Source organism: Mizuhopecten yessoensis, unplaced genomic scaffold (assembly GCF_002113885.1).
Source record: "Mizuhopecten yessoensis strain PY_sf001 unplaced genomic scaffold, ASM211388v2 scaffold2741, whole genome shotgun sequence".
NCBI classification, from domain to species: Eukaryota; Metazoa; Mollusca; class Bivalvia; order Pectinida; family Pectinidae; genus Mizuhopecten; species Mizuhopecten yessoensis.
This window is the reverse complement of record NW_018404696.1, coordinates 635820-750218: the sequence shown is the minus strand read 5'-3', so window position 1 is coordinate 750218 and position 114399 is coordinate 635820. Positions and strand designations below refer to the sequence as shown.

At 38.0% G+C, this 114399-nt stretch overlaps 2 protein-coding genes across 9 annotated transcripts; one reads left to right on the top strand and one right to left on the bottom strand.

The window, feature by feature from the left end:
- Positions 1 to 23868: 23868 nt before the first annotated feature.
- On the bottom strand, positions 23869 to 70512 carry LOC110446508 (ral GTPase-activating protein subunit beta-like). 8 transcript variants are annotated; one of them, XR_002462476.1, is made up of 31 exons: positions 70428 to 70512; positions 67836 to 68172; positions 66991 to 67189; positions 65634 to 65798; positions 64372 to 64392; positions 58436 to 58669; positions 57912 to 58166; positions 54147 to 54296; positions 53571 to 53780; positions 51841 to 52076; positions 51078 to 51220; positions 50013 to 50125; positions 49192 to 49320; positions 48187 to 48291; positions 47841 to 47933; positions 47361 to 47728; positions 45151 to 45210; positions 39974 to 40084; positions 39176 to 39353; positions 38706 to 38797; positions 36496 to 36620; positions 34728 to 34907; positions 34273 to 34345; positions 33216 to 33389; positions 32823 to 32961; positions 32553 to 32702; positions 31560 to 31826; positions 29545 to 29710; positions 28991 to 29107; positions 24757 to 26599; positions 23869 to 24710 (listed from the first exon to the last, which is right to left on the bottom strand). XR_002462476.1 is itself a non-coding variant. In XM_021491683.1 (30 exons), exons 2-30 carry the CDS (start codon positions 68037 to 68039, stop codon positions 26482 to 26484), a joined length of 4575 nt encoding a protein of 1524 aa, XP_021347358.1. In that variant the 5' UTR covers positions 68040 to 68172; positions 70428 to 70512; the 3' UTR covers positions 23869 to 26481. The 8 variants fall into 8 exon arrangements, 6 of the variants coding, with proteins under 6 accessions (XP_021347358.1, XP_021347359.1, XP_021347362.1 ...); XR_002462477.1 differs by having other exon boundaries at positions 24808 to 26599; XM_021491683.1 differs by having other exon boundaries at positions 23869 to 26599.
- A 21-nt stretch (positions 70513 to 70533) lies between these two features.
- On the top strand, positions 70534 to 108045 carry LOC110446506 (putative tRNA pseudouridine synthase Pus10). The gene is made up of 19 exons (XM_021491682.1): positions 70534 to 70570; positions 71894 to 72028; positions 74028 to 74186; positions 75391 to 75477; positions 79587 to 79621; positions 80395 to 80506; positions 84819 to 84880; positions 88188 to 88233; positions 93293 to 93366; positions 98799 to 98884; positions 99331 to 99456; positions 99696 to 99752; positions 100383 to 100459; positions 101541 to 101596; positions 101852 to 101969; positions 104313 to 104356; positions 105069 to 105167; positions 107401 to 107500; positions 107830 to 108045. The coding sequence occupies exons 1-19, from the start codon at positions 70550 to 70552 to the stop codon at positions 107869 to 107871; spliced, it is 1536 nt and encodes a 511-aa protein (XP_021347357.1). The 5' UTR covers positions 70534 to 70549; the 3' UTR covers positions 107872 to 108045.
- The last annotated feature ends 6354 nt before the right edge of the window (positions 108046 to 114399 follow it).

Here is a 114399-nt window from a genome sequence, read left to right as displayed (position 1 = left end):
GGATATCGGGGGTACGACACCATGTTATATACTTACATCGGGGATATCGGGGGTACGACACCATGTTATATACTTACATCGGGGATATCGGGGGTACGACACCATGTTATATACTTACATCGAGGAAGATTAATAGATAGAGACTGACCTATGGAACATATAACTGAATACCAATTAAATGAATGACATTCAGGACTTAGCGCGAAATTTTCACTTATTTCATTTAATTCTCAGACCAAAGCGTTTTCGTCAAGATATTTTGTTTCTTGTGTTAATCACTCAACTACATATAGGTTGTCCATATAGAGGACAGACTTTTGATTATTTTATCAGTTCTTATTTTTTCTGCTCTGTCCGAATATGGCCTCAATTTTTAGATATGTTATCAATAGCCTCGGTTTTGACCCAAACTCTACACCCACTAGTAGAATATGATAGGTTAGTAATTTTACTCATGGTGACGTCAGAATTAAGATAAGTGTTATGACGTCATGGCATATCACGTCACATTGATGACACGAGATATGAACTTAATAGTGACATTGCAGGCTTGATAAGAGATGACATCATTAAATTTGGATATCTGCATACATTCTCAATAATGTCAAGAAGGTATACTAGTTTCCATTTTAAACGACATTTGTGAAACTCATCCCGAAGATTTCAAAAAGGAAAACCGGTTGGTCCGTTTATAAATCTCAAACGAAACGGAAACATATTAAAATCATACACAGACAAGACTGTATTAAGACACCCACATACGGTAGGGTTCTGAAGTATACGCTTATATCTATTGTTTAACAGGGATGGTCTCTCGAGCAGATTTGGCACTATATGATAATACATTATTCGAAGTATTAAACCCAGTCAGTGCGCTATAACTTCCTAATGGTCTGAAGAGCAAACATATTGAAATTCACATGCCATAACAAACTAAATATTTTTATTTGCTCGGCTGGAATATGAGCCGTGACGCGAATAACATAGTACATACAGTTTGAAAAGAACATAATATACACAGGAAAATCTACCAGATTTTCGAATTAAAAATCTTTTTTTTTAAAGAAACCAGCGCTTGTTGCACTCCCTTGTCGCCCTACAAGGCCCTACCCTGGACGCGCACCTAAATAAATCCATCTCTTACAGGGAGCTAGCTATGTTGAACGCAATCATTGATATTGAGTTTGATTTTCATGTAGATATGACCACGAATGTGCGATTCACAACAAGAAAAAAAATCCATTAAATAACTATTTTCGTATTTATGACATCACGATCTAATGATAGGCACACCTGGTCAATAACTCCATCAACCACCGACCAACCACTCAAAAACAATCAAGGAATATTAAAACCCGATCCTGTTCTTTACCACGATACTGAATAATGAAAAATATATTGATCTGGTCTTTATCAGGTTGTTACAAGCCCTAAATATTGATAATTAAAGTGATGATATAACGCACGTCATAATCTGCATGACAATTGGAGGTTTCCATGTTACACTAACAAGGTTTCTGGGCTCGCCACCAAAATCCTAGAGGCTTTCCGATGGCTTCCGAATTCGCGACATGTGAGCTTATAGATGATATTTTAGATAAAAATATACGATGTAATTTGTTATGTTTTGTCACGGACTTAGATAACAAATCTAATCTAATTCCGATGTTTTGTTAAGTGACAGATTATAAAACGTATTGTATGGAGATTAAACAGGTTTGCCTGTTGTTTATTCGACTACTAGTGGGGAGGGGTCAAGGTTGTATTAATAAGTTTAGTGTTGTCTAGACTGTATATAAGTATATAAGTATGTAGCCTATAATGGCATGATCAATTGCGTTAGTGGCTTCAGTGACCAGATCGACTCGTGGGATGAAAATAACAACAATCTTGATGAATCAGCCATCACTCAATAAATTGCACAATTAGTAACATGGGTTAATGATAGTTTTAGTCTACCTGTTGTTTAATAGATGGATTATTTTATAATCAAAGATGGAATTCACTTCATTTTATAAGAAGGTAGGCCTATTGCAGAAATTACATTACCGGAATTGCCTGGGAATTATTTTAGTAGTTTTTACCACGGAATTAGATTATCTAAGTCCGTGGTTTAACAGACCTCAATCTTCAAATCATATTTGCTCAGTCTAACATTTTAGCTCTATATCCAATGTTTGGTCATTGTTAAGTTTTGTTCCTATTTAAGGCTATGTTTAATTGAATAATTTACTTTTATTCATATTGTGCCCGGACAGATTTTAAAGATGTTTAAGTTTCTTTTGGTGATTAACACAGAGAAGGGTTGCTTGGATTACTAATTGGTATTATTATTAATTTAAATTTGGAAAACGTATGTTAGCCGTGTATACTTTCTTTCCTGGGTTGTGTAGATTTACCGGTAATGACCCTTTTTACAGGTATGTGTACCTGTTGTGTTCTGTGATCCCTGTCAGACGTCCATGGTATACCCTGTTGTTTTCTGTGATCCCTGTCAGACGTCCATGTGCATGGTATACCCGGTTGTTTTCTGTGATCCCTGTCAGACGTCCATGTGCATGGTATACCCTGTTGTTTTCTGTGATCCCTGTCAGACGTCCATGGCATACCCTGTTGTGTTCTGTGATCCCTGTAAGCGTCCAAGGTATACCCTGTTGTGTTCTGTGATCCCTGTCAGACGTCCATCGTATACCCTGTTGTGTTCTGTGATCCCTGTCAGACGTCTATGGTATACCCTGTTGTTTTCTGTGATCCCTGTCAGACGTCCATGGTATACCCTTTTGTGTTCTGTGATCCCTGTCAGACGTCTATGGTATACTGCCCTAGTTCTGCACTCGACCCAGCGTTGACTGCATGCTATCAAACTCCCTGGGACATTTCACAATATCCGAGTTGTTTGGTCCGAAAAGATGTCTTGTTTTGTAAAAATATCTTTTGATGAAGGTTGACGAGACAAGACAGTCACCACGAGCTAACAAGATCTGACCAAACTACCATCTTCCCACTGAGGACAGGACACAACAGACACAATCAACATCTATACAAAGTCATGAAGGTTGTTCCATCTCCAATGTGTCCTTGTGGAGAAGCAGAGCAAGATACTGCACACCTCTTACAGTCATGCAAGATCTATCTGGCACTGAGAGATAAGATATGGCATTCACCAACACCACTCAAAGGGAAGCTATATGGACAAGTGGATGCCCTACAGAAGACCACCAGATATGTTGAGGCGAACGATAAGAAGAAGGTTGATGTATGATTTTTCGTAATAAGTTAAGCCATGCTTTGCGCAATTTTCTTTGACAGCTAAGGTGGACTTGTCATTTTTACAAAGATTGTGGTCAAGGAAATCTTTGTCAAAACATAGTAAACAGTTACGAATATAGTATTCTAAATTCAGACTATGTTAAACAGAAAGAACGCGATTAGAGACTGTAAACATATCTTGCTATACGTGGTTGGGCAGTGCTAGAATTGTTGAATGCTATCTGTTAGCGCCGAAATGGCAGCTCCGGCTGTATACTCCCCAGGGAATTGAGAAAGACTTGCAAGGCCCTATAACCACGGATACTAATTTGTGAACCGCTTTGAGACGAACAACGAACCAGGTTGTGATAAAGCGGTATATATAAGAACCTCGAATAATTATTATTATTATTTTAGAAGATGAACACCACTTCATATGTAGTAACAAAACAAAGCTAAGGAACGAATACCTAACAACAATATAAAACAGAAATATGTATCAGTGAATATTTTGTGTTCAGATGGTATACAACTCACACCTGGTCTGTACCTTTTGTATTAAATAGTTGCCTGAACTGAGAAGAGTGGGACTGACCTCTGTTTATGTCGATATGTTGTTTAAACCCAAACGTCTATCTGTGTCACCTGCACGTATTGTTTACATTACCAAAATACTATGCTACTTAAAATAAGCTATATATAAATTTTAGATTGAAATATTTAGACATTTTAAGCATCTCTTCATGCCTATTTGATGTCTAACATTCAATCTATATACGAAAATCCATATGTGATGTGTGTACGAGTACAGCGCGACTACACTATTTCTCAACGGGAAGTTGTCACAGGAATAACCTTGATATTAAAAACAGCGGACTTTCATATGCTGTTGTACTCTTTAACGAGGTAATCGTTGTTCTGTATCGATTTTCTCATCCGCGCACCTGTCTAGATTTAACTTTTGATGATTTACCTGTCAGGTAAACGTTGGGTAGCCCAGCTGTTGCACTGATAAGTCACGTGTGGTTGTTTCGTCTATTGCCGGTTCCCGTCTAACCCACCGAATACCCAGGTCGTTGCCTGCTACTGCTAAAACAGACTAATGATAAATAGATAATTCTGTCAGACGAATATGTTTTCAAATTTTAAATAATATACTGAGTTTTGTCGATCTTAACTTGCAACGTGACCGACTTACAACTAAATAAGTTGACATTTTTTTATTTTCCCATCGTGAACTTTCGCTTTCTTGGTAATTAGATATCTGCTCCTAAACATACATTGTTTACGTTTTGTATGATTCGGACTCCGAACATTGAGGTTCCCTTGATAGACTACTGACGGACAAGTTCTCCACACTGAAGGTTATATAGGTCAAAAAGCTTACTGCATCTGTTTCCGAACTGTCACGTGACACTGATTATCACACTAGTAATCATCCTACATTGGGTTAGCCTGGTCACACCACCACACCAGAAAGCACTTTGATTTATTGACACTGATATGTATTTAGAACTATATAAAAAGGTTGGATATCGTGGACTATATATAATATCAAGGTTACAGCTGTGTTAAAAGTAGATGAATTGGGAATTTGCTTTTGTGTCCTCTACGTGCGGACACCAAAACGACCAAAATAAATCTGCTGCACCCATTGCAACATTTGGGATCTTTATCTTTCTTTCTTCTTCTATCTTCCTTTTATTTCATAGCGCCTTGCTTGGCAATACCTCACTTTTGGCTTTAATGTTGATTGGCAATACCTCACTTTTGGCATTAATGTTGAGCGTTCGCCCAGGTGAGGAAGGCAATTGGTTCTGTTCCCAGGCTGGGACATACCAAAGTCCTTAAAAATGGTAGTTGTTATTGCCTGCTTAACGTTCAGTATTTAGGGTAATGGCAACAACTGGTTCACCCGTTGTCAGTATAATGTGACCGGGCGGAATGCTGTGCTGGGTGCCTTTGGCATGGTGTTTCAGTGAGATAGCACAATAAGGTCGGCATCAGATTCGCGCCGATCACAAGGAGGCAAATACACCAACATACCCTGTCATCAAAAAATAAACAAAATAAACCAAACCTGTGTTAAAAGTAAAATATTGTCAAGTAAATCTCCTCATTCGGTATTCAGTATATTGTTACTTTTTTCCATTTTAGATTCACAAATAGGTGTTTTAAAGTTTGTTCCATATCGGGTTTATTTCGTTTGTAATGTTCAATTATATTTTGCTGCACTAAATGTGCTGAAATCATACACAGTGTAAAAGCATGGTCACTTCTATGCTATAGTAACCGTTCACATTTGGCATCAGCATCAAGGAAAATAATATCGACAAGTCCTTGTAATTCTATTTAAAGAGAAGAAAACACAATTTCATCTGTACAATCATTTCTAATTCATTTTTGCAAAAAAGGAATTATTGACACAATAATTTTATGTCTTTACTTACACTGTAACACATCGCCAACTCCTGGTTTTTTTAAGGTGATAACTTAAATACAGAACAAAATGACCAAGGAAACTATTACCTTACGTATTGTGTATATTTTATTCTATTTTGACGCTAAAACGTTTGATTGGTGTGTCTTTGTCATCGCATTCACGTGACCTTTGACCTGATGCCATTTCTTTCTGCTTCAGATGACCTAAACTTAAGATGAATTCTTAGTTTTAGCAGAGACGTTCACAACATAATATACGTCTCTGGTTTGGGCTGTGTGCCAATTAAAGTGATATGATTTTGATTTTCTTTTTGTAATATTTATGTAACTATCTTGAAACAAATACATCTTATCACAAGACTAGTGGAGCGTCCCGTGATAGAGGATCAAAGGTCGTTTGACTGGTATGTCTTCAATTCTATTCAGTACGAGTGTACTAATGTACATCTGGTATGATAGATAGGTGCAGTTTATACCGTATGCACTGGGCCCTTTAGTAAGATTGATATATGCAGGGGAAATAACTAGATAGCCTTCCTGATAAGAACAAGAATGTTACCAGGCCCTACAACGAGGGCACAGTTCTTCCTAAAAGCCTGCATACTATTATTATTTTTTATTGCTATAATTATCAATCATCTGTAACACTAAATAATATAATAACCCAATTTCAAACACTTCTATCTTACATACAAAAGTGTTATTATTTCTATGTGAATTCAATTGAGTAACGTTGACAACCTATTCTATTTAAGGGATATTTACGTCTGCGAAGTGCTGTTCTTTGTTATGTTCGTGAGTGTACCATTTTGTTTTATTACTACCCCACTTCTTTTTATAAGGACGTGACATTAATGGACTTGACCTATATTTACATGGTGTGTCGTCGATAAAGCAGAAGACGCTTACCCTTTTGGAACACCTGGTCTTATTCTTGTACTTTCCAAGGGTTTCTATGTAAATCTTTTGTTCACATCTCCCCCCTAGGTTTATTGTTTTGGAATTGTTGACAACCTCGTTGTCTTTTAAAGACGCTACAAATAAGTGCTGTATACACCTTTAGGTAGACAAATCAGTTTGAAACAGGGGCAATTAAAACAAGTGGCGTTTTCATAAGTTCGTTTTTAACAGAAATAATTGAAATCTTTCCATCAAGTTAGCTTGTGTCTGGTATCAAATTTCTATTCTATAGTAAGCCAGATCCGTGTTTCCTGGTGCCTAGTGTTGTCATGCTTGATCGAAACAACATATCATACTAATGTCATAAGTTGTTTTACCTAGACGCCCTAAAGCACACTCGTCTACACCACTAGTGTTGTCAGGCTTGGTCTAGTTATTTTACCTAGACGCCCCAAAGCACAATCGTCTACACCACTAGTGTTGTCAGGCTTTATCTAGTTATTTTACCTAGACGCCCCACAGCACACTCGTCTACACCACTAGAGTTGTCAGGCTTGATCTAGTTATTTTTCCTAGACGCCCTAAAGCACACTCGTCTGCACCCCTAGTGTTGTCAGGCTTGATCTAGTTCTTTTACCTAGACGCCCCAAAGCACAATCGTCTACACCACTAGTGTTGTCAGGCTTGGTCTAGTTATTTTACCTAGACGCCCTAAAGCCCTCTCGTTTACACCACTAGTGTTGTCAGGCTTGGTCTAGTTATTTTACCTAGACGCCCTAAAGCCCTCTCGTTTACACCACTAGTGTTGTCAGGCTTGATCTAGTGATTTTACCTAGACGCCCCAAAGCACAATCGTCTACACCACTAGTGTTGTCAGGCTTTATCTAGTTATTTTACCTAGACGCCCCACAGCACACTCGTCTACACCACTAGTGTAGTCAGGCTTGATCTAGTTATTTTTCCTAGACGCCCTAAAGCACACTCGTCTACACCCCTAGTGTTGTCAGGCTTGATCTAGTTGTTTTACCTAGACGCCCCAAAGCACACTCGTCTACACCACTAGTGTAACAGGGTCACTTCCACTGCTGACCGTCTCAGTAGTTTCAGTACCTTAATTTACTCCGTACTTACATATTGTATATCTTTGTGTATTCGTATTACTTTGTATTTCATGTTATATACCATGTTCGTCACTTGTATTCAGTTTTTAATATTTTGTATACTCTGTTAATACTTTGTATTCTGTATTTTATATTTTGTATACTCTGTTAATACTTTGTATTCTGTATTTTGTATTTTGTATACTCTGTTAATACTTTGTATTATGTATTTTGTTTTTTGTATACTCTGTTAATACTTTGTATTCTGTATTTTGTATACTCTGTTAATACTTTGTAATCTGTATTCTGTATTTTGTATACTCTGTTAATACTTTGTATTCTGTATTTTGTATTTTGTATACTCAGTTAATACTTTATATTTTCTGTTTTATATTCTCGTTTATACTTTATATTTTCTATTTTGAATACTTTGTACTATGTACTTTAGTTTGACCTTGGTGATTATAAAAAAAGTTCAATCAGGGGTATATACCAGAGCGACGGCCATGGACAAATGATAGAAGTATTGATAACCGACATTTATAATTGCTTTATCGTAGTAATTACTGGTTCTAAGATAATATATTTGGTCATATTGTCAGTGGTCCGGTCAGTATTGACAATTTACAGGTATTCAGCGATATAAATACAACTGATAAGCAGTGATACAGATTGTAATTTACGTCATAAATAGCCTAAATGTTAGTGGTACTTTACGATTATACGTTTCATTTTTCAAACATCATAAATACTGGAATATATCATCAAGCCTCAATGATATTATTTTATCGAAATTGTGATATATAAAACCAAAAACACACCAAAGATGGCCATGCTGCATCTCTAGGTAGGTAAAGAAAGCGCTTTTCTCAGTGCGAGGCATCCTTGTCTCACCCTAGAGTTGATTATCTGTAAATGAACTCACACTTAACACTCATTTAGTAAAACACTACCAACCAATTAAACATGCTATTATAACTCAAAATTAAAATCAATAACTATAGGAAATATCAAACAAGTTTTATTATAAATTTATTCTATATATAACCGCATAACTGTAAGTGCTGTTTTTATCTAAATAAAAACCAATGCACTGTTCAGACTACCCCCTAAGCTGTGTGGACTGTAGTTCTGCGGTCTGTAATAAACAAGTCGACAGCACTATACACTCAGTCTGAACAAGGAAGTATAGATCACAAGTGCGAGCTTTTTTGTTGTTGTTTAGCTTTTATAGGTCAGTGTTAATGAAAAACACCAAGGATCAAGGCTCACGTGATTAAGGCCTGATAAGATAATCGCTTAAATTTAGTTAAACAATACATGTATGTTGTAAAGTTTTATGCACATTTATTTATGAAGTACATTTTCAAGAAATTCCTATCTTTATTCGAAATTCTTTTTTCATAAACAAATTGTTCACGTCATGTAAAATCAGATCATAATGTAGGTTACGTGGAAATCCTATGGTGTTTATCTGTCATTCATCATGGCAACTGTAACCAAAGAAACGAGAACAATGTTTCTGATACGAAATTGTTTGCTGTGGAGATATCAAGTGTGCTAAATATTATTGTGATTTAAAAAAAAAAACCAACATATTTACATTTATATTCATTATTATGTAAAATGGTAAATATATTGACAACTTTGTGAAATGTTTTGTAAGGAAGGAGGAGGGTGCTTTGTAAACTTCGGTTACAATATGACTCGTTTCTCCAGACACGGAATGAATCAATATGAGAGTAGGAGACGAACGCGCCAGCTATTGTATACTAAACCTGAATAGCTCACAGTCGATCACACCCAGATACCTAATACCTGCTATATACCTGGTTCACCGAGGACATGTCACCTATATCTGACCCCAAACCTGTTGATGATAAGGAAAGATTGCACACGAAACAGAACTGTTAGCTTTTTTTCAACCGGAAAAATATCTGCGACGGGAACCTCAACACTTTCCTAAAGACGTATCAAGCTGAACAGCTCCATGCTATGTATGTATGGCGATATCTATTCGTTATGACCGGTAGCAAACCTTGTACCTCCATCTCTGTGACCTGTTTACGTGACCTCTGACAGTGGTGTCAATAACTAGATCCTAACCCGAGAACCAGCTCAAGTATTGACACCAGAAAATAAAGCTTTGCGAATCTAGACCACTGAAGACAAGTTCCTATGCAATTATCAATTAAGGAAACCTAGATATAACTGTTAATATCGTAAATGACCATTTCACTGTTTTATTTCGGTCATTTTGTCAAATTGTCCAGCATGACGAGGTTTTTATCTCAATACCCGCATATCTTCTCTCATCTTTAGATTTTCTCATGACATAATCAATCTCTGTATGTGTCACCTTACAGGTGGTATGAGTTGGCAAGTTTGAAAACTATTATGAAATCGTTGCATACCTTTTATTTCAAAGTAATGCTTTGATTCAATATAAAAAGTGAAACGCGCGGCAGCGGACGGTAAAATTGATCGACCTTTGACCCCAGAGTAGCTGGTAAAAAAGCCCGCCAGTAAGACGGTACAATGATACGATCTCTGCTGAAGTTAGATCCTGCAGATTTAGTCTGATTGTTAATGCTGCCGGAGAGGTTGCAGAGATATTTTACCTTTAACTGTTAATGGCGACATTGGGAGAAATGCAAACCATTTATCTGGTGTGTCTTTGTTTATAATTTAGCTGTAATGTCGTATGAAGACAATCCACAGATGATGGTAGGCCAATCCTCAACGTGACACTGAATTCTTGTTAACTGGACACATTAGCTTGAATCCCTCCACCCCCCATTTTTTTTTTGGAAAATGGGTTTTACCAACCGGAAAACTGAAGAGTAGATAAAGGAGGAATTCTTGTTATAAGTCGTCTCGTGGACAATCGTAATCGCTCCATTAGATCAGCTAGAACGCCCCGGCCGATCTTCGTAATGTTTGTCTATTATGAATAGCTTATACACAGAAATAAAGAAAAAAACTGGTTATCCTACTCAGTGAAACAATTTACCTATGCTTACTTAGAACTCGGACTATCTATTTTAATACGCGGATCATCAGACAAAAATACTGGGTTTATATATGTAAGTCTAAAACATGTCGCTGGTATAATTAACAAAGAAGTAGGGAGTTCTGAAGCCCGACAACACGTAATCCTCTACCTCATTAACGTGACCTCTTACTGATAGACAGTCCGAAGTCCAGAGAAACTGTGAGAGTCAGGGTTCATACAGGCAAGATCAATGTGTTTTGCTCGGCTTTTCTTTGTTAAAGCGTCAGGTCCTTGAGATACATTAATTTGTTAAGACCAAGTTCCTTACGTTGTCAAAACATCAAGTTAAGTACGTCGATATCGGGGTGAAGCATTTTTTTATGGATTTAAAAATTTGAAATTGATTTTATACACTGTTCGGAATTAGAAACAATGTTTAGAACATTAATTTCTGTCTGTGCTGAGCGTCGAATCTCTTCTTGCCTAATAAGAGTTGCTATACTACACGTTAGTTTCTTCTTCAACAGCTTTTAAGTTAGTTGTATCTCGTTTAATGATGTGGCGTTATCATTGAGTTCTTTTGATTGGCGATCATTTCAAGAACCGGTTTTATTTTCATCAATATGTATTGCCTTTTGTACAATTATTTGTCCTCCAATGTGCTACGGATACAGTTAGGTACGTACAGGTACATGTACGTATACAGGTAAAATCTTGGTAGAAGGCCGGTGTTTTAAAGAGAACCTCTATGCCTGTATGCCGTCAGATTCCATTGAATGAGGGGTGGTGTCCTTGTGTGTCAGATGAAGCACATCAGGACGTTTTTCTAGCTTATTACGTCAATAGAGTAGACCATCAAAGGAAAACTATGTCATATAAAACTAAGGTCAAACGAGTGGGGTGTTGTGTGCTATGTTCTTTTTATTTTGTCTGAGTCATAATCAAATAAAAATACCGAATTTTAGAAACTGAGGTAAACACCCACTTTGTTTCGGGTACTGAGTATTAAAACTGTCTCTGTGCAAAGACCCCCCCCCCCCCCGGATGGAGTATTAATTCTTAAGACATTTTCTAGTTTAGAAATATTATTCGGTGTTTCAGAAGTCAATATCCGACGGGCGTCCAGCTGAAATGTGCCTACAAAACAACGTGGCCCTACTATCACTGAAATATCATACTTCATGTGTGATCGTAGACAGCACTTCACTTGCAATCTTTGGATTATGTACCCCTCACTGGCCGTAACTAACATTCCACACCAGCTCATTCACATGTATGACCTCTGTTTAAAGCTCATACACACCGTCATCTAGATCGAAACAAGCTTCTCAGTAGAATACAACCATCTAAATATTTCATGAGACCAAAAAATAGCACCAGATGATCATTCGGAACACACCTTTTATGTGGCAAACGAAGGAAAATAATCGGGACACATTTCGATGAATTTCCCTAAACTTGTACAGCTTACATACAATATATCTTTTTTCACTTAATGATACCAATTATAATAGAATTCCTGAGAAATCTATTCTGGTGTCAAGATAGACCTATAAAGTCCGAATTCCAAATAGTTGGTCTTCAATAGGTATTCTGTACATAAGATGGACATCACATATTTCTCCTACGTACTATACTTACCTGGAAGGTGAAACAATCCATATATATATATATGTATAGCTCACACTTTTTTTTGTCATAATTCAGTCTTCTGAAAATAAAAAGAAATAATATTCCTCTGGGTCAGTGTTAAGATGGTCCCCTTTTTTCTCGGCACCATAAATGATAATTCAGTTCACCTACTGCTATCGCTGTCTAACCCTAACCCTGAACAATACTGACGGAGAAAACAACAACACTGGAACTTAAACATGATCAGGGAGGAAGCAGCTATCCCGCTATGCCACAGCCCAATGAGGGTATACTCGATTTAGAGGATTTTTAAGAGTCTGCTTCCTATGAGGTACGTTTGTGGGTTTGCAGATAATGTACATGTTTACGAGGTAGTTTACCACATCTACGAGGATAAACAATGGCTGTAGGCTCGGACACAGACGACAGTGTGAGTGATACAGAAGGAATCCTTCCTTCCTGGAACACATTTAGTATATAAATATACAGTAGAACACATTTGAGTGCTGAGTTTCTGTGTTGACAGGCCCGGACTTTTCGAAGTTTATTCAATGCCCCGGGACTTGAGTCGACCTTTACAGGCCGAAGGCTTCCTTCTTAATTCTTGGATACACATGGGAAATATATGATGGTTGCACTTCGGAAATGAATGCAGTCGTTCATTCCTTTAGACATTAAAAATGCTGAAACGAAACTTACGCCAGAACCTACAATTGTTTCAAGAGAAAATTACTTCAGGTTTATCTCATTTATTCATGCAGAGATTTGAAAAGACAAAAACGTGGATTGAAAGGATAATGTTTTCACAATATTTCGGGAATCAATAGAAAATGCACATGCTTCATATATTTTAACAGACCTGTCAAAATGTGATACTATTGAGGATGACAATCTCTTCTCTTGGTTAATTAGACATTGTCTGGTGTAGGATACTTGTCGGGCAAAACATCTTCCTGATGTGTCTTAGCTAAACAAAACTTGGACACGATGCAAATCTTTGACAAGAACATATTCGGGGAAATTGTTATTCAATGGCAAAGTCTTAAACATAACTTGTCATCAGAGTTAAGCAGAGAAGTCATGGATACAGCAGGTCTTAGATACTGGAACAGTTGGGAGACTCGCGGCGGTCAGACGACTCCTGTATGTACTATGAGGGGAAGTACAGCCTTATGCCAGCATTGGTAGAGGTGGCTTTATCAGCTTCCTAATATAGGTACAGTCAAGACAAACAAAGGAATGGTTTTTCCCCAGGGAAGAAGAGGAAGGAAGACCGCCATGGTAACCCAGAAGATTTACACCCTCAATACTCAGGACAACATTTTTTTATTCCGTTATAAGACATTCGCAGATAAGTTTGTTTTGAGAATGTTTCAAAATGGATGCAAGTCGTGGTTCTGTCGGAAACTGCTCCTATCGAAGGTTGTGAACACCAGCATTCCATCAAACAAAAGTTTAATCCAGTCTAATAATTCCTACTCAGATATGCCATACTCATATCAAAACTGAACCATTAACTACCAGTGGGCATGTTTCCGGGTCAAGAGTGACAGACCTTATTACAAGATGCTTCACCAGTGCAGATATACTCTTGCTCAGAACTGAGAGGGAAAGCTTCCTTCTGCTCATCCCTCATTATCCATTTCAACTCGAATGATCAGAAAGGTCTACCAAGAACACATGAATCTAATCTTGCTTGTACCCTTCTGGGAAAGACATTCGTGGTTCCTGGATGACGACAACCCTTTTTGGATAACACAGTTAGACTGCTTCAGGGAGAGAAGATACACCCAAACAGCCGCACACACAAGAACACGCTCATTGGACACGCTGAGATTGACTGCACGTCATTACAGTATAACAAGGAAAGCTTATCAGAACCAGTTACAAACAGAGCCTCGGAGGCTAAACCATCAAACATCTATCAGATGTACAAAGCCAAACTGATCTTGTATTCAAAATGGACTTCGGAGAAGAGTCTATTCATTTTCATCAACTGTAGCTCAGATTGCAGACTTTATGAAACACCTATTTTTGGTTGAAAATCCAGGTCCGCGCCACAGAAGGTTACCATTGAGTTACTTGGTTAGTGTGGTAACAACCTAAGTTATTTGCTGTAGGCCTTTGACTGTAGATAACCAAGACGGAAACTAGCTCTATCTAGCCTAACAATTATGATATATTTAACTTGTTGATGAAGGCTCCGCTTTTGTCAAATGGACGAACTAAACGTCTTCTTCCTGACTTCGTAGTTCTTGTAGTTGTTTTTTGAACCTCGTTCCATTTAAGTATTTAACGCAGAAGACTGTCTGTTTGATACTGTAATCTCAGGTAAAGGTAGGTATTAGCATGTCCTGTCGGCCAGAGTATTATGATCTGATTCAAAACAAGTGATTCTTTGTCGTATTGACATTTTTTGGTGTTTAATATAAAGTGTTATAAGATTCCCTTGACATAGATTTCTCGGTGGAAAATGCTCATGACACTAGGAGCCTACTGACCCTTTAATACTGTCCAGGAATATTTCTGTAGGAGAAATGATGGGTGACCGTCAGAGTCGACCTTCACAAGACTATCTACGGAACATAAGCCATGAGGCTGGCAGAGATTCGATATGACTGGCAACAGGAAGGGGCAGCTTTGCTGAGTAGAAACTAGAACTTCCACCTAATAGCCAAACGTTTTTTTTATCAGCCTTACGTAATTTGTTACATCTAGAAGGTACGTATGATTCTTTTGAATTGCTCTTCCTATCGAAAGACATATTCTATTTAATACTATATAACTAGACCTCCGTTAGAGGTGTCGGAATATGTCAGAGTATAACAATAAAACGAGTAGGCCTGATACTCCACTGTCGTACATCGTCTTTTCCCCAAAGTGTCAGCAAACAATGGCTCTCCAGCTCAAGGTTGGTACCAGAACTATTGAGACTGTTCCAGCTGTTAAAAACCTAGGGGTATACTTTGACAGTTCTCTGAACATGGAGAAACAAGTGAACGCTATTGCCAAATCCTGTTACTACCAGATCAGGAACATCGGCTGTATTCGGCAGTTTCTAACTGCAGATGCATGCAAGATTTTGGTGCATTCACTTGTTACCTCTCGGTTGGATTATGGTAACGCCCTGCTCTGTGGTATATCTGACAAACTAACTAGTCGTCTGCAGAGGGTCCAGAACACTGCAGCACGGCTAGTTACTCGTACTCGAAAGAGAGAGCACATCACACCTGCGCTTTATTCGTTGCACTGGTTACCTGTACGATACAGGTCGCAGTACAAAATTCTGGTATACACATACAAGGCACTGAATGGAACAGCTCCTCAGTACCTACAAGAGCTTGTTACCTTGTATCAGCCGTCAAGATCACTGCCGTTGGAGTCAGAATCTTTTTGTCCCAAAATCTCGTACTGTGACCTACGGAAACATGCTTTGGGAGGGTTTCGGCTACGTTGTGGAATAGCTTACCATCTGCTATTAGGAAGTCAAATACCCTGGCCAAGTTCAAGAGGAACATAAGAACTCACCTCTTCACGTCTGAAGTTTAGAATATTTGCAAAGACGTCATGTAAGTACCACCCTTTTATTTGTTCAATTATGTGCACATTGCTTGTTAAATGTATGAAAGTGATTGCAAGCCTTTGTTGTTTGTTTTCACAATTATAACCATTACTATTATCCATATGTTGTAAAGCGCCTTAGAGTAATTTTACAAATTATATAGGGCGCTATATAAATGTTGTATATTATTATTATTATTATTATTATTATTATTATTATTATTATCTACTAAAGCAAACTAAGATTAACAGTACATAATTAAACAGGTCAATACGATACAGAATGTACAAAAAAGGAGACGGTTCAATGATGTGTCCGCCACATGCCTGTTCCGTCTGTATTGACATGCTTTGCGATTTTGTTTCAAATTACAAGTAGCTACACTTAAAACATTAGATTGTGAGCAAAATGAACACGGACGTTTTTAATAGAAATGTGTTTTGCTTCACTCTGAACTGTATGAGTGTATCAAAAGCCCGATAGTTCGGAAACTCGTAGACGTTTGTGGTTCAGTTTGTTGTTAGTTACAGGGTGGAGGATCCTTCAGGGTCTAGAAGACCATGAGGAAAAAAACCCCACGATGATTGTACCAGGTGAAGTGGTGCAGTGTCCTCTCGACACGGATGTAAATAGAACACAGACATTTATCACCTACAGTTTGGCACGCCTAGTTTGTGTATTAAATGCAAAACTTATCCCTATTTGTATTTTGTGTCTGGAACGCTTAGAACGAGTTTCACAGGCTAACAAAGGTAGTTTTTTGTACTCGGCCGTTATTCAGTGTGTATGCACTCACCGGAATAGTGTACCCATGCTATTTAGTGTGTGCTACTCAACGATTGGCGGTGCGTAAAGAAACCAGGAACTTAATATGCACTGGAGGACACGTGAGAAATGAGGGTTAGATATCAGAGGGCGAGATATCAGGGTAGGGCCCGTGGAAAAGAGGAGTAAGATATCAGGGGAGGACACCTGAGAAATGAGAGGTTATATATCAGGGGAGGGCACATGAGAAATAAGGGGTTATATATCAGGAGAGGACACGTGAGAATTCAGGGTTTATATATCAGGGGAGTACACGTGAGAAATGAGGGGTTAAATATCAGGGGAGGACACGTGAGAATTGAGGGATTATATATCAGGGGAGGACACGTGAGAAATGAGGGGTTAAATATCAGGGAAGGACACGTGCGAAATGAGGGTTAGATATAAGGGGAGGACACGTGAGAAATGAGGGGTTATATATCAGGGAAGGACACGTGAGAAATGAGGGGTTAAATATCAGGGGAGGACATGTGAGAAATGAGGGGTAAGATATAAGGGGAGGACACGTGAGAATTGAGGGTTAGATATAAGGGGAGGACACGTGAGAAATGAGGGGTTATATATCAGGGCAGGACACGTGAGAAATGAGGGGTTAAATATCAGGGAAGGACACGTGCGAAATGAGGGTTAGATATAAGGGGAGGACACGTGAGAAATGAGGGGTTATATATCAGGGAAGGACACGTGATAAATGAGGGGTTAGATATAAGGGGAAGACACGTTAGCAATGAGGGGTTATATATCAGGGGAGGACACGTGGTAAATAGGTTAGATATCAGGGGAGGACACGTGAGAAATGAGGGGTTAGATATAAGGGGAAGACACGTGAGAAATGAGGGGTTAGATATCAGGAAAGAAAGGACAGGTGAGAAATGAGGGGTTAAATGCCATGGAAGAAAAATATAAGAAATCAGGGCTAAGATTTGTGTAGTTGTTTATATGCATTGTTCGATATCCGGGATTTCGCGGGTCCAGAGCTAGAAGCTACATTTATTTAAAATTCAATATGGTATATTTAATATGAACATATTTCATTCCTTTTTTTTGCGTTTACAGTAATATATAATGCAAAACATAATAGCTGAAATTGGATTTGAAAACCTGTTTTACAACTAATATAATTCCATTTTCAGAAATGCTTTTTTCCGTTTATTATAATTTATTGTGATTCATAGTTCGTTCTTGCTGGACCTGCAGTCAATACTAACACCGGATGTCTGGATTCACACAATTAAATTGTGCCCTTACACATGACTTGGTCCTGCCTTCAATCCCTCCCCTAGGAGCTATCTCCGCAGCAGTACGGGTTATGACATTACTGTGGGGTTACACTTTAAAGAGACATTGTGAGTGGCCTCGTCATATCATGTCGACACATTATACGTATATATCACAGTCCTTATTTGTTACGAGGGCACAACACCTAAACCATAACATTAATGGTAAGAGGTATAAACAGAATAGATATGTAGTGGATGCACGCTATTGTTATATGGTCGTCATCATGATGTCATTTGGAATTGTTCTTTGTCCTCCTGATATAAATGAAGTTATATGCGTTTTATCATGCTCATAAGCGTACCCTGGTTCGTTGTCACAGCCGCTTTTAGGATGCAGTATTACATTGACTTATCATTGATCAGAAAAAGCTTATCTTTCCGGAACGCCTGGTCTTTGGCTTGCACTTTTTCAATTAATTTTCATATTGAGCCCTGGTTCAATGAACTTTGTGTTGGGATTACGGTTGTTTAAGATCAGGCTCAGAATTAAAGAGAATGTTTACAGAATTAAAGAAGGAGATGGAAGCAGTGAACTCTTCGTAGATTCCATCATAGCTTATTTTCGCACACATACGTCTGGTCTAATGTATGAAACTAATTCGTTTTGATGACGTCACCCTTCAGAGGTTAAGTACAAGATGACGCTTAACCTACATCTGTAAGTCTAGACGAAATCAGACTAAGAGTCCACCTGTCTATAAGCATATGTGCATGTTAAATTATCGTTCTATTGCCTTTGTCTGATACTTGTGTCAACCAACACAAGCACAGCTGGTATATTGGCTCGCTTTAAAGCGTCTGCATATCATGTTGACAGGTAGAAACCCGACCGCCATAGAGAGTTGGAATCGACCGACTCGGCAGTCGAGCACGATGCAGTTCATGACCGACACACGAGTAGAAAGCATGGCGCGCAGTGGACCACGACCTCGGGTGATGTAATATATAACGTGCGAGTATACACACTGGGGCACTGGGTCCTCGTGGGACTGGCGTACAACTGGGTCACGTTATTCACCTACTGTGGACGCTGTGTTTATAATACCAGGTGTGATCGCGGCGTATCCCAGTAAGTGAAAAACACAGTCAATAGAAGTGATCACACCTACAGGAAATACCTGTAATATTTGAGGAAACAATGAGGAATATACCCACTAACCATTCTACGATATTAGCCCACACGTACTTAATGGAGAGGGTTGATTCATGATTCGATTTTCTGACTAATCAATGATTAATATATTTTGTGGTTATACATCCGCTAAAGTACCATTACATATGTACGGTCGGGTATGCTGATATATTGGGCATCGGTGTAATTTCTTAGATATATATTGAGTTCTATTAAGAAAACTAGAATATCTTTCAATCCTGTCCTCAACTACCTGTTATTAAATCAAATTTGTCAAGTCTGGAATGTACTCATGTACCACAATCCGGTCGAATACGATGTTTCGTTTGAAGACCTGACGGGAACTCTTCGTGTATCTTCTTCTACTACAAACATACGAGGATGCAGCTTGTACTGTTCCTGACAATCTTTAGAAGCTAGTTACAAATTCGACCGAACGCCATCCTCGATACTCCAGGGGCAACGTTTACTTACGCTGCCTGCACAGAGAAAAAGTGAGCGTAACCCCTGGAGTATCGAGGTCGACCTTAAGCCTGCTCAACAAATACTAACGAATCTCCAATAACTCGACATTTTATGATGGTCGAGTGTGCCAAGATGTTAGATGTCATTATCTGTAATTCCCTACACCACAAGTCCATGGAAGGTTTTATAATACCTCATCTTAGATACAAAGGTGTCCCAATGGTTTCTTACAGCCATTCTAAATGCATTGCTTCAAAGCTTCCAATATTGGCAGTTCATGTTGATACCCCATGCTATCGACCAAAACAAGATTCAATCCTTAAGTGAACGTTAACTTATTTGGATTTACATCAGCATACAACAATGGACCACCTGAGGAATAGAAGGTCACAGAGTACAGTGAAACTTCTACCATAAACATGTAACGTTCAGGACTACCAAGACAAGGGACAAAGCGGGCAAATATGGCAAAGCGAGAGCGTGCTGGAACGGTACACTTTATACAGAGTGGGTGAAAATTAGCAGGACCAATCCTTCTTAAACATTCTAAAGAGAATATGAACATACCAAAAATAAAATAATCCAGGTCTGTATATCTTGGCCCGATGTCCAAACCACACTCAACTTCTCCCGTATTTGGTTACCATCTTTGTATCACTAAATCAGGGCCATTAGTGACATTATACACAGATTTAAGGGAATATGGATTTGAAGACCTAAAAATATCATTTAATCGGTATTTGTTATTATTATTTTTTGCGTATCCCGTATGGCATACCAAACAGAATACACGTCCTTGTTCTCCTGTTATGACAGTTTTCGTTTACAAAAAAAAAATCAAACTGTAATCAATGCAAGGTTGTTAACCATTTATCTGTCCCCGAGGATGGCCACAACTTTGTAGCATAATTTTGACATGGTTTACGGGAAATACATGTTTCATAGTAAACTATCGTTTTACCAAAAGTTCGGGACTAGCAATGTTATAAAGGTTATATAAATATTGTTCACACTTTCGCTCCATTTCTCCCCGTTTCTGAACACTTCAGACGGGGATGATAATTCTTTTGACCCTTATTGGCAAAACTAACCGAATTTTTGATAGATGTTTCATTACTTCGTAATTGTGGTGATATTAGCTTGAAGCATATTTTGTAAACATCACGACAAAGTCCAATAAATTATATAATGAGGATAAAATCGTGATAATGTTTGAGTTCCTTTGATGACAATATCTTTGTCGAGTTCGGTGGTAAGATTTTCCAGCAGACCGTTGGCCTACCTCTTTTGGCCAACTTGTTTTTGTTCCCCTATCAGGACAGGTAAGACCTTGCCCAATCATTCATTGTCACTTTCAAATACATTAACGATGTCTTTAAACGACATGTTTTTTGCACACTTTGAATGTATTTACGACTCAGATCTTAAACACAAGGACACACAAGCTCATTCCCTGCTTTCTCGAACTTTACCTATGAGATTACAAAAGGATGGTGTACTACTACCGTGGTTTGTAATTTTATAAATTATGATCTAATCAGCATTCTAAGAATAACGATGAAGAACACCGAGTAAAACAACAAATATGATGGCTTGTTTCTGTGATTAACAGGTATGATGGAGACACGGTAGTCTAGTGGTAGGGCGCCGGGCTCGTGACCGAAGGGTTGCGGGTTCGAGTCACGGCACGGCTCTGTGTTGTATCTTTGAGCAAGATACTTTACTCCGCTTGTTCCAGTCTACTCAGCTGTAAATGAGTACGTGGTTGGGCAGTGCTATAATTGTAGAATGCTAGCTGTGAGCGCCGAAATGGCAGCACCGGCTGTATGCTCCCCAGGGAGTTGAGAAAGGTATTGGCTGGTTGCAAAGACCCTATAACCACGAATAATAATTTGCGAACCGCTTTGAGACGACCTATAAGAACCTCGAATTATTATTATTATTATTAGATTGAACATGTGCATATTCTAAGTTATTTCATTTGCAAACCACTTGTATAACATTTACAGGACACGAAACATGTGATACATTAATGTACGTCATTTTAATAGCGTCCTGTAAGCCGAGTAGGGCTGAGTGTAATAAAGACCTTTACATCAGGAATCAATCTGAAACCAGTTATTTCGAGTGTCTTTTCATCTGATTTACTTTTAGTTCGTTGTCATTGAAATTGGTACTATGACACGGGGAACTAGTTCACCCTTTAACTGTAACGTTAGTATGAATACTACATTTCTGTGCATCTGCAATCCAAAAGAATTTCATACTAAAAACACCTACACAAGGTACACGTCATTGCATCCACTGACAAGTTTTCTAAGTTATACAACTAGATTATCATATAGCGGCGATCAAACAATTTAATGGGGTATTATTACTCGGACGCACATCAAAAGTAATATAATGTAAGGCTGTGTTGTTAATTATCCTCCGACATGACGAGTTTCCCCATTGAAACGAAGCTGTGTTGTAAACTTGTTTTCTTTCTTTCTTTTTATGATTTTAAAAATGTCCTCTAGCTTATCAGCACGTTCCCTCCGGTTAAACTCGAGCGAGGTAGTCCTTGTTTCCAAAGCTTTTCATTGTACTATTTTTCTGATGTTTCCGGCTCTCGGCAGTGATTTTGTTGCTCTCCTTTGAACTTCTTCACTAAAACTTTGTCCCTTTGCGCACTGTCGACCATTGACGGATTTGTTCTGTGACTGCCCGCCCAGGTTAAGGTCGGACGTTACACCCATGTGTGTATTGGTTTCGGATACATCTTTTATGGGATCATAACTACCGGGCTGCTCCGCTCAGGCCGTATCTCCTGGATGTCCGACCTTTAAGTTTGTTTTTTGTTTTTATTTTGCATTTGTTTTTGTCGACTATTTGTTGGCCCTAATGACCTATCCTGTGTTGATGGGCCGTTTAGCAGAACTAATAATCATCGTTCTGGATGTCCGGCTCTGTCGTAACGTTGGCATACAGTGTTAGATCATTTTAATGCAAGGCTAGTTTTCTCCTATCATGGTCATATGGTGTCTTTGGAATCAAAGACAGGAAGGTGTTGGCGGGTTCTTCGTTTAGGATCAGGTTAAATTACTTTACGTCATCGGATTTATTTTGTAGATTATGTCGCTACTCTTCAAGGTGACATAGGACAGTCAGCGTGAATTTATTTACCCTAACAAAGGGGTATAATGAGCAGTGCGCTGGGTGAAGTAATACTTATTTGTACCGTGTCTATTAACCGACACGGTTATTATGCACCCGACCCATGTCTAGCACAGACTGGGGTCTGGTTACATTAGGCAACAAAGCCCCAGTAGAACATTGCATGTTACAAAATCATATACCCGGAAGTCGACGATACTTCATACATTACAATAGACAGGCCTTTACGTGATTACAGTGCATTCCAAGAGAACCGGGAACGTCACAGGAACGTGTCATACAATGCATTTAACTGTATCAATTACACTAGACGTCGAGACACGAAAGGTGCTATGTACATGTGCATAGTATAGATATGTACGCTCAAGAGTTGTAAAGTTGCCAAAAAGACTATATCTATCATGACCTTGATATCAGGGTGGGTATTATATTCAGAGCTAATAAGTAGTTATTTCAAAATCTATTCGAGATCTTCCTAGCCAGATGGTGCTTCTTTACCAGATAATACCACATTGAAACAAATACTTACTAGATGCCAAGAACAAGTCATCATTTTTTAATCGAGTTCGATTATTTGAATGTTAGCTATATTTACAAATGTATGTCGAAATGCATTGGTTTCTATATAGTGCCCATTTTATCTTGCACACTAAGCATGTATCAAGCTGAATATGATAATCCTGAGAATATGTATATGGGCATTTGGTATATATGTGGTGCATGTGCACCTAAAGACTGTTACGAACTAGTTTTTGGACACGAACCATAAGTCCTTTTTTAGAACATTGTGCCACGTGATGCCTGTTCACTTTTCCTTATCTCACCCTGTCCTAGCTATATAGTGTCATGCTTGTATTTTGCAAGTTCATTTAAAATTTGAGTAAGGTACAGCTAAAGATCAATAAATAAAGGTCGCATCTCACCGACCAATTTAATCGACTATTTTCTTTTCTTAAAATATCAACGATTCTGATTTGAAACTTAAGAACTAAGTCCAGACGTGTATCTGAGAATTTTTGCAGAAGTAATAAAGTAATAAAGAACTTGAACTTGAACTTAAGAATTTTTGCAGACATTGTTGTCCAAGGGAAGCAACTCTTTCTTTCTTTCCAGAGAAACCCAACAACAGCTGAAGGTTTGATAGATATATTTGATTTACATGCATGTATTTCACATCAGTTATTCTCTCTTCTGAAATAAAATGTTTCCTTTTCGAATCCTCTCTTGTCTTGATGGAAGACACCACCAACAGGTACAGCACTTGAGTGTTGACAGCAGACATAGGTGCTGTCCGAACATCCTTCCTGGTTCCTGCTATGGTTGATCAGAAACACCTTTCATTGTAATTGTAGTCTGACTAACCCCTTACACACGTTGCCGAGAGACGTAGAGATATATGCTGGGTTACTACATACGGTATCAGATAACCTATAACATAATGGCTCCCAGGAAATCACAGGATTTTGATCAATAAGTTTATACTAGCTTTCACTCTGACACTTATGCAATGCTATCGATTTTACATGGATAAAGCAGTAATAATTCAAACAAGTTATCAGAGGTTCTGTAGACATTATGTTATGCACAAAAGGCCTGAAGGGTCTACTGCATTCTTTAAGGATATACGCCACCTTAATGTGATATGTATCTTCATTAGAGTTTCATGTTGAAAAAAATGGGCAAAACTCTTTTTTAGCTTAGAAATATTTAATTTGGTAAATAAATTGAAAGTTGATTATGTTATAAGGGAGATAACTCCAACACAAAACTGGCCTTTAAAGTGTAATGAAGCGTATATCCTTAAGGGAGATACATGTAATACAGATCAGAATTATAATGAGTAAGTATTTATCCTGATGAGAACCGTGGTCTTTTAGATGGTTATAAACAAGACCAAACAGTACATGTCTCCATTCCTTACCTTGTCTCACAGAACCACAAAGAACAAACAGTACATGTCTCCATTCCTTACCTTGTCTCGCAACAAAGAACAAACAGTACATGTCTCCATTCCTTACCTTGTCTCACAGAACCACAAAGAACAAACAGTACATATCTCCATTCCTTACCTTGTCTCACAGAACCACAAAGAACAAAATATTAACCCTGATCATGACTTTGTTATAAATACTCTGAAAGTGATACATACAAGCAGTGGCAGATCCAGAGGGTTTTTTTGGGCCTCAAGAAACCCCCTCACCCTTAAAATTTACTTTCAAAATCATGTATTTTAACCATTTTCCTCAAATTTTCCCCACATGGAAACCTTGGAGACATGAAAATTTTTTTATCTTTTTTTTTTTTATCTTTTTTTAAAATATTAGATTTTGAAACTTTCTAACAGAATCTGAAATGAATGACAACCTAAAGAAAGACAAATCTTATCAAATTTCATCACAAATTATTTAGAATTTATCAGTAAAATGTTTATGTTCTGGTATATTGTATCATATATTTATGTGGGAACAGAATGGTAAGACACATCAGAGCTGGGTCTAGGGAGACACACACCAGCTTACTGCCAATTTACATTAGGCGACCAGTTATCCTCTCAAATGTAGGTATCCAGTGCTTCTTGGAGAGTAATAATAATGCATCCGGAAGAAAAAGTATCAATATATTTCCTTTGGGAGTTTAAGGAAGACATCAACAGAAATTTCATAATAGCAGACTTTGATGCATCTCCCTTTAAACACATAACGGTATAGAGCAACATGCTCCGAACAACACCAGCGACTTTTTGATTTGTACACACAGAGAAGAGCGTGATCACATAAACAGCTGAGTACATAAGTTTGTACGACACTCTACTTCGCTCTGTAGTGTGAAAATTGTATCCTTTGGTTTTTAGCATCACCAGTTAACACGGACAGTCACACAAAGTATGTACACCCCTACAGCTTGTGCAGTTAGTGTTGTACATCAAGGTTTGACTAGAATCTCAATAACAATGATAACATCAATAATAAATACATTTACAACAGGTGATCGCTCACAATAACATAGTTAAGTAGTCTTTAAACGATAAATGATAAATAAATATGACTTCACTACTAAGTATACATGGACCTATAGGCGTGTGTATGTGTGTGTGTATGGGTGTGTGTATGTGTGTGTGTATGGGTGTGTGTATGTGTGTGTGTATGGGTGTGTGTATGTGTGTGTGTATGGGAAATAGAAAACGACAGAAATTTTCACAACTCAAACTGTATCCTAGTTTACATGTTTCCATGGAAACATTGTTTCACAGACTTTTAACAATGTTTCTTAGACAAAAAAATAGAATGGCTAACTTTGCGCCACTGTTAAGGATATTATTTAAAAAGAAGTGTATTGATGGCACCTTCACTGTGAGGCGAGTCAATATATTCTCACTCTGATTTTATCCTTTTCTGATCTGTAATTTTAAGTCTTCATTATCCTGATGTTAAAATAGAAAATTCCATTATTTTTAAAGACTGGCAAGATTACGATACAAATCTTTGTATAGTTTTGTATCTAAATTTTGACAGAATTAAAAACAACTGTAGCAAAAATAACCTTGAAAGAACACATAAATAAATCTCAATCATTTTTCTCATCAAATCAAGCCTGATTTGGAAGCTTGTCCTATAATTTGGCACACTGGGTTTATCATAGTAAACTTTCATAGCTGGTCAAGTGATTATAAAATCCTTCATCACTGCAATTAATTCACTTCCACAAATTGAACTAAAAGTCTACAACATGATGTGGCTCAAACTTCACTTCGGTACGTCTTGAAATAATGCAGTGTAAAATTCAGGTTCAGACATTTTGAGATGGTAGTTTTTCACAATTTCCTGAATTCTGTGTTTTCTTCTCACATGGGGAGGCTGGTACCTACAACAATAGGAACTCTGGTAAACAATGCTATAACTTTGGTAAGCAATGATATAACCCTGGTAAGCAATGATATAACCCTGGTTAACAATGCTATAACCCTGGTAAGCAATGATATAACCCTGGTAAGCAATGCTATAACCCTGGTAAGCAATGCTATAACCCTGATAAACAGTGATATAACCCTGGTAAGCAATGATATAACCCTGGTAAGCAAAGATAAAACCCTGGTAAACAATGCTATAACCCTGGTAAGCAATGCTATAACCCTGGTAAGCAATGCTATAACTTTGGTAAGCAATGCTATAACCCTGGTAAGCAATGCTATAACCCTGGTAAGCAATCCTATAACCCTGGTAAGCAATGCTATAACCCTGGTAAGCAATGCTATAACCCTGGTAAGCAATGATATAACCCTGGTAAGCAATGCTATAACCCTGGTAAACAATGATATAACCCTGGTAAACAATGCTATAACCCTGGTAAACAATGATATAACCCTGGTAAACAATGCTATAACTTTGGTAAACATTGATATATCCCTGGTAAACAATGCTATAACCCTGGTAAACAATGATATAACCCTGGTAAGCAATGATAAAACCTTGGTAAGCAAAGATAAAACCCTGGTAAACAATGCTATAACCCTGGTAAGCAATGATATAACCCTGGTAAACAAAGCTATAACCCTGGTAAGCAATGATAAAACCTTGGTAAGCAATGCTATAACCCTGGTAAGCAATGATAAAACCCTGGTAAACAATGCTATAACCCTGGTAAGCAATGCTATAACCCTGGTAAACAATGATATAACCCTGGTAAACAATGCTATAACCCTGGTAAACAATGATATAACCCTGGTAAACAATGCCATAACCCTGGTAAACAATGATATAACCCTGGTAAACAATGCCATAACCCTGGTAAACAATGATATAACCCTGGTAAACAATGCCATAACCCTGGTAAACAATGATATAACCCTGGTAAACAATGCTATAACTTTGGTAAACATTGATATATCACTGGTAAACAATGCTATAACCCTGGTAAACAATGCAATAACTTTGGTAAGCTATGCTATAACCCTGGTTAGCAATGCTATTACTACAATGTGGGATAAAGCAGAACTAGCCAAAAAACAAATAGATTCTAGAATTACAGCTCATCAGTTACTAGAAAGTTAGAGCAATTAAGTTACAGTGAAGCCTATTGTTTTGCTGTCATTGAAGTAAATATAATTCCACTAAAACAAGGCATACAATACAAATACTCCCGCATTCAAAGTCATAAAATGCAAAGTTTTTAACAGCAAATGTTTTTGAAAATGTGTCTGTAGTTTCATGACAATTGGAAAAGAAATGCAATTTGTAAAGCAATTTGTATTAAACCCTGTTTATAGAAACAAGAAACAGTGACCTAGTTTTTGACTGCAGCAGGTCAAAACATAAGTCGTACAAGAGGTCAAGTTCTGAACACCTGTGAAAAGTTTCGTAGCATCTGGAAAAGATATGGCGCCTGTAGAGCGGTGAGGAAAGAAAGTATCAAATTCTATATATAGTAACAGTAACCTAACTTTTGACTGCAGAAGGTTGATACACGAACTCGTAGAAGAGGTGATGTTTGTCAATATGTGTGAAGTTTCATGACCTCCCATTTAGGATGCTTATGTGTTAATGTAGGTACAAAAGAGTGAACATACGGCCAGATCTGTATTTACACTCTCTGTGAAATATCTAACCAATAATGTAGTTAATTTTCTCCTTTTAGTGACCTACACTAGTCACAGATGAACAGCCACAAAACTGAAGTAACCTGCGTTTATCTTCGTTAATCTCTCGTTAATTCGAGGGCCTACAGTAATTACATTTGAACAACTTCAGTGAGAAACACTACTCAAAGCTTAATGCATACCTTCTGAGACCTACACTTACCACAGTGAAAATCTTATAACTTCTGAAACCTGCTCTAAAAGCTAATTTCAGTAACTTAACATTAATTGCAGTTGAACTTGCATAACTTTAGTCACCAACACTTGTGACAGCTTGATTTCAGTGATCTACACTAATCACAGTTAAACTCACTTGGCTTTCCTTCTAGCCAGAATTTTACATTCTCTTTATGTATTGTTTGGATTGTGAGACATAATGCTGCACACTCAGATAGTAAGCACATACTGAAAACGATATCTACTGATTGATGTACTAGAACTAAGTACAACTTGACTGAGAGTAACTAGGTCCATCTCGACTGAGAGTAACTAGGTCCACCTCGACTGAGAGTAATATGTACAAAAAAATGTTGATAAATGTTGTACGTATCATATTATAGGATGATAGTAAAACTATCACCTCCACAGATAATAATATACAATTTCCTCTCAATACTTACAGTTCACTCTCGAGCCGTTTCCTGCGACATATGTTAATGCACGTTTGTCTGACCATTGTCCCGAGCACTCTCCTACTGACCACCATCCCATCCACCAGAGGTATCGCCATGGACACTCTGTAACAAGGTTAATTTCAAGGTCAATTGTTACCATAACATAAACAAAACAAGGACATAATTAAAGGAGAAATCACATCCCACAGTCCTAACAAACACCTCTTGGTAACTTAATATACATAATTATGTACAGTACATCTTTAATGCTGATTGATTGAGATGTGTATTATTTCTCTGTTTACCTGTAAGTCTGGCCCTGCCTCTGTATACAGATGTATTACTTCTGTGTTTACCTGTAAGTCTGGCCCTGCCTTTGTATACAGTTGTACTATTTCTCTGTTTACCTGTAAGTCTGGCCCTGCCTCTGTATACAGATGTATTACTTCTCTGTTTACCTGTAAATCTGGCCCTGACTCTGTTTACAGATGTATTACTTCTCTGTTTACCTGTAAGTCTGGCCCTGCCTGTGTATACAGATGTATTACTTCTCTGTTTACCTGTTAGTTTGGCCTTGCATGTGTATACGGAACAGTCCATTCTTTAGAGCGTGTATGAATATAATAAAGGTGTCCTTCTCCTGAAGTTTGTGTGTAGAGCTTGTGCTACTGGTGCTCGTGGTAACAAAGTGATCCACGCCTGTACTGGTCACCCCAAGTAACTCTCCTGTCAATGAAAAACAAACATATCAGTAAATGTATGGGGAACGTCACAAAGTGCTCGACACGGGTACTGGTCACCCAAGTAACTCTCCTGTCAATGAAAAACAAACAAATCAGTAAATGTATGGGGAACGTCACAAAGTGATCCACACGGGAACTGGTCACCCAAGTAACTCTCCTGTCAATGAAAAACAAACAAATCAGTAAATGTATGGGGAACGTCATAAAGTGCTCGACACAGGTACTGGTCACCCAAGTAACTCTCCTGTCAATGAAAAACAAACCTATCAGTAAATGTATGGGGAACGTCACAAAGTGCTTGACATGGGTACTGGTCACCCTAGTAACTCTCCTGTCAATGAAAAACAAACATATCAGTAAATGTATGGGGAACGTCATAAAGTGCTCGACACAGGTACTGGTCACCCAAGTAACTCTCCTGTCAATGAAAAACAAACATATCTGTAAATGTATGGGGAACGTCACAAAGTGATCCACACGGGTACTGGTCACCCAAGTATCTCTCCTGTCAATGAAAAACAAACCTATCAGTAAATGTATGGGGAACGTCACAAAGTGCTCGACACGGGTATTGGTCACCCAAGTAACTCTCCTGCCAATGAAAAACAAACATATCAGTAAATGAATGGGGAACGTCACAAAGTGCTCGGCACGGGTACTGGTCACCCAAGTACCTCTCCTGTCAATGAAAAACAAACAAATCAGTAAATGTATGGGGAACGTCACAAAGTGCTCGACACGGGTACTGATCACCCAAGTAACTCTCCTGTCAATGAAAAACAAACAGACCAGCAAATGTATGGGGATTGTCACAAAGTGCTCAACACCGGTATTTGTCAACCCAAGTTACTCTCCTGTCAACAAAAAAATAAAAAGTCAGTAAATGTATGGAGGATGTTATACAGTCCTCCATGCCTTTACTAGCTTGTAGCCCCAAGTAATTCTCCTGTTCAGGAAAACTGTCCCGTTAAGAATGAAAACTCTTTATACTAATTTGGCTGGTAACTATTTTCAACTAAGAGAATAGACAAACTAAGAGAATAGACTAGAGTAAAACGTAAAAGTTTTAAAATATCTGAAGCTTACGTTTGACCATGAAAACTGTGAATGGTTAGAACACAGCCAATTCTCATGCTATAATGATAAATACACTTCTTATTACTGAACAGTTCGCACAAAATGGTGTTTTTGATGTCAGCTTTGATTGCATCATACGAAGGATAACCGAGAAGAGAAGACTAATAACTATATCTATTCCCGTCAGCTAATATCCAGATATAATCTGTACGCTGTTCTTTCTTCTAAAACTTCAAATATAATATTAAATATGTAATGTCCCACAGTGTGAATGGTCTTGAATACCGAGATCGTATATGTAAAGGAAGTGCATTGATTAGGTTGTCTTACAAGCGTCAGCTGTAGGGAATTTCCCTTTAGCTTAGCGGTAGAGCATCGGGCTGGACAGCCAAGGGTCGCGGGTTCAAGCCCCAGCGACGGCACTAACTTTATCACTATTTCTCGTCCTATTACATATATATGATTATCCGAAATACAAACCATAGAGATAAAACCTATCACAATTACACAAGAAATACAAACCATAGAGATAAAACCTATGGTTTGTATTTCGGATAATCATATATATGTAATACAAACCATAGAGATAAATCCTATCACAATTACACAAGAAATACAAACCACAGAGATAAAACCTATCACATTTACACAAAAAATACAAACCATAGAGATAAAACCTATCACAATTACACAATAAATAACACTTACCATCAGGCAAACTGTCAGTAATAAAATGCTAAATTTGTCCAACACACCTGAAGGAAAATTGTCATGGTCCTCAAAATTTTCTAACCACACGACAAACATTTTTGTGTCAGGTCCAATCATATGTGCTGGTTGTCTGCGTTGGTTACGGAAGCGGACCGTTGGGGGTTCCTGTGGAGAGCTGGGACTTTCTCTGTCGGCCCGGATTCTGTCCCCAACCTCGGAGGTGATGGTGCGTTCTAGGGACAGTGACTTGGGCTTGTGTGTTGGCTCTGATCCCTGCTTCTCTACGTGGTGTGGAAACAGTGGGGATCGCTCTGTAAACAAGTACAAAAGCAGTTAGAATCCCTCTGTTTATTACAAGTACAAAACCACAGTTAGAACACCTCTGTTTCTTACAGTAATGGATAATAACACGGACTATATAATATATATCTTTTTAATAAGGCATCACACATAAATGTGACTTTTTTGTGTGTTAGCAGCCTGCCTTTTTAAGTGTTGCTTTGACCTGATAAAGATGATGTCATGAAAAATGGCTTCTGATTTCTTACCTCCTCTTTGATCAATTTGTCAATAAAACTTTACCTTTTTCTTTCCATAATAATAATTATTTGAGGTTCTTATATATCGCTTTATCACAACCTAGTTTGTAGGTCGTTTCAAAGCGGTTCACAATTATTATCAGTGGTTATAGGGCCTTTGCAACCAGCCAATATCTTTCTCAACTCCCTTGGGAACATACAGCCGGTGCTGCAATTTCGGCGCTTACAGCAAGCTTTCTACAATTCTAGCACTGCCCAACCACGTACTCATTTACAGCTGAGTTGACACGAACAAGCGGAGTAAAATATCTTGCTCAAAGATACAGCAAAGTGCCCTGCCATGACTGGAACCCACAACCCTTTGGTCACGAGTCCAGCGTCCTACCACTAGACTACCGTGCCTTATCAAAGCTATACTGCATCTTATCAGTTGGTATTCATTGAAAAATAGTGTAAGTTCTATTGAACGCATTTCGTGTTGTATGTATCTGTGCTGACCTCCACTGGAGTCGACGGACAACATCTTTGTATTGTAAGTCTCTAGGGACGGTACAACAAAGGCCACCTCGGAGGACACATCGGCCCAGTACAGAACCTGCTGTCTCCCGTCGTAAATAGAGCCGCCCGTCCCCAGCTGGAACTCGTCCTCTGTAACAGAAACCACGGAGCATCACATCACTGCTACTGACTTAATGACAGGTAGTTTTGTATGAAGTATCTGGTACCAAGACTGACCAGGTTAACTATTAATGGTATAAGTGTTCTCACCATCCAAGTCGTCTGGTTCTGTGATTTTCCAGCTGGTGCTGATGTGTCCTGTCCAGCCAGCATGTTTCCTGATGTCAACCGGCCAGCCGAGTGAGTGTAGGAATTCCAGGAACTGAGGCTGGACATTGTTACGGGATGTCTGCAAAACATGGGTCATAAATATACTATTTCATATGTGCACAGGACGTCTGCAAAACATGGGTCATAAATATACTTTTTCATATGTGTACAGGACGTCTGCAAAACATGGGTCATAAATATACTATTTCATATGTGTACAGGACGTCTGCAGCAGGTACTCATAATAGTCTTGTGTTTAATGTTTACAGAAAAAGCCTCCACCAATTTCAGTAACCTGTCTTTTCTGTACTTGCTCAGTGTTTTTGTACTTACCACATTACCCAGAATTTCTTGTGGCAGTTTCTGTCCAGACTTGACGTAGAACACATGAACAGTGTCGTTGTCTCGAGCAGTCACCGTGTCGAGACTTTCAAGGTCAGTGAACAGCGCGGAGTTGGTTGTATCTAGCATCACAAGGGCGGGAGGAATACTGCTGTTCTTAGGTTCCTAAAACATACACCAATTCTATTCCATAATATACAGGATGGCTACCCCTATAATATAACATTACCACAGCAGGGTTATGTTCAGAACTTACACTTCCTTTCAGGGTGTTTCTTGTTTGCCAGGGCCTCAATAAATCAAGGCTCAGTGAAACATAAAGTTATTAATCACAATTTATCAATACACAGGTTTAATTTTGTTTTCATTTTAACTCAACATCTTTGCTATATTTTTCATTCAAATGGGGGAAGGTTGACCATAATCAATGTATCAATCAATACATGTATATATTTGAATTTTTCATTAATTTTCAGTTTTTAAATAGAGAGAACAGACAAAAGCCCAAGTATCAACCAATATATTATTTTTGTTGTTGTGATTATTTGTCATGTCGGTGTGTGATGGTACAGGCAGGTATGGTATATATGAAGTTCACTTCTAGCTTTTTGTGCCCACCAGGGATGGGACAAACCAAAGTCAGTCAACATACCTTTTCACTTTCTTCAATTATTTTATTTTCAATAGGGGAAAGTACAGACCATCATCACAGTATCAATCAATAAATATTCTTTACTTTTCTATTAATCACTTTCTTTAAAAAAATAAAATAAAGGACAGCCAACACAATAATCAAATATATACTGTATACATTGTTTGTTTTGTATGACTGAAAACATCGCCGGTTCAAACAGCTGGTAGCTAGGCTGGACAAGCACAGAAGGTCCTAGCATGGGTGATATTGCTCAAAGAGAAAGTGAAAAGCTACCCAACTTGCCAGTAGGACCAATAGACTGTTTCCATAGACAGGCAGATGGAGGGCGATTCAAGTTTCCCCCCCCCCCCCTTTTCTTGCAGGGGTGTAATAAGTAGATCGATGGACTGTTACCTTGAGGGACTCCAAAGACAGGAACCCATAGTGAGATAGGAACAGTCTCGCTGTCTGAAACTCCTGGGTCACTCTGTAACACAGTTCAAAGGTCATCACATATAAAAGGTTTATCTCTTATCTTCCTCTTATACAAGTTAAAGGTCATTGCTTTACAGGATCACATGATATAACATACTGGTCAAAGGTCATCACATATATCTTCACAGGGTCACATAATATAATATACAGGTCAAAGTTCATCACATATATCTTAACAGGGTCATGAAGCTTAACGTTGTAATGAGAGGTACATATACATGTACCAACAATAATTTGACTTTTCTTTCTATGTTATGTACGGTCAAAGCATCTATCACAATATATTGTATGTTATGGGAATGTAGACTTGACGAGATGACACATTTATTTTTATCTGAGGAGAGCTGAGTTAACTGAGGCGTATCTATACTCACTTTGGGGGTTTACACTCTGTTTCGGGGTTGGGGAACTTGGACTTGGCGAGATCCTGTTTGCTGCGACTGTTGATCTGATTCTCGAACTGTATCTGTTTCTCAATGAAGGACTTGAGCTTGGTCAGGTTGGCTCTTTCCTTCTCCGTCACCAGCGACTCCAGGGTAGGGATACTCTTATCACTGCAAACATCACCCAGTGTACAGTTTGTATTACACCAGTGTACAGTTTGTATTACACCAGTGTAGTTTGTATTACACCCATGTACAGTTTGTGTTACACCAGTGTACAGTCTGTATTACACCAGTGTACAGTTTGTATTACATCAGTGTACAGTTTGTATTACACCAGTGTACAGTCTGTATTACACCAGTGTACAGTTTGTATTACACCCATGTACAGTTTGTATAACATCCGAGTACAGTTTGTATTACACCAGTGTACAGTTTGTATTACACCAGTGTACAGTTTGTATTACACCAGTGTACAGTTTGTATTACACCAGTGTACAGTTTGTATTACACCAGTGTACAGTTTGTATTACACCAGTGTACAGTTTGTATTACACCCATGTAGTTTGTATTACACCCGTGTACAGTTTGTATTACATCAGTGTACAGTTTGTATTACACCAGTGTACAGTTTGTATTACATCAGTGTACAGTTTGTATCACCCTCATGTACAGTTTGTGTTACACCAGTGTACTGTTTGTATAACACCAGTGTACAGTTTGTATTTCACCAGTGTACAGTTTGTATTACATCAGTATACAGTTTGTATCACACTCATGTACAGTATGTGTTACACCAGTGTACAGTTTGTATAACACCAGTGAACAGTTTGTATTACACCAGTGTACAGTTTTTATTACACCAGTGTACAGTTTGTATTACACCTTTGTACAGTTTGTATGACATCAGTGTACAGTTTGTATTACACCAGTGTTCAGTTTGTATTACACCCATGTACAGTTTGTATACCATCCGAGTACAGTTTGTATTACACCAGTGTACAGGTTGTATTACACCCATGTAGTTTGTATTACACTCGTGTACAGTTTGTATTACATCAGTGTACAGTCTGTATTACATCCATGTACAGTTTGTATTACACCCATGTACAGCTTGTATTACACCCATTGAACAGTTTGTGTTACACCAGTGTACAGTCTGTATTACACCAGTGTACAGTTTGTATTTCACCAGTGTACAGTTTGTATTACATCAGTGTACAGTTTGTATCACACTCATGTACAGTTTGTGTTACACCAGTGTACAGTTTGTATTACACCCATGTAGTTTGTATTACACCCATTGTACAGTTTGTGTTACACCAGTGTACAGTTTGTATAACCCCAGTGTACAGTTTGTATTACACCAGTGTACAGTTTGTATTACATCAGTGTACAGTTTGTATTACACCCATGTACTGTTTGTGTTACACCAGTGTACAGTTTGTATAACACCAGTGTACAGTTTGTATTACACCCGTGTACAGTTTGTATTTACAAAAGAGTTCTTGTGAACTTCCTATTTTATTTTTTACATGTAGTTTGTAGTTCTGGTCACTAGATGTTCGTTTATACAAATTATGATCAGCTTGCCGCAGAAATGTTTCAAACTAAATTTGGTTACAATCTGTGCAGTTGTTGAGAAATAAAAGAGCAGGGTTTTGATGCAACATAGACCCAGACTTCTATTTCAAACAGATAGGAATTTCAAAAGCACAAAGAAGTTTTCTCTCACACTATTTAGAACAAGGATACCTACGCCTGAGAAAATGGGATCTTGTCAACAGACTCCGGAAAGTGCCGATGTTTGACGTTGTGGTGAATTCCAACATTTTCCATCGGCAGAGGTCGTCCAGGGTCACTCAGGTGTGACTTGGAGTTAACCTATAAGACGAAATAATGAATGCACTGTAGACTAGATAGAATGCAAAACAGGAGATCTTATTTACAGAGATCAGATAACAATTAAACAAAATATGACAACCCACCCCCCACCTAACATCCCACCCCCACCTAACATCCCACCCTCCTCCTAAAATACTGAAATCTGCACCTGGATAAAATGTTATCTAACACAGGTAGTTAACATGAACCTACCTGTATACCATGGTTCATACGTACCTATGTTATCTAACACAGGGAGTTAACAGGAACCTACCTGTATACCATGGTTCATACATGCCTATGCTATCTAACACAGGGAGTCAACATGAACCTACCTGTATACCATGGTTCATACATACCTATGTTATCCAACACATGGAGTTAACATGAACCTACCTGTATACCATGGTTCATACATACCTATGTTATCAAACACGGGGAGTTAACATGAACCTACCTGTATACCATGGTTCATGCGTACCTATGTTATCTAACACAGGGAGTTAACAGGAACCTACCTGTATACCATGGTTCATACGTACATACCTATGTTATCTAACACAGGGAGTTAACAGGAACCTACCTGTATACCATGGTTCATACATGCCTATGTTATCCAACACAGGGAGTTAACATGAACCTACCTGTATACAATGGTTCATACGTACCTATGTTATCTAACACAGAGAGTTAACATGAACCTACCTGTATACCATGGTTCTTACATACCTATGTTATCTAACACAGGGAGTTAACAGGAACCTACCTGTATACCATGGTTCATACATGCCTATGCTATCTAACACAGGGAGGTAACATGAACCTACCTGTATACCATGGTTCATACATGCCTATGCTATCTAACACAGGGAGTCAACATGAACCTACCTGTATACCATGGTTCATACATTCCTATGTTATCTAACACAGGTAGTTAACATGAACCTACCTGTATACCATGGTTCATGCGTACCTATGTTATCTAACACAGGGAGTTAACAGGAACCTACCTGTATACCATGGTTCATACATGCCTATGCTATCTAACACAGGGAGTCAACATGAACCTACCTGTATACCATGGTTCATACGTACCTATGTTATCTAACACAGGGATTTAACATGAACCTACCTGTATACCATGGTTCATACATACCTATGTTATCTTACACAGGGAGTTAACATGAACCTACCTGTATACCATGGTTCATACATGCCTATGCTATCTAACACAGGGAGTTAACATGAACCTACCTGTATACCATGGTTCATACATACCTATGTTATCTAACACAGGGAGTTAACATGAACCTACCTGTATACCATGGTTCATACATACCTATGTTATCTAACACAGGGAGTTAACATGAACCTACCTGTATACCATGGTTCATACATACCTATGTTATCTAACACAGGGAGTTAACATGAACCTACCTGTATACCATGGTTCATACATACCTATGTTATCTAACACAGGGAGTTAACATGAACCTACCTGTATACCATGGTTCATACATACCTATGTTATCTAACACAGGGAGTTAACATGAACCTACCTGTATACCATGGTTCATACATACCTATGTTATCTAACACAGGGAGTTAACATGAACCTACCTGTATACCATGGTTCATACATACCTATGTTATCTAACACAGGGAGTTAACATGAACCTACCTGTATACCATGGTTCATACATACCTATGTTATCTAACACAGGGAGTTAACATGAACCTACCTGTATACCATGGTTCATACATACCTATGTTATCTAACACAGGGAGTTAACATGAACCTACCTGTATACCATGGTTCATACATACCTATGTTATCTAACACAGGGAGTTAACATGAACCTACCTGTATACCATGGTTCATACATACCTATGTTATCTAACACAGGGAGTTAACATGAACCTACCTGTATACCATGGTTCATACGTACCTATGTTATCCAACACAGGGAGCTCAACATGAACCTACCTGTATACCATGGTTCATACATGCCTATGTTTTCTAACACAGGGAGTTCACCTTACTGTTACTATAGATATCATCACGGGCAGGTTGTAGATACGTACGTTTTTATTTCGGGGAGAATGCCGCAGTTGCATGGTCCAAGCATGTCTCCCAAATGGGCCTCGTATCAAGGCCGTCACGTTGGGCAGTGGATCTGAAAACCGAAATATTTCCATAAATCATGAATAATGAAAAACAAAAACAAAAACGTTCTTAAAATTGGCATCTTTCAAGCCTGAGGATAATTCGAGCTGCTGCAGCAATAAGTAATAACATTTCAGCTCTGGGAAGATAAATCTATGTATCATTTAATATGAAGAGATACATGATTCTCCAGCAACCTTCATTCGCAGCAGGGTTAGCTACACTACCTGGTCAACATTGTACAAAAAGATCAGGACAATATTGTATCAAAAACATAATTATATATTCAACACTTTTGGAATAAACAGGTGCTTTCTACAAAGAAATGACATAATCATACTAAGTACATCATGGATGTTGATGAACTAAGAGAATTAATCCTACTCACCCTCCACATTTCCCAACGGTTGCTCCAGCAATCCCACAATAATGGAGTTTTCCAGGACAAAATATCGGAAAGGCGACGCCTGCTCGGAAAATCCCACACCCTTGCAGTACTTCAAGAGGGATTTCTCATCCAATAACGAGAACAAAGACTCAGGCCCACACGGAGGAGGGAAAGCTCCCTGTTAACAGACAATGATAAGTAGTGCTCTACTAGAGAGAGAATTGAGACTCCAATCTACATGGAGGAGGGAAAGCTCCCTGTTAACAGATAGTCATAAAGTCAGGCTCTACTAGAGGGAGAATGAAAACTTGAGTCTACACGGAGGATGGAACTCTCCCTGTTTAACACACAATAATAGAGTAAGGCTCTACTAGAGGGAGATTTGAGACTTTAGTCTACACAGAGGACGGAACTCTCCCTGTTTAACACACAATAATAGAGTAAGGCTCTATAAGAGGGAGATTTGAGACTCTAGTCTACTCAGAGGACGGAACTCTCCCTGTTTAACACACAATAATAGAGTAAGGCTCTACTAGAGGGAGATTTGAGACTCTAGTCTACACGGAGGAGGGAAAACTCCCTGTTAACAGACGATGATAAAGTAGTGCTCTACTAGAGGGAGATTTGAGACTCTAGTCTACACGGAGGAGGGAAAACTCCCTGTTAACAGACAATGATAAAGTAGTGCTCTACTAGAGGAGAATTGATCATTGAGACTCTAGACAGAGGAGTTAAAGCTCCCTGTTTAAAAGACAATAACAAAGTATAGTACAAGATGGAGAACAGAATGTAACTTACCACATGTTGAATAATACAGGTGAGAACTGACTCGGCAGCATCTTTTACCCTCATCGATGCAGGCATTAACTGCTTATCTCCCTTGAATTTTGGGGGATCACTGGCCCGATTCTGTGATTGAATGGAAAGATGGTTGAGTATTTTGATTTGTTGATACATCAAACTGCTACTGATTGTATTTTGTGTCAAAATTGTATTGGTAAATGTAAATCTCCAATCATTATTTCACTATCATGTGAACCAGGATTTATAAATAAGACATACATATTGAGTGAATGTGAATGAATAATGTTGTAAATAATTGTTGATAGGTCCAAGCAATGGTCAAACATCACAGTCCAGACAACCTTATCAATGGTCAAACAACCTTATCAATGGTCAAACAACCTTATCAATGGTTAAACAACCTTATCAGTGGTCAAACATAAGTCCAGAGAACCTTATCAATGGTCAAACAACCTAATCAATGGTCAAATATCACAATCCAGACAACCTTATCAATGGTCAAAAAACCTTATCAATAGTCAAACATAAGTTCAGAGAACGTTATCAATGGTCAAACAACCTTATCAATAGTCAAATATCACAGTCTAGAGAACCTTATCAATGGTCAAACATAAGTCCAGAGAACCTTATCAATGGTCAAACAACCTTATCAATGGTCAAATATAAGTTCAGAGAACCTTATCAATGGTCAAACAAACTAATTATCAATGGTCAAATATCAGTCTAGAAAACCTTATCAATGGTCAAACATAAGTTCAGAGAACCTTATCAATGGTCAAACGTGAAAGCCTAAGAGAATCTTATCAATGGTCAAACAACCTTAACAATGGTCAAACGTGAAAGTCTAAGAGAATCTTATCAATGGTCAAACAACCTTATCAATGGTCAAAGAGAAAGTCTAAGAGAATCTTATCAATGGTCAAACATGACCGTCTAAACAACCTCATCAACAGTCACACGTGACAGAGGCAGCCCAGAAAAACACAACATTAAGATATATTACACGCCACCTTCATCACACCAATATTTTGTTTCATCACACCAATATTTTGTAAGAACTAAATGTTCCCAGGAATAAAACAATTTAGAAGTGACATGTGTGTGTCATAGCGTGTAACCTATAACAACCCATTTTTTTTGTAGAATTCATTTCCTGCTGTACTTGATACAAATAAATCTTTAAAATTCTACAGCCAATCCTTGTTTATCCTGACACTTTTTATTTCTGGAATATTTTGAGAGAATGCACACTTTTTAAAAAGCTTATAAAATGGGAATGCATTTATTGATATAGATTTTTTGACATACTGATACAATTTTTTGAATTGGAGATTGTTTTTTAAGCAGAATGTAAAAACATGTCTCCCAAAAAAATTGAAATATCCAGATTTATTAGTACAATTTCTGTTGTGAGATACTATTCCTGAGAATGAGAGTCCATTTTGCAAGTTTTCTGGATAAAACCAGCTCAGATAACAAGGTTTGACTGTATATATTTGAATTGTTTTAACACCATGGCCATAGCCTTGGGGGATGGAGTGCGGGGGTCCTGCAGATAAAGGAGATAAGTTGAAATCTGGGTTAAGGGTTGACACTTCAAATAGGGGGGGGGGGGGGGGGGCAAAAGCACCAAAAGCTGTAAAATTTTGTGAATTTTAAGCATGACAAGACCAGAACAGGTCAGTCAGCTGCCAATACATGTATCTCGAAAGTAACTAGGAGGGTCGAGGGGTGGACTAGGGGGAACTTCCCCCACTTGTATCCCTGCTGGCTAAGGCCATGCACACAGCATTTAATCCATTGATGTGAGAAAAATGTTTGTCGACAAATACTCCAGCAAATAACAACCACTTGACAAATATATTTTTACTGCCTACCATAATACTTATATATAGTGAATCGAGAGGTAGTTAGTACCCAATGGTTATATTGTATTTGATACAATGACTAAATAATCAAGTTTAAGAAAACATTTATATATATACAAATATATGTTTATTATGGGACTATTGTAGGTTAAACTGAAGATAAGACTGTACATGTTACTGACAGAAATATACACCAAAAAACAACAAAACCTGCACATTCACAATTCAGGATTTAAGGTGAAAAACTTACAGTAAATAAAAATGCATTTCATACATCATGTTTATAAAATAAACCTTGAGATCATACAGAACTGTTGTCATGGATAGCTTACATTCATGGATTTCTAAATATGTATAAAAACAATTTCATGCAGTTTTTCTTAGAGATGATCCTATGAAATAAAATGTAAATGAACTATAAAAACGGCACAAACCACAAAACTACTTAAAATCTAAACCTAAATATAAAGACAATAAAATGTTGACTTTTGACTCCTCATGTTCAAAGATCTCAAAAAAAGGTTGAGGTCAAATGTCAACAAAATATGACATGCTTCATTAATTATATAGCCATAGCCAGCAAACAAATCATCACTACTCCAGCAGCAAACAAATCATCACTACTCCAGCTGCAAACAAATCATCACTACTCCAGCAGCAAACAAGTCATCACTACTCCAGCAGCAAACAAATCATCACTACTCCAGCAGCAAACAAATCCTCACTACTCCAGTAGCAAACAAATCATCACTACTCCAGCAGCAAACAAATCATCACTACTCCAGCAGCAAACAAATCATCACTACTCCAGCAGCAAACAAATCATCACTACTCCAGCAGCAAACAAATCACCACTACTCCAGCTGCAAACAAATGGGGTTCCCACGAAGCGTGATCATGTCATCAAAACATAATCTCCTGCACTCCACAAGATGAACATTTTTGACATTGAGAAGGTGTAAAACCAGTAATTATTCAGAAGACGTAACGTGTATCCCACAGCGTGTACAAAATGGCCTAGTCAGCTATGGGGGATTGGGTTTTTAAGGGTATATATAACGTTATGGGGTTAAATTTCAGCATTTTCTATCAAAGGATTTTGTTATACAGTATTATCCATGTACCACTGTAAAATTTCACCAAAATATTTAAAATTTTCTGAAATACATTTTGTATCTGCACAGTTATTAATAAATCTGGGTCAAAATGGAACTCGAAAGAACCATCTACACTACAATAAAAAAAATCTAGGTCAAAATGAATCTAAAAAGGTAGAGAGACCATTCCTTAACCAGTGTTCTCAATGGGATCTAAATATAATCCAGGCTTATCACAGTATTTGTAACTGAAGTTAACCATGCTCACATCTACACGGAAAATTTAAAGAACTCTTTAGTTCTGTCCGTAAAACTATTATTTTTGATGCAGCTTGTTTATGAATAAATTTATTTTCATGCACCGATTCAAATAATGATTAAAGAATCCTGTCTTTGTATTATAAGTGCTAGAACAGAACATTGGATATCTAAAATAAGTTAAATACTTTTATAAGGACTGTTTGAGAACAAAATATCTGGTACAATTAGTTAATAATATAAAGCAGGTTAAGAAAAGAAACATAATTTTCTTGAACATTAAGGATCCCTGTCCCACTGCACTGGGGTTTTTCGTAAAAAGAATTACCTCTCTTTTCATAAACGTCCCGCAACATATATTATTCTTTTCAGAAATGATTCATCAAAGCTATACTGCGGCCACGCAGGAGAAAACACATTCCAAAGCACAGCTACAGTTTTGACAGTGGTACAAGGATCGCCAAGATAAATATGTGTCATTATATATTATAATTCAGTAAAAACAATAATTATATGTCATAACACATAAAACCAACTGAAGTAATTAGTATCAATACAGTATTTAATGAACATGTACATTTAATGTCATTCAATCAATAAAATGCATTTAGTAATAACTGAATTATCTCCCCTAGGACTTGTAATAACTGAATTATCTCCCCTATGACTTGTATTAATTGGTTTATCCTTCCTTTGGTTTGTAATGACTGAACTAACTCAGGTCTGATTAGAGGTATTTATTTGGAATTTAAGGGGGATCTCCTCTATACGTAATGTGATTGGATGTATCTGATTACCTCACCTTTAGCCTATATTATCTCCCCTATGACTTGAAAAGACTTATTTATATCACCTCTGAGTTGTGATAACTGAATTATCTCCCCTATGACTATACAGTTATTGCATTAAAAAATATTACCATTTCGAAAACTGTATGCAGCAGGTATACAAGTTTTTCAAATAACATTTCCATTGAATAAGACTTCTAAGGCAATCGGCGTCAACAACAATAATTTGGAACTAAAAATGTTACTAAGACCAGCAAAACTGGATTATCTCCCTTTGGATATTTGCTCAAGCAGAGAAAAGATGACTACTGGAGCTCAAGCCATACTGTCAAAACTTGACTCCAATTCTGCTGATTTGATTCTATATTGGCATTAGAGTGATGAACAATATATTTCTATTTCAGCGGTGCATACTCCTTTAAACAAACGGAGTAAAGCTAGGAGGAGGAAGGATCTGTGTGAACGGTGATACCATTGCCTTAACATATTTAGTCCAGGAGACACAAATTTGTTTTCAACCGAGGTGTATCATGTTCACTAAGGGTGAAGGCCAAGGTAACATGGCAGCCCAAGGGTTAACAAATATTGACATTAAAATATTAAACCCTGAACAATGACAATAAATAGTTTCACTTTACCAAAATTATATCACAACAGTAAAGAGTCAGAGAACTAAGACAGGAGAAACTTTACTGAGACAACTTTTATCTTTTATTGTCATACTTGAAAAACTATTTCTATTACATAAATAAACAATCCATTCAGAGATACTTGTTTTGTCTCTATTCAAATCTAGAGCTTATCTGATGACTTCCATTTCTGAGATAAGAAAAAGGTGTTTTCTATTTAGAAAAATTCCTTCTCAGTTCCTATTCAGAGAAATACTTGTTCCTAGTTTTATTATGAGAATATCTTATTTGTACATATATTGTAATTTGATAAAGAAAAGTAGATCTTTCTCAGCGAAACTCTTGTATCCTGTCTGGGGTCTAAGCTGTTTTGCATGCACATCAATGATTAGGATGATTAGAATGTGCTAGGTTGTTACGTTAAACGTGGCAATCATGTTAGGAGAATATGGCATATTATGTATGATCAGTATGATAGGGAAGCAGAGCAATTGGCTGTTGGCACGGCAACAACAACGTAATAATAGGTACCTGTGTCGTCACAGTTTTTGAATCCTTAACGGAAACACTGTGATTCTCTCCTGTCACTTTCTGTAAACAAAACAATTTAATTTGATGCATACCTCTCCGCTAAATACTGCATTTAGCAATGTAACCTCAGATTGTAAGTCATAAATTAGAAGACAAAAATAACTCAATTTTAATTGATTCAGGTACAAAACTAATTCATGAAAATTCTTGGAAAATCGTGAGCTCTAAAGCTGTGAAGCTCAAAGTCAATAATTCATTTTTACTTGCAAGGGACAATTATGTGTTCAAACAAATAGTCCATAACAAATGCAGGTTTGTATAGCACTGTACTGTACGTTGTATTTCATAACATTATTCCTTCACGATCTATTGAAGAATTAACCACTTTAATCAATAACTTCTGTAGTTATTAGTTGATAAGCCACTATATTTACTAATAAACCAACCTATATCTATTGCTGCTCAGAGAAGATGTCACTAAATACTATTTATGGGAAATAATTACCCATCTCACTTTAGCAACCTTGATCTGATATCTCTAATCAATTTGAGACATCCGCTGTCGAGAGAGTTTCAAATCAGAAGATTTTCTGTAACGTATTAGTGTGCTCATCTGATGATCTGTGAAGTATTTTTTTACAATATTTTATGATCAATTTTGACTGCATTGATATCACATGAAATTACATATCTACTTAAGGCGCTGACGGCTCCTGGGTTTACAAAAAAGTATAACTTTAATGCACTCGTAATAACAAACATCATGGATTATTTTTGTTTAATATTTTAAAATTCCTGGAAGTTATGCAGCTGGTCTGCAACCATAAGGCACTGTAATCAGTTCAAACAGATAGTAAATGACGGAAATCAAAGCTGCTGTCGAACATTAACTCCTGAAACACTGATCACTGCAACCTTTAAGTGTGATATAGTGTGTGATTAGAGGAGAGTTAAACTGTAAGATATAGAGACTTTTACGTCTCTGTTGTGGTGGGAAAATTGTCAAAATACCAAGTGTGTTGTTTGATATATTATATCTGTTGTATATCATTATTGAGGAAAATTTAGATACACACGTGATGGACCAACAGCTGACAGTCACACTTGTGTTGTAGTTCAGGTCACAGGAGATTAGGCAATACCTAATAGTTTCCCACGGAGTATCATGTTTAGTACACATTCAAGCAGGAGTGATTTTACTGATGTTATCACACAGCAAGAGTGAAAATATGAAATGACAGGTTTTCTAATCTAGAAGACATTTCCCCATGATTTTATTTTGGAATACACAATCACTTGTGCTTTGTGCTGGTGAAAATAGGAGTTTCACAGATTCATTTTCATTTTGAGAGACATTTTCAAAATTGTTTATTGTACAAAGGCCATTTACTGTGTCTATGAAGAGTTAAGAAACAGGTGTCCGAAGTATCTATAAAGTAAAACAAGAATTTAACTGCCGTGTATACAGGTCTACTTGTTTAACAGTTAGTCTAAATTAAGGCTAACACATTTTATGGTGGTTTTTTTTTTATAAATAATTATCAATTTTAGAATTTTCAAAGTCCTTTCTACTGTGGTTTAGTTTTCTAAATCGTACGGCATCAAATAGAATTTAATACATGGTGACTGTACGGGGGTCAAAAGGCACTCTCACAAGGGTTAGTGTAGAGGCTTCTAAAAGTGCTTGTACGAGGCAAAGGATTATAATAAATAGAGAAATTCAAACAGATTTGACAGTACTGAATTTCTAAATGTACCAAGTACACAAATGTATGTGTGTCTCAGAATATCTGATTACAAGTTCTGAAACAGTGCTTCTCCACCAACAAGCTGGACATACTACAGTGTGATCACTGTACAGCAGCCTCTGCTGTATCACTACAGTGTGATCACTGTACAGCAGCCTCTGCTCTATCACTACTGACATTGTCCACTTTACATGTACAATTTCAAATCTGTAAATTATGCCCCAGAACTTTTAAGTGAGTACAATCTACCAAGTGAAGTAAACAAACAAATTTAATTTTACATCATAGTAGATATTGGGATACACAATCCCCTTTCAAATCATTCTTTGAAATCAATGGAAGTGTGGTTTTTTTACAAAAAATTATCAATAACTTCATTTTAAACATATTTAATATTATAAAAGTAAAGATCCCCAAATGAAATGCTATGGCCACAAAGAGTATGATGATGGGTAATCTTACCTGTGACTTTGAGCCTGATATGCCGAGTTCGACCACCTCTAGGACGTTAATGAGACACTCTTTGTCGTACATCAGACGGCTGTGCTCCACAAGCCACAGAGTCAGGCACTTAAACGCTGCCACGATCATGGAGTGAAGGTCACGTGAGTGAGAGGGGGCGGGGCGGCTACACTGATACACGATAAACTCACAGATCCATTTGACTGTGCGCTTACACATGAGCAGATTAGGTGGGTTGATGTTGACCTTGGCGAGGCCCCCGAGAAGTTCCATAGCCGCTAGTGCCGTGTTCAGGTCGGTCTTCCATGAGGCCATCAAACGGTGGCATACCAGTGCTGTAGCATCGCCAAACAGACCATACGCCGTCTCTGTGGAACAGAGTTCAATGACACACATTAACAAACTTAACAACTACTTTTTTGGTACAGATGATTAAAACTTTTAATTCAAATATTCTACAACATGATATGGCGAGCCTACCGAGATCCTGAGGGGTGAGAGGCAGGCGATGGTACGACGACTCGTGATAGCTGGAGTCGGATGACATGGAGTTCATGCTGGTGCGGCTGGTATCTGGAAAACAAGTGGTTTCACTTAACTCACTTTCCTTAAATTTCCTGAATTGGCTGTATAAACCAGAGAAAAACTTCTTAAAATACAGTATTCACCCACTTTGGAAAAATTCCAAAGCAGTGTTATGCTCTTATGCTTTAGCCAAAGTTCCTTAAACAAGTTTTGACAGACAACACGATAAAAAGTTCTTTATGCATGTCATTATGCTTATATAGTGAATGTACCATTCAAACCTCTGAGAGAGAATGTATACCTCCGTGTGAGTCGGAATCCCCGGAGGTGTCATGCTGGGGTTGGACCGTGGTCTGATCTGCAGCTTCACACATGGCCAAATCCTGTACAATCAACATCAGGCCCCCTGTACAAGTACACAGGAAAGGATGTCACACAATCAACCGTGTGTTAGCTAATGCATCTTTATAACGGTCAGTTAAACCATGCTGCAATATTCAGGGTTGGATCGCCACCATATCACTAACTAAAGGTCAACAGTAGCCCGGTTATACATGAAGTCCATACTATTCAATGAAAACTGATGATATTGATAGAGAAGTGATGAATGACTTATTTTATCTACGGGAGACGTAAACCTCTATAATACTTTTATCGGCAACCTTTTTTACTGGAAATGTATTTCAAGGTAAAATTTATTGAAAAATATTCCCGGATACAATATTCCTGATATACTGTGAAATCCCTCAAAACGCCAAGATTTTACTTAACAAATGGTGGCAGTGTAATAAGAATTTACTACATGAACAGCGGACAAACTGAAATTACACTGCAATGATATCCACAGCGTCTTACCTAACAACATCTGAGTATTACGTGTCTTACCTAATAACATCTGAGTATTATGTGTTTTACCTAACAACATCAATGTATAACGTGTATTACCTAACAACATCTGAGTATTATGTGTCTTACCTAACAACATCTGAGTATTATGTGTTTTACCTAACAACATCTGAGTTGTACGTGTCTTACCTAGCAACATTTGAGTATTATGTGTCTTACCTAACAACATCTGAGTATAACATGTCTTACCTAACAACATCGGAGTATTACATGTCTTACCTAATAACATCTCAGTATTACGTGTCTTACCTAACAACACCCATTTATAACGTGTCTTAACTAACAACATCTGAGTATTATGTGTCTTAACCTAACAACATCTGAGTTGTACGTGTCTTACCTAACGACATCTGAGTATTACGTGACTTACCTAACAACATCTGAGTTGTACGTGTCTTACCTAACAACATCTGAGTATTAGTGGGATCCTTGGCGTTGTATAAAGCCTTCAGCAATAGTTCCATGATCTTCTTCTTCAGTGAGATAAACGTAATACACTGTGTTGGGGTATCTGGACTCGACACTATGTCTGTAATAACACAGAGCTGGACATTACACTCATAGATAACAACAAATATTCACTTATCTTCCACTTCTGTAAAAAACACTTTGAGGGAATCATGTATCCCTTATAAATAGGCATGAAGAAACAGTATTTACATCTGTACAGTGTAATACTGTAAGTTTTTCTCACCATGTCTCCTCACAAATAAACAGTATTTACATCTGTACGGTGTAATACTGTTAGTTTTTCCCACCATGTCTCCTCACAAATAAACAGTATTTACGTCTGTATGGTGTAATACTGTAAGTTTTTCCCACCATGTCTCCTCACAAATAAACAGTTTTTACATCTGTACGGTGTAATACTGTAAGTTTTTCCCACCATGTCTCCTCACAAATAAACAGTATTTATATCTGTACAGTGTAATACTGTAGGTTTATCCCACCATGTCTCCTCACAAATAAACAGTATTTACATCTGTACGGTGTAATACCGTAAGTTTTTCCCACCATGTCTCCTTACAAATAAACAGTATTTATTTACTTCCATCAAGTGAAAATGAATTTACTATCAAATTAAAGTACATCGGACATAGCATCCACTGTATTGAGAGAGGGACAGACAGATCATGGATACGTGACATGATTGGTTAAAGTGTTCTCACTTACTACATCCCAACAATGACAGGTAATACAGTGTAAAACAGTGCCCCTTACCGTTGATTTCCAGGTCCTTGAAGTGTAGGGGTAGACAGAGAAGGGACAGTAGGAGCTGTATACAGGAACGCCGGAGCTCAACGTTATGACAGTCCACGGTCGAGTCGCTGAGTCTGAAGGCAAATCACATAAAGGCATTATTAAGATGTAAACAGATGGGAAAAGGAAAAATATTATCAAAATCTTTAAAATAACACCCAGAAAACTGGGGATTGGTCACTTGACTTAATTGAGTCTGGGGGATTGGTCACTTGACTTACCTGAGTCTGGGGGATTGGTCACTTGACTTACTTAAGTCTCGGGAATTGGTCACTTCACTTACTTAAGTCTGGGGGATTGGTCACTTGACTTAATTGAGTCTGGGGGATTGGTCACTTGACTTACTTAAGTCTGGGTGATTAATCACTTGACTTACTTGAGTCTGGGGGATTGGTCACTTGACTTACTTAAGTCTGGGTGATTAATCACTTGACTTACTTAAGTCTGGGGGATTGGTCACTCGACTTACTTAAGTCTGGAGGATTAATCACTTGACTTACCTGAGTCTGGGGGATTGGTCACTTGACTTACTTGAGTCTGGGGGATTGGTCACTTGACTAACTTAAGTCTGGGGGATTAATCACTTGACTTACTTGAGTCTGGGAGATTTGTCACTTGACTTACTTGAGTCTGGGGGATTAATCACTTGACTTACTTGAGTCTGGGAGATTGGTCACTTGACTAACTTGAGTCTGGGGGATTGGTCGCTTGACTTACCTGAGTCTGGGGGATTGGTCACTTGACTTACCCGAGTCTGGGGGATTGGTCACTTGACTTAATTGAGTCTTGGGGATTGGTCACTTGACTTACTTGAGTCTGGAAGATTGGTCACTTGACTTACTTGAGTCTGGGGGATTGGTCACTTGACCTAATTGAGTCTGGGGGATTGCTCACTTGACTTACTTGAGTCTGGGGGATTGGTCACTTGACTTACTTAAGTCTGGGAATTGGTCACTTGACTTAATTGAGTCTGGGGGATTGGTCACTTGACTTACTTGAGTCTGGGAGATTGGTCACTTGACTTACTTGAGTCTGGGGGATTGGTCACTGAGGATCAGCTGCAGTGCATCAAGTATGTATGGAACCAAAATCTGTACACCATCCAGATCCACACGTAACAGGTCACAGGAGTTAAACAGGATACTGGCCAACACCTGACCACTCAGACTCTGATAAAGGTAAGTACAATCAATTACCACTTAGACTCTGATAAAGGTAAGTACAATCAATTACCTCTCAGACTCTGATAAAGGTAAGTACAATCAATTACCACTCAGACCCTGATAAAGGTAAGTACAATCAATTACCTCCCAGACTCGGATAAAGGTAAGTACAATCAATTACCTCTCAGAATCTGATAAAGGTAAGTACAATCAATTACCACTCAGACTCTGATAAAGGTAAGTACAATCAATTTATCTCAGACTCTGATAAAGGTAAGTACAATCAATTACCACTCATACCCTGATAAAGGTAAGTACAATCAATTACCTCTCACTCTGATAAAGGTAAGTACAATCAATTACCTCCCAGACTCTGATAAAGGTAAGTACAATCAATTACCTCTCAGACTCTGATAAAGGTAAGTACAATCAATTACCACTCGGACTCTGATAAAGTGTAATTAATTATCACTCAGACTCATAAAGTATAATACTGACCACTCAGACTGATAAAGTATAATTAATGACCACTCAGACTGATAAGTGTAATAAAGGCAACTCAGACTGATAAAGTATAATACTGACCACTCAGACAGATAAAGTGTAATAAAGGATGTATCACTCACATCCTCAGATGTCTGTAGGCCATAGTACATAGCGTTGTAAAAGCGTGAGTAGTAAACAGCAAGGATTTCCTCCCCTGTCTTATGTGCACAAAAGATCCTACAGAGGGCGCCCAGTGCCTCTGCACGCCCAGTCTCATAGGTGTTGTCCACCAACAGACTCAGATCCGAATGATAGTCAAGGGAAATGGAGCCTTGTCTCGTGTCGGTGAAGGAGTTAGTTCTTCGATCTGTACGAGCTGTAAAAATTAGTCATAAGTGATTTTCAGAATGACATACTGGTAAGTATTTTGACAATACAGCTAGTATTTCTGGGTTTTTTATTAATATTTTTGTAGATAGAAACCAAACATGTACATGTAGACCAATTAATCTTCATAACTATTTCAGGAAAAAGGCCAGAACTCTCAGATTTTCCATTACTTTTAACTTTATATTTCTTTTATAAAAAGGTTTGATAAATATAACTTTTATATACTTCAACAGTTACTGCTGTTGTTGAGAGGTTGTTTTATTGCCCAGACAAAGTATGGTTATGGTGAGCAAATGAACCATGAGTAGTGTTGACCTATATGTGAGCATGTTGATAAATATTGATTTCTCTTCTTAAGTTATCCAAAGTTCAGAACTTATCATTCTGACAAAACTAATAACAAGAGATCCCAGAGGGTTCTTGGCGCCCACCATTTGATCATCCTCAAAAGTTAACATGCTAAACTCAGGACCAAGCAGAACCTACATATCAAATATTAGAAAAAATCCTGCAGTAAATTCTGAGAAATAGCGATAACAAACTTTAATTGTAACCAGATGGCCGGCCAATATGATTTGATATGCATAACTACCAGGGGTAAGAACAAGAGCCAGCCAGCCATCTTGGTTTTCCAATCATCCCCAAAATTTGAAATGCGGAACTAGGAACCATCAGGAACCTTCATGTGAAATTTGAGAAAGACCCCTCCTTAACATTCTGAGCAATAAAGCTAACAAACTTTCATTCTAAAACTCAAGATGGCCTTCAGTGGGTCATCTTGGTTTTCCTTTCCGTCCCAAATTTTAATATGTGTAACTAGGGACCATGGGGAACTTTCATGTTAAAATTGAGAAAGACCCCTCCAGAACTTTCTGAAAACAGCGCTAACAAACTAACTCTCAAATTCAAGATTGCTGCCTGTCGGCCATTTCGGTTTTGTGATCAGTCCCAAAAAACGATATACATAACTAGGGATCATGGGGAACCTTCATGTGTAAATTGAGAAAGATCCTTCCAATAAGTTCTGGGAAATAAAACTAACAATCTTTAACTTTCAAATTAAAGATGGCTGCCTGTCGGCAATCTTGGTTTTGCAATCAGATCCATAAAACAATACACATAACTAAGGATTATGGGGAACCTTCATGTAAGATTTGAGAAAGATCCATCCAACAGTGCTAACAATAATTGTTTAAGGACAGATGGAATGACGGATGTACGGACGGACGGACTTACCACTGACCACGGACGCAATGTGATTTGAATAGCCGAACATCTGATGATGGGGGGATAAAAAGTTACAGTATACAGTTTCATCAATTATCTCTTATCTGTAAAAAGTCATGGTTCAGACAGAAGGAGTACACAGATAAGTAAACAGTCAGCAATGCTCTACCACGATACAGACTTATGAAAACAAGGTACTGATTGTAGGATATATGTTATATATCAAATCTGAATATGAAACTGGCATGGTTACCGCTGACGGTGGGTCCTCTGTGACAAGCCTGTAGTCGGACTCGGGCCAATGCAGCATCAAACAGCCAGGCCCCATACATGTGTAAGATACTGTTACAGCGCGGACGGGCCGGGGCCAGCGGCTGGCGAGAGTCAAGAAGGAGCTGGCCAGGAAAATTGGTGGGAGGCGGCACTGTTGATTTGGCAGCCACTGAGGATGACTTTGAGGATACTATAGAGAGTTCAGAATTAGAAAACATGTGTACAATAGTGCAATATTTTACTGTCATCTGTAACCAGTGTATGGGACTTATAAATGATAGAGCAAGATTTAAGTAAAACTGACAACAGGTCATGTGTTGGTGGCAAATATAACTATGTATATCATATTCAGCTTTTACTGTAACTGAACTGAAATTATTATTGGAACTGTTATATACAATACAACCTGTCTAAAATGGACACTACTTTGACCAACCTGTCAGTTTAGGAAATACTGGTTTCCCTTTCTTCAGTTTCATGGACTTAAATTGAATTAAATGTCTACTAAATAAATGAATCAAAATCAGAGCACTGTTTTAAGCGAGCTGTTAATCACCTTTTTGTGAGAGAGTTCCAGCCAGTACTGACATTGGGCGTGTGGACTTTCTCTGTCCCGGAGGGGTGACAGGTGGTACATTGACTGAGTGACGATTACTTGGAGCAGGCTGGGTCAATTCTTCCTCTGCCTTCAGTGATTGAGATATACCTAAATATACAAAACATTGGTAACATTACAGTAACTGATAAAACTTCCTTTTCAAATTTTCTGACTTCCCACTTTCATCCTTCTACACAGATCGATCAAAACATAATTCTCTTATTAATTGTTTCTCAGGGTCATATTCTATCTTTATAACAATGGAAAAACATCCATTATATTTTAATAGCAAAGACAAATGGACTCTCAGGATAAATGCATTAAATCTTCCGAGATGAATTTTGTTCGAGATATTTTGGTCACGATTTGTTATATTTTGGTGGAAACATTTGGTTGAAACATTAACGTCCGTTCCGAAAGATTTTATATTTGTAGCTGTAAAGTACATTACTCTGACCATAAAAGTTGGTTCTAGGTCTAAACCCCACACCTCATAGAACTTTTCACCATTAAGCCACAAACCACTTATTATGAATCTTGCAAGTGGGTCAAGGACATTTATTTGAACATACTTGAAATCCCTTCATCCCAGTATGGCACTTGTCAAATATTATCACCCTAGGCCTATTGGTTATTCAGAAGAAGTCATTTAAATAAAAAAGTGGATGAAGGTTGGACAGACGAATAACAGACGCTGCATCACAGCATAAACTCACTTGGCGCAGGTGAATTAAAAACTTAAGGTAGTACATTTGAGTACAATACCTGTCTCACTTCCTCATCCCAACCATCCCAATCAGGTTGTACATTTGAGTACAATACCTGTCTCACTTTCTCATCCCAACCATCCCGATCAGGTAGTACATTTGAGTACAATACCTATCTCACTTCCTCATCCCAACCATTCCAATCAGGTTGTACATTTGAGTACAATACCTGTCTCACTTCCTCATCCCAACCATCCCAATCAGGTAGTACATTTGAGTACAATATCTGTTTCACTTCCTCTTCCCTATCAGGTTTAACATTTGAGTACAATACCTGTCTCACTTCCTCATCCCAACCATCCCAATCAGGTTGTACATTTGAGTACAATACCTGTCTCATTTCCTCATCCCAACCATCCCAATCAGGTTGTACATTTGAGTACAATACTTGTCTCACTTCCTAATCCCAACCATCCCAATCAGGTTGTACATTTGAGTACAATACCTGTCTCACTTCCCCATCCCAACCATCCCAATCAGGTTGTACATTTGAGTACAATATCTGTCTCACTTCCTCATCCCAACCATCCCAACCAGGTTGTACATTTGAGTACAATATCTGTCGCACTTCCTCATCCCAACCATTCCAATCAGGTTGTACATTTGAGTACAATACCTTTCTCACTTCCTCATCCCAACCATCCCAATCAGGTTGAACATTTGAGCACAAAACCTGTCACACTTCCTCATCGATCCCAACCATTCCCAATCAGGTTGTACATTTGAGTACAATATCTGTAGCACTTCCTCATCCCAACCATTCCAATCAGGTTGTACATTTGAGTACAATACCTGTCTCCCTTCCTCATTCTAACCATCCCAATCAGGTTGAACATTTGAGTACAATACCTGTCTCACTTCCTCATTCTATCCATCCCAATCAGGTTGTACATTTGAGTACGATACCTGTCTCACTTCCTCATCCCAACCATTCCAATCAGGTTGTACATTTGAGTTCAATACCTTTCTCACTTCCTCATCCCAACCATCCCAGTCAGGTTGAACATTTGAGTACAATACCTGTCTCACTTCCTCATTCTAACCATCCCAATCAGGTTGTACATTTGAGTACAATACCTGTCTCACTTTCTCATCCCAACCATCCCGATCAGGTAGTACATTTGAGTACAATACCTATCTCACTTCCTCATCCCAACCATTCCAATCAGGTTGTACATTTGAGTACAATACCTGTCTCACTTCCTCATCCCAATCAGGTAGTACATTTGAGTACAATACCTGCCTCACTTCATCATCCCAACCATCCCAATCAGGTTGAACATTTGAGTACAATACCTGTCTCACTTCCTAATCCCAACCATCCCAATCAGGTTGACCATTTGAGTACAATACCTGTCTCACTTCCTCATCCCAACCATCCTAATCAGGTTGAATATTTGAGTACAATACCTGTCTCACTTCCTCATCCCAACCATCCCAATCAGGTTGAACATTTGAGTACAATACCTGGCTCACTTCCTAATCCCAATCATCCCAATCAGGATGTACATTTGAGTACAATACAGGTCTCACTTCCTAATCCCAACAATCCCAATCAGGTTGTACATTTGAGTACAATACCTGTCTCACTTCCACATCCCAATCAGGTAGTACATTTGAGTACAATACCTGCCTCACTTCCTCATCCCAACCATCCCAATCAGGTAGTACATTTGAGTACAATACCNTCCCCCCCCCCCCCCCCCCCACATATTTCCCTGTGTTGCAAAAGGTCTCTTGAAGCATAACCACTTTACAATGGGATCATATCAATAAATGTCAGCACTTCACAAAAGGTTCTTGTTATCAAACAACCTCACTATATTCATGTACCCATGCACAGGACCGGCAACCAGTTTTTGTACCCATGCACAGGACAGGGTCATCCCACCACAATACAACCAGTTTTTGTACCCATGTACAGGACCGGGTCATCCCACCACAATATAGCCAGTTTTTGTACCCATGTACAGGACCGGGTCATCCTGCCTCAATACAACCAGTTTTTGTACCCATGCACAGGACCGGGTCATCCCACCACAATACAACCAGTTTTTGTACCCATGTACAGGACCGGGTCATCCCGCCACAATATAACCAGTTTTTGTACCATGCACAGGACCGGGTCATCCCGCCACAATATAACCAGTTTTTGTACCATGCACAGGACCGGGTCATCCCGCCACAATATAACCAGTTTTTGTACCATAGACAGGACCGGGTCATACCGCCACAATACAACCAGTTTTTGTACCCATGGACAGGACCAGGTCATCCCGCCACAATACAACCATTTTTTGTACCCATAGACAGGGCCGGGTCATCTCACCACAATACAACCAGTTTTTGTCCCCATAGACAGGGCCGGGTCATCCCCCCACAATACAACCAGTTTTTGTACCCATGTACAGGACCGGGTCATCCTGCCTCAATACAACCAGTTTTTGTACCCATGCACAGGACCGGGTCATCCCGCCACAATATAACCAGTTTTTGTACCATGCACAGGACCGGGTCATTCCGCCACAATACAACCAGTTTTTGTACCCATGGACAGGGCCGGGTCATCCCGCCACAATACAACCAGTTTTTGTACCATGCACAGGACCGGGTCATACCGCCACAATACAACCAGTTTTTGTACCCATAGACAGGGCCGGGTCATACCGCCACAACACAACCAGTTTTTGTACCCATGCACAGGACCGGGTCATCCCGCCACAATACAACCAGTTTTTGTACCCATGTACAGTACATGACAGAACTAGTCTGACGTAGCAGTTTTAGTAAATTTCAGGTGTGAGAGAAAAATACATGTACTCATAACTGTGATTTTGAAAATCTCCTCTCAACTTTCGGGATAAGATTTTAAACATCTGAAACTTAGCAGATCTTACTCAGGTCAAGATTAACACCAAAACAGACATGATGGATTATATACAGTTTTGTATTGTACCTAGAAATGCATTGATTAATATGGAGATTCCTCTCATTGCCTTGTAGAAAATGTACGGCAGTTTCTGTAGACACTCGTGTTGGCTGGGATCCAGGCCATCCCCTGAGCGGAGCTGTAAGAACTTGGGGGTGCCGCCGATGATCTCGGGGTGACACAGGTCGACTGGGTTCTGTATGATGTGTAGGAAGCGGAACCAACACTGAGCCACACAGTCATCTGTCATATCAGGGGAGATAAACTGGCTCTCAGTCTCGTCTGAAGTGGAAATTAATTCAAATTTTGGATGTAACTTAATATTTAATATTTTCAATCTACAGCCTTATGAATGCTCGTGAAACAGACTTTAAAAATTGAAATTTAATTTTTGTTATAAGAAAATGTCTGTCTGACATGAATGTCCCTAATCCCATTTATATGAAAGAAAAATCGTCAATCAATATCTGAACTCTCCTACGGTATGTCAGAATCTGTACTCCTATATATGGCATCATAAATCTGGAGTACCAGTTCGGGTAGATACTCACTCAGCTGGAGCTCTGGGTACTCAGGGCCGTACATGACCTTGAGGAGGCGTGACGTCAGGTTATGGTTGACCTTGTGCCACTGTGTTACCAATGCTTCGTGGTGGCGCCAGTTCACACACATATTACGGAAAGTCTTCCACAGCGACGGTGATGGGAAACACTTGTGACATGCCAGGAGCCACATTTCAAACAGTACACTGAGCACTCGCTCACAGAGATGGTCGCCAATATCATCTACAATGTAAAAACGTCTTACATATATTTTCTTATATATTAAGTGTTTAATGCCGATCCTACGCGGTGAAAGCTGTCACTGTATAACTGATGCTGCCTTTAACCTCTGATAACACAGGGCATAGTCTTTTTAAAGATGAGAAAACATTGTGTACGAACACTGTAAAAGGATATTTTTACCATTTTATATTCACCCTTAAGGAAACCATGAATCCCAAACTGGCCAAATGATATTATAACTACAAACAGCAGTACTAGTGCTTGTAGACATATGTCAGGGAATTAAACAATGGAAAATATGGAGGTCAGAGGGCAATACCAAGGGCAAAGTCAATATGGAGGGCAGTGGACATTGTGGAGGGCAGTGGACAATATGGAGGGCAGTGGACATTGTGGAGGGCAGTGGACAATGTGGAGGGCAGTGGACAATGTGGAAGGCAGTGGACAATATGGAGGGCAGTGGATGATATAGAAGGGCAGTGGACATTGTGGAGGGCAGTGGACGATATAGTGGGCAGTGGACATTGTGGAAGGCAGTGGACAATGTGGAAGGCAGTGGACAATTTGGAGGGCAGTGGACAATGTGGAGGGCAGTGGACAATATGGAGGGCAATGTATGATATAGAAGGGCAGTGGACATTGTGGAGGGCAGTGGACAATGTGGAAGGCAGTGGACAATGTGGAGGGCAGTGGACAATGTGGAAGGCAGTGGACAATACGGACGGCAGTGGATATTATGGAGGGCAGTGGGCAATGTGGAGGCAGTGGACAATATGGAGGGCAGTGGACAATGTGGAGGGCAGTGGACATTGTGGAGGGCAGTGGAAAATGTGGAGGGCAGTGGACAATGTGGAGGGCAGTGGACAATGTGGAGGGCAGTGGACAATATGGAGGGCAGTGGGCAATGTGGAGGGCAGTGGACATTGTGGAGGGAAGTGGACAATGTGGAAGGCAGTGGACAATGTGGAGGGCCGTGGACAATGTGGAGGGCAGTGGACAATATGGAGGGCAGTGGACATTGTGGACGGCAGTGGACATTTTGGAGGGCAATGGACATTGTGGAGGGCAGTGGACAATATGGAGGGCAGTGGACAATGTGGAGGGCAGTGGACATTGTGGAGGTCAGTGGACAATTTGGAGGGCAGTGGACAATATGGAAGGCAATATTGAAGGCAGTGGACAATATGAAGGGCAGAGGGTGATATGGAGGACAATGGATAATATGGAAGACTGGACAATACGTAGGGCAGTGAAAAATATAGACTCTACTCTAAGAGGACTGGACAATATGGAGGGCAAAGTCAATATGGAGGGCAGTGGACAATATGGAATAGTGGGCATTAATGGGCAGTGGACAGTAATTAGGGACGGCTGTGGACTGAAATATTACAGTTTACAAAATGAACTTCCAGCAAAATGTTATAAGTTAAGAGTTTTCACACAGCCTTCAGTTACAATTTAGTGTCAATACTGTATCAGCATATACAGTATCTAATGGACTGGTACAATTACATTTGTCACAAAGTTACTGTCAAAGCCACACAGTCAAATGGTTTTCATATCAAAGACGTCAGGCCTCTGTTTCATATTAACTTAAGGTAATTTCCATCAAACAATCACATTTCTTAATTCAAGCAATTATTTTCACTGGAACTTGTCAAGAGTTATCTTTAAGGTGAAATTAAGGCAATAGGTACAGTGACATTTACTTGGGTCTCAAAATCCTAAATAAAATCATTTATTAAATCATGTATTATAATGGTACATAAATAGCTCACTCATATCACACCAGTGACAACATTGAAGTCATACATACACCGTGATTAGTGCTTCAACTATATACAAAATACAACAGTACAGTGACCGTATGGATGCGCTCAGCAGTTGTTAGGATTAAGCTATTTTGAATACATGTACAATGCTATCAAAAAAAGGGCTTAAATGAAAATAAAATTACCTCTAAAACAGGTACATTTACAATACACAGTGGATCTGCAAATTTCTAGCTACTTTTATTCCAAATGTTACCGAATGAATTATGTATTGGCTGCATAACTGGAACGATAGTGAATGTATGTCTGAAAAGTCGGTTTAAACAATATTTATTTCATATATCATATATAATAAGCACATAGGTTAATGTTAATATCAATAGGATCTGGCAACAAGATTTTAAATCTTATATAAAGCCATCTCTCTGAAAAGTCTGACTGGACAGTGGGACTTTGACCTATTAGTAGAGACCTATTCAAGTACACCTGAAAACCTAGTTCTAACTGCTTGTCTTACAAAACAACTCAAGATGGAAATATAACGAAAAGGACAGTAGATACAACATTCACACATCAATAAAAACGGCCAGTTTTATGTTTCTGTAAGAATTTCGGTTAATTGTGTATCAAATTAATTTTGACACCAATTATGTAAATGATAAGAAACCATCAAATAAATACAACACCAGATAACTGAAATAAAGGAAAGAAAAAATCTGTGTAACGCATTAAATGAAATAGTGTAGCGTGTAGTTATGGATACCTATATATCTAAGCTCTGAATCCATTTACAAACAAGAGCTGCCAGAGGGATGTTGGCACCCACCCCTGTAAAACCTACATTGGCTGTATAGAAGTTTGATCCTGTCTCTCTCAATGCACCTTGTGGTAACTTGTATCCTTTTCAAAGTTTGTCCTATTTACTAACACATAATTTGTAATTTATGTGTACGGACAATGGACCATGGATGAAAAGCAATTTGAACAGCTCACCTGATGGTGGGAATTAAAAGTAAGCTGGAGACAAGCTTTATGTGTCATAATAAAATTATTATAATATGCCAAGTAAGTCATAGTGATAAATAATACACTAAAACACTGTTATATATTTTGTTGTTGAAATATTGATCTGCAAACGTTTGCACAACTACATCAACAAATTCAAAATGTCAACAAAATTAGGCTCTTATAAAGCTTAAGCTAGTACAGTGGAACTTTATCAAACAAGAGACTTTGGTTTCTGAAAAAAAAATCAGGATAATGACTTTTCCAGATTAAATAAACATTGATTTTCCTGAATATAATGTCTAGAGATGTCAGTTTTAGGGATTCATAGCTATGATTCACCAGCAGGTTGTTTTTCAAATTATAGACTCTTATTATCCTGACTGACTTGAATACTCTCAAAACACTGACTTCAGGTTTAAGTAAATTTGAACTGCTAGAGTGAATTTTGAATAAACTTACATTAAAAATTTGATTTCATATAAAACAATGTAACTTTGTACTGAAATCAGTTGATTAAGACTGTTTTAGGTGTTTGGTCTGATATATAAATACCTGCCTTGATAGGTGAAACAATAGGTCTAGGTCAATAAGGTCACACTGTACAATGTAATTATCTCAAATATATATTAATCCGTCTTAGAATACAACATGCACATCACACAAACAACATTAAAATATAACAAGCTTCAAATACACAAGCCACTTCAAATGTTCAACACCAAACAGGCAAGGGACATTCACATTCAGGTCAAAGGGGAGGCCACTCCGAGAGACAATCTTCCGTAAGAAACTTACAACAAAACAGCATGCATTAACAGCTCTTATGTGTAACTTCAAAGTCTCATTGGAAATCCTCAAGTATTGACATGAAAATGTTTTTAGAAGATTTTTTTATTTAAATAAAGGGACATTTTGTAAGATCTTAGTCCTGTGTGAGTTTTCTCTTTTCTCTGTTGGGTTGAATCATGTCAACGGTCCTTGCATCGTGTAGCAACTCGTGAATGTTTGACACTGTTCTTTCAAAGTGAGGTTGCTGTTGCCTTACATTTTTCTTTTGAAATTTTCTCTTGTATTTTCAAACAGGTTGTTGACCTACATTTGTTTTCGGTATTTTCAAGTTTATATACCGGTAGTATTAAAAGTGTAACAAGATTCTTTTCTTTTTAATTGACGTCAGTCCTATTTTTGCTTTTCATCAAGTTGCTTGAAGCTCAAAATGAAATGTCTGTATATGCAAAATTAGCAAACAGGAAGAACCTCGAAAACTTAGGTAATTTGAGCTATATATATTTGTAATTTACTCCCAGAGAAATAGCCATTACAAACTCTGATAGTCATACTCAAGATGTCTGCGTAGCTGGCCTATATCTGGTTTTTTCAATCAATCTCAAAATTGATCTGCAAACTAAGGGCCAAAAGGAACCTATGTATGAAATTTGACAAAGATCTGTCAACTACGTCTTGAAAAATAGTGTCAAAATCAAAGATGGCTGCCTGAAGGCCATCTTGGTTTTTTTCAGATCAGTCTCTGATGATGGTGTTGACTTTAACTATAAAAATGTGAACTTTTGTGGTATTGAAACTTTCAATAATTTCTGTGATGAAATCACGATCAGTGTTAAGATATGAATGTGCAAACACACTGACACACTGTGAAATACGTATATTGCTGCATTTCTAGAGTAAAGTTTCTAAAACACAACAAAGTTTTTAAAGTTAAAGCATGAAAAATTCCACACTGCAATACATTCATATAGCAAAAGCGTAAAAAAAAATCTGCACAAGAAAATTTCTGGTTTTGAATACAGCAGCTTATGTTACTAAGGTTGAATATTGAAATGAAAAAGTTCGCTTGGTCATCTACAAACACTGTGTTATTTTTAATTTTCAATATGTAATTTCCAATCAGATTTCCAATGTGGTGACTTTGTCAAAATCCAAATTCCATAAAAAAATGTAATATATCAATTAGGACTTACAGAAAGACCCATCTACACCCAAGGGATTCACCATACAAGAAATACACTGTATAAATCAGGAGGCACATAGAGGAACTCGTTGACCCTTCAGATCACATGACAAGGAAACAAGGTTAGGCTACCTCCTCCTAGCGTTGCAATAAAGGGTTCAGGAGGAAAAAATGTTACGTGTTAAATATTTTGTTTTAGATCAATACTGATATTTATTGAACTAATATTAGTTTCATTAATTTAAGTATTACTTCAATAAATCTTAGATCAGTTAAAGAAATCAAAACTGATATTTTTTAAGTTTGATGTGGTGCTTGGATAATATTTTCAAATTTCCTTTTACTATTGTTTCTGTATTGTAGGTAGGGATAAGATCTCAATGTAATGCCTCATTAAATACTGTTTTGAGGTGAAAACACTGTTATGTTTACTACAGTCAAGATGTGTTTCAAACTACTTCCTAATCATTTGGTAGATACATTATTCTCATATTTCAATTCAGTTTCATGTCTTTTAATAGTATGTTTAATTTTTCAAAAGTGACACAGTAAGTAAATTATATTAAATTTTCATTTGAGTGACCACCTGATAATATCGGTCCTAATCTACAGTGCTGCTATTCTTTCCTTCTTGTCAGAGAAAAACATATACTTCATTTTCCAAGAATTATTCTCTCAATTTCTCCAAATACAATGTGAACCCTCAGAAGAACTTATGATTAGAGAATTAGCTAAAAATCCCTGATTAAAGAGCATTCCATCAATAGATCTAGATGTTACACAACATTGGGAGAGGGAAATGTAGAGTTATCGCCCTTATTTGTAATTCTGTGTTTCATTGCAGCACCAGGAGGAGAGCCCAGTATGTTCTGAGGTATTAGAGGAACTATTCCGGCAGACTGTAGGAACTAGTGGCATTAGTCGATGTTACAACACATCAGTGTATAACTTACATGAGCTCAGTCCTGTATCGTCTGCATGAACAAAAATGGCAACACATGCGGAATAACATAACATTGCAACAGTCGTTATTGTTAGAAATACGGCCTTATCTACAACCAATAGAAATCTCACTTCTCTCAAACAAGCCAGCGATTTAAATTTTATTATCAAAATCTACTAAAACAGAACAGGTGAGTTTGGTAACTTTCATTGGATTGTATTTTTTTGTGATGTTTTTTATTTGCTGTTTTAAATCTTTTTCAAATAACTAACAATTAACAAAACAAAATGGACATTATCCAAAAGTATTTCCGATGCAGACATCTAGACCACAAATGGCAGAAAAATGTTCTTACCAGGAAGCTAGAAAATAAATAAAACAGATGGAAAGCTAAGTGGAGATACTGCTCAATCAATGTTGGTTGTAACAGGCCACAAACTTGAACTATAATTGCTAAATAAATCAAATTCATAACAGAAAGTTAATAACATATACTCAGAATGTCAGTCTAGATGCATAACTGTGTTATGAAAAAATGTAATCTATTGTAAAATGTAATCATACAAAAAAAAGGAAAATAGAGATAAGGATATATTTTTCCTTGTTAAACAAAATTTCTGTAGTAACAAACCAGAAACTATAATAGAAATGAATGTTTTTCTTTCGGACATGTTTTGCACACTAACGCTATGACGGGTGAACTGGTTTTACCAACAAATATAGTGTACTTATATTTGTACGCTCAGCATGAATTCTGTACTCTAGCAACTATGCCTATATTTCATGAATTGGTAAACATGTCCGCATTTAAACAGAGCAATAAGATATAAGTGATTAGTCCATACCTTCAATGTATAATAGTGAGTGTGAATATTTAAAGGAGTATGCTACCTTACTCACATGCATCATTTTCAAAAAGGAATTCCACAATTTCGTTTTTTTTTATGAATATTATTACATTTTTGAAAAATTTACTGAATCATACCATATTACTGGTACAAAGCTTGATTTAATTCAAGGGAGACAACTACAACACATATCTATGATAACATGTGTAAGGTAGCATGTAGTCAACGAAAATGGAGTACCAGTAGTAGCCGATATCAAAAGTCTGCTTTAATTTAGATTTTTATTCTAAATCTACAAACATGATCTCGAGTCTGATGTTAGTATACAAGAAACACCATGCCATTTCATGTACAAACAGGAACATTATGCAAAACCAAAGATAACCATTTATCCTCGTGTTATTCCTGGTTGATATAGCCCCACCTTTTTCCGTGGGCGGAGACAGTAAACTGTCGTTGGCCGCCAGGAGAAACCTCAGCAACGTTTCCCAGGTGTCCCTCGTCAACACGTTCGACTTTTCTGCGACATCTTCTATACACCGGAGAACTCGGTGACAGAGCAGTGCCTGTCTCTTTACTAAGTCCACTCCTACAAGTAGGTCACATATCATCACAGCGATACATTTATAACATTTAATGAGAAACACATAACAAGCACTTGTAGTATGTTGGTATACCTAACACAGACAAGTTATATATCGTGAGCTGGAGACACAGTCTGTATTACAGAAGGCAAACTGTAGCTTAATTGTCACTTGATTATACACAAATTCAAAGCCCTCATAAAAGTTCCCTGACATAAGCCATATAATCAAATCTTTGATTTATAAGACTCCCTGACATTGTAGTTATATAACAGTAGTTAAACATATAATTATGTACAAGTTTCCAAACACATTCTTTATATTTTTATTTTGTTTTAGTAATTGTATCTTTAAACAAAATCAGAATTTTTAACATAATATTTACATAATTTTTACATCATATTTAGTATCATATCATTGATGTTTTGTTCAACATCAAACTTAGCCTTCGTCTTTGTATAATATAAATCCTGAACAAGTTTTATCCAAATCAGGTCATATTTGATTAAGTAAATGTTCAGAAACTGCCAGCAAATCAAAGCACAATATGCTAATTAGTTACGCACAGATTTTGCTCAACTTAAAACTTAGCCTTAATCTGTGAAATGTACATACTTACTAAGTTTAATCAAAATCGAATGATAATAAAGCTAATTCCTTAACAGAAACTTTAGTATTTTGGCCTAGACCAATGAGAGTGCAGAATGGCAATTGATTATGCAAAGATTTCACTTATCTTTAACTCTAACCCCTGTCTTTGTATTATATATGTACGGGACAACAAGACTTTATGGAGGCTGGAAATGGGATAAACAAGGACCTCCCTGAGCTAGGAAGTGGCACAAACTGACCTAAATTTTGTAACTGGGACAGCAATTTAAAGAAACAGGCAAACAAGACTTGCATTATCTGAACCAGGAATGGGGACAAACAAGACCTACCTGAGCCAGGACGTGGCACAAACAAGACCTACCTGAGCCAGGACGTGGCACAAGCAAGACCTACCTGAGCCAGGACGTGGTACAAATAAGACCTACCTGAGCCAGGACGTGGCACAAACAAGACCTACCTGAGCCAGGATGTGGCACAAACAAGACCTACCTGAGCCAGGACGTGGCACAAACAAGACCTACCTGAGCCAGGATGTGGCACAAACAAGACCTACCTGAGCCAGGACGTGGCACAAACAAGACCTACCTGAGCCAGGACGTGGCACAAACAAGTTCAGTAAGTGGTGTATCATGTCCTGAGCGTATGGGTTTGGATTTTCCTTCACAGGCCGCGGAACGCATACTTTAGGTGAAGTGCACGCGGACAACCACTCAAAGTACACAAGAACACACTCCTTGATCGTCTCATGCTCTGCCAGTGGTAGGCTCAGCCCAAAACACAGCACCTTTAGTTGTGAAAAATCAGATCATATTCTCTAAATTCAAAAACAAAAATATGTTGTAATTGCACTATCAGAACCAAAAGGTATTTTGTTAACAAAATTTGAGACAGGTCTAGACATGTTCATAAATTTCTGAAAAATGGTAATAACAAACTTTTACACTAAAATCCAAAACATCTACCTGGTAGCCATATTGTTCTTTATATCATAAAAAATTCACACAAAAAAACCACAGCTAGGACCAAGGGGAATTGGTACACGAAATTTGAAAGATCTGTCAGGTACTTTCTGAAAAGTAGTGATAACAAAGTTGTTCAGAAGAGCCAAACCTTGGACGAAAACCTTATTGGAAAAGCCAACATACTGTGTAGATTGTCTGCTTAAAATACACCGAAATAGCTATATTAGGCATTAGTGTTTGTTACTGGCCAAAACAGATTCAATATTCTCATTTTTTAGTATTCAAATGATCAGACATGAAATTCAATTAGCATAAAAGTGTTCACCTTATGTTGAACATTTGTACAATTGTAACAGCTAGCACTGCAGTCATACTACTGGTACAGTATTGCTTTTAGACTTACATCAACAAGAGATTACTAATTCAGGTAGAAATGGGATACAAAGAAAGGAGGATCTAGATCTTTACCTCCATTGCCCACTTAACATCTTTGTCAGTGTTGAGGTTTGAGGGTTCCGAGTTATTGGCTGCGTGATTGATACTGGACGCGATGTGCTTGACCACCGTAAAGGCCACATCTCGGCCGACAAGGGGAGGGAACTTGTGTAGGACACTCTGGTTGGCCTTGTCACACTGGATGTCATTTTGAAGTGAGGCCCACTCAGCATACATGGTTCCCTACTTATAAATATGGCTCACTGCAAGGACCACTCGGCATACATGGTTCATCAATTACTGCTCACAGTTCATGTTCCTGATTTAGTCACCATTGAGAATCATCATAATGCTGGTCAGGTGTCACCTACTGAAACACAAAGGTATATATCCTGATGTTAGTAGGTCTGATTACTTCAACAGCAGAGGGAAAAGGCAACCTGGCCAGACAGGGACGTGAACTTCAAACCTCCATACTCTAGCTATAGATGGATGCTTTAATGTAAATCGATTACATTCCCTCACAGGTTACGGGCAGTCATGATCACCCAGTGCCGTTTACACACCTCCCTACTTTTTCAAAATCTTTCATTGCAAAAAAACCCCGACATTATTTACAACCAAGGTTCAAATATCTGCTTTCAGTGTGTACACTATTGAAAGAGTGGCTGGTTATGGGCATCACTAGTACTATAAAAGAGTGGCTGGTTATGGGCATCACTAGTACTATAAAAGAGTGGCTGGTTATGGGCATCACTAGTACTATAAAAGGAGATGGAAATGCAGTGCATTGTTTATAGTGTGTTGTAGCGTAGCTATAAATAGCACACAGAAAAAATGAATGCTAGTCGTTTCGGTAACAGGTCGTTTCTGTAACAAAGTCGTTTCGGGACATGACACATGATTTTTCGGGACTTAATCAAGTCATTTTGGGACATATATAATTTTCATTTATAAATTACATTTCGCTCCCGTTTCATTAAAAGTCCTGTAAATACACAAGTATGGTTTTAGACTATGACCTGCATCACCATCATCATCATCATTCTTTATTCCTCAAAAATGAGAGTGTATAATACAAAATTAAGAATAAGAAAATTATGCAATGTACATATTTCGTTATCGTTCATTGTATCATTGTTCTTTGCGGGAGGGTGTATTCACCCTTACATTCAATCTGTTAAAGTTTACATTATGCTAGGTCTGCAGCGTTGAAATATATCTGTGCTGCTTTCCAAAGGAAAAATAAGCACTGTCTTACGCAAATTCACAGCACACAGTTTTGTTATCAAAATCATGATTGTCTATGGTTCCTTTGAATAGAGCTTTAGTACAAATGCCTCTTCTGCCATTTGAGACAATAGCAGATACGGTTGAACACCATAGTAGTTTATTACTTTGTCTATGAAAGTGTCCCTTAAAATAAATGTCACATTACAGTCCGTGACAGGGTTTCTTGTTTGATATTGTAATACATGTAATATGTTTTCAATTCACTACATATATTCTCCATTTTTGACATTAATGAGTTAACACTGATTCTAACAATGTTTTAAGCATTTTATTTTTGCTATATTGAAATTAAATTAAAATCATGTAAGGGTAAATGTATAAATGTATGACGGGAGAAGGCTATGATAAGTTGTTTAAACCTTTAAAAAAATGAAAAATCCCTAAACGACTTTTTACATGTCCCAAAACAACATGGAAAAAGTCCCGAAACGACTTTCGTCTTGTTAATGAAACGACTTGTTACCGAAACAACCTGACAAAAATCACTGGTATGGTTATTAGTCATTTTCACCAAAATTTAGATGTCAGAATTGATAACTTTTTGTGAACAAATGTACTACGTTGTGTTATTTATTGGATTTGCTCAAAGTTTTTAAAAGAACTTTAATTTGTATGTTTTCATTTCACTTTATTTCCCAGTAATAAAATTGTTACTGAAATGGGTAACTGTTCCCCAAATGCAAGATTATTACCCACATGAGCCGTTGTGCCCAACCTGTTAATCAGTTAATATAATTAATTAATGCATTCCTAATTGTGAATGGATCCTACAGGGATTTCAGTTGATCATTGACATTAACAGATTAAGAATAACACAAATAAACGTTTTCCTTGAAATTCAGAGGGTCAACATTAAAACATGTACAGTCAACAGTGCACATGTCATCATGCACAGGTATACACATCTAATTTTGGGGAGTCAAATACACTTATGAGACAAATAGCTACTAAAAGCCCAAATATATATTAATACTGCACGAGAAATCCTCCATAAACTGACAAGAGGGCTCATTCGCTACATACATGTATGCATACTTCAACGAGCATTTGCTTTGGTATTTGAGTATGATATTAACAACTCCATGATTTTATAGTACTGTACAGATGAGATGTGGCTAGTGAGCCTAGTCTAGCAGGGTCAACTAAAAATATTAAGTAATTCTTTCACCAATGAAAACATTCATCTGTTCACTCAGTAATGTAGTAATGACAGTAGCTTAATTAACCTATACACAGGTGTTATGTCGGAGTGAACATTAATAAAATGCAACATTTTTTATGATGCTTTACCATATGCAGTGACAAAGATGATAATTTACCATGGGTACCTACTTTTCACCGATCTACCAAGTCTGGCATGCAATTTTCCTACATTATCGAAGTCGTACGCCTGAAAAATTAAAACACGGAAGATAACTCTTTACTTCCTGTTATAGGTGGAGCTGTGTTTCAATATGGACGCCACCATGGAACAGGTGCTGCGAAATATTACTCGCTTCTTTTTCGATTTATTTAAGCTGAGCGACAAGCATCAATGGATGTTTTACAATAACTATGTCAAACCTAACTTAGATGATACCTTTGCTCCAACTGTTCTTTTAAATTTCGTACAATTTTGTGTAGCTCTAATGTCCATACGTACGGGAAAGCACATGTATTTTTAGTCTACTTTCATTTTGATGTTTTACGTTTTGGTCTAAGGTTTTATTCATAAAGGCGATATTTTTGGTTAGTTCTGTGATCAAGTGTGGACGTACATATAATTTACAGAAAGATTAAACGCGAGTGACATACAAACTGACAACATGACTAATATAAAATGTGAAATGCTTGAGACTTAAACTTATGCAACCTTAGGGAAACGATTATTCATACTAATTGCTTTTTAGACATCAGGATGTTGAATTTAGCCTCTTTTATAGTAAAGTTCAAAATGTATTTGTATTCCAGGAGCTGGCTAACATGCCTGTGCCAAAATAGTCTTATTCAAATGTTTGCTTACCTATAATATATATATATATTCAGTCTGATGAAATGCTGTGCAACACTGTGTAATGGTCAACTGATTGACAGAAGAGTGAAAGATGTAGATGTAGACCTGTGCCCATTTTTGGCGTTTTGTTTTACCTTTTGCACAGTTATATATTGAGTATTTAAATGATGCCAATTTGGACTTCAGAAAGTAAAGAAGAAATGTCTGTTCTGTTGCTGAGGGCTTCTGCTTTATTTCTGTTCATGCAACAAGTAAACAAAGGGGCCCTAAATCTAACACAGCTAGTGTTGTTCCTACTTAACTGATATACCTATGAAATTTTGATAAAGTAAAATGTGGTCATCATGACGTTACAACATAAAATATTGAAATAATGAATGGAGTGACGTAAGTTTTGCTATTAATCAATTACTTGATAATAACAGTTCATGACTTAATTGTCCTTTGCTTCTCGGGGCTTGACTTAAGTGAAAGTGATAAGATAGCCCACTGGACCAGTTGTATTTGATGACAACTGGATTGACCTGCTCCTTACCAAATTTAAAAAACCCATTAACATATGTTTACTTGTTTTCAAAGTAATTAAATAGTTATTTAAGTATTCAGGATTATGTGCTTTATCACAAAAAGTGGGTATAAGTCCATTTACTGACTACAAGTTCACCAGAAATCAGCTTTAAATTGTTGGGTGTTACAAAATGGATTAAAAGTTAATCATAACCTGTTATGATATATTATTTTCAAGTGATATTAAGGAACATGTGCTTATCAAATACATGTAAATAACATTAAATTCATATTTCAGGTGGAATCGTTTGCAAACGATGACAGTACAACAGCTGATATTATTACCTGTCTGGAGAAATGTGGTTGTTGCCCAAGATGCATATTTAGATTTCTGGGAGAAAAAAGTGCATCAAGGTTTAAGTGTTACCAAGAGGTATGTGTGTTTTATCACTTCAGGATGTCACCACTCGATCACTTAACCCTTCACTGTACATACAACTAATCCAACTCACTCACAGAAATATAACTGACAAATGTCCAAATAAATAACCCTGTTATGAAAGATCATTTAAAGTAATAAATTTGCTTAAAATAAGTAATATGACTGTGTAAAGGTATGTTTATACATTTTTTTCATGTAATTCAATACTACTGTTCTCTTAAAATTACTATTTTGATTTTTAATTCTCCTACTTTTTTCTCTAATTATCTTTGCACCTGAAACAGATGATCTGGTTAGGGTGTCAATTCATTGAGATAAATTACATTATTGTTCCAAATACCACAAGTAATATAAACATAGATATTAGTATACTAATATAGCTATGTACTTTATGGTTGACCATGGTATCTGTTTGAGATGTGATAATTCCATGGCTGTGAAATAGAATAAATTACATAACTTAATATTTGCCACATTTTTCATTAGAACTTATAGATACTCTTATGATGTTTTGAAACAAATGGACTAGATGCTAACATAGTCAGCTCTCTCTTTACTAGTATATATAAATATATGTATGTGCCAATACATGTTTAATATGTGACCATCATAAAAAAAATACATGTATTTCTAAATTAAGTTAATATTATTACCAGTATATGCTTTATGTAAGAATCACAAGAATGAAAGTAGAAAACAATTATGAGCTAACAAAATGAATCAATGAATAAAGATCAAATACATATTTTATACTATATGNACCTCCCCTGTCCCTGTCCCTGTCCCCCTCTCCGTCCCCTGTCCCTGTCCCCCTCTCCCTCCCCTCTCCATCCACTGTCCCTGTCCCCCTGTCCCTCCCCAGTCCCTGTCCCTCCCCTGTCCCTCCCCTGTCCCTGTTCCTGTCCCTCCCCTGTCCCTGTCCCAGGACCCCAACAAGGCAATATCTGATTTTTAGATCACCTGCCAAAAGGGCAAGTGAGCTTATGCCATGGCCAATTTAGTCTGGAGCATCCTTTGGCCACAGGGACTAAATTTTGTATATACGGTAGGTGTTGCCCCCCTGGGGGCAGATGAGTGGGCCAAATAGGGGAAATAGTGGTAAATTTTAAAAAAAATCCTTCTTCTACCATAGGGATTAAGGATTCCATCCCAATTTGGTATGGATTGTCCTTAGGCCAAGGGCACTCTATTTTCTATAAACTGTGGGTGTCCCCCCCCCCCTTCCCCCCAAGGGGCAGAGGAGAGGGGCCCAATATGGGGGGGGGGATCCTTCTTCTACCATGGGGATAAAGGGATTTTATCCAAATTTAGTCTGAAGCATCCTTGCGCCAAGGGTTCTCAATTTTGTATAAATGATAGGAGTATATATTAAGCCCCCCCCCCCCTGGGGGCAGAGGGACAGGGCCCCATAGGTGTTTGGGTAAAACCTTTGAAATCCTTCTTCCACCATAGAGATTCCGAGATGTTATCCAAATTTTGTCTCCATCAAGTTGTCTAGTAGTGCCTGTTACTATAAGGGTGTTTTCATTACGACGAGATGGCCAATGGGTCGCCATCTTGGATTTTGACATCTGAAGTTTGTTCTCGCTATATCTCCAGAAATACTGGATGGATCTTTCTGAAATTTCATATGTACATACAGCACCTACCATGGAGTGCTATATCTTTACCTCGTAACAAGTACTTTAAACATATCCAGGTGAGTGATACAGGCCCTTTGGGCCTCTTGTCATGATGGACAATAAACATCATGAAAAATGAAAATTAAATATCTGTTGAGCAAGTGAGAGGAAATAGACTATTTCGGTGAACTTTTGTTCTTATCTTTTCCATTGATAAATCATCATCTCCAAAGATCTTGACTAGAATTCTTCATAGGAATCAATGCTTTTAATGGTACAACAATATGTTGGTGAGTCGTTAAATTCCAGATAGAAATATGTTCATTGTCAGATCAAAATTAACATCTTGATAACATTTGTCCCTGCAGACATTAAAGGAGACCCTAAATGACATGAAGAAGAGATCGTCTGCTGAACCAGATACAAGTGACAACATAGATGTTGATATGAGTCCAAGTAATGATCAGCCTTGTCCAGCCTGTCTCGGTATACTACAACAGTATCTGGACAAACCATTCTTAACAAAGGTGTGTTGGTCTAAAATAGGGTGTGTGGTCAAAACTAGGGTGTATGGTCAAAATAGGGTGTGTGGTCAAAACTAGAGTGTGTGGTCAGAACAAGGGTGTATGGTCAAAACAAGGGTGTGTGGTCAAAACAAGGGTGTGTGGTCAAACCAAGGGTGTATGATCAAAACAAGGGTGTGTGGTCAAAACATGTGTGGTCGATACAAAGGTGTGTGGTCTAACCTAGAGTGTGTGGTCAAAACCAGGGTGTGTGGTCAAACCTAGGGTGTATGATCAAACAAGGATGTATGATCAAACAAGGGTGTGTGGTCAAAACCAGGGTGTGTGGTCAAACCTAGGGTGTATGGTCAAACAAGGGTGTGTGGTCAAAACAAGGGTGTGTGGTCAAAACATGTGTGATCAAAACATGTGTGATCAAAACATGTGTGATCAAAACTAGGGTGTGTGGTCAAAACTAGGGTGTGTGGTCAAAACAAGGGTGTATGGTCAAAACAAGGGTGTGTGGTCAGAACAAGGGTGTGTGGTCAAAACTAGGGTGTTGTCAGAACAAGGGTGTGTGGTCAGAACAAGGGTGTGTGGTCAAAACTAGGGTGTGTGGTCAAAACAAGGGTGTGTGGTCAAAACTAGGGTGTGTGGTCAGAACAAGGGTGTATGGTCAAAACTAGGGTGTGTGGTCAAAACAAGGGTGTATGGTCAAAACTAGGGTGTGTGGTCAAATCTAGGGTGTGTAGTCAAAACTAGGGTGTATGGTCAAAACTAGGGTGTGTGGTCAAAACAAGGGTGTGTGGTCAAAACAAGGGTGTGTGGTCAAAACTAGGGTGTATGGTCAAAACGAGGGTGTGTGGTCAAAACAAATGTGCATGGTATATTTGGCAAAAATCACAACTGCACACTGATCAAGTATTATTGTCATATGATACATAATTATTAACCCATGAACAGTGTTCATACTTAACCAACCTTGTACTCTAGTGGATGTTAGTGATACATGTTGTATGATGATTTACACTGGCTCCAGGTTTTGAGATGTTAATGATACATGTTGTATGATGATTTACACTGGCTCCAGGTTTTGAAATGTTAGTGATACATGTTGTATGATGATTTACACTGGCTCCAGGTTTTGATTTCCATATTCCTTGACTCAAAGCTTTGTAGCCATTACAGCAGTACATTAAGCAGACACTTTGAAATTTCTTTTTTTTAGATAAAAGATTATGTGACTAAAGCTGAGTACGAGTTTAAAAGTTTCCTGTGTTCTCTGACTGTACCTGTGTGTGTCCTGATACGAGAGGTAAGTATATGTTCCCTGACTGTACCTGTGTGTGTTTTGATACGAGAGGTAAGTATATGTTCTCTGACTGTACCTGTGTGTGTTCTGATACGAGAGGTAAGTGTATGTTCCCTGACTGTACCTGTGTGTGTTTTGATACGAGAGGTAAATATATGTTCTCTGACTGTACCTGTTTGTGTTCTGATACGAGAGGTAAGTGGAGGTTACCTGACTGTACCTGTGTGTGTCTTGATACGAGAGGTAAGTATATGATCTCTGACTGTACCTGTGTGTGTTCTTATACGAGAGGTAAGTATATGTTACCGGACTGTACCTGTGTGTGTCTTGATACGAGAGGTAAGTATATGATCTCTGACTGTACCTGTGTGTGTCCCGATACGAGAGGTAAGTATATGTTACCTGACTGTACCTGTGTGTGTCTTGATACAAGAGGTAAGTATATGTTACCTGACTGTACCTGTGTGTGTTCTGATACGAGAGGTAAGTATATGTTCCCTGACTGAACCCGTGTGTGTTCTGATACGAGAGGTAAGTGTATGTTACCTGACTGTACCTGTGTGTGTCCTGATACGAGAGGTAAATGAATGTTACCTGACTGTACCTGTGTGTGTTCTGATACGAGAGGTAAGTATATGTTGCCTGACTGTACCTGTGTGTGTCCTGATACGAGAGGTAAGTATATGTTCCCTGACTGAACCCGTGTGTGTTCTGATACGAGAGGTAAGTGTATGTTACCTGACTGTACCTGTGTATGTCCTGATACGAGAGGTAAGTATATGTTACCTGACTGTACCTGTGTGTGTTCTGATACGAGAGTGAGCTTATGCTCTGGTGCAGCGTCTGTCGTCCGTCCGTCCATAGTCCAGAGAGAGTCAATGTTTTACTTTAAACAACTTCTTCTTAATAACCACACGGGTTAGGGTGATGATATTTGGCCAGAAGCAAACTGGAATGAAGGGCTACCAAGTTTGTTCAAATAAATGACCTAAACCATATTCAAGGACACGGGTCAAATATGTTAAAAACTTTAAACAACTTCTTCTGGATAACCAAAATGCCCAGGATGATAATATTTGGTCAGTAGCATGCTGGGATGAAGGGCTACCAAATTTGTTCAAATGAATGACCTTCACCTATATTCAAGGTGACAGGGGGGTCAATTGTCTTTAAAAACTTAAAACAACTTCTTTCGAATAACCAAAAGTACCAGGATGTTGATATTAAGTCTTGAGCATGCTGGAATGAAAGGCTACCAAGTTTGTTAAAATGAATGACCTTGACTCATATTCAAGGTCACAGGGGTCAAATATATCAAAAACTTTTAAACGACTTATTCTGAACAACCATGATGCCCAGAATGTTGATATTTGATCAGTAGCATACTTGTATGAAGGGCTACTAATTTTGTTCAAATGAATGGCCTTGACCCATATTCAAGGACACAGGGGTCAAAAATGTTAAAAACTTTTTAAACAAATTCTTCTGGATAACCAAAATGCCCAGGATGATAATATTTGGTCAGTAGCATGCTGGGATGAAGGGCTACCCAAATTTGTTCAAATGAATGACCTTCACCTATATTCAAGGTGACAATTGTCAATTGTCTTTAAAAACTTAAAACAACTTCTTTCAAATAACCAAAAGGACCAGGATGTTGATATTTAGTCTTGAGCATGCTGGAATGAAAGGCTACCAAGTTTGTTAAAATGAATGACCTTGACTCATATTCAAGGTCACAGGGGTCAAATATATCAAAAACTTTTAAACGACTTATTCTGAACAACCATGATGCCCAGAATGTTGATATTTGACCAGTAGCATACTTGTATGAAGGGCTACTAATTTTGTTTCAAATGAATGGCCTTGACCCATATTCAAGGACACAGGGGTCAAAAATGTTAAAAACTTTTTAAACAACTTCTTCTGGATAACCAAAATGCCCAGGATGATAATATTTGGTCAGTAGCATGCTGGGATGAAGGGCTACCCAAATTTGTTCAAATGAATGACCTTCACCTATATTCAAGGTGACAATTGTCAATTGTCTTTAAAAACTTAAAACAACTTCTTTCAAATAACCAAAAGGACCAGGATGTTGATATTAAGTCTTGAGCATGCTGGGATGAAGGGCTACCAAGCTTGTTAAAATGAATGACCTTGACTCATATTAAAGGTCACGGGGGTCAAATATATATCAAAAACTTTTAAACGACTTCTTCTGAATTACCATGATGCCCAGAATGTTGATATTTGACCAGTAGCATACTTGTATGAAGGGCTACTAATTATGTTCAAATGAATGACCTTGACCCATATTCAAGGACACAGGGGTCAAAAATGTTAAAAACTTTTTAAACAACTTCTTCTGGATAACCAAAATGCCCAGGGTGATGATATTTGGTCAATAGCATGCTGGGATGAAGGGCTACCAAGTTTGTCCAAATAAATTACCTTTACCCATATTCAAGTTGACAGAGGGTCACTTGTCTTTAAAAAACTTTTAACAACTTCTTCTGAATAATCAAAAGGACCAGGATGATGATATCTGGCAATTAGCATGCTAGAATGAAGGGCTACCAACTTTGATAAAAATAATGACCTAGACATTTATTCAAGGTCACAGGGGTCAAATATGTTAAAATCTTAAATCAATTTTTCTGAATAACCCTTTTGAAAGGCCCAGAATGATGATATATGGCCAGTAGTATGCTAGGATGAAGGGCTACCAAGTTTGTTAAAATGAATTACCTTCACTCATATTCAAGGTCACAGGGTTCAAATATGTTTAAAACTTTAAACGACTTCTTCTGAATAACCATAAGGCCTAGAATGTTGATATTTGGTTAGTAGTGAGCTTGGATGAAGGGCTATCAAACTTTTACATTTGGATGACCTTGACCCACTTTCAAGGTCACATTTAGTCAAATAGTATAAACATTTATATGACCTAATCTCAATAAACAAAAGGTCTAGGGTGGTGATATTTTGCAAGTTGTGTGCTGAGATGAAGGGCTATAAAGTTTGTTCAACGTAATGACCTTGTTTGACTTTCATGGTAACAGGGTCAAATGTTTTTAAATCTTTTAACAGGTTCTTTTGAATGACTTGGTCATAAATACTGATATTTTAACTTTTAAGGTTACAAGTGTGAAATGAATACCAGGTGAGCGATGCAGGCCCATTGGGCCTCTTGTTCCAAACTTGTTACGCTCATGAGATACAACATTGGTTTAAATCATTAACAGTAATTTGGGGACACATAATAGATTCTGATCCTTGAATGTTGTGGTAAGCAGCAGTGAGATATGTGGTGTTTACCTGTGTTTGTCTCACTAACTGTACGGGTCGGTTAAATCATTTACTTCTCAAAAAAGTGGAATGCTTGATTATAATGAAGTGCTTTGTTTTCTCATCTGTAACCTGTATTTACACAATAATCAGTTACAGCTGGTAAAGTACAAACAGATCATTGGCTGTAGTGGATCACTTATAATTTATGTTAAACAGGAAAATAGAGCCAACACCAGTCCAAAGTTAGTGGGGTGTTGAGTGGGGTGTTGAGCGTGGGTACCAAATGTATGCAGGGCGATTAATGAAATATGTAAATATAAACAGGAGGAATTAATCACAACAAGCTTGATCATCACCAGGCTTGAGATTGCTGTGATGAATTCCTCCTGTTAATTTTAAAATTGATGCCGTTGAAGAACTAGTTTTGAACTTATGATGACATAATCAGACAGTGATTCCCATCATGTAAATGTAGATCGTAGAAATGCCAAGTATTGATAAGTGATTACTGTACAGTAGTGATAGCATACTCAAAGTAACGATAAGTGATTACTGTACAGAAGTGATAGCATACTCAAAGCAACGATAAGTGATTACTGTACAGTAGTGATACCATACTCAAAGTAACGATGAGTGATTACTGTACAGTAGTGATAGCATACTCAAAGTAACGATGAGTGATTACTGTACAGTAGTGATAGCATACTCAAAGTCACGATAAGTGATTACTGTACAGTAGTGATACCATCCTCAAAGTAACGATAAGTGATTACTGTACAGTAGTGATAGCATACTCATATTGAACTTTTCTATTTCAGAGAGCCGTTTTAGTACACTTACGGGATAAATTCAAGTGAGTTCCTCGTTTATGATATGAACATCTTACTCTGTAAGTTGTAGTTGTTTGGTTGATGAAATGTTGATACAGATCTCATTTAATTTTCAGCTGTTGCTTGTTTTATCACTCCTTTTTTTGGAACATTTATCAGGTTGTGTGAGTGAACTTTACAAAGTACATATCACAATCTCATTCATTTGAGATGTCACACAACATTTGATTGGTCAGTCAAAATAATTGTGACAGCATAACCACGATTTACTGTCCGCAAATAGTCCAGGTGGAATTTGCTATTTACCTCAATGACCCCAACTGACCCTGACACTTCATGTAATTGATTATTCATGATGTCACAGACAAAAGTGTCACCCCGAAAGGTCAAGGTAATTCCACGTCACTTTGAATATTCCTGACGTCACCAATCCACGGCAGAGTGACCCAGAATTTGAAGAAAACACTCAAAATATCTTAAAATCATTGTTTCTTTTGATGGTTTTGGCTTGCATGAGCTAGAATGGGGATAACCATACTGTATTTTGTGATTCGGGCAGTATATCATGATTAAACTGTCGCAAATATCCGTTTTACTGGTTCCGCTCCGCATTACCAGTAAAACTCCAGTTGCAACAGTATTATCACAATATACCACTGCAAATGTCAATATAAAGTAGGCTTATCCCCTAAATGCCAATGTGTAATTGCTAAAACTTCTCTTAGACATGTCAGCTGTTTTCTTTTGTTTCATAAGTTTGATACATAGTTCTGTCTTAACAATCTACTTGATGTAGGTCAGTGTATGAGAGCGTGACGGAGGCTGACATTGCAAGGGTCAAGGATGTCTGGAAGTGGACGGCTGGACCGTTGCTTGGAGATTCTCTACTTGTACCATTTGATCAAAAGGTAATACCATACTTACATGTACAACTAATGGTATGTAGCCCGCTATGTCAAGCTTCACTACGTTAATCTTACATAAAGTCAAGTTTTGATAATTATGAAAATGGGACTGATATGAAATTGACTGTAATTTATTGTTGAGCTGATAAGCTTCATACAACTAACTTTGGTTATATTTTGTGTAATTTATTGTACAACTTACTTTGGTTATATTTTGTGTAATTTATTGTTGAGCTGATAAGTTTCATACAACTAACTTTGGTTATATTTTGTAAGTGATTTGTTTAAGCCAATAGTTTAAATACAAATGATTACTATCATATAAATAAATTATTTTGACTTTGACTTTTACAGAGGGGGGTAATCTGGTAATCTCCCATTCCAATTACTATATTAACAACAATAATGATTGTCATAATAATGAAAAATATCATTTGTTTAGTGACCTATGTAATTTGAAAATCAATTACTCTAAGCCTCCTTACATAGGCATAATTTTGTACGACCCAATAAGGATGGATTTAGAAGATAAGTTAATGCTCTGACCTTCTGTACAGACAGCCAGGATTATCTCTCTGAAGTTGTACTCTGACTTTCTATACAGACAGCCAGGGTTATCTCCCTGAAGTTGTACTCTGACTTTCTATACAGACTGCCAGGGTTATCTCTCTGAAGTTGTACTCTGACTTTCTATACAGACTGCCAGGATTATCTCCCTGAAGTTGTACTCTGACTTTCTATACAGACTGCCAGGGTAATCTCCCTGAAGTTGTACTCTGACTTTCTATACAGACAGCCAGGATTATCTCTCTGAAGTTGTACTCTGACTTTCTATACAGACTGCCAGGATTATCTCTCTGAAGTTGTACTCTGACTTTCTATACAGACTGCCAGGATTATCTCCCTGAAGTTGTACTCTGACTTTCTATACAGACTGCCAGGGTTATCTCCCTGAAGTTGTACTCTGACCTTCTGTACAGACAGCCAGGGTTATCTCTCTGAAGTTGTACTCTAACTTTCTTTACAGACAGCCAGGGTTATCTCTCTGAAGTTGTACTCTGACCTTCTTTACAGACAGCCAGGGTTATCTCCCGGAGGTTGTACTCTGACTTTCTATACAGACAGCCAGGGTTATCTCCCTGAAGTTGTACTCCGACCTTCTGTACATACAGCCAGGGTAATCTCCCTGAAGTTGTACTCTGACTTTCTATACAGACAGCCAGGGTTATCTCTCTGAAGTTGTACTCCAACTTTCTATACAGACAGCCAAGGTTATCTCTCTGAAGTTGTACTCTGACTTTCTATACAGACAGCCAGGGTAATCTCCCTGAAGTTGTACTCCGTCTTTCTATACAGACTGCCAGGGTTATCACCCTGAAGTTGTACTCCGACCTTCTGTACAGACAGTCAGGGTTATCTCCCTGAAGTTGTACTCTGACCTTGACCCTGACAGATAGGTAGAGGCTAGGTCATATTGTTCAGTGACTGAGGTGTCAGCGCCTGTGTAATCCTCAAATTATAATAACTGTATATCTGTGTACTGTGAAGTTTTGTAGAGTGACTTGTTACAGCTAGACAAGTTATATATATATATATATACAAAGAAAACATTGAGAAGTCCTTGTGTTGGAATTAAATATAAAAAATAGAACAAAAGACAGAGATAGCGTCTCTAGGCCTTTCTCGGGTTGATTCCCCGTTCATCAGGAGACTGTTTATTTTGAAAACAGGTATTGTGAGGTCATAGTTGTTTACACAAGAAAGTATGACGTCATCAATAATGCAAAGTCATTATGACGTCACAGAAGGCATACACATAAATCCATGACGTCAACAACAATACAAGCTAAATTGTGACGTTACATTACTTAGACAAATGCATAACTTTATGATCTTACCAACAATAAAAAATACGGGAGATACAAATTGTNAGCTGAAGCTATTAAACAACAGAAAAGCGAGTATGTGATGATTGAAAATCCAGATGATTTGACATTTCGACCAATAGTAGGCGGACCTAACAGTGTAACCCAACGGCTTAGTCATTTTGTTGACTTAATTTTGAAGCCACTTTGTTCTTCAGTGAGGAGTTTTATAAAAGACGATTTTGATTTTCTTAAACATTTGCCAAAATCTGTTCCTCCCAATTCTAAACTTGTATCTTTTGACGTCGTCAGCTTATATACAAATATTCCACATGATTTAGGAATTGAAGCTATTACGTATTGGCTTAAGAAACATCCAGATAAGATTGATAATCGTTTTGCTCATGAATTTATTATCAAATCCTTAGAAGTTATTTTGAAAAGAAATGTCTTTTATTTTGATGGCAATCACTACCAACAAATAAAGGGAACGGCCATGGGTACAAAAATGGCACCTACCTATGCAACACTTGTGTTAGGTTATTTGGAAGAGAAACTCTACACCAATATAGAATGTAAATATGGTAAAGTGTTTTCAGAATATGTACAAAACAATTTTTTTAGATTTTTAGATGATTGTTTTATTGCATGGCCTTCTGATATGTGTATTGACAAATTAAGTGAGGAAATGAATTCTCTACATCCGGCTATACGCTACACAATGGAAATGGATGAACATGTTTTACCCTTTTTGGATGTTTTAGTTAAATTAGAAAATGATAATATTGCAACTGATTTGTATTCAAAGCCTACTGATGCTCATAATTACTTAGATTTTTATTCAAATCATACTAAACATATTAAAATTAATATACCTTTTAATCTCGCATCTAGAATTGTAACAATTGTAAGTGACCCCAATATGCTGGATGTGCGACTTAAAGAACTCATGTTTTTCCTGAAGTCGCAGCATTATCCGGACGAGATTATTCGTAGTGGTGTAAATAGAGCTATAGAGAAGGGACCTTTTACATCCCGTGTAGAAGCCAACGATGACCAAGGAATTATTCCTTTTGTATCTACATACAATCCACATAATTTTGCTATGTACCCTATTGTAAAAACCAAAATCGATGACTTGCAGAGAACTAGCGTGCGTATGAAAAATGTTTTAGCTAAACATAGAATTATCAATAGTAAAAGACAACCCAAAAATCTCAAAAGGCTATTGAGTTTTTCCAAGTTTGAAACGAATCAAGCTGAACTTATTGTGTCTAAATGTAATTCGCCCAGATGTGGAACATGTAAAATAATTATTGAAGGTTCTACTTTTGTTTTCAAAAATGGATTTAAATTCACTGTACGTTCTAGTATGAATTGTAAGTCGAAGAATGTTATATATGCTATAGTGTGTGTTAAATGTTTGGAATTTTATATTGGCCAAACTGGGCGTGAACTACGTCAAAGAATGACTCTTCACAAGCAACAAACAATCCATGATGACCTTAGATTTTTACAAGTGAACAAACATATTCATAACTGTGCTAACAATAACTTCAAAGTGTTCCCTATTTACCAAATGCATTCATCTGATGTGATAAAGAGGGAAGTTAAGGAGTCGGAGTTAATGAAACTGTTGAAACCCAGTCTGAATAGTTCACATTAAATTCAACGTGTCATGCTTTAAGCAATGGCTGTGCTTTAAATATTATTGTTCATATTTTATTGTTGCCCTAAATGAAACAATTTGTATCTCCCGTATTTTTTATTGTTGGTAAGATCATAAAGTTATGCATTTGTCTAAGTAATGTAACGTCACAATTTAGCTTGTATTGTTGTTGACGTCATGGATTTATGTCTTCTGTGACGTCATAATGACTTTGCATTATTGATGACGTCATACTTTCTTGTGTAATCAACTATGACCTCACAATACCTGTTTTCAAAATAAACAGTCTCCTGAGGAACGGGGAATCAACCCGAGAAAGGCCTAGAGACGCTATCTCTGTCTTTTGTTCTATTTTATATATATATATACATATATTATAAATCAGAAAAATGATCCTTACAACGAGTCTTTAGTACTTTCATCTCTTCTAGGAGATTCTTTTCCTAGATTCTTCAGAAGAATCTCCTAGAAGAGATGAAAGTACTAAAGACTCGTTGTTGAGATACATTTTTTTATGATGTATATATATATATATTGCTTTATTATAATGAAATGTAAAAAAATTGTGATCTTTAATTGCAGAAGTGACTAAACCTCTGATGTTTGACTTTAACCGATGAAAATTTTGTGATTCTTACTGTAGGAGTACTTATTTTAACATATTAGTATATTGATGAATTGGTGCACTCATTATATGCAATTAAAAACTTTATGAAATTAGAATGCTGCTTTAATAGGTACATTTACAGCACTATCAAACATTATATTTCTTACTTTTCAGAGTAATTTTGATATTGCTTTAATGTTCAATTACCCGAGGACATTTAAGGAGTGTGAGATGTTGTAAGTATGACTTACATACTATCCTATACCCCAACTACCACCACTACCCCCTATACCACCACTACCCCCTTATACCCCCACTACCACCACTACCCCCTATACCACCACTACCACCGCTACCCCCTATACCCCCACCACTACCACCACTACCCCCTATACCCCCACCACTACCACCACTACCCCCTATACCACCACTACCACAACTACCACCACTACCCCCTATACCACAACTACCACCACTACCCCCTATACCACAACTACCACCACTACCCCCTATACCACAACTACCACCACTACCCCCTATACCACAACTACCACCACTACCCCCTATACCACCACTACCCCTATACCACCACTACCCCCTATACCACCACTACCCCTTATACCACCACTACCCCTATCCCACCACTACCCCCTATACCACCACTACCACCACTACCCCCTCTACCACCCCTACCACAACTACCACCACTACCCCCTATACCACCACTACCCCTTATACCACCACTACCCCTATCCCACCACTACCCCCTATACCACCACTACCACCACTACCCCCTATACCACCACTTCCACCGCTACCCCCTATAACCCCACTACCACCACTACCACCACTACCCCCTCTACCACCACTACCACCACTACCACCACTACCACAACTACCCCCACTACCCCCTATCCCACCACTACCACCACTACCCCCTATACCACCACTACCCCCTTATACCCCCACTACCACCACTACCCCCTATACCACCACTACCCCTTCTACCACCACTACCCCTATACCACCACTACCCCCTATACCACCACTACCCCCTATACCACCACTACCCCTTATCCCACCACTACCCCTATACCACCACTACCCCCTATACCACCACTACCCCTTATCCCACCACTACCCCTATACCACCACTACCCCCTATACCACCACTACCCCTTATACCACCACTACCCCTATACCACCACTACCCCCTACACCACCACTACCACAACTACCACCACTACCCCCTATACCACCACTACCCCTTCTACCACCACTACCCCTATACCACCACTACCCCCTATACCACCACTACCCCTTATCCCACCACTACCCCTATACCACCACTACCCCCTACACCACCACTACCACAACTACCACCACTACCCCCTATACCACCACTACCCCTTATACCACCACTACCCCTATACCACCACTACCCCCTATACCACCACTACCACAACTACCACCACTACCCCCTATACCACCACTACCACAACTACCACCACTACCCCCTATACCACCACTACCACCACTACCCCCTATACCACCACTACCACCACTACCACCACTTCCACCGCTACCTCCACTACCACCACTACCACCACCCAGTGGTTTAGGGGACAGATTGACTGCTCTTTATACACCATTTTTCCAGTAATTGGACCATCTAACAATTCAGCTATGTTTGCTGTTAATTAACTTGGTGACTGGATTATAAGTAGTGACTCCTCGGTATAATTATTTCTAAATGCATTGTCTTCAATTTTTTTAAACAAAAATAGACACTTGTAAAATGAAAAGACATAGTTGGACAAGATGTACAGATTTGATGAGCAGACACTTAGAGGTCAATACTGTCAAAGTAACTTACAACTGTATAGGGTTTATTAAGTAACTTACAACTATATAGGGTTTATTAAATAACTTACAACTAGATATGGTTTATTAAGTAACGTACAACTATATAGGGTTTATTAAGTAACTTGCAACTATATAGGGTTTATTAAGTAACTTACAACGATATAGGGTTTATTAAGTAACTTACAACTGTATAGGTTTTTTTTAAGCAACGTACAACTATATAGGGTTTATTAAGTAACTTGCAACTATATAGGGTTTATTAAGTAACTTACTACTATATAGGATTTATTAAGTAACTTACAACTGTATAGGGTTTATTAAGTACCTTACAACTATATAGGGTTTATTAAATAACTTACAACTAGATATGGTTTATTAAGTAACTTACAACTATATAGGGTTTATTATGTACAGATTTGATGAGCAGACACTTAGAGGTCAATACTGTCAAAGTAACTTACAACTGTATAGGGTTTATTAAATAACTTACAACTGTATAGGGTTTATTAAATAACTTACAACTAGATATGGTTTATTAAGTAACGTACAACTGTATAGGGTTTATTAAGTAACTTTCAACTATATAGGGTTTGTTAAGTAACTTACAACTGTATAGGGTTTATTAAATAACTTACAACTGTATAGGGTTTATTAAATAACTTACAACTAGATATGGTTTATTAAGTAACGTACAACTGTATAGGGTTTATTAAGTAACTTACAACTATATAGGGTTTGTTAAGTCAATACTGTCAAAGTAACTTACAACTGTATAGGGTTTATTAAATAACTTACAACTATATAGGGTTGGAACTTACAACTATATAGGGTTTATTAAGTAACTTGCAACTATATAGGGTTTATTAAGTAACTTACTACTATATAGGATTTATTAAGTAACTTACAACTGTATAGGGGTTATTAAGTAACTTACAACTATATAGGGTTTGTTAAGTCAATACTGTCAAAGTAACTTACAACTGTATAGGGATTATTAAGTAACTTACAACTATATAGGGTTTGTTAAGTAACTTACAACTGTATAGGGTTTATTAAATAACTTACAACTAGATATGGTTTATTAAGTAACTTACAACTATATAGGGTTTATTAAATAACTTACAACTAGATATGGTTTATTAAGTAACGTACAACTGTATAGGGTTTATTAAGTAACTTACAACTGTATAGGTTTTTTTTAAGCAACGTACAACTATATAGGGTTTATTAAGTAACTTACAGCTATATAGGTTTGTAACTTACAACTATATAGGGTTTATTAAATAACTTACAACTAGATATGGTTTATTAAGAAACGTACAACTGTATAGGGTTTATTAAGTACTTACAACTATATAGGGTTTATTAAGTAACTTGCAACTATATAGGGTTTATTAAGTAACTTACAACGATATAGGGTTTATTAAGTAACTTACAACTGTATAGGGTTTATTAAGTAACTTACAACGATATAGGGTTTATTAAGTAACTTACAACTGTATAGGGGTTATTAAGTAACTTACAACTATATAGGGTTCATTAAATAACTTACAACTATATAGGGTTGTAACTTACAACTATATAGGGTTTATTAAGCAACTTACAACTATAGAGGGTTTATTAAGTAACTTACAACTATATAGGGTTTATTAAGTACTCTAATATTCATATTTCCAGTCTCGATTACCAACCAGATGTGTTTAAAAGGAGAAAGTTCAAGAGGGTGAGTTATTTTAAAGTCAATATTAAACTGATTTCTGGAATACTTTTTGGTGCTTTCAAGATCACATTCGACTGAACAGTAAATCTGACGAGTGTAATGTGAATTATCCTGGTGTTTACTAATTCAGGTATAATTTTATCTTGTTTATCTTCAGGATCACACAAAAATAGCCTTTGAATACATACTTATGTTAATGATGACAAAGTGTTACCCTGGTATCTCATATACGTGTATACAAACCCCTTGTTCAATATACGCCAAAGGTCAAGTTCACTGCTTTAGGTCAAAGGTCAAATCATGTAATACATGTCAGGCAGAAGGATCTTTCAGATGAAGCTGCATCATAGGAAGTATAATGTGTGTTTGTAGGTCCAGCTCAGGGTCACATGGTGAGGAAGTATAATGTGTGTGTTACATGGTGAGGGAGTATAATGTGTGTGTTTGTAGCTCCAACACAGGGTCACATGGTGAGGAAGTATAATGTACATGGTGAGGAAGTATAATGTGTGTGTTTGTAGCTCCAGAGGAAGTATAATGTGTGTGTTTGTAGCTCCAGAGGAAGTATAATGTGTGTGTTTGTAGCTCCAGAGGAAGTATAATGTGTGTGTTTGTAGCTCCAACTCAAGGTCACATGGTGAGGAAGTATAATGTGTGTGTTTGTAGCTCCAGAGGAAGTATAATGTGTGTGTTTGTAGCTCCAGAGGAAGTATAATGTGTGTGTTTGTAGCTCCAGAGGAAGTATAATGTGTGTGTTTGTAGCTCCAGAGGAAGTATAATGTGTGTGTTTGTAGCTCCAACTCAAGGTCACATGGTGAGGAAGTATAATGTGTGTGTTTGTAGGTCCAGCTCAGGGTCACATGGTGAGGGAGTATAATGTGTGTGTTTGTAGCTCCAACTCAGGGTCACCAGGTGAGGAAGTATAATGTGTGTGTTTGTAGCTCCAGAGGAAGTATAATGTGTGTGTTTGTAGCTCCATTTCAGGGTCACATGGTGAGGAAGTATAATGTGTATGTTTGTAGCTCCAACTCAGGGTCACATGGTGAGGAATAATGTGTGTGTTTGTAGCTCCAGCTCAGGGTCACATGGTGAGGGAGTATAATGTGAGTGTTTGTAGCTCCAACTCAGGGTCACATGGTGATGAAGTATAATTTTTGTTTGTAGCTCCAACTCAGGGTCACATGGTGATGAAGTATAATTTTTGTTTGTAGCTCCAACTCAGGGTCACATGGTGAGGAATAATGTGTGTGTTTGTAGCTCCAGCTCAGGGTCACATGGTGAGGGAGTATAATGTGAGTGTTTGTAGCTCCAACTCAGGGTCACATGGTGAGGAAGTATAATGTGTGTGTTTGTAGCACCAACACAGGGTCACCAGGTGAGGAAGTATAATGTTTGTGTTTGTAGCTCCAACACAGGGTCACATGGTGAGGAAGTATAATGTGTGTTTGTAGCTCCAACTCAGGGTCACATGGTGAGGAAGGATAATGTGTGTGTTTGTAGGTCCAACTCAGGGTCACATGGTGAGGAAGTATAATGTGAGTGTTTGTAGGTCCAGCTCAGGGACACATGGTGAGGAAGTATAATGTGTGTGTTTGTAGCACCAACACAGGGTCACCAGGTGAGGAAGTATAATGTGTGTGTTTGTAGCTCCAGAGGAAGTATAATGTGTGTGTTTGTAGCTCCATTTCAGGGTCACATGGTGAGGAAGTATAATGTGAGTGTTTGTAGGTCCAGCTCAGGGTCACATGGTGAGGAAGTATAATGTGTGTGTTACATGGTGAGGGAGTATAATGTGTGTGTTTGTAGCTCCAACTCACGGTCACATGGTGAGGAAGTATAATGTGTGTGTTTGAAGCTCCAACACAGGGTCACCAGGTGAGGAAGTATAATGTGTGTGTTTGTAGCACCAACACAGGGTCACCAGGTGAGGAAGTATAATGTGTGTGTTTGTAGCTCCATTTCAGGGTCACATGGTGAGGAAGTATAATGTGAGTGTTTGTAGGTCCAGCTCAGGGACACATGGTGAGGAAGTATAATGTGTGTGTTTGAAGCTCCAACACAGGGTCACCAGGTGAGGAAGTATAATGTGTGTGTTTGTAGCACCAACACAGGGTCACCAGGTGAGGAAGTATAATGTTTGTGTTTGTAGCTCCAACACAGGGTCACATGGTGAGGAAGTATAATGTACATGGTGAGGAAGTATAATGTGTGTGTTTGTAGCTCCAACACAGGGTCACATGGTGAGGAAGTATAATGTACATGGTGAGGAAGTATAATGTGTGTGTTTGTAGCTCCAACACAGGGTCACCAGGTGAGGAAGTATAATGTGTGTGTTTGTAGCTCCAACACAGGGTCACCAGGTGAGGAAGTATAATGTGTGTGTTTGTAGCTCCAACTCAGGGTCACACAGTGAGGGAGTATAATGTGTGCGTTTGTAGCTCAAACACCGGGTCACATGGTGAGGAAGTATAATGTGGGTTTGTAGCTCCAACACAGGGTCACATGGAGAGGAAGTATAATGTGTGTGTTTGTAGCTCTAACTCAGGGTCACCAGGTGAGGAAGTATAATGTTTGTGTTTGTAGCTCCAACACAGGGTCACATGGAGAGGAAGTATAATGTGTGTGTTTGTAGCTCCAACTCAGGGTCACACAGTGAGGAAGTATAATGTGTGTGTTTGTAGCTCCAACTCAGGGTCACACAGTGAGGAAGTATAATGTGTGCGTTTGTAGCTCAAACACAGGGTCACATGGTGAGGAAGTATAATGTGTGTGTTTTTGTAGCTCCGACACAGGGTCACATGGTGAGGAAGTATAATGTGTGTGTTTGAAGCTCCAACTCAGGGTCACATGGTGAGGAAGTATAATGTGTGTGTTTTTGTAGCTCCAACACAGGGTCACACGGTGATGAAGTATAATGTGTGTTTCTGTAGCTCCAACACAGGGTCACATGGTGACGAAGTATAATGTGTGTGGTTGTAGCTCCAACTCAGGCTCACATGGTGAGGAAATATAATGTGTGTGTTTGTAGCGCCAACTCAGGGTCACACGGTGATGAAGTATAATGTGTGTGGTTGTAGCTCCAACTCACGGTCACATGGTGAGGACGTATAATGTGTGTGTTCGTAGCTCCAACTCAGGTCACATGGTGAGGGAGTATAATGTGTGTGGTTGTAGCTCCAACTCAGGGGCACACGGTGAGGAAGGATAATGTGAGTGTTTGTAGCTCCAGAGGAAGTATAATGTGTGTGTTTGTAGCTCCAACTCAGGGTCACACGGTGAGGAAGTATAATGCGTGTGTTTGTAGCTCCAACTCAGGATCACATGGTGAGGAAGTATAATGTGTGTGTTTGTAGCTCCAGCTCAGTGTCACATGGTGAGGAAGTATAATGTGTGTTTGTAGCTCCAACTCAGGGTCACATGTTCAGGAAGTATAATGTGTGTGTTTGTAGCTCCAACTCAGGGTCACCTGGTGAGGAAGTATAATGTGTGTGTTTGTAGCTTCAACTCAGGGTCACATGGTGAGGAAGTATAATGCGTGTGTTTGTAGCTCCAACTCAGGATCACATAGAGAGGAAGTATAATGTGTGTGTTTGTAGCTCCAGAGGAAGTATAATGTGTGTGTTTGTAGCTCCAGCTCAGTGTCACATGGTGAGGAAGTATAATGTGTGTTTGTAGCTCCAGCTCAGGGTCACATGGAGAGGAAGTATAATGTGTGTGTTTGTAGCTCCAGCTCAGTGTCACATGGTGAGGAAGTATAATGTGTGTTTGTAGCTCCAGCTCAGGGTCACATGGTGAGGGAGTATAATGTGTGTGTTTGTAGCTCCAACTCAGGGTCACCTGGTGAGGAAGTATAATGTGTGTGTTTGTAGCTTCAACTCAGGGTCACATGGTGAGGAAGTATAATGTGTATGTTTGTAGCTCCAACTCAGGGTCACATGGGGAGGAAGTATAATGTGTGTGTTTGTAGCTCCAACTCAGGGTCACACGGTGAGGAAGTATAATGCGTGGGTTTGTAGCTCCAACTCAGGATCACATGGTGAGGGAGGATAATGTGTGTGTTTGTAGCTCCAACACAGGGTCACATGGTGAGGAAGCATAATGTGTGTTTGTAGCTCCAACTCAGGGTCACATGTTCAGGAAGTATAATGTGTGTGTTTGTAGCTCCAACTCAGGGTCACCTGGTGAGGAAGTATAATGTGTGTGTTTGTAGCTTCAACTCAGGGTCACATGGTGAGGAAGTATAATGCGTGTGTTTGTAGCTCCAACTCAGGATCACATGGAGAGGAAGTATAATGTGTGTGTTTGTAGCTCCAGTTCAGGGTCACATGGTGAGGAAGTATAATGTGTGTTTGTAGCTCCAACTCAGGGTCACATGTTCAGGAAGTATAATGTGTGTGTTTGTAGCTCCAACGCAGGGTCACATGGTGAGGAAGTATAATGTGTGTTTGTAGCTCCAGCTCAGGGTCACATGTAGAGGAAGTATAATGTGTGTTTCTGTAGCTCCAACACAGGGTCACATGGTGAGGAAGTATAATGTGTGTTTATAGCTCCAACTCAGGGTCACCAGGTGAGGTCAAGGATACAACAAGAGTAACGCTTTTCTTGAGATTAGTCTTGAACAACAGATACTTCATTGATTGTAAGTTGATTGGTTATGTGATGACTAGTGTCGCATGCTATTGTCAGGTTAAAATACCGAAATCTAAGATCACATCTAGAGGTCCATTTTTTAAACATCTCACTGTTTCCTGCAACACTATTGAATATGCAATAAGGTGGTGTCACATACCTCTTACAGGTTCAAAAGTCCAAGTTCACAGCTAGGGGTAAAAGATCCAAGGTTACAGCTAGGGGTCAGATTTCAAGATCACAGCTAGGGGTCACACATTAAAAACTCATTGTAATGTTTATCGGAGTCCTTACATCAGAATGATTTCATAATTTTTTTCCATGTATGTGTGATGACGGTGTCACACTTTCACTTCTTCAGAAACAAAAAATGGTAGTATTATGGAGATTAATGTTGAGTTGTTTGTATTCATTTCTGACTGGTTTGTTTCAGGGCCAGGGGGAGCTGTTTAACAGGGCTAATGTGGGCAAGGCACTAAAGGAAATGTCAGACCAGCGGCTCAGAAGGTTAGTCCTTTACGTGTCTCAGCCTCACTTCATGTTGATGATTTGATCAGCGCGTCAACTTATTTGAGTTAGCTGTACGTGTGGGAACCATAGCTGAAGGTCCGATCAACTTGATTATTTTTTATATATCATTATTGAACCATCCATAAAAGTCATAGATGGTCTGGTAATCTAAAATTTCTAAATAAAAAAATTGATTGGACCTTGAGCTGCGATTCCTACAGCTGTATTTGTGTATGCTGGTTCTACTGCTGCAGTAGAGCTATACACAGACATAACAGGTTGCTTGAAACCCATGTCATTAAATAGTAGAGTTGGGTTTTGTGATATACATGTATTACATTATAGTGAGAGATTTACACTGGATAAGTAAGAGCTATTAAGGTAAAGCAAACATATCTAATAACTGGGATTATTTGCCTCGGCCTTTGGCTTACATTTCTAACTTATTGGGAGATATCTCCATTCACACGTGTAACAGATACAATGTACTGGCTAAGTATGTATCCCAATTAAATAAAAAATGGAGCAAAACGAAAATTAGAATCTCCTGTGATTACAGCTAGTAATACCAATAATCAGAAATGTTGACTGAAGTATAATTCCTTTGACAGGGCGTTTCAGATCCCCCCTGCCATACCTAAAGTTATCTGTGAGTGTGATGATATTATTGAAGTATAATTCCTTTGACAGGGCGTTTCAGATCCCACTACCATACCTAAAGTTATCTGTGAGTGTGATGGTATTATTGAAGTATGATTCCTTTGACAGGGCGTTTCAGATCCCCCTTACCATACCTAAAGTTATCTGTGAGTGTGATGATATTATTGAAGTATAATTCCTTTGACAGGGCGTTTCAGATCCCCCTTACCATACCTAAAGTTATCTGTGAGTGTGATGATATTATTGAAGTATAATTCCTTTGACAGGGCGTTTCAGATCCCCCTTACCATACCTAAAGTTATCTGTGAGTGTGATGATATTATTGAAGTATAATTCCTTTGACAGGGCGTTTCAGATCCCCCTTACCATACCTAAAGTTATCTGTGAGTGTGATGATATTATTGAAGTATAATTCCTTTGACAGGGCGTTTCAGATCCCCCTTACCATACCTAAAGTTATCTGTGAGTGTGATGATATTATTGAAGTATAATTCCTTTGACAGGGCGTTTCAGATCCCCCTTACCATACCTAAAGTTATCTGTGAGTGTGATGATATTATTGAAGTATAATTCCTTTGACAGGGCGTTTCAGATCCCCCTTACCATACCTAAAGTTATCTGTGAGTGTGATGATATTATTGAAGTATAATTCCTTTGACAGGGCGTTTCAGATCCCCCTTACCATACCTAAAGTTATCTGTGAGTGTGATGATATTATTGAAGTATAATTCCTTTGACAGGGCGTTTCAGATCCCCCTTACCATACCTAAAGTTATCTGTGAGTGTGATGATATTATTGAAGTATAATTCCTTTGACAGGGCGTTTCAGATCCCCCTTACCATACCTAAAGTTATCTGTGAGTGTGATGATATTATTGAAGTATAATTCCTTTGACAGGGCGTTTCAGATCCCCCTTACCATACCTAAAGTTATCTGTGAGTGTGATGATATTATTGAAGTATAATTCCTTTGACAGGGCGTTTCAGATCCCCCTTACCATACCTAAAGTTATCTGTGAGTGTGATGATATTATTGAAGTATAATTCCTTTGACAGGGCGTTTCAGATCCCCCTTACCATACCTAAAGTTATCTGTGAGTGTGATGATATTATTGAAGTATAATTCCTTTGACAGGGCGTTTCAGATCCCCCTTACCATACCTAAAGTTATCTGTGAGTGTGATGATATTATTGAAGTATAATTCCTTTGACAGGGCGTTTCAGATCCCCCTTACCATACCTAAAGTTATCTGTGAGTGTGATGATATTATTGAAGTATAATTCCTTTGACAGGGCGTTTCAGATCCCCCTTACCATACCTAAAGTTATCTGTGAGTGTGATGATATTATTGAAGTATAATTCCTTTGACAGGGCGTTTCAGATCCCCCTTACCATACCTAAAGTTATCTGTGAGTGTGATGATATTATTGAAGTATAATTCCTTTGACAGGGCGTTTCAGATCCCCCTTACCATACCTAAAGTTATCTGTGAGTGTGATGATATTATTGAAGTATAATTCCTTTGACAGGGCGTTTCAGATCCCCCTTACCATACCTAAAGTTATCTGTGAGTGTGATGATATTATTGAAGTATAATTCCTTTGACAGGGCGTTTCAGATCCCCCTTACCATACCTAAAGTTATCTGTGAGTGTGATGATATTATTGAAGTATAATTCCTTTGACAGGGCGTTTCAGATCCCCCTTACCATACCTAAAGTTATCTGTGAGTGTGATGATATTATTGAAGTATAATTCCTTTGACAGGGCGTTTCAGATCCCCCTTACCATACCTAAAGTTATCTGTGAGTGTGATGATATTATTGAAGTATAATTCCTTTGACAGGGCGTTTCAGATCCCCCTTACCATACCTAAAGTTATCTGTGAGTGTGATGATATTATTGAAGTATAATTCCTTTGACAGGGCGTTTCAGATCCCCCTTACCATACCTAAAGTTATCTGTGAGTGTGATGATATTATTGAAGTATAATTCCTTTGACAGGGCGTTTCAGATCCCCCTTACCATACCTAAAGTTATCTGTGAGTGTGATGATATTATTGAAGTATAATTCCTTTGACAGGGCGTTTCAGATCCCCCTTACCATACCTAAAGTTATCTGTGAGTGTGATGATATTATTGAAGTATAATTCCTTTGACAGGGCGTTTCAGATCCCCCTTACCATACCTAAAGTTATCTGTGAGTGTGATGATATTATTGAAGTATAATTCCTTTGACAGGGCGTTTCAGATCCCCCTTACCATACCTAAAGTTATCTGTGAGTGTGATGATATTATTGAAGTATAATTCCTTTGACAGGGCGTTTCAGATCCCCCTTACCATACCTAAAGTTATCTGTGAGTGTGATGATATTATTGAAGTATAATTCCTTTGACAGGGCGTTTCAGATCCCCCTTACCATACCTAAAGTTATCTGTGAGTGTGATGATATTATTGAAGTATAATTCCTTTGACAGGGCGTTTCAGATCCCCCTTACCATACCTAAAGTTATCTGTGAGTGTGATGATATTATTGAAGTATAATTCCTTTGACAGGGCGTTTCAGATCCCCCTTACCATACCTAAAGTTATCTGTGAGTGTGATGATATTATTGAAGTATAATTCCTTTGACAGGGCGTTTCAGATCCCCCTTACCATACCTAAAGTTATCTGTGAGTGTGATGATATTATTGAAGTATAATTCCTTTGACAGGGCGTTTCAGATCCCCCTTACCATACCTAAAGTTATCTGTGAGTGTGATGATATTATTGAAGTATAATTCCTTTGACAGGGCGTTTCAGATCCCCCTTACCATACCTAAAGTTATCTGTGAGTGTGATGATATTATTGAAGTATAATTCCTTTGACAGGGCGTTTCAGATCCCCCTTACCATACCTAAAGTTATCTGTGAGTGTGATGATATTATTGAAGTATAATTCCTTTGACAGGGCGTTTCAGATCCCCCTTACCATACCTAAAGTTATCTGTGAGTGTGATGATATTATTGAAGTATAATTCCTTTGACAGGGCGTTTCAGATCCCCCTTACCATACCTAAAGTTATCTGTGAGTGTGATGATATTATTGAAGTATAATTCCTTTGACAGGGCGTTTCAGATCCCCCTTACCATACCTAAAGTTATCTGTGAGTGTGATGATATTATTGAAGTATAATTCCTTTGACAGGGCGTTTCAGATCCCCCTTACCATACCTAAAGTTATCTGTGAGTGTGATGATATTATTGAAGTATAATTCCTTTGACAGGGCGTTTCAGATCCCCCTTACCATACCTAAAGTTATCTGTGAGTGTGATGATATTATTGAAGTATAATTCCTTTGACAGGGCGTTTCAGATCCCCCTTACCATACCTAAAGTTATCTGTGAGTGTGATGATATTATTGAAGTATAATTCCTTTGACAGGGCGTTTCAGATCCCCCTTACCATACCTAAAGTTATCTGTGAGTGTGATGATATTATTGAAGTATAATTCCTTTGACAGGGCGTTTCAGATCCCCCTTACCATACCTAAAGTTATCTGTGAGTGTGATGATATTATTGAAGTATAATTCCTTTGACAGGGCGTTTCAGATCCCCCTTACCATACCTAAAGTTATCTGTGAGTGTGATGATATTATTGAAGTATAATTCCTTTGACAGGGCGTTTCAGATCCCCCTTACCATACCTAAAGTTATCTGTGAGTGTGATGATATTATTGAAGTATAATTCCTTTGACAGGGCGTTTCAGATCCCCCTTACCATACCTAAAGTTATCTGTGAGTGTGATGATATTATTGAAGTATAATTCCTTTGACAGGGCGTTTCAGATCCCCCTTACCATACCTAAAGTTATCTGTGAGTGTGATGATATTATTGAAGTATAATTCCTTTGACAGGGCGTTTCAGATCCCCCTTACCATACCTAAAGTTATCTGTGAGTGTGATGATATTATTGAAGTATAATTCCTTTGACAGGGCGTTTCAGATCCCCCTTACCATACCTAAAGTTATCTGTGAGTGTGATGATATTATTGAAGTATAATTCCTTTGACAGGGCGTTTCAGATCCCCCTTACCATACCTAAAGTTATCTGTGAGTGTGATGATATTATTGAAGTATAATTCCTTTGACAGGGCGTTTCAGATCCCCCTTACCATACCTAAAGTTATCTGTGAGTGTGATGATATTATTGAAGTATAATTCCTTTGACAGGGCGTTTCAGATCCCCCTTACCATACCTAAAGTTATCTGTGAGTGTGATGATATTATTGAAGTATAATTCCTTTGACAGGGCGTTTCAGATCCCCCTTACCATACCTAAAGTTATCTGTGAGTGTGATGATATTATTGAAGTATAATTCCTTTGACAGGGCGTTTCAGATCCCCCTTACCATACCTAAAGTTATCTGTGAGTGTGATGATATTATTGAAGTATAATTCCTTTGACAGGGCGTTTCAGATCCCCCTTACCATACCTAAAGTTATCTGTGAGTGTGATGATATTATTGAAGTATAATTCCTTTGACAGGGCGTTTCAGATCCCCCTTACCATACCTAAAGTTATCTGTGAGTGTGATGATATTATTGAAGTATAATTCCTTTGACAGGGCGTTTCAGATCCCCCTTACCATACCTAAAGTTATCTGTGAGTGTGATGATATTATTGAAGTATAATTCCTTTGACAGGGCGTTTCAGATCCCCCTTACCATACCTAAAGTTATCTGTGAGTGTGATGATATTATTGAAGTATAATTCCTTTGACAGGGCGTTTCAGATCCCCCCTACCATACCTAAAGTTATCTGTGAGTGTGATGATATTCGCTGTACGCGGGAACCTTTGTACATTGCCGGTAAGTGTCTTCTGTACAAACTTCATGTACGCCTGTACAAGGATCTGTTATCTATAACAGGGAAACAGTCTGTGAATGATATCTTTATACTTCTTTTAACATGTATTGATTGAATTTTCCTTTTAGTGTAATATTTTCTATAAAAAGAAAGAAAAAAAGAAATCTATACATTAAAAAAATCTGGAAAAAAAGCATCTTATACTTGTATAAATATCAGAAGGAAGGCAAACACTTTGAAATTCTTTTCATCATATATTCACGAACATTTTAAAATGACATGTTAAGTAGAAAATTGTAGAAATACCCTACCATTAACTGGTGATTTCTGGTAAACCATTGTATTTGTACTGATGATGTAATGTATGTAGAGAAAGTGTGTGTGAGAGTACTATATATACACTGAAGAGTAGTCACATGATATATCTATGACTGTGATATGTTTACAGGTAGGTATAACAAGTACAATCGCTTCCTCAGTCAGACGCCGTGGTTTGTGGACGGGAAACGTAAGAGTGAATCGTCGGTTGAGGAAAAGATTTGTGACCATCTAAAGAAACATTTCAATCACTCAGGTATTTTTTGCAATTCTTGGTTAAGATTTCACTTTTAAGTTTTTTTTTTAAGGAAACATCTTCATGTAAAAGAAACGTTACACAGAAAACAATGTTCAGAGGTAAACCCTGTTGATCATTTCCCCCAAAAAAATGGGATACATGTATTTGAAGGATAAAGGTATTCAAGTATTTTATTAGCATGAAATGTTATAAATCAATGCTCCATTATGACTGACCCCTGTATGCTGTTTTTACAGACTCCAAGTTCTCAGCGTCGGGACGAGAAGATGTTGACGTTCTCATGCTCGGCACAGGTCAGTGACGTCAGATCAGACAGAAGGGTGCATTATATTAGTTGCTTGAGTCCATTCATTTATTTTGATGTAAAAGTAACTGTAAATAAAAAGACACAGGCAACCTATTTTTTCTGCAGTTGTAGATATACTGCCTTGCATCTGCCTTCAGTATTTTCACAAATACATAATTCAGGCTAGAGGATCAGCTATTTTGTTGTTAATTTAACAAACACATGACTGTGCCTCACATATAGATTGAATGTGCCGATTTTAGACAGATTCAAGAACAACATCATGATGTGGCTGATATGAATACATTGTTCTGTACAAATATTTTTCGATATATATGTGAAATTGGTCAATACCATAAAATTTAGGATTTTAAAACACTTGTTACAATAATGTTAGCATTTTGCTGTGCTCGTTTGTACACAGATTTTAACATTTTTGCCATTCAGTTTCCTATTGGTGTATTGAGTTCTGTCTGTAAACGACCGTATCATTGTTGTCTGACCCGATAGGACTTCACTGTTGCTGAGCTGTTAAGCTACTAACCCACTAACATTATCAGAAGTCAGTTGTCTCCCTTTATTTATTTTTCAGGAAAGTTCACTTTTTAAAGAGATTATGAATTTTTTTTTCTGACAGGTCGACCATTTGTTGTGGAGTTGTTGGATCCTCATAAAGTGACATTTTCCAAGGAAGCTGTTAAAAACATACAAAAGGTAAATACAGTATTCAGGTCAACCAACTGTCTAAAGCTTCCACCTACAAGTGTTCTAACATTGGTCGTAGTGGCACCAGTTTATCTCTCTGCAATGTGTGCCATCAGTGTTGAATCTCTCGAAATACTGTTAATGTTCTCCCTTTAGCGCAATCAAATTTTAGCATTTTAGCAAATCTAAACAGATTAGTGCATTAATAAAGTGGTGCACCTACCAAATATACACTAGAAAACATATAGAAATGGTGCTGTCATGATTAAGCGCCATATCTTAAGTGGGAAGAGCACTAACATAAGCCAATCGCAAAAATATCACTTCTACGATCAGTTATAGACAGCATGGAGTATACTATAAATGAATAAATATACAACATTTGATATAGCGCCGTATCTAGCTAAGATAAGCCACTCTAAAGCGCTTTACAGTACATAGATATACAATTTTATACAGTCAATACAATTAGCATATATATATTAATCAATACAATATTGAGGAATTCGCAGGAGCTGCCTTATCAGGCGCTAACTACTAGTCATATGCCACCTGGCTAATATCTCCCTATGTGTGTATGCCTTTATGTGTGCTGTTGGAGATGTATGATCATTAAACATACCAGGTAAATTATTTTCTATTGGAAAATAGTTGTACATGTATGTACAAAATAATGGCAACTTACAAACAAGTACTCAAGTTTGACTGCAACTTAATATTTATATAGCAACATTGATTATGTATTCCTAAGTGTGTAAAAATCTAACAAAATGTAGCTGAAACATTCCATATTTTGATATTTCTCATGTTCCTTTGTCTGAAAGAAGTAAAAACATTATGTCCTCAAACAAAAAACAATAAACAAGAAAACAAAAATAACAAAGTTTGATTTTCATGTACTTGCCACAATCACAAATTTTAATTTTGAGCATACAACTTACAGGTTTTAGGATGTAAAGTTTTAAAGGATATTACATCAGTGCAATTTATTAGCTAGATAAGATTTGTTCCGAGTTAGAACTGAAATGTGAAAAGACAAAGTCATAATTCAGAAAATAATTTGTGATTTAAAAATTCTTTGTCTTTTTAGGAGATAAATGCTGCTTCCTCTGAGGTACAAGTGAGACACTTACAAATCGTTACCAAGTAAGTTTACTGTTACAGATCCTGTGTCATAGTCCCACCACCTCGTTTACAGAGCTAGGACTGCCTTTACGATCCTGTAGGAATTATGTTTACCTCATTATATACTCATTCTCTGGCCTTCTAAAACAAATATTTACCAGGTACTAGGAATTATATCTAAATGATATTTTCATGTTGAATTAATCCTCTCATTCATTAAAAATTGAACAAGTATTTCTCCGTTCTACTGTACGTTTTGTGTGATTGATATTGAAGAGAAGCGACGAACAACCTGAAGGAGGGAGAGATGGAGAAAACGAAGACGTACTCCGCCCTCTGTTGGAGTGCTGCAGTGTTACCACAGGAAAAACTAGAGGAAATCAGTTCTATGACAGTAAGGACTTTAAGTTATAGCAGTGTGTCTCATAGTTGTGTGTTACCGATACGTGTCTCATTGCTGTGTGTTACAGATATGTGTCTCATAGTTGTGTGTTACAGATATGTGTCTCATATTTGTGTGTTACCGATATGTGTCTCATTGTTGTGTGTTACAGATATGTGTCTCATTGCTGTGTGTTACGGATATGTGTCTCATAGTTGTGTGTTACCGGTATTTGTCTCATTACTGTGTGTTACAGATATGCGTCTCATTACTGTGTGTTACAGATATGCGTCTCATAGTTGTGTGTTACCGATATGTGTCTCATTGTTGTGTGTTACAGATATGTGTCTCATTGCTGTGTGTTACATATATGTGTCTCATAGTTTTGTGTTACCGATATGTGTCTCATTACTGTGTGTTGCAGATATGTGTCTCATAGTTGTGTGTTACAGATTTGTGTCTCATTGCTGGGTGTTACAGATATGTGTCTCATAGTTGTGTGTTACTGATATGTGTCTCATTACTGTGTGTTACAAATATGTGTCTCATTACTGTGTGTTACATATATGTGTCTCATAGTTGTGTGTTACCGATATGTATCTCATAGTTGTGTGTTACCGATATGTGTCTCATTAATGTGTGTTACAGATATGTGTCTCATTACTGTGTGTTACAAATATGTGTCTCATTACTGTGTGTTACACATATGTATCTCATTACTGTGTGTTACGGATATGTGTCTCATAGTTGTGTGTTACAGATTTGTGTCTCATTGCTGGGTGTTACAGATATGTGTCTCATAGTTGTGTGTTACAGATATGTGTCTCATATTTGTGTGTTACCGATATGTGTCTCATTGTTGTGTGTTACAGATATGTGTCTCATATTTGTGTGTTACCGATATGTGTCTCATTAATGTGTGTTACAGATATGTGTCTCATTACTGTGTGTTACACATATGTATCTCATTACTGTGTGTTACGGATATGTGTCTCATAGTTGTGTGTTACTGATATGTGTCTCATTACTGTGTGTTACCAATATGTGTCTCATAGTTGTGTGTTACCAATATGTGTCTCATAGTTGTGTGTTACCGATACGTGCCTCATTGCTGTGTGTTACAGATATGTGTCTCATAGTGGTGTGTTACCGATATGTGTCTCATTGCTGTGTGTTACGGATATGTGTCTCATAGTTGTGTGTTACAGATTTGTGTCTCATTGCTGGGTGTTACAGATATGTGTCTCATAGTTGTGGGTTACAGATTTGTGTCTCATTGCTGTGGGTTACAGATTTGTGTGTGTCTCAAAGCTGTGTGTTACAGATATGTGTGTGTTGTGTGTTACCGATACGTGTCTCATTGCTGTGTGTTCCAGATATGTGTCTCATAGTTGTGTGTTACGGATATGTGTGTCATTACTGTGTGTTACAGATATGTGTCTCATTGCTGTGTGTTACATATATGTGTCTCATAGTTGTGTGTTACCAATATGTGTCTCATAGTTGTGTGTTACCGATACGTGCCTCATTGCTGTGTGTTACAGATATGTGTCTCATTACTGTGTGTTACCGATATGTGTCTCCTAGTTGTGTGTTACCGATATGTGTCTCATTGTTGTGTGTTACAGATATGTGTCTCATTGCTGTGTGTTACGGATATGTGTCTCATAGTTGTGTGTTACCGGTATTTGTCTCATTACTGTGTGTTACAGATATGTGTCTCATAGTTGTGTGTTACAGATTTGTGTCTCATTGCTGTGTGTTACAGATTTGTGTGTGTCTCAAAGCTGTGTGTTACAGATATGTGTGTCATATATGTGTGTCTCATAGTTGTGTGTTACATATGTGTGTGTGTCTCATAGCTGTGTGTTACAGATATGTGTGTCATATGTGTGTGTGTGTTGTAGATGTGTGTCTCATTGAAGGGGCCGCGGTGGCCAAGTGGTTAAGGCGTCTGACATTCTGCTACCACTGGGTCACGGGTTCGAGACCTATGTGGGGCAGTCGCCAGGTACTGGCCGTAGGTCAGTGTTTTTTCTCCGGGAACTCCGACTTTCCTCCACCACCAAAACCTGGCACGTCCTTAAATGACCATAGCTGTTAATAGGATGTAAAATGCAATGAAACCAAACCAAATCATTGAAGGATAATTATTATTAAAGGATGGTATGTAAATACGTTAATGTACAATAAGACATTCTGAAATCTATACAGGAATTGTATGTAAACATGTACAATAAGACATTCTGAAACCTTCCCAGGTCTGTATGTAAGACCTATAAAATAAAACTATTTTGAAACCTTCCCAGTATGATGTTTGTAAAGGAATATTTATGATTTTGTTTGTGTTTACAGAATGTTGTGTTACATCAGAAAACACCGATACGAGTCCTACACAGGTAAACTAGACCAAGTCAAACTACACTGAGCCTGATTCAAAAATATAAAATATAAAGAGCATAAGATCATGTATAATCATATGTTTTGTCACTAATAACATGAAGAAAGAAATGCAGAATAAATCAGTTTTTCCTCACGACCCTAAAGTCATGTCATGCTAGATGGACTTTATTGCATGATCATTTTAGCATGTGATGAGGTAATACTGTAGTGACAAAGTTACAAATGATACGATCATTTTAGCATGTGATGAGGTTTTACTGTAGTGACAAAGTTACAAATGATACGATCATTTTAGTATGTGATGAGGTAATACTGTACTGACAAAGTTACAAATGATACGATCATTTTAGCATGTGATGAGGTTTTACTGTAGTGACAAAGTTACAAATGATACGATCATTTTAGTATGTGATGAGGTAATACTGTACTGACAAAGTTACAAATGATACGATCATTTTAGCATGTGATGAGGTAATACTGTAGTGACAAAGTTACAAATGATACGATCATTTTAGTATGTGATGAGGTAATACTGTACTGACAAAGTTACAAATGATACATGTTATGATGTGAACCTAATCATGTATTCACTGTACATATAATGTTAATGGTTTCACCCCATAACCACAAATACCCTGAATGTGGGCTAATACACTTAAACAGTTTCATGTTATACAGATGTCAGTCTTGTTTTCTTTTCCTTGTCAGACGTCCATTGGCCACAAGGGAGAGAACTGTGTACACAATGTCTGCTGAGAGAATCGATGACCACCACTTCAAACTAAACCTTGAAACACAAGCGGGAACGTATCCTTGACGAGTTACTCTCTATCCTTGAAGAGTGTCTCTCTATCCTTGACAAGTGTCTCTCTATCCTTGACAAGTGTCTCTCTGTCCTTGACAAGTGTCTCTCTGTCCTTGACGACTTTTTCTTTATCCTTGACAAGTGTCTCTCTATCCTTGACGAGTTTCTCTCTATCCTTGACGACTTTCTCGCTATCCTTGACGACTTTCTCGCTATCCTTGACAAGTTTCTCTCTATCCTTGACGAGTTTCTCGCTATCCTTGACGAGCTTCTCTCTATCCTTGACGACTTTCTCTCTATCCTTGACAAGTTTCTCTCTGTCCTTGACGAGTTTCTCTCTGTCCTTGACGACTTTCTCTCTATCCTTGACAAGTGTCTCTCTGTCCTTGACGAGTGTCTCTCTGTCCTTGACGAGTGTCTCTCTGTCCTTGACAAGTTTCTCTCTATCCTTGACGAGTTTCTCTCTATCCTTGACGAGTTTCTCTCTATCCTTGACGACTTTCTCTCTATCCTTGACAAGTTGCTCTCTGTCCTTGACGAGTTTCTCTCTGTCCTTGACGACTTTCTCTTTATCCTTGACAACTGTCTCTCTATCCTTGACGAGTTTCTCTCTATCCTTGACGAGTTTCTCGCTATCCTTGACGAGTTTCTCCCTATCCTTGACAAGTTTCTCTCTATCCTTGACGAGTTTCTCGCTATCCTTGACGAGCTTCTCTCTATCCTTGATGAGTTTCTCTTTATCCTTGACGAGTTTCTCTCTATCCTTGATGAGTTTCTTGCTATCCTATCCTTGACGAGTGTCTCTCTATCCTTGACGAGTTACTCGCTATCCTTGACGAGTTTCTCTTTATCCTTGACGAGTGTCTCTCTATCCTTGACGAGTTACTCCTGTCCTTGACGAGTTTCTCTTTATCCTTGACAACTGTCTCTCTATCCTTGACAAGTGTCTCTCTGTCCTTGACGAGTTTCTCTTTATCCTTGACAACTTTCTCTCTATCTTTGACAAGTTTCTCTCTGTCCTTGATGAGTTTCTCTATGTCCTTGACGAGTGTCTCTCTATCCTTGACGAGTTACTCGCTATCCTTGACGAGTTTCTCTCTATCCTTGACGAGTGTCTCTCTGTCCTTGACGAGTTTCTCGCTATCCTTGACGAGTTTCTCGCTATCCTTGACGAGTTTCTCTCTGTCATCATAATATTATCTGTGTCTTTTATCACTGACTTTCTTTGTTTTTTTATTTTGTTGATATTTTATTTATGAATATCATTGCTAGTAGACAAACATCAACATTTATTTGTTGCTAACATAAAAACAAGACATGACATTGACACCATTTTGTGTTTATGTCAGTGGATGATTTACACTACTGTGCTTTCTCAACAAAACTTCATGCTTACAGAGCAGTGGGTATTGTTCACAAACACCCTATAGAATACTATTTTGTTGATTTCATGTTGTAAATTACTAAGAAAATATTACGGGTATCTATATTTGTGATGATTAATAGAATCTTCCCCTACCTTGAGGGTGTGACAGAAATCTCCTACCCTCGGGGTGATTTTTTGGGTTGTTTAACCCGAGGCTCTTAGACAACCAACAAAAATCACTCCGAGGGTTGGAGATTTCTTTGTTACACCCTCAAGGTAGGGGATGATTATTTTTCTCCCATCTTATTATTTTAGTCACACCTCCACCAACAATAATCTACCAAGTTTGTAAACAAAAACACATGTGGGGTATGAATATCGTCATTCACTTTTGATGGCGTCACAAATACCAGTGACACATTTTAATGAAGTCACAATTGAACATGTGCTAATCAGCACAAGGCTATCTCCCCCTAGGGGTTGACAAGCGGATCTTTCCCGGCTTAAACGGGAGACACACCTGTGAAGGGCGGGAGACACGCCTGTAAAGGGCGGGAGAAATCAATATCCACAATTTGTTTTACTAGAAATACATGTATCACTTCATTCTAATTTAAGAATAAACATCTTATAAACACTAATTCAATGTACTGAATCATCTATTGTAGCTCAGAGATCAAGAGTCAGTGTTGTTGTCATATATCCCTTTATAAATGTTTTGTGTCAATATCTGTCTACTTCTATTTCTTGTCTTGTCTTATTTTAAGTCACTAGTCAGTCGTGAGTTTTATTTTAAATCACTTGTCAGTCGTGAGTTTTACAGTGTGATTGATGAAAAAGTTTGAAAGTTGAACCCTTGACAGTGACAGGTATATAAAAGAGTTTGTTCATGGGGACTTCGGCCGGACCACACCAAACATGAGCACATTGACAGGGGTGGAATGTGACATCTTTCAGCTAGATGTGCTAGTAAGTAGTCACACCTGTCTCAGGGACATGTTACCTAATTACATAATACCTGTAATTTATGTATGCTACCTTACACAATATACCTGTAATTTGTGTTAGAGTTAAGGATGTATGCTACCTTACACATTATACCTGTAATTTATGTAGGAGTTCAGGATGTATGCTACCAAGAAAAGAAAGAAAAAATGAAGCCCTAAGCTTATAACTTGAATAGTGTGAGTATTATAAATTTTGCAAGATGTGTATTTCTGCATTAAATGTTATATCACATGTTTAGTTACTGTGATTTACCTACTCCAATACAATACTCTCTCTTATTTTTAATTTAGTCTGTATTACTGGACTGGCCCGCTTCCCTTGAAGACAGCTGATAGCACTAGTGTTGACAGAAACGTGACAGCCACCGAAGTCTGTACAGCCGACTTGTGTTGATCTGGTACAGTGACAGGATAGGTCAGGAATGTGTTACCATGGAAACAACTATGGCACAATACACTGACGGAATATTTTAATTGAATTAGGCATCTTGCAATTAAACAAAAATCAGTAAATTTGGTGTTAAGGCATTATTTTTTACACTGTCCATATTGAGAATAAAGAAAGAAGTTTTCCTGAAGGCAACTCAGTGAACTGAAATATAATAGGGTTTCTATTGAACTGGAGTATTATAGTTCTTGTGATGCGTGTAAATGTGAAGGTAGCATAAAGATCACTCCGTTGCCGTAGCAAGTGTCATGTATCTGTGCAATAAGTCTCAAAGGAAAGCTTCGAGTTTCATACAACTTTCTACAAAAACTCGCAGTATCTGTTACATCAACAAGATTTATTTGAAATGGATCTGCTATTAAATATGGCCGCTTGGGTTTGGGTACTTAAAGTGGGTTCCATTCAACAACTCATTAAACAATCCTCTGTTTTTCAAGAAACTCTTTTCAAATACTTATTGTATCAATTATCCACTCAAATATGATTTTGGGTTGAATATCAAAATTAAATATGGCCACCAGCAATCATCTTTGATTTTAGCAACTAAATTAGTTTCTGTGTTATAACTTTTAAAGGAAAGCTTTGATTTTCATGAAACTTACCACAAACAGCTATAATATCATATCAATTTCTCCACGCTTTGATTTTGCTTTAAATTTTAAATTTTATATGGCTGCTAATGGCCACCTCATATTTCATACAAATATGTCCATAACAAAATATGAAGAAAATATTTAATATCAATGTTTCGTTACATATTTACAATAATTTAAATTGATAACCAACAGTTTGTTTATTTTATGTCCAGAAAAAACACTTTAACAGGGACAGACAACCAGAAAAAGTGAAAGGTCAGTTTCCAGAATAGAATGGGTCTAGGTTAGACAGGGTAGATAGCTATGATTTAAAAGAGGAAATGCCAGGATCATATATCAAACCCACTAAAGACAGGGATCAGATTAGATCAGCACCAATTTATACAGGTCATACCCAACTGCTATGTTATTGACATACACATATATACTTTACAGGTACAGATGAGATCTTTTAAAAGAAATATAAGATTTTCATGAAACTTGCCTGTTATACATTTTACCAAAGGAACTGGATCAAATTTGACACACAGCAAAATTCACAATTATACAATTAGGCGGCAGCAAACTTATTTGATGGTGGTTTCGAAATGACATCTAATGAAGCAGTTGTCAGATTTGAACTTGCCAAGTTATCTCATATGGCACAAAGCACATGTGAGTTAATGGGTTGAATCATCAGACAAATATTTCTTTAAACAACTTCTTCTTACGAACCACAAGGCATAGGTCATTATATTTGTCTAGTAGCTTCCGGGGATGCATCTTTATAATTTTGCAAAAATAAAAAATGACTTCAGCCTTCTTTCAAGTCCACTGAGGACATATACGTTAACAAAGGACCGCCCTGATGAACCAAACATCTAGAGACATGGTTGCCGGAAGCTTGTGCTACAAAGATTGCAAAATAAAATCTGTAACGACCTTGATATACATTCCAGACTACAGGGTTCAAATATGTAAAAAGAACCTACAATTCCAGGTGACTTCTTATTAGGGACCAAAAGGCAAAGAGCCCTGATAGTCGGCCATTAGCTTGCTGGCATTGAGCACTACAAGGTTTACACACAGATATTACTGGGTACCCTGATAAATGTTTCAGGTCAAATGGGTAAAATGTGCTTACAGTATTTAAATATCTTCTTCAGAATAAAGAAGAGGTCTATCATCGTGATATTTTATAAGTAGGATGCTGGGATAAAGGGCTATAAATTTGTTGGAATGAATCGTGTAAAATCACTTTCAAGGGCATGGATCAAGTATGTTAAAATGTTCTAGAGCAATATGAACTCTGCTCTCTAAATTTTCACTAAGTGTTGCAAATGTTGAAATTTGTTTAAATATTTATAATCCCTTGTATAGAGAAGAAATAAAGAATGTACCCCTGTCTGTCCAAAAGGCCTAGAGAGAGAAAAAATCAGTAAGTTAGAATAGAGCCTGCTAAGTGCTGTGTTCCAATAAATAACCACTTTCAAGGTCACAAGGGATAAATGTGTTAAAATCTTTAAACAATATCTAAAAGGTCCATATGGTTAAGAGTGACACATATGAAGCCTGTAACTTGTGTTGTTGTGAAGACCTATCAAGTTTGTCTGAACTTGACCTACTTTCTTGATCACAGGGTCAAATGTGTAAAAAAGCTGAGAACTTTTTCAAAATATCTTTAAGGAGTAGTGCAGTAACATTGAGCCTGTAGACTACTGTTGTAGCATTTGTTTGATCAAATAAAATAACCTTCATCAACTTCAAACTTGTTTTGTGTACAAATTCAAACTTGTTTTGTGTACAAATTCAAACTTGTTTTTTGTACAAATTCAAATTTGAATCCTTTAACTGCATTGGAAGGTAAGTTGCAACTATCGGGTACAGATACAGATACTTTTGAATGGATTGAAAAAACCCTTTTAAGGACCAAACTCATAATTATACCTCTCTTTAGTGACAAGGGAGTGGGGGTGGGGTTAAATTAGTGTGCCTGGTAGTCGCTTTGTCGGTGTGTCGGTGAGTCCCTGCATCCGTCTAAAGTAAAATGATTGTGTACAAGATATTTCACAAACCCTTTAATATATTTGGTTAATATTTACACCATAATATGGTAATATCACGTTCCTCAAATAGTTTGAATTTGGGACGTTTTTCAAAGTTAAAGGGTCAAAAGTTACAGGAACATCTCACTTTACCATCTTAACCATTTTTGAAGGAAAAAGCTAGTGTACATTAGATCGCATGAACACCTGTAAACATTTGATTGGCAGTGGAATTACAGACATACTGGTGGTCATGTCCCCGCCCCAGTGTAAACTTCTACATATAGAGGAGGGGAATTACAGACATACTGGGGGTCATGTCCCCGCTTCAGTGTAACCTTCTACATATAGAGGAGGGGAATTACAGACATACTGGGGGTCATGTCCCCGCTTCAGTGTAACCTTCTACATATAGAGGAGGGGAATTACAGACATACTGGGGGTCATGTCCCCGCTTCAGTGTAACCTTCTACATATAGAGGAGGGGAATTACAGACATACTGGTGGTCATGTCCCCGCCCCAGTGTAAACTTCTACATATAGGGGAGGGGAATTACAGACATACTGGTGTCATGTCCCCGCCCCAGTGTAACCTTCTACATATAGAGGAGGGGAACTACAGACATACTGGTGGTCATGTCCCCACCCCAGTGTAAACTTCTAACAGGTTTTATTACCATACTACACCGTTACATGAACATTTATATACTGGATCTGAAAATAGCTGTTCTGATCTTCCCCATTGGCTGGATAGGACTCCCTACATGAAGGTTGCTATTTTTAATACAACTTCCAAATTTGTAACTTCCTGCTTCAAATCTATAAAAAGCTACCAGTAAGTTGGTATGCGTGTTGCGTAGGTTCAGTTTGTTGTTCTATTGAGTGAGATCACACTGAAGATAACCACACTTTTTTTGTCCTCTACTGAACCAGGATGGTGACCCTTTACAGTACAATGTGTTAGTGTAGCGTACAACTTGAGAGTCCTCATGTCTCATAGCAAACAATTGTATCCTGTATTTTATGTCATAAAGTATTTTTACTCATATTTGAAAAAAAATCTTTTAAGAGAAACCCTAGCTGTGATAAAATCTAGTCACGTCTGAACAAGTACATGTATTGACACCTTATTGATAAATAATAATTTTGTAAAATGTCACAGTTTAAGCTGTTCTCTGCATTAATTAAATTTGAGAAAAAAAACAAGAAGTAGAGATAACTGCTAAAACTTGGTAGACTCACTCTTGACTTGTGTTTTGTGTGGCTCATGAAATATGACCTATAAACTTTTTAATAAAAAATTCATTTCAAAATTGGATCTTTAGAAACCTAAATAGGTCATCTGATTCAACAGAAAACACACCTACAGAAAACATCAGCATCACTTACAGAAAACATCACCATCACTTACAGAAAACATCAGCAACACTTACAGAAAACATCACTGTCACTTACAGAAAACATCACCGTCACTTACAGAAAACACACCTACAGAAAACATCAGCATCACTTACAGAAAACATCACCATCACTTACAGAAAACATCAGCAACACTTACAGAAAACATCAGCAACACTTACAGAAAACATCACCGTCACTTACAGAAAACATCACCATCACTTACAGAAAACATCACTGTCACTTACAGAAAACATTATCCTTAATATAACTGATAAATAATAGTTTTGGATTTTTGACATCACAGATAAGACAAAGAGTGGATATACCCATGACTATATTTAGAAATATATACAAAGGATACATCATATTTATGTTTAAAAAGTTTAAATAATCTAACATAGATGCTTGTTTTCATTTGTGCTGGAACTACAATTAAGGCAGAACCTATAAAACTCCTAGTTTGTCCTACAGAGGGCACCTAGCTTGTACAAAGATTCAGGATTTTGTTAAATTCTTTATATTCCTATATTGTGTCCTAATGAGGTTATGTTAGTCCTATAGACACAGTTCCTATAAAGGTCCTATGTTGTGTCCTATTGAGGGTTATGTTAGTCCTATAGAGAACAGTCCCTATAAAGGTCCTATGTTGTGTCCCATTTAGGGTTATGTTAGTCCTGTAGAGGACAGTCCCTACAAATGTCCTATGTTGTGTCCTATTGAGGTTATGTTAGTCCTATAGACACAGTTCCTATAAAGGTCCTATGTTGTGTCCTATTGAGGTTATGTTAGTCCTATAGACACAGTTCCTATAAAGGTCCTATGTTGTGTCCTATTGCGGGTTATGTTCGTCCTGTAGAGGACAGTCCCTACAAAGGACCTATGTTGTGTCCCATTGAGGGTCATGTTAGTCCTGTAGAGGACAGTCCCTATAAAGGTCCTATGTTGTGCCCTATTGAGGGTTATGTTAGTCCTAAAGAGAACAGTCCCTACAAAGGTCCTACGTTGTGTCCCATTGAGGGTTATGTTAGTCCTATAGAGGGTTATTGTGACCTATTGAGGGTTATGTTAGTCGTGTAGAGAACAGTGCCTACAAAGGCCCTATGTTGTGTCCTATTGAGGGTTGTGTTAGTCCTATAGAGGACAGTCCCTACTGTCCTAATGAGGTTATGTTAGTCCTATAGAGGCCAGTCCCTATAAAGGTCCTATGTTGTGTCCTATTGCGGGTTATGTTCGTCCTGTAGAGGACAGTCCCTACAAAGGTCCTATGTTGTGACCTATTGAGGGTTATGTTAGTCCTGTCGATGACATTCCCCACAAAGGTCCTATGTTGTGTCCCATTTAGGGTTATGTTAGTCCTGTAGAGAACAGTCCCTACAAATGTCCTATGTTGTGTCCTATTGAGGGATATGTAAGTCCTGTAGAGGACAGTCCTACAAAGGGCCTATATTGTGTCCTATTGAGGTTATGTTAGTGCTATAGAGGACAGTCCCTACAAAGGTCCTATATTGTGTCCCATTGAGGGTTATGTTAGTCCTATAGAGAACAGTCCCTATAAAGGTCCTATGTTGTGTCCTGTTGAGGGTTATGTAAGTCCTGTAGAGGACAGTCCCTACAAAGGACCTATGTTGTGTCCCATTGAGGGTCATGTTAGTCCTGTAGAGGACAGTGCCTACAAAGGTCCTATGTTGTGTCCTATTGCGGGTTATGTTCGTCCTGTAGAGGACAGTCCCTACAAATGTCCTATGTTGTGTCCTATTGAGATTATGTTAGTCCTATAGAGGACAGTCCCTACTGTCCTAATGAGGTTATGTTAGTCCTATAGAGGCCAGTCCCTATAAAGGTCCTATGTTGTGTCCTATTGCGGGTTATGTTCGTCCTGTAGAGGACAGTCCCTACAAAGGACCTATGTTGTGTCCCATTGAGGGTCATGTTAGTCCTGTAGAGGACAGTGCCTACAAAGGTCCTATGTTGTGTCCTATTGAGGTTATGTTAGTCCTATAGAGGTCAGTCCCTACAAAGGTCCTATGTTGTGTCCTATTGAGGTTATGTTGGTCCTATAGAGGACAGTCCCTACAAAGGTCCTATATTGTGTCCTATTGAGGGTTATGTAAGTCCGGTAGAGGACAGTCCTACAAAGGGCCTATATTGTGTCCTATTGAGGTTATGTTGGTCCTATAGAGGACAGTCCCTACTGTCCTAATGAGGTTATGTTAGTCCTATAGACACAGTTCCTATAAAGGTCCTATGTTGTGTCCCATTGAGGGTCATGTTAGTCCTGTAGAGGACAGTGCCTACAAAGGTCCTATGTTGTGTCCTATTGAGGGTTGTGTTAGTCCTATAGAGGACAGTCCCTACAAAGGTCCTATGTTGTGACATATTGAGGGTTATGTTT

Bases quoted from the DNA above. Each gene is read 5' to 3' on its own strand.
- LOC110446508 (XM_021491683.1), bottom strand. From the start codon at position 68,039: ATGTATGCTGAGTGGGCCTCACTTCAAAATGACATCCAGTGTGACAAG. The intron at 47,729-47,840 runs GTAGGCTCGCCA...TCTGTTCCACAG, and splicing joins TCTCACCCCTCAGGATCTCG to AGACGGCGTATGGTCTGTTT. The intron at 38,798-39,175 runs GTGAGTAGGATT...TTCGGTTTTCAG, and splicing joins ACCGTTGGGAAATGTGGAGG to ATCCACTGCCCAACGTGACG.
- LOC110446506 (XM_021491682.1), top strand. From the start codon at position 70,550: ATGGACGCCACCATGGAACAG. The intron at 98,885-99,330 runs GTAAGTGTCTTC...ATATGTTTACAG, and splicing joins GGAACCTTTGTACATTGCCG to GTAGGTATAACAAGTACAAT. The intron at 101,597-101,851 runs GTAAGTTTACTG...TTGATATTGAAG, and splicing joins CACTTACAAATCGTTACCAA to AGAAGCGACGAACAACCTGA.